The 142823-nt window shown below is 40.2% G+C and overlaps 9 protein-coding genes and 1 long non-coding RNA gene across 15 annotated transcripts in view; 3 read left to right on the top strand and 7 right to left on the bottom strand.

Moving 5' to 3' along the window:
* Window positions 1-8153: 8153 nt before the first annotated feature.
* On the bottom strand, window positions 8154-29466 carry LOC146517905 (ras-related protein Rap-1A-like). Of its 5 annotated transcripts, none has more exons than XM_085160765.1 (8): window positions 29323-29466; window positions 22172-22260; window positions 20056-20124; window positions 19686-19742; window positions 18379-18519; window positions 14114-14257; window positions 13672-13802; window positions 8154-9192 (listed from the first exon to the last, which is right to left on the bottom strand). In XM_085160765.1, exons 2-7 carry the CDS (start codon window positions 22226-22228, stop codon window positions 13713-13715), a joined length of 558 nt encoding a protein of 185 aa, XP_085016891.1. In that variant the 5' UTR covers window positions 22229-22260; window positions 29323-29466; the 3' UTR covers window positions 8154-9192; window positions 13672-13712. The 5 variants fall into 5 exon arrangements, with proteins under 5 accessions (XP_085016891.1, XP_085016893.1, XP_085016892.1 ...); XM_085160767.1 differs by having other exon boundaries at window positions 22172-22265; window positions 29323-29428; XM_085160766.1 differs by lacking the exon at window positions 29323-29466 and adding an exon at window positions 29086-29311 and having other exon boundaries at window positions 22172-22265.
* A 1033-nt stretch (window positions 29467-30499) lies between these two features.
* On the bottom strand, window positions 30500-35945 carry timm17a (translocase of inner mitochondrial membrane 17 homolog A (yeast)). Its single transcript, XM_085160770.1, has 6 exons — window positions 35818-35945; window positions 33721-33820; window positions 33375-33438; window positions 32886-33014; window positions 32070-32180; window positions 30500-31376 (listed from the first exon to the last, which is right to left on the bottom strand). The coding sequence occupies exons 1-6, from the start codon at window positions 35841-35843 to the stop codon at window positions 31300-31302; spliced, it is 507 nt and encodes a 168-aa protein (XP_085016896.1). The 5' UTR covers window positions 35844-35945; the 3' UTR covers window positions 30500-31299.
* A 3004-nt stretch (window positions 35946-38949) lies between these two features.
* On the bottom strand, window positions 38950-44468 carry lmod1b (leiomodin 1b (smooth muscle)). Its single transcript, XM_085160756.1, has 4 exons — window positions 43481-44468; window positions 43030-43341; window positions 40046-41737; window positions 38950-39967 (listed from the first exon to the last, which is right to left on the bottom strand). Exons 2-4 carry the CDS (start codon window positions 43303-43305, stop codon window positions 39941-39943), a joined length of 1995 nt encoding a protein of 664 aa, XP_085016882.1. The 5' UTR covers window positions 43306-43341; window positions 43481-44468; the 3' UTR covers window positions 38950-39940.
* A 2049-nt stretch (window positions 44469-46517) lies between these two features.
* Window positions 46518-56497, bottom strand: shisa4 (shisa family member 4). Its single transcript, XM_085160762.1, has 5 exons — window positions 56214-56497; window positions 53024-53201; window positions 50407-50543; window positions 50134-50325; window positions 46518-49354 (listed from the first exon to the last, which is right to left on the bottom strand). The coding sequence occupies exons 1-5, from the start codon at window positions 56290-56292 to the stop codon at window positions 49314-49316; spliced, it is 627 nt and encodes a 208-aa protein (XP_085016888.1). The 5' UTR covers window positions 56293-56497; the 3' UTR covers window positions 46518-49313.
* Window positions 56498-60555: 4058 nt separating this feature from the next.
* On the bottom strand, window positions 60556-76507 carry ipo9 (importin 9). Its single transcript, XM_085160744.1, has 24 exons — window positions 76216-76507; window positions 74274-74335; window positions 74080-74166; window positions 73312-73513; window positions 72989-73077; window positions 72715-72801; window positions 72437-72556; window positions 72195-72295; window positions 71720-71778; window positions 71479-71630; window positions 71288-71386; window positions 69539-69645; window positions 69317-69456; window positions 68891-69053; window positions 67361-67587; window positions 67052-67200; window positions 66519-66647; window positions 66124-66399; window positions 65837-66003; window positions 64473-64606; window positions 64260-64379; window positions 63865-63978; window positions 63669-63745; window positions 60556-61338 (listed from the first exon to the last, which is right to left on the bottom strand). Exons 1-24 carry the CDS (start codon window positions 76361-76363, stop codon window positions 61228-61230), a joined length of 3120 nt encoding a protein of 1039 aa, XP_085016870.1. The 5' UTR covers window positions 76364-76507; the 3' UTR covers window positions 60556-61227.
* A 2281-nt stretch (window positions 76508-78788) lies between these two features.
* LOC146517897 (guanine nucleotide-binding protein G(s) subunit alpha-like) lies at window positions 78789-133303 on the bottom strand. Of its 2 annotated transcripts, none has more exons than XM_085160760.1 (12): window positions 133158-133303; window positions 112263-112335; window positions 106213-106267; window positions 105457-105576; window positions 98142-98239; window positions 85608-85662; window positions 84253-84326; window positions 84067-84125; window positions 83760-83880; window positions 82791-82921; window positions 81944-82011; window positions 78789-81330 (listed from the first exon to the last, which is right to left on the bottom strand). In XM_085160760.1, exons 1-12 carry the CDS (start codon window positions 133228-133230, stop codon window positions 81184-81186), a joined length of 1074 nt encoding a protein of 357 aa, XP_085016886.1. In that variant the 5' UTR covers window positions 133231-133303; the 3' UTR covers window positions 78789-81183. The 2 variants fall into 2 exon arrangements, with proteins under 2 accessions (XP_085016886.1, XP_085016887.1); XM_085160761.1 differs by lacking the exon at window positions 133158-133303 and adding an exon at window positions 114246-114678.
* On the bottom strand, window positions 88567-94781 carry LOC146517900 (uncharacterized). The gene is made up of 2 exons (XR_014874246.1): window positions 92747-94781; window positions 88567-92408 (listed from the first exon to the last, which is right to left on the bottom strand). It is a non-coding gene; the product is annotated as an uncharacterized LOC146517900 (long non-coding RNA).
* tubb1 (tubulin, beta 1 class VI) lies at window positions 122191-125987 on the top strand. The gene is made up of 4 exons (XM_085160758.1): window positions 122191-122312; window positions 123645-123753; window positions 123894-124004; window positions 124473-125987. Exons 1-4 carry the CDS (start codon window positions 122256-122258, stop codon window positions 125621-125623), a joined length of 1428 nt encoding a protein of 475 aa, XP_085016884.1. The 5' UTR covers window positions 122191-122255; the 3' UTR covers window positions 125624-125987.
* Window positions 127443-133074, top strand: prelid3b (PRELI domain containing 3). Its single transcript, XM_085160764.1, has 6 exons — window positions 127443-127687; window positions 128799-128967; window positions 130124-130213; window positions 130927-130997; window positions 131112-131214; window positions 131605-133074. The coding sequence occupies exons 1-6, from the start codon at window positions 127656-127658 to the stop codon at window positions 131719-131721; spliced, it is 582 nt and encodes a 193-aa protein (XP_085016890.1). The 5' UTR covers window positions 127443-127655; the 3' UTR covers window positions 131722-133074.
* A 3019-nt stretch (window positions 133304-136322) lies between the features above and the next one.
* Window positions 136323-142823, top strand: part of aurka (aurora kinase A) — a 7074-nt gene continuing 573 nt past the window's right edge. Inside the window, exons 1-8 of the mRNA XM_085160759.1 lie at window positions 136323-136648; window positions 137078-137143; window positions 138411-138750; window positions 138837-138879; window positions 138980-139171; window positions 141974-142112; window positions 142311-142459; window positions 142594-142768. Of these exons, the coding sequence (XP_085016885.1) occupies window positions 137081-137143; window positions 138411-138750; window positions 138837-138879; window positions 138980-139171; window positions 141974-142112; window positions 142311-142459; window positions 142594-142768 (1101 nt within the window). The 5' untranslated portion in view covers window positions 136323-136648; window positions 137078-137080. The remainder of the gene's footprint in view (window positions 136649-137077; window positions 137144-138410; window positions 138751-138836; window positions 138880-138979; window positions 139172-141973; window positions 142113-142310; window positions 142460-142593; window positions 142769-142823) is intronic.

Here is a 142823-nt window from a genome sequence, read left to right as displayed (position 1 = left end):
TGGGTTCGTGTCGGGCTCGTAGCCGAAAACTAGCTTTACTTTGTTGTCTGGGTCAACTTTGCTAGCAAGAGACAGAGAGAGGCGTTGAAAGGCTGCTCCAACGGAACGTATTGTTTTTGGAGGAAAACACGAACATGGTGTACAGTCGAGTCTTAATAGCTTACTTACAACTGGGCTCGTCAGGCTCTCTTCTTGGCTGCAGTGGTAATTATTACATTTACATGCTTCCAGCTCCCGTTTTTGCTCGATGACAGCTCGTACTTTTCCTTTTTCTCCCTCCCTCCCTCACAGACACATAACATGTATGGCAGTCCATTCTCCCTGCAGCACGGACTACACTGCCCATGATGCTACATTCTTTAGAGCTATACATGTAGCATTCTGCCTATTAGCTTAGCACAACAACAACAAAAAGGCCTCTCTCACCCAGGAAACACGCAGAGAGAGAGCGTCACCATGTAACCATGGCAACCGTAACACTGCCGCCTGGAACAACAGAACGTAGCTGTCAAACAAAACCCAAACAGTCCTGACCCGCGACAATATGAAACAGGGAAGTACCGCCGTGTAATCCATTTATTTCAACAAAGTAACTGTATTCTAAATACCACCTTTTTAAACTGTAACTGTAACGGAATACAGTTACTCATATTTTGTATTTTAAATACGTAACGGCGGTACATGTATTCCGTTACTCCCCAGCACTGGTTGGACCACACCTCTTAAACTTTGAATGTGGTTGTTTTTAGTCTTTGGTTGCCACGGGTGTGTAAAATAAAGCACTTTCAGCCTGCCTTCATAAACATTTGTCAAATACTGGATCACTCCAAAGAGCGTAGTAAATCTGAGTGTGCTACTGGTATCAACGCCTCCTTTGGTGAAATTTCTGCCCTCCTAGATATTCCATGTTCAGCTGTTTAAAAAAAAAAAGGTTTATCAATCAAAGCAGCTCAGCCACCAGGTGGATGACCACCAAGCGCTGGGGTATGACAGTCTCCAATGCTCTCCAATGTTCTGCAGAGTCCCAAACCTTTTCTACAATTAACATCAGCACAAAACCTGTGCACAGGGAGCTTCACGACACAGGTTTCTATGCTCAAGCTAGTCCTCTAGTTGAAGTGTATAGGTGGCTGCAATACTGTTGTCCGTATAGTGCATATGAGCAAACAAGGAATAGCGCAAATTTCCTACACTGAGGTAAAAGGCTTGAACTCAAAAATAGATAACCCTAACTAAACACACGTTGTCTTCATTGCTCTTTTCCAGAGTTTTCACTACAGAAGTGGAAAGTGGAAATTCAAATCATCCTGGCTCACCCACAAAGCCCCAGTAGGCTTTTTAATGACTGCTCTTTTAAGTGCCCAGTATTTTGGTTTATGAACACATACTCCACTTTTGTTTTAAGCTAATTAATAAAAACAAAGAGGCAAACAATACTATGCTAACATGCTGAAATATGGTGTTAAAGATTTATCTTCATCGTGTTGGTATGCTGGCATTAGACTTTAGCTTCTTATGGGTTTGCTTATGTGACCACAATTATTTGTGGTTATTCTTTTTCCGTCAAGGCCTGTAATTTCATCATTTGCTACAGCCATATGCTTGCATTTCCTAGTGCTCCTCATGTCTTTGAATATCTGTAATAAACAGTCACAAATGTTGCCTGGACATGTCGCAGTCTACTCATAGCAGAGGAAGGAAGCGATAGCAATGAAAACTTTTATAGCATGAGTAAGAGCTTTTTCAAGACAAAGCGAAAGGCCTAGCTGGAAAGACAAGAAGCTGATTTATGCTTGTGTTGATGGAAAACCTGTTGTGGATGCTTTTGTGAATGATTTCACTCTCACTGTTAAACATTTGTACAAAACATTGTGTCTTAAAGAAGAAGAAACCCCGAAAGATGTTAACACTCTAAATAGGGTGCTGGATTTTTGCCGTCAACTAATCCAGCCATCTGTCTGTCTGTTGCATGTGATAAAACTACTTTTCAAAGGTGGCATAATGTGAGTCATTTTTCATTCACTGTCAGTCCAACAGTGATGCATCAGCTCAGTCTCCAGTCAGACACATAGCACTGCTGAGACCAAAGAGTAATTGACTGGAACTCAAGCCAACGGGCACAGGAAGGTCCCCGAAGATCGGCTGCCGCTCTGCTCCTTAAATACATTGACATTGATTTTTTTTTTTTTCACTGTGCTCTTGTCATCACACACTGCTCAGGTCATGGATCAGAATACACTTTAGGTACTGGACCAGGAGGAGAATTTCTGATATACAAACCACATATTCATATATATTTTGTTTCCAAGGCTTTCTGAAGCTCTTTTACAAGTTTTTCTTTGTGCATCGGCTGCTTTTTCACTCACTTTCATTCCAGTCTTTGTATCTGACCATTTTAAGAGGATTATTTTTTGTTATTTAAACTACTTACTGTAACTAACTCACTCACCTATGAATCATTCAAGGGATGCACCAATGTTGGTACTATACACAACAGATAACTTAGCAAAGAACCAATTTTAAATGGCATCTTTAGGCCTTTTTTACCCGCAGCTTGTCACAATAATACATTTTGTTCCCATTTCTTTGGGTAAATCTATGAAAAATGTCAAAGTCACAGTTTCTCAGGCATAAGATAACATTTTTGAACCAACAATAAGATTCCTAAAGAGTTGTTAGTCAAAAACATTACATATTTCAGCGTGGTGTGCACAAGTGGCAGGCCTGAAAAACAGCAGATGAACACTATCTGAAGGTCTTAAAGAAATAAGAAAAAAACTGCAAAAACCTCACACAGGTCTACGGTTCGACAAAGGCTCCTCAAGGATGGTGTCAGTGAAAGAAGTCAAATTATAAATTATACAAAAACTGGACTTAAAATCAGTGATAACAGGTCTTACAGAACCTAAATTGAACATTTTTGGTTCAAATCATCATCAATATGTATATGTATATGTATAATATGTAGAGAAGGTCAGGAGAGAGGCGCAATTCATCTGTAAAACATGGCCAGGGTCTTTCTGTGTGGAGTTTGCATGTTCTCCCCGTGTCTGCATGGTTCTCTCCCACTACTCTGGCTTCCTCCCACAGTCCAAAGACATGTAGTTAGTGGGGGTAGGTTAACTGGTAACTTGGTAAGCCCATAGTTGTGAATGTGACTGCAAATGGTTGTCTGTGTCTATGTGTTAGACCTGCGACAGACTGGTGACCTGTCCTGGGTGTACCCTGCCTCTCGCCCAAAGGCAGATGGGATAGGCTCCGCCCCCCGCGAGAGTAGAAGAGGATGGATATATTATGTGGGACTTTTTTTTTTAAACTTTCAGCCTTTTACTTTGATGATGTGAATATTAAATAAAATATTCAGGGTGCTGGATTTTTGCCGTCAACTAATCCAGCCATCTGTCTGTCATCAGAGTCCCTACACTAATCCCAGTGATCTGCTAAAAGTAGCATCAAAATAAAAAGAGGCAAACTTCTGTCAAAACAGTCATACCACAAAGCTGCTAAATATATACTGCTGTATTTTTTTGTGAGCATGTGTGTAAACAAAGACAGTGACTGTGCTGCACGGCTGCCTGTGTAAATACACGAGGAATTCAGTGTAAAAACATGGCCTCTTGTTTCTTATGTAAACACACAGGTACATCACTGGGAAAAACACCATCCATTTCAATTAGGCGCTGCTGATAATGACAACTGGAGGCCTTCAATTTAATTACAAAACCGTGTGATTGCAATCACAGTCAGGCAGACTGCCCATGCTAATGAAAATATTATACATTTAACAGTGCGTGGAAGGGAATGAAGCAAACCAACTGAAGTATAATCGCCAAAAAAATTATGAGTTTTCTGCATAATCTTTTGTGTGCATCATTGCAAAAATAATAAACCTTACAATTTAAAAAAAAAACAGCTAGAAAAGGGCTTATTCTCAATAAATCGTGTGGCATATAAGAGAATTATCTGAACATCAGAACAGCATCAATATGCATTATCAAAATAAATATATTACAGACAGGAAATGGCAGATGATGAATCCTTGGAGGGCAGACATAACCTTGCACTCCAACCTGTCGATATTCCCCCGAGAGTAAAGCTCATGCTCACTCTCTCTACAGAAAATGCATTAGACAGAGACGATATCCTGGACTCGCGCCTTCAATCTATCACACACAACCACTAATCTGTTAATTGATCTGGCAAGGGGAAAGGAAGAGCGTGTGTGTTGTGTGCATGCGTGGGGGATACGGTGCTGAGGGATGACACGACTGAATAAATATATAATCTTTTATAATGGGTTCAGGGACCTTGAGTGGATGAGAGCTTGCTTTTGTTTGGAGTCCCCCTTTAAGAATTCATCCAAACCTGTTTGTTGTTGGCAGCTAGAAAGATTTCCCCTCTAAATAAATATGTGTGCATACATTAGTGACGAGATTCCAGTAAAACGTAGGAGAAGATCATGCTTATGTAGGATAATGTGGGACTCTCTGTTTGGTATGTCTGACTTACAGTGTTGGGAAGGTTACTTTTAAAATGTATTCCATTACAGATTACAGAATACATGCCCTAAAATGTATTCTGTAACGTATTCCGTTACGTTACTCAATGAGAGTAACGTATTCTGAATACTTTGGATTACTTAATATATTATCATGCTGTTTACAACTACATGAATGTACTATTGCTGTGATTTATTACTGTTACTAAAGGTCCGCGGCTCCGAACCGTAGTAAAGGGACCTCTGGCTAATACGGTGGGTTCTGTGTCGGGCTAGTAGCCGAAAACTAGCTTTACTTTGTTGTCTGGGTCAACTTTGCTAGCGAGAGACAGAGAGAGGCGTTGAAAGGCTGCTCCAACGGAACTTATTGTTTTTGGAGAAAACACGAACACGGTGTACAGTCGAGTCTTAATAGCTTACTTACAACTGGGCTCGTCAGGCTCTCTTCTTGGCTGCAGTGGTTATTATTACATTTACATGCTTCCAGCTCCCGTTTTTGCTCGATGACAGCTCGTACTTTTCCTTTTTCTCCCTCCCTCGCTCACAGACACATAACGTGTATGGCAGTCCATTCTCCCTGCAGCACGGACTACACTGCCTATGATGCTACATTCTTTAGAGCTATACCTGTAGCATTCTGCCTATTAGCTTAGCACAACAACAACAGGCGCTCTCTCACCCAGGAAACACACAGAGAGAGAGCGTCACCCTGTAGCCATGGCAACCGTAACGCTGCCGCCTGGAACAACAGAACGTAGCTGTCAAACAAAACCCAAACAGTCCTGACCCGCGACAATATGAAACAGGGAAGTACCGCCGTGTAATCCATTTATTTCAACAAAGTAACTGTATTCTAAATACCACCTTTTTAAACGGTAATTGTAACGGAATACAGTTACTCATATTTTGTATTTTAAATACGTAACGGCGGTACATGTATTCCGTTACTCCCCAACACTGCTGACTTAAAACATTAACACACAAAGTGTTGCAAACATTACCCACCCGAGGATAAATGTACAGCATGCAAGTATTTGGTAAATAAGTGCAGAAGGCTAGAACTGCTTAGGCTAGAATTGCCTCTATTTGCTTAATCCAGTCAAAAGTGGAGGATTTTTTAACTCAATTATAGCTTTATTTCCTTTTATTTGGGGTAGTTTACATGAGATTTGCTGAAACACTAAACCTTTTATCAAAATGGAAACCCCCACAATTGCATCTTATTCAGCGCAGATGTCTTTACATGCCAAACTGCCCTCATTCACAGTACAGGTACAGGAGGTCATGCTTGCAGGGCCATTGCTAATTTTACCTGGGCTTTCCCTACTGTGAAAAGTCAAATCTCAAATGTGGAAAAAGGTCAATGGTTATTGGAATAACGTCATTTAAAAACTCAACCTGATGTAAAAATAACACGAATAATAAAATGGGGGAGAATCCGACGAGTGTGCATGTCTAAAAGCTTTCAGCGTATCTCTAAAGTAGGCTACATATTGACATACTTCATCCAGTAAATGCAAACTTGGACCTCCAGGAGATGATACTGGAGTGAAAGGACGACACTAATGACTCTGATCATTTCAGTCAAACGACGACGGTCAACAATATGCTGCAGAAAATGTCATCAAGCGTTGCTTTACAAATGCAGCACTGTTTAAAGGAAATATTAGAGCAGTGCCAGGAATCGTGCCAGCCGATTGGCCAAACGTACATTGACTCATTTAAAGCGGTCAGCATCGTGTTAACGCCTTTAAAGGACCTTTAAAGCTGTTCTTTTCAGTTGAATAAGGACATTCCAACATTTCTATTTCAGTGTTTTTATACTCTGTATGCATGTTGTCCATGTTGTTGCCTTCTAGGATAAAAGTGCAGGTACAACTGGTTTCATAAGCAGATAATGCACTTTGTACAGCCTTCACGTGGCTCACACTACAAAGAACAAAGATTAAATGAAATGACTGATGTGTTACCACGTTTGATCCAGGTTCTGAAAGTAATACATTTTGAGGACGATCACATTTTGCATCGGTGTGCTTTGATTTTACTCAAGCCCACTTGGTACCAAAGAGTCTTTCTTACTTTTCCGAGGGGAGTCGGAGAAGCTGAAGGAAGCTCAGAGTTTAGAGTCAGGCGGATGGCAGCGTGCATTCTTTCAATAAGAGTGTAATGAATGCAAAAGTGTTTTTTTGATATTACTCCGCTTCTCAGCCGCTAAAGGGATTAGGAGCCTGATGAAGGCTGGGGTGTTGGTGATAAGAGTCAAAAACAAGAAGAAGTGAGTCATACGCTCTGATCCTTTCACCACCGTCCTCACCAGCAGATTTTTAGCATCCTCCTCTGCGTGACACAGACATCCCCCTCGGAGGCATAAGGAGCTTAGATGATGCAGCATTTTTTTTCCCTCCCTCCTACAAGAAAAACTTGAAGGAGACTTGCACTAATAGCAGGCTGGCTGCTTCTTGTTGACTTGTCAAGCATTTAATATGAAGAATCTGCCTAAGGAGAAAGAAATCACTGTACCACAGTCAATGCTAACCAAATTAGTTTATCAACTATTTTCACTACAGGATAATTAAGAAATCATATGCTATTTGGTTTTCCTCATTCCTCTGTTATAAGTGAATGGATGTTTATATTAAACATGACAAATCTGAACCAAAAGCCCAACATTAAGACTGCTCTAAGTGCTTGGTCGAAGAGGAGTTGAACTTAATACAGTGTGGTGTGCGCACAGATGGCCGACACACCTGATGTTCAAGCCTTCTGTTTAAGAGGGCCAACCAATCAAACAATGGGGCGGTGGCCTTATAGTGAAGAGAGTTAAAGTAACTCAAGTAAAGACCAAATATAAAAATAGGTCAAAATAAGTATACTGTATTTTTTATATATATATATATATATATGGTTGAAAAATTATGATTACAGTTGCATGTTGTGGTTAAAACAGGTCAGGCTGTAATTTTATATGTTAACTATTTAATCATGACTTAGCATTACAAAAGAGTACAAGCACGCACTTATTTTCTTGAGGTTAGAAAAACCCACATGTATGCTGCTTCACCTTCACGCAATGCACGGTTTAACCTTTCATCGTTTGTTGTATTTATATCTCTACTCTTTCCTTTGCTCTGGAAATCAGAGAGAAGAGATTACAGAAAATCCCGTCTTTCAGGTGAGAAAGTGGGATTAAAAAGCAGGCTCAGAGTACAAGGTGTGAAAAATCCCCCTTTTCCTTCCCGGATGCTCACAGTGTTTGGTGTGAAGCAGGATGTTGAAGATGCACTGTGTGCAGTTTCATTATCCGATTAAAAGCAGCATTATACGTTAAAAATGAACTGCTGGCTTTGCATTGGTTTACTGTGAGAGCTTCTAGGAGGTAGCGTGTCCATGTATTATTCTTGTTCATATACTGACACCTAATGGCCATCGAGAGTACAGCAAAGCATGTGGAATAACAGTGCGCTGAACAGTCTCTCCATTCAAAATCACTGGGTAACTGATTCCCAGCAACATTACATTCCCATACAATTCCCATTTTTGTTCAATGTGAAATTCCAGAAAACAAGAAAATCTTTTGATCTCATATTTCATCCCAAATAAGTCAAATCCACTTTGAATAAAAGTTTAATTCACAAAAATACATTGACCAGTATAATGAAAATGTACTAAAATGTACTTTAATAATCCATAAAAGCTGGAACATTATTGACAGAAAAACACAAGAAGCATTATTAGAGTTGGTTTAGTATAATATATTTCAGCTTCGAGAGACATAGAAATCAATCCTTATTTTTCCCCATATTTCTTCTATAAAAGACCCATTTTTTCTGAAGCATTGTTATGCAAAAAGAAAAATGGCATTAGAATATATTATGGGAGCTATGAAATCCCGGTGACTGAGTATAAAATTAAGTCACATCAGAGAGAGATATCTGCAGAAGAGAAGTCCATGAACAAGAGGGCGAACAAAGAAAAAAAAAATGTAATAAAAATAATAATAATACATATCATAGACCTCGATCTATTATCACTGACATGACAGGCATGGAGAATAGGTGTATGGCTATAAAAAAAAAAAATTCTCACTTTTCCACTTTGATTTCACTTGAAAACATCTACACGTAATAACTGATGCTTTTTTCATGCTCGTTTTTGAAGAATATTTATAATCATACAACTAAAGAGGTCAACTTCCATGTCTTTCAAATACAATATTGAAAAAGATGAAAAATACTGAATCCAAGTTCTAACTTTGTTTTCCTTCTTAAATGCTGTTATTTCTTTATGTTAAGCTGTCAAAAAATAAAAATAAGGGGCTGGCCATGTAGGCAGCTCGTGGACTTTTTTTTTTTTTTTTTTTTTTTTTTTTTTTACTTTCAGAGGCTTTGCTGCATTTTAATCAGAACATCGTCAGTTTGTGGTGCTGTTGTTGGTGCAGAGGTGGACGCTTCCCGTTCAGCGTTCACACTCAAACTGAGACACAGAGGAAGGTCCTCGGAGGCGAGAGACCAGAGTCTTCTCTCTCTTACTGTCTTTCTCTTTTCATTCTCTCTGGTGTAGATCATCCTCATCTTTGATAGGAGCAGTTCAGTCAGCTGATTCACCGTTTATGGCTGATGGAGGAAGGGTGGGGTCGGGGCTGTTGGAATGCTGGCACGTTCCAATCAGGGCAACAGTTCTTCATTACAGCATTTCTGCAAGACAGCACACTGTCAGTCCTTCCATAGCCAACTCAAACCACCCTCGGAAAGAAAATTAAGGCGGCAGTGCCCTCTAATGGCTGCTGGACGGTATTGCAAGTGTTGCAATTTCATTAGAAAAAAAATACACGGGCATATAGCATATATTATACCACTTTAAAGTAAAAACATTAATGATAACAAGAATGATGTGTATAAACCTGGGATTTTAAGGCTTAAAAATAAAATTTAAAAAACTTATAACCTGCTTTTTGGACCCTTAATACAAAGTTTTTCATTCTTAAACTTCTTAGCGCTTTTCTTGCATCTTAACCAGACCTTGGAAAAGAGATCAAATGTCTAACACAAAGCCTCGGGGGGAAAATCACACCTCAGAGCAGAGAGTGAAGCCAGCAGTCCAACAGGGAGCACAGAGAAGTACTCCTGCACTGTTCCTCAGAGGCACTTTCAGTGCCAAAGGCTTTAGGAAGCCGAGTGATCAACATTTTGTGGCTTCTCTCAGCTGAGCAAAACTTCAATCAGTCCGTGTGCCAAAAGTCATGTGATGAGGTCTGCCGAGTTTCTGCTTGGGATGTTTAAACACTGCTCAGGTGCCATCTTTCCATTAACAGTCTGAGCTCTTAGCTCATGCTCACCCTGTGCTTAGTGTAGCTGCTGCAATTAAATGAAGGTCTGTCTGGGCGAACACAGAGCCGCTGGTGTTCAACTCACAAACAGCAAAATGAGAACAGAGCATAAATAACATAATAGGAGTATATGCATGATGCTACAAGTGCAACTAGCAGGCTTGTGATTCATTTGCAGGCCAAGCTACCTTTCAGAGAAGCAGTGACAATAAGTTGGTAATGAGCGCAATAACAGATGCCCTGCAGTAACCATTCTTATTTCAAGTGTTCATGCGGTCTACTCATGTTGCTATAATCACATTCTGGCAACAGCAAATCTTGTTTTTCTTATTAGTCTTACAGTTAGCTTTCATAACTTCCATATGTTGTTGCTCGGTTTCTGAGTTCTGAGTATTCATTAACAGACCTCTTCAGACACATAGTAGAGCTCCTTCAAGAATATTAATGATAGCTTTATTTCATTAAGGTGTTTGGAATCTAGGGCCATGCAAGCTAACAGCTCCCTAAATATATCCCTCTCCCAGTGAATACAGTGACAGATAAAACCAGAGACTCAAAGTTCATGAGCTCATCAGGTCAACATGCTGGAAGCCACAAACTGACATGTCCCATTAACTCTCTGCGTCCTGTCTGTGGCTGGCACTGTATCCCCTCTCTCCCTCTCGCAGCGTATGAGCTGGTGGGCTGTGAGCAGTGGAACAGCGAGGTTGAAATCCCGTTAGTGCTGGTTCATTGGGCTGGCCGGCGTGAGAGTCGGGTAGGGTGGAGGTGGGGGGTGCTGGGAGTGCTGACGCCACCCTGGGGCATGCTAACAGAGGCCCCCGCTCTCACACACTGGAGCTCTAACTGACCAACACAGATGGGTTCAGACGAGGAACGCAGTGGGTGGTTCAGCGACCCTGCTGTCTGGGCTGGCTACAATGGCACTGTCTGTTTCACTAATCCAGTTTTATCTGCAAAATCAAAGTTTTATTCCTCCACCCTGGAAGTTAACAGTAACTAAAGACGTAAGATCTCTCTGTTGGCTGTGTGAACCTGTCAGGTCTGGCAACACTGGGGTTTTGTTCTGACAACAGAGCCCAAAATACCAGCTAACAGATTGTAAGAGCTTTTAAAAGCGACTGCACTCTAACCAAAACACTGGAGGGAGGAAGAAGAAAAAAAGTTGTGCAAACTGTCGCTTGTTCAGCTACACCCTTTTTAATTTCAAACAACAAAGAGGCCATATGAGCTCCATTTTGCTCTTTTAATGACATTTGATTGTTTTCACAATATCATTCACCAATTAACAGCGAATAAACTGTTTAAGTTTTTTATTCTTGCTCACAATTAGATTAGTTTTTTGCTCCAATCCTTATGGCAAAACATCCCATAGGCTTGTGAGTCCTTTATTATTTATCTGTAGGCTTTATGGATGTGTACTCCTTATTTGTGGGTTCAGTATACTTATAAAAACAATAGCCAATTACTGATCTGGAAACATTAAAGCAGACTCGGGAGAAGTAGTTCATGTTTGGACATTATATTAAAGTCAGCTGTTTATTATTGTGGAAATGCAATGCCACTTTATTACTGACAGGGAAATGTATTGACCGACTGTGAAGAACTTATTTGTCTACTTGTTAAGGGTCAGAGTCCTGCTCAAGGACACATCAGCTTCACTGAGACCCAGGCTTTAGTCCTAAAACCCACTCATGTTCCATCCTGCAGCCCTTAGATCACCAGCAGATTTAGTCCCCGAGCCCAAACCAAACGCTGGCCAACATTTGGGCATTTACTGCTTCAAAAATAGGCTCCTGTGCTGTCGGCAAACACAGACCAAACAGCTCATGCGAAGTGTTACATCATTTGCAAATTCACAAAAGCAAACAGTTACATCTCCTTTGCACAGCGTCTGATCCAGATTCAACCTTTCACACAGCTACTTCAGCAAACAGGTTTAGCCTTTGACAGAAGGTCAAATGACACATCATGCAAACTAGCTTGTTTGAAGCATTCTGAACAGTTTACGCTTCACTACCTTCAAAGTTTGGAAACAATGAGGCCCAATTCAGTAATCTCCATGTGAGGGTGGCTGCACATCCTAAGTTCTTACAAGATTTCCTCAACTGAATAGATTGAGTTTCACCTGAAGCAAACGTTCTACATATGTAGTGGAAACTTCTGAAACTGGTGTGAGGTGGGTTAAATGGGCTCAGTTCCATCAGGACATAATGAAAATTATGACTTATTTTAGGTTACTGAAGATGTATGCCTGCAATATGACAAAAAGGATGGCTGCTCTCTGACCGCAGTTTTACTTTATTAGTAGTTTTTGCAGATTCTGAATAACGATGAAGCAAAAGCAAGTAGCTAACAGCTTACTCAATGTGCTGGCCATCTATTAAAATCTCATATAAGATTTATACAACTGTAGAAGAAACAAGGAAACATGTCATTAGTGTTTACAGAAAATGCTTTGCAGCTCCAATCTGCTCTCATGTTGCAGTCCAGACTTTGACGAATTGACTTTAATTATTGCCTGCGCTCGTTCTAAAATTAAGACAAGATTGTCTGTTTGGAAGGACTCACAGAAATAAGCACTTAGTGCGACAGTTTTCAGACTTCCTCATTACCACTGTTAAAAGGAGGCTGGAGGTCCTCGTGTTTCTCCTCATGACCCAGCAGTATACCTGTGGCAGCCAATGGCTGCAGTGCTGTTTTGAAAGTTGTGGAAGTGGAGTGGGTAGGGTTGAGCTGCCGTTTCTTTTGATCACCAGTTTTCTCCTGTTTTGAATTAGTTAAGGAGGTCAGACTCCGTCTTTGTTTTTGACTTTGTTTTGGTAAGGTCAGGGGTGCAGGGTTTGTGTAGATTTGTTTATTATTTTGGCCTCGGTTCACCCTGAAGTGTTGACACTCCCGTTTTGTTGTCCCTCTTTACCACTTTATAAATAAATCGCATTATAAAGAACGGATTTGTTTCCTGTGGCTGCTTGGGTCTTTGGGGGGGGAGCAGGTGCCTCACTCATGTTATTGCCTGGCTCTAGACGGGTCATAACACCACTCAACATGTTTTTTTATGAAAATCCTGTGAAAAAGATTTCAAAAGCAGCAGCTCTTCGTCTGGGAAACAACATGCTGACAGATCAGGATTTCCCAGACGTAACGAGCTGCTGCAGCTTGCTGAGGTCTGAAATTTATCTCCAGTTATCGCAGACTGACTCATTCATATAACAGGAATGAAGATTTAAAAAGCATTTCACAGGTCTGAAGGGTAAATCAAGGATGCTTTCATTTCTAGACATTCACGGGGCCTATGCGTCATCAGTATGAATGACGAGTGAAGTTGTTTGTAGACTGTAAGAGAGCTAATGACAGATCAGTGTTGTGTATCTGCTGTCAGGTTGAAAAGTTCCTCTTCAGACCGTTTTAAACCAAGAACCTCTCTTGTAACCAGTTAAATGAATCACAGGGAGCCAGGTCAGGCATTACCTCATGTTGCTTGCTAATACACACACTATAATTGTGTAATCTATTGTCTCTACTTGAACCCTCAGTTATACCTCCAGCTACCTGGAGAGAGGGCGCCATCTCTAAACTGCATGTTTTGAGTTTCTACAGGTACAATAATCACTGTGAACAGTTTATTTAGACTATAAAATTAAAGTTGTTTAGACTTAACCGCACGCAAACAAACCCACATGACTAAAACGACAACTGATGTATGCAGTGCCGTCGGAGACAGCAGGAAGATCAAAGCCATTACATAACAATTAATCTGACAGCTTGTCTATGAATCATGAAGTTGTGAAGATGCCGGCTGCATGGGTATTTAAGACTAATGTGTTTTGAAACTGTAGACACACACCTGGCTCAGAGCTGCTGCAGGGGCTGAAGGGAGAAAGGTCTTTAAAGCAGGACACAGTTGGATTTCTTTTTTGCCTTCTTCTTTTCCACTGGCGTTTTCCTATTTATCTGTCTGACCAAGTCATAGAAGATCTAAGAGAGAGAGAGACAGCACAGATAAAATGTTAATAAAGCGCTAAACCTTTTACTTTTTAGTACCCACACATAGCCTCGTCACTAAATGGATTTGTGTGACAGTTTGCAGACAGAAGGTTTAACAGGATGTAGCCCAGAGAATGAAGTATAATCCATCTGAGCTCATTATTACCTACATGTCAGAGAAACCTTAATTATATATCTTAAATAAATACAATTCTACTGATGATTGCAGTACACACATCCAACTGGGACTGAGACTGAAAAATATATAGAGTTGCATTTTTGGAGGGGACGTTTGTACTCACATCAAGGACGTTGATCTTTGACTTAGCAGAGGACTCTAAAAAGGCACAGTGGTTCCACTGTCTGGCCAGGTTCTGGCCCTGCTCCTTCCCCACCACACGCTCATCCTCCAGGTCGCACTTGTTCCCTACAAGGATCATCGGCACCTGAGGACAGGTAAGAGCAAGCAGGTTCTGTTTGTGCCCACATGATTTATCCCCCATTGTCTGGTCACATATTCCTTGTTCGTGCATTTTTAATGTAAAACTCAACATTTTATTCACAAAAACTGTTCAGATTCCTCTAAATCCATTTGTCCTTACAACCTAGACTCCACTCTGTCAGCAGGCTGTTTTAGGATTTAGTATAAATCCTACAATTTGTATTATTCACAGCTGAAGCTATAGTCCAGGTTCACATCCAACACAGATAAATTAGAAGTATACAGGATACAAGTATCAAGGATACAAGAGAAGAACCTTCCTTTTACTTTTGACTTTGTATAACTTCTTCGTTCATACCTTTTTGCCATTTTTCCCCCTACAGAGAGGAAATTAGATATAGGAGAAAAGCAAACGTGTTTCCTATAAACACGTTTGCATTAAAAGGCTTCAGTAACTTTTCTTTTAGACTTTAAATGCTGTACTCTACTTTTTGTAAACTTAATCATAACTCTTTAAATGCCATCTTGCAGTGAACAAGGACCCTTCTTTGGAGGTGCAGCTGGGAATGTTAGAAAAACATTACCAAGATTGTTTTAATCCATTTGTCACCCTTTAACTCTACCTCAGGGAACAGTAACAGTATAAAGGCCCAGGCTTTTTTATTGAACACACCAGCCACACACATATAAACAAAGGGGTTAAATCTCTTGGAGTGAAAGGTAGTGAAAAAGCAATATCTGCAAACAAATGTACAACCCAAGTAAAAGACTGAAGAGATGAGTATTAACAGTCAATGAGCGTGCTTTTCTCTCAGGCCTGAATTGGAGGGTCACAAAGATGATCAATAAAAAAACGATCTCCTTCCCGGTGGGAAAGTAAAGAAAATCATTTAGGTTACACAACTGTGTCCAGAGAGATTAAAGAATCAATAGGAACTGACGAGGAAGGTGGTTTATTTTTAACTTTTGTTTCTTTAAAAGGGAAATAAATTAAAAGCAAAGCTGAGGGGACAGTCACTGAGATTAAGTGCAGCCGGTTTTGGAACCTCCTAAAACCAGCAATGCTGCTTCTTTTGTTCTCTCAAATGTTTTAATAACCAAAGGTCCCCTCAAAAAGAAAAGAAAACAGAAAAAAGAAAGCCTGAGGAGGACAGAGTATTCTGGGCAAAACTTCAGCCTCAACTGTCAAAGTAGGCAGAGCTGGGCAGTCAGGGTGTCGGGATGCGTCTCATCCTGCCTGCTGTTTCCTGCCCGGCTATCTAGGGAGAATGCTGGCCCGGAGGAAGTTATGACAGCCCCGCCCAGCCGGGATAACATCGCTTTCCTTCCTGAATATTTTCAAATGTTTCAGCTGGATTCCATGCTCCAGCTGCTCTCTGGAATTATATGACACAGAGAGTCTGTGTGTGGATGTGTTCATTCAGCCTGGGCTGCATTTCCACATTGAAACTTGGCTTAATAAACTAATCACTGTAAAACTGTATGATGTTAGAAAACGTCTCAGATGTGAGGAAGACTTTAAGATGTTGTCACAGGGTTCGTTCACGGGATATCTGTGTTTGTGATACAGCTTAGGAATCAACTGATGGAAAAATTCTGCATGCAACAAAAGAGGCACCAATAATATATCGGCCAGGGAAGTCTATTTGTGGCACTAAATAAATTTATGCATGGGAAATCCTGCTTTCACTCTCTTCTGAGGACCTACAAATGCCCCCCAGACATGTCTTGTGGATGTGGAAAATCTACATATTTTTAAGGAAAATACCAGTATCCTGACATGTGCTCACTTGTCCATACTCTTTCCCCCCCAGTAAGTTTTCTTTTCAGAGGTTGCTGTTGGAGCACTACCGTCAGGCTTCTTGAGACAAAGTAAGATATAGGGTGAGTATTTTGTGCCCTTTCTACGGGGCAGACGACAGGAAACTGAGATGTTTAGATTAACCCCACAGAGGTTGGTGGTTGATGTTTGATATCTAAACAAATCCTCAAGCTGAACTGCTGAATGACACTTCTCCCACGGGTCCCGGGAGAACCAGTGGTATGCCCTCCTAACATAAACTCTTGAGTCAAGCTGGGATAAAAAGAATGGTGAGATGGCTGAAAGAATGGAGGTATGCAGGGAAAAAGGAAAAAAATGTTCAGCGTCAGCAGAACACAAGGCAGCATTAGCCTACGTGAAGAATCCACACAAGCCACAGAGAATCTGTTCAGACTTTATCAACATGCTACAGACAGGTCGTATCCCGCCAACAATGGCACGCCGAAGATTGGATTGTGGGTAACGGTGAACAGGCGGGTACAAAACGACAAAAATGAATGAAGTTAGTTCTTTAAAATGGAGCAGTGAGTCACAAGCATTGGATTCAGGCATTACTACCATCCTAGTCACACGGGAAGAGAGAGTGAGGTGGCCCGGAGAAGTCATAAGACCTCTCTTACATAAGAAGCGTGAAAGGAAATGAAGGAAGTGAGCTTTTAATTCACTAGTGTCTGCTCACTTACTTTATTTTTGCCACTAATGGCTCTTCTAAAGAGATGGAATTTGACCCTACTGTGTTCAATGAATGTACAACCATTAAAAGCCCTTTTAATTGAGCCTGGTGATATTAGGTGCATCTGTACATTATACCCGCTTTGCAGTAAATGGTGCATGTCAGAGCTGAGAACAAGAACAGCTGTAGCAGCATCAACGGTTTCTGCTTTAGCTCTGCAGTCACTTGAAAGATTTCTCAAACTAAGAAATCTGCCTTCTTGGAAGAAAAAGGGAAAACATGCCCAGCATTTCCTTTGGTTCATTCTTGCAAGGGGCAAAAAAGGATAAACAGATATCACGGCTATCGAAGGTAAGGGCACAAATGACCAGTGGACTGATAGCTGGCAGAGTGGCTATAATAGCCAGATAAGCTGAACTGTTTAAACTGAAAGATGTTGTCAAAGGGAACAGATTTCCAGAAGAAAAGAAACATCAACTCTTTCCTTGCGTGTCGAGAAGCCACTGGTCCTGCAATCCATCTGTTAGCCTGAGGCTAACCTCAGCTCCCAAACCATGGAGAGCCTAATGAAGAACCACAGTCTCACAACCCAGTTTTTGATGAGCTGAGGCTCTCCTTGCACTTCATGCCTGACAGTCCAATCACCCACATAGAGTGCCAGACCACATCAACACCACGAGGCTGGCCATCAAACAGAGGGGGGGAAGAATGCAACAGAAGCTGAAAAGGCCAGTTCAAATAAAAGCAGCACAATAATTGCACAAATATAGAGTAAGGGGAGCAAGAAAAAGAGAAAAGAGAGGTATTCTGCTCCAGGCTAGAGAGAGGCTTTGCAGATGGCTGACAGGGAACAGACAGACATAAGGAAGCAAAACCAAGAGGGTGGGTTATGGTAACATTCATTCCCTCAAGAGATCACCAAAAAAGGGCATCTTAGATCCTGCTGACGCACTATCGACTCGACCAGAGAGGGGATAGAGGGCTTACTCGCTCCAGCAGTCCCACAATTTAGCAGATATATAGAAAACTGGAAATGTGCTGGTGACAAACAACAAGCTTGGAAAATAAGGAGATGACACATGCTCTTATTTGCAGCGTCGATGTGAGGCAGGCCTGATGGAGAAAACCACGCAGTATACAGAAAAATCCCCACAAGACTCAGGGTTTAACATCCAAGATATTCCCCTACTTTTCTCCTCAACCTAGTGAGCACGAGTGCTCGGTGTCTACAACAAACACTGATGAAACCGCAGGGACATACACACACACACACACACAACGTTAATATTAATCAGTGCTCAGTTATGCAGAGTACACAAGTTTGCCACCGTTTATACTCTATAAACATAATACCGTGACACTGATTGTGTTATGTTCAGATAATACAAATCTGCAATTAATTGCATAACACAGAGTGATTATAGTGTTGAATGGTATCTATAGCAACAGTCTGATCAGGCCCCTGAAAAATGTAGGCGGCTGAGCCCACGGACACAGGGCGTTTAGGTCTAACTGTACTCGTTGCCACTACTCTGCTTTCTACAGCCTACGTGATTAAAGAAAAGTTTAGCAACAAACTGATAAAATGATAAAACGCTTGTATGTTTATGCCAGTATACAGTATACTTACATCCTCTGTGTCCTTTACTCGTAGAATCTGTTCTCTCAGGTCTTGGAGGTCGTTGAAGGTGGACTGTGCTGTGATGGAGTATACCAGGGCAAAGCCTTGGCCATTCTTCATGTACAAGTCCCTCATAGCTGTGAACTGTTCCTACACAAGGGGAAAAATAGATGGAGAGGCTATGAGCGCTGTCATACAGCTTCCAACTTTTACTTATCGTTTTTTCTTTTTTTACTCTTTTGTTCGCTGCACCAGTTTGACGATTACATTGCATATCTGTGAGAAGATTACAAACTTTACTGGATGGTTAAGTCTAAATAATCATTAAATCATTTGTCAAGCATAGATGTGTTGGCTCTAGATTGTCCCTTTTGTTTTGACTGGTCTATTTGTCAGAATTAAAACAGAAAAAAAAAAGAAAATAAGCAATTTCGGGCCAGTGTACGTCGATGAAACTGAACACCATTTTATTATCAACTGAATAATCACAGTGGATTGGTTGAAATCCCAGTGGATAAAGAAACAGTATTGTGCAGGATTACAATTCTTGGATGTCTGTCAGGTTTTTCAGCAAAGACACACACAGTGCAATGCAACGTGGGTCTGTTACAGACAAACGCACACTTAAAACAGTTTCTGCACATCTCTAGGATAAGAGATGATGTGTTTCTCAGTCGCCAGTTCCCACACAGACAAATGTTTCAGAGATTTTCTTGCACGAGGACACCAGTGGGGGGGCAGAATAAGACTAATGTTAGACTGGTGTACAAAATACCCTAAGACAATCATAGATACACCATAAAAAGGCATCACAGTGTCAGCTCATAACTGGATGTCATTTCAGCTACTAAAGATCTCATTGCCCAACGTATCTGTGAAATACAACTTGTTTTAATGTTTCACAGTGTGGCAGACCGTCACATCTTGTGTCAAATATCATTTATGAATATGTAAAAACTGCAGGCGAGGAAAAAGATTTCCGGTACCAGGAGTCTGTTTCTTTTCCTCCAGATTGAGCCCGAGTAGCATTGACTAATAGCATCTGAGCAGGTCACGGACGAATGCAGGTAAACAGTGTGTGCAGAGAGAATCGACTGCTTTCTGACTACAATTTAGCTTTAAATAAATAAATAAATAAATAAATTAATTAATTAATTAATAAATAAGGCTGTTTTCCCTAGAGGCCAAATTACCAAACACTACCTAACGGATTCTCCGATCTAAAACGCCTCTAGATTTACTAAAATATATTCAGGAGTGCATATGCCCAGCAAAGCTGAGCATTTGAAGATTTCAGTGGCAGTGAGTTTACTTACTGTGCCGGCTGTGTCAAGAATTTCAAGCATACATTGCTGTCCATCTACCTCCACTTGCTGTAAGAAAACACATGTAAGAGCATCTTTAATTTCAGGTCACTGAGCAAACAAAATTCATAGGTTATATTTATAGGTCATACACTGAAGACTGAAAGAGACAGCTAACACTGAGGGGAAACATGAAAGCAACCACACCAGTAGTATGAAGTCACAAGAAAATATAAAGAATGAAAACTAGGAATGACAGGGTAACAGAGTAGAAGCAGTTGAATGAGAAAATTTCCGAGCACAATAATATGTGAACCTGAGGAGCAGCTGGTAACAATCAGCTCATTTCAAGCCAGCACTCTGCCTCTCACAGGACACTCACCTTTCTGTATGAGTCTTCTATTGTAGGGTCATATTTTTCCACAAAGATTCCTTGTACAAACTGAACTGTCTGTAAGGGGAGACACACAGAAAGCCAACATCAAACTGCTGGAGTAGCACATGCAGCAAAAGTGCCATATCGTCTAACGCTTTGTCCACCTATGATCATCACAACTAGACAGGAATGAGGATGTTCGTGAAGCCCAGCTGTGACCAAAAGCACAACATAATTATTCTACTAGCACACTTCTAAATCTGCATGTGTTTGAACTCTGACCTTTTTTATTTATCAAAAAATATTGAAGTTAGAATAGTAAAATGTAGAAAGTACAAGTGCTGATCCCGAGTTTAGGATTTGCACTTGTTTACCAATGCTGTGAACCCAGAAGATGCAGAGAGTTAAGAGTTTTCAATGCAAGCAAAATTGAGTGGCGCAAAAGAAATAGAGTGGCCAAATCAACACTTTGCTACTTGAATTTAAAAAAAAAAAACAAAAAAAAAACGGCCTGCACGTTCACATAAAACAATAGTGGATGACAGGATCCTTTTCATGGTAAACAATCCCTTTCTTCACTTGGCTGGATGTACTAAAACTCTTCTAGATGTCTATTATCCAAGTCTACCACAATGAAAAGACTTCAAGACAGCAAACAGAGGGTTCGCCACAAGGTAAAAACAATTTAGCCTCAAAAATGTTGAATATAGTATCCAGTAGTTTAGGCCAGATTAGACCTAGAAATGCAGAGGTGCCAGTTCAGTGTGGAAACAGCATTTTTTAGACCAATGAAGTGAATCATTCAGTAAGAGAATAATGTGAAGAAATAAATATGGAGAAGGCTTGGAATGAGGCACACATCTCCATCTGCAAAAACATGCAGATGTCAGTAGGACTGCATTAGGATGGGTAGCTTCCAATAGCACTCACCATTTACCAGTGATGTGACAAAAGACAGAGGCAGCTAACTCTGAAGCATATAGGAATATACTGTCAGCTCAGATCATTGACAGGCCAGTGTTTCAGAGTACAGATGGCCAGAAATCTTAACCACACTGCAAACCCAACCCAGAAGTTTTGGAGGTTAAAAAAACAAAACAAAAAGAAACACAGAAATATTCTCCAATGGTCAAGGTAATCAGCTGATCTCAATCAAGAAAGGAATTTACATGAAGACAACTAAAGGCAGAAAGCCCCACAAACAAACAACTACAGTCAGCTGCACCAAAGGCCTGGCAAAGCATCACAAAGAAGAAAAGCCATCTGTGGTGATGTGCATGGCTTCCAGACTTGGGCAGTATTAAAAATGAACGTTTTATATATAATTATATTAGTTTTTCCAAGTACATGTTAGGCCTGTGCATAAAAATGGTTATAATGCCAATATTTCTGATCTTCAATCAGCATATCAGTTGCTTTATTTCAAATCTCATGGTACATAGAGCCTAAATTATGAGTAATGTGTCACTCTCCAAATAAACAGCAATGTCCAATTTTGGATTGTGTTAAAAGCGCTGTGCTGAGCGGCAGATTTACATTAGTGGGGTAGACCAAGTTCACCTGATAACATCTTAATCCTGCCCGTTTGAGGGATTAATCTGACACCTGGTTGAAATTAGCTGAGCAAAGCATATGACACATTTCACAGGCATCTGAGGTCCCCTGACAATAAAATACATCACTGCTCTGGTTCTGTTCTCTATCAACCTTAAGAAAAGTAAAAAAAACCAGATTACGATGTCTATACATATAAACACAGATGAGTTTAGGACTGGCACGCTTTGAACGTTTCAAAAACCCTAACAATAAAACTATTATATGTATTATATGTATACAGGCAGCTAGTTTCAATAACACAGGCCTTGGAGATAGATTAAACCCTTGTCAGCAAACAAGCATGTTCTCAATAAATCCTTTAGGAAAATTAAAACAGTCAAAAGACAGTTTCATCTGTGCTCTATAAACCTCCATAATTAAAAATGTTTTACCGCATGCTTTCCTTCAAAAGCTAGCAAAGCCTCTTGCTGTTTTATTGACAATTATCTACAAAGTCTTTAGGGAACACATGGCAGGAGTAATAGAGGCAGGAGCTGCAGGAAGAGGTTTGAAAGGCCATACTCACCAAAGCAGACTTGCCCACACCTCCAGAGCCTAACACCACTAGCTTGTATTCACGCATGGCGGGATTGCTTCACTGGACAGCCCAACAGTCTGCACTGGACAAACAGGGAAAAGTAAAAATTGGACAAACAAAATGAGCAAAGGTGTGAAAAAACAGTGGGGAAAAAGCAAAAAATAAATCTCTTTTCAGGCAAATCAAAGCGATTTTTTTTCCTGTCTGGTCTTTGAGTTTTTCCCACTCCAGAAAGAAAGGATTCTAGTCATTCCTGGAGGATATAGAGGAGAAGCAGGACAACAATGGAGGGAACACCCATAAGTGGAGCTGCTTCAGGGTGGAGGAGGTGAAGAGTATGTGACCCCTCTCTAACAAAAACCAGCTGTGATGTGTATGTGTAGGGGGGAACTGAAGGAGAGAGGAGATGATACATTGATCTGGCAGATATTCCTCGTAATGACACAATCATTTGGCTTTCACACACCAAAACACACCCTGCTTACAGATTTGTTAGTCACTGAGTCAATTTTTGGTTTTATAAAACAGCAATATGGTGGCGGTCTCCTTCGCTTATGACAGAAAACAGCTGAGGGAAGTGGAAAATGTGATGGAAGGAAATTGTGAAGTAAAAATATCCCTTTAAGAAACAAGGAGGTTACGAATCACTGGCACACACTGTGGCGTAAAGTCAGATTGGGTAGCCAACTGGGTCACTACAAGCTGGGCTACAGACTCAGAAGGGGTTTAGATGTAGCTAAGCAATGTGGGGATTTCTGATTCCTTATCTGCTGATCTAACTTCATATCAAGCAGTATCTCAGGGTTTTTCCTGCCTCAGAACAGGCCTGTGATGAGTGTCTACGCACAGCAATAAGAATAAACTCTGTGTACTTTAAAAGCAATAAGTCTGGTTCCTTATTTGGCTGAAATCTTTGTTACTTCTCAACATTTTATACACAAACATGTCTATTATAGTTGAGGAAATTAAACCCCCATTAACAAAGCTGGTTTAGAAAAAACAATATTTTAAATAGGAGGAGATTTTCCAGTAATTGTCAAAGCTGCAGTCAAAAGAAGACATTCAACTTGAAATGTAAACAATTTTCTAAATTACTGATACAACCACAAAATGTGGTAGGGATGTATTTAGAGAACACTAAAACATTTTAATATCGGTTTTCTTTAAAGACACGGCAGCTGACTGCCAGCTTATGTTTTAATGAACCAAGTGCTTTTGGATCAAGGGCTAAAAAGTGCCGCTTGTTGACATCAAGGCTGTAACGAAAAAAATAAATAAAAATCAGATAGTAGCGCATGCTGAAATTAGGTCCCAAGGACAACTGTAGAGCCTCGATTAATCATCAACTCTTTTGCAAACATCAAAAGCCCAATCATCAGCTACTCTGGAAGCAGATGATCCTCTTCTGCACTGCTTTTTTTAAATAGCACACGCTAAAGAAACTCTCAGGGGGAGTGGTCAAAGGACGAAGGACCTCCAGCTTCAATCACAAGCAGGGACCATGTGGGACATGAATGCCAGAGTGTGCATAATTCATATTCTCTAATCCTCTGCACTCAAAGAGAAGTTCTCCTTGCGTGATTAAGGGAGGGGAGCCAATGGGCGGTGAAGAAAAAGAACAGGGATGCACGAGTGCTATCCAAACGCGCGCCCCTGTACGCTCATGTAAACATTCAAGCACAAAGTCAAGTGCATGCAGTGTGTCACATATACAATGTGGTACAGACAATGTCACACTTAGATTTAGGCTACACTTCACTTGTCAGCTATGCGCACGTCACAATTCCACTGTGAATGCTGTGGACTGACCCTTGCTAAGACGGATGACGTCAGAGGCTCGCACTGTGACAGAGGCAGTCAGATTATTATGTGCCAGCTTCAAAGGTCATTATGGAGGATGAGTGTTCCTCCAAAAAAGTGCAGTCAAATTCCAGCTCCCATCTTTACTATTTCAAACCTCAGTTTGCAGCCTGTGCATATGAAGCAATTGTTTCTAAGGGTCCATTCCTCAACCAATAAAGTAACTACATGTTTTTAAAAAGGCGTAGAAAGGTTTAAAAAGACAGTTTTCTTTATTTGAACAGGCTGCCTAGCAAGGATATTTAACATGTTATTATCAGCACCGGGTAGGATACGAAAATGTTGGGAGGAATGTACCTACAAACTGTCTGCCAACAAAAATTAGGACGACAATAGGAAAGAAAGCAGCACAAACTACCAGGCAGATTAACTAATGTACAAAAAAAAAAGAAGTGTGCAAAGCCAAATATGACAACCAAACTAGGTCTGTGTGGATCGCCCTAAAAAAAAAGATAAACCAGAATAAGAGCCAGTCCAGACTTATTTCGAAGGATCAGTTATTAGTAACTAGCCAGCCTTGGCCCTTCTTGTCTCAAGTCTCACCAATGCCTGGCTCGGTAAACACGTTGATGTTCAATATCATTCATCTGCCTTTCCAAAGAGAAGCTCTTTCCACAATCCGAAACTCCAAAAAACTCCAACTCTGCCTTGATGAATTGCAGCTGGTGACAGCAGTCCTTTTTCTGCTCTTTAGAGGTGCTGTAAGCTGGAGGGACCCCTAACAAGAAGGGGGACAACAGGACCAAGAGCCACTACACCAAGAACTCCAAGGCTGCACAGCAGAACAAGGACTGCTGGTTGAGACAAAAGTCAAATTAGAAAGTAAAAGCACAAAAAAAAGACTCCAAATCTGTCATGTACATCTGGAGTTTTCAGCACTGTAAGAATTACTTCTGACGTTAGCAGAGAGATTCCTCATTTCACAAGAGATGGAGATGTCGCCAAAATTTTGTTTCCTCTAAGAGTTTGCTGTTCAGCAAGTTAAAAATAATCTTTTCATTTACTGGACTAGTTTAGCATTAGTGCCAATCTCATATCCCCTTTTTCACATAGATGTGATGCTATTTTCAGAACAAAATGGAAATTAAGCTCTACACTCCGTGTTTCAGGGTTTTTCACCGTGTCTCTGATACTGGAAAGAAGTTAAGTTTAATGTTACTGACATTTAAAGGGGTTTTGTAATCACCTACCTAACTGTAAGCAAATCTGACAGGATATGGTTTCCCTTATTACAATTATGGGTGCTTACCACAGCATATAAACAAATATATATTTAAAAAGAAAAAAAGTCACAGGCCATCATGTGCTGGAAATAAAAGTAACTGAACTGCCAATAAGTACTGAGACCACACCCAACTTCTAAAAAATTCAAATTAATAAAAATAATACAGAACAGAGGCATGCAGCTGAGAACGAAATGCAACCTCATGGGCCTCTCTTACTAAATATTATATAGGTCAAACCATAACCGTCAAACCTAACCTTCATTTTGATCTTAGTCAGACCAGGGGTTTCCCCCACGCATACAATATTGCAGTGTCCCATCAAAAGGTTTTCTCCATTATTCAATGCCATACTGATAAAATTATTTTTCAACATTTCAATTTACTCTATCTTGAAATAATGGCCACAAATAAAAGATGCCTCGTTTTCCTAGCCAGGGGAAAACCGTGTACACACCTGTAAAGTTTTGTGGCTTTTTCTTGTAGAGTTGTGATACTGTCACACTGACAAATCCTGTCCTGAACACCAGGCAAAGAACCTAAAACCACTTTGGTGGTAGTTTCTCATGTACATGACCTGTCACTGGGAGCACATTTCTTTAGCATTATGACTAGCGCACAGAAATTCTCACAGTGAAAATAGTACCAGACAAACTACTGCAGCTGCTAAACATAGGTGACAGTCACCCAGCCAGCACTTTCTCACCAATTAGCACTGTTGGCAGCACTGATATAGTTTTTTGTTTCAGCTCCTACCTTCAGGCAGGAGCTTCACAACCATCCATGCATGCACAAACAAACAAGCTGAAACACAGCTTTTACCCGTGACATTGATGAACACAGCCTGTCAATAACATATCAATAATCTTAGTGTAAAGTAATGTATGTGCCGCATTTTTTTTTTATTTAATAATTTTACAGTTGTGTTGCTACTTATGCACGTGCACCATCAGTAGTTGTCCTTTTGTTGCACTTATGCCAAAATAAATATAAAAAAGTCTTAAATCTCAAATCTGATTGCTTTCCCAAATTTTCATATGGCAGTCTATGTATGAAAACAACGAGTCAAAGTGCTGGTGAACTAACGCGGAAGCTCAAATACAAATGAAGAGCAATAAACCACTAAAAAAAAGTAAATACTGCTACTAATAAAGTATTGAGAAACAGACCAAATTTCTTAGCTCAGAGTGTCTTAATTGATGCTAGAATCACTGGACTTGGTGCCATCTTTCACACCCCAAATTAACATATTGATTACAGCTCAAAGAGACTCTGCTTCATGTTTAATTTGCCAGCAACACAATTTTTGTTTCTTTTTGAGTTTTCCTTGAACTTGCAGCTACCTGCAGCCTGTTCTGCAAAAAGGAACCAAAGTGAGTGAAAAGAATACTCTCGTTCTGACACCTTGCCTGCATGATATCAGGGAAACTACACACAGCACAAGCCTGCAAACACAGTCACAATACCCGCAAACACACACACAGGGCCATTTAAGGACATCAGCTTTTAAAACCAAACCAGTCTCTTTCCACTGCCCTCAACTACACACTGTCATTCCCAAGAAAACAAACACACCACTGCTGTTAATCTGCTTTTGTAGTAACCCCAGCAAATAAGGAGCGGGAGAAGGCCACATGCCACAGAAAACATGCTCCTCTATGACATCACTGCATCACTCACCCTCTACAGCCAAAGGTATGTATCCATCTAAGGCTGGGAATTGGATTAGGTGGCGCCGGTAGCAAGAGCATGCAGCGAATGCAAGTCTGGATAAACTGCAAAACTTAATTTAGTGAACAGGAGGCTGTTCAGCTAAAGTACAACCTCCCAGGATCCACAATTTCCTGGTCTACTGAGATTAATCCCACAGCAACGAAGCTGTCACACAAACTGACTCAGCAGGATGGGATGACTGACAGCTGCCCTCCGTATCCTCCACCCAGTGCGGATGGTGAACATGCACACATCCGCTGGTTACGCTAGCAGCACAATACCAACTCTTGTGGGTTTTCGCTTGCTTGACAAACTACATGTTGATGAGCTACGCTGTCAAAAAAAAAAAAAAAAAAAAAAAAAAGATCTATTTGTGGTTTAGATAACAGTTGCTGCTAGTAAGTGTTTTTATGTGTTGAAAAGTGCTTGCTCGTGTGTTACCTCGACTAAAAACCGCAGTTCACTACACATAAGAAAAAAAAAAAAGTACTAACTTTAGAGGCTGCTGACAAAAAAATATCTACAAACATTCCTTTGATCTTAGTTTAGTTGGGTCTAAGTTTGTCTTTACATGAAATTTCACCTGTAACAGATTTTCAAGTCTGCTGTATAAGTAGCTTGGCAATTAATTGTAACTAATTAAGTTGAAGTGTATCAACTTAAACTTGTCTGTAATTACTGCCAAATTACAAACCTCGCTAGGAAATTAGGAATTTACAAGCTTGTAAAATAAACGCTTACCACAAGACTTACAATAAAGGGGAATTCCATGTTTTCACAGGTAACTAGAGTAAAATACTTTCTGAAGAAATAGTTTTGTGTTATCAATTAAACTAACTTCATTCAAGAAATAAAGACAGGTGTCAAAGAGTTTTTAGCTGCACTCACCCATCTCTCTTCTCTTACAAAAACTAACATAACATAAAATAACCCAATAATCCAATAATCAAGTTATGCAACTCTCTTTTTTTCTTATCTCCTACAACCTTAAATGTCTCCATGAGTCAGAGCAAAACTGCAGCCAGGCACACAAACTCTGTGACTTAATTATGACAAAGACCCGTAACTGACAAGCCTTGTCAGCTGAATGCATCTGTGTTACTGGGGCCCTGACCTGTAACCACATCCTCTTTCCTAAGCGCAAAAAGGCTTCATGCTGATAGGATGGAAAAGGAGTAGCTACCTACTAAAATAACCTCTTCCAGTCTCTGTTCCTGTTCAAGAATCCTGACAGCAGGCTGGCTTGCTTACTAAGAGGGAGGGTAGGGGTTATTGGCATAGATGGCATCTTTAAAGTCAGGTTCGGGGAAATGTGTAATTTCAACAAAGAAAAAGTGAAATCAAGTACCCTTGAGACAGTGAGCCTCTTTGTAAAAAGGGCCGATTAACTCGGAAAGTGACCTGCTGTGTGTTTACAGTTTCAAGGATGGGGCACACACCTTTCCTGTTTCACATATCTCCCCCTGAAGCAGAAATAATATGCGATAGGCTGTCACGAAGCTTGGAGTCAGACAAGAGAAAGTAATTTGAGCTCTTTGGTTATCTCACTGTGAATCTACCTAATTTGCTTAAGGCAGCGACATATGCTTATCACTTCAGGTCATGCCAAGTCCCTGCAATCTGTGGCTCGGACTAAACCACACAGCACAACACTGTCGATGTGTGATTATTACAACATGAGCTCCAGCAACATTAATCAAATTCTGGTCAAATCATAAGCCCGCTTACAGATAAACCCTTAAAATGGCATAATCTATAATCCACGCGAGTGAGGCCGGCATGTGTCCGCAAGCAGTCTAGTTTCAAACCAGCAACTAGCCCAAGTCCCGTTATCAAGCTTGTTAGCAAAATGCCGCTAACTAGCTAGCTTTAACTGCCTGCTGCGGGCCGCCGACACTTCACAAACCGCTAGCTGCGGCTCGTTAGCAAGCGAGCTAACTAGCCGACACATTCCCGACCTCTGCGCACTATCAAAACACAACCACCCTGTCAGAAACCCGCCTCAAACAACCCTACCTTACTATTTCCGACCAAACCAGACGTGGCAAGCACTAAATCAAGCCACACTGCAGTGTATTTTATCGGGAAAGCCACAGCTAACGTTACCTGCCCTTCCGTCTGGCCTTGACTAAAATGGGAGTGCACACTCCGGTATGTACTTGCGGGCAATTCCTCTCCTTTATCCGGCGAAAAAACACACACGCATACACACACAGACACACACGGCGTGTGATGATGAATTCGCTAATGGCCACGCAAGCGTCGGCGCTACGTAGTCCCGTGCAAATGACTTATTATTCGACCGCATTCAGCACGTAGTAAAGTTTGGCTTTCTGCACTTACCGTATCTTGCTCGCTGTCTCCTCGCCGCTCCGCAAGTGTCAGTTTGCCTCGGGCCCGTGCGCGCAGCAGACGTCACTCCCCGCTGATTCTCATTTTTCTTAAAAGGGCATGACACATCGGCCGCGCGCCCCGCGTCATTTGCATGATAACGGACTGCACAGTAACGCTAAGTACTAACACTAACACACTCACGTAACCTGGATTCATGCATTATAACTGTTTTATAGCAAATAACCTTTGTTGTAAAATTAAGCAGTGCTCAAAGTCAAGCACTTTCTGGTTGTGAGTTATGTGAAAAATGCAAACAAATGTAAAAAAAATATATATAGATGAGATAAAGTCTAAATAAAGTCTCAAGAGCCCCAAGAAGACACTTAAAATGTATTTAATTGAAAAGCAGTCAAAGTTGATTCTTAAAACTTTACCAGCCATCAATTATAAGACGTTAATGATTATTGATGACTTTAAAGGGGGAAAAGGTCCTTGAAAGCAGTTAATATAAATATGACCTACTCCCTTTAATGATTGAGCCAAAGTAGAGCTGACAGCTGACACAACAAATTAACAGTAAACTAATCACCAACAAGTTTTGGGACTGATTAAGCATGCTTTGTGTGTCACTGTGCCAAAAAATGTGTTTTGGCTTCCCAAAACTAAACATTATGGTTGGGAAGGTTGCTCATGATGGGTATTTTACACAATTTCCTGACCATTTATAATTAAATATTTTTAGGGGAGACTGCTGTTGCTTTCCTTATCTCTATTTATTGTTCTGGGATTTTATCAGCTTCAGAAGTAAAGTCTGAAACTGTGCCACGAGTACAGTTCTAAAAATCAAACAGCCCACTTGCCGTGCGAGCTGCATAATTGTCCCCTTTAATGTCCAGTTTCTCATCCGGTGTCCACCTGTAAATTTGCAGCACTGGCTCTAGAAGAGATAACTGGTGCGTGACACGCACATGCAAGAATGTGAGAGGAAAATGCTTCCTTATGTGTCCTTTGTAAAAACATCTTTAAAGAGTCAGCTGCACCAAGCTGGGCAGGCAAAGAGGGCAAAAGTGTGTTGTTGTTTTTTGTTTGTTTTGTTTTGCAAGGAGTTCCCTCTAGTGGAGAAGCAAAATCCTGCTCTAGCTTGTAATCTACAGTCCATAAATGTATTCATAAAGCTCCAAAGACATACTTTACAACTTATTTCTTTAATGTACCAGAGTACAATCTGTCATTCAGATTTAATACAGAATACATCAATCCCTTGCTTGAGTTCTCCATTTAATAATAAATGTCTGCCTCAGTTTGTCATTAGCAGTCTTTTTCTCACTTGTGCTGAATGTAAAAACCACCATCACATAAAATAGAACAATCTGACACAACTCCTTACCATTGAAAAATAAATAAATCACTGTAAAGCAAACTAATATATTCCAGGAATGGCATCTGTGTGTCTGTGGTAAGATGTTTGCCTTCATAACTCTGAATAAAGTCAAGTAATTAAAAAAAAAAAAAGGCCAACCAAGTGTTGCTGGCCAACCCAAGCATGACAAAAAAGGCAAATATAGATTAACATAAGTGAAAGCTTTACTGTATGTACATATAATTAATTATGTTCCATGTGTGACATATTTTTGATAGATTCAACATCTCAGATTCTCTATCAAGATACATGCAGTTTATACTGTATGTAAACAAAATAGAAAAGCACATCTCATCCTCACAACAACTCTCAGCTGTCTGTATTTTACCACTGCTAGGTGAAACAGATGCACACGACAAGCCTGACAATGGCAAAGGTAGATGTGTACATGGCTCCTGAAAGAAGGAAAATGGTGACGTGTTTTGTCGTTCACTTCTTCGACAGTCCATAAAGTTGGGTGCACTTCTACTGTTTGATGTGTGGTACTCTGCACCGCCATTTCTTCTTTTTAACTTCAGCAAGGAATTCAAAAAAGGCCTAGAGGATAAAGAGGTGAGGACTTCCTCTCACTGATATTGTCTGTAGTCTCCAAAGGGAGAGGTGGGCATGGGAGCAGGGGCAGGTTCCTCGGCAAACTGAGGTCCTAAGGAGGAAAAAATAAAACTCAGAGTGAGATCGATGCCAAAAGTCTAAAAGAGCAAACTGATGAATCAAAAAGACTTCCCAAAGGTCCTCACTGACATATGACGACTGACTGTTTTTTCCAATTATTTAAAAACAGTCACAACTTAAAATATAGTCAGTTTCTTCAGAAAGCTGACTCAATCTTCAAATATTCACATTTTGCCATAACTGTAGTATCATCACTGATAAACACTGTTTCAGAATAAATTTTATAATTTAATATTTTTTGTCCCACAATTCAAAAACAAGCAGTAAAATTTAGAGAATTTGCAGAAGAATCAGATGAGATTTATCACACATATTAGACCTGATGTTTATAATCCATGCTACTGTGTGCATGGTGACTGAATACTGTTTTCGGCAAAGCATGTGAGCAAGCTGGGGGTTGACTAACACTCCTAAAGTACAGTCAACAAAGATAAACATATCAGGTGCTGGGCAACAAGAGGTGAAGTCGCAGTACATTCAGTGTTTTTTTCTTTGCCGCAGTCATGTCATCTTTCATTTAAGTATTCTTTCACGCCCGATGGCTTCTGGTGGTTAGGTAGACTTTTATGTACAGTAATTTATCACAATGGGTGCTCGTTACATAAAACACTCTTCAGTCTCTTTCACTGAGTTTTAAAAAAAAAATCACCAAAGTATAACTCACCAGTTGGAAACTGTGAAGAGGCAAACCTAGTAAGCAGGATTCCAGCGCCCTCTATCAATGCCAGCAGGATACCCCCCATGGCGGCAGAGCCAAACATGGCTACCGGTCCATCTATGGATAAACCAAGGGGATTAATTGACTAAAATCACATAAAACATTCATTTCTGCACTTAAAAGGTATACTCAACAAGACTGAGATGGTACTGCTTGTTAGAAAATGTTCCCACCGTCAATTTTTGTATCAGTTTTAATCCACTATTTTTGGATACAACTTATTATAATCCATTTCAATAAAAGGTATATAGCACAAGTGTTTTCATGCTACTTTCGGCTGCTCACCATTCCTGACGCAACTCCACTGGAACTGGGAATCTTTTGCTTGTCGGGCAAATGTGTAAACCACTTCTGTCTATTCAATCTTTTGTTAAAGTTGTTCAGAATTATATGAGGACCCCACAGTCTCTGTACAAATAAGCTTCAAGTTTTTCTGCTCCAGTAAAGTAAGCAAAATGACCAGAAAGTGATGCAAAAACTAATCTATAAATAGAAGTAGACAAAAATGAAAATATGCAGACCAGTTACAAGAATCAACAACTCCATTTCCTCATACTGACTGCAGGAAAGTCTGTAAACTGGGTTTACTGGACCAGCTGTTGCAGGTTTTGTTTCTTTTTTAAGAAACTCACAGAAGAAGCCACTGAAGTAAAAAGCCTAAAAAATCTCACACCCAGGAGGGGTTGTAATAAATGTGGACATGCATGTGAAAGCACATTTGCTGTTTGCATGAGGTATGCAAGTTTTCTGTTGACTACTCACTTCTTGCAGCAAGAATAGCTCCTGTCATGGCCCCACTTGTTATTGAGTTCCATGGATCCTCCTTCCCTCGCACTTTTACTAAACCACAGTCAATCATGGAGAAGAGGCCTCCCCATACTGCGAAGCTACCTGCAACACGGCAAAGAAAAGATTTGCATCAGCTGAAGACGTTATCAGTGAAGATACGCTTGTCACTTTGTCAAGCAATCACCTGCGTCACATATTTACATAAGTAACTTCTACCACTAACACACTTCAACAGCAAATAAAGTATTAATAATTCTGCACACAGATTATGCCTTCAGGCTCCAATAGCAGCTTATTTAATTAAACGATAATTACTTTAATATACGAAGCTGAAATATTTCCCAAGATTAACTTGTCACCATCGGAACTGCAGACGATGTACAACATGCTGCTGACTTACAGCCCATGTTCTTTACAAAGGAAGAGAAATGACCTTTGAAACAGTTCAGCAATTGTTCTTACCCCCGAGCTGTGGGGCTCTGGTCTTGATAGCAGTTAAGCTACCCCTCATTCTGTGGCTCATCCCCTATAAAAAAAAGAGAGACAAAAAACATGCATTAGTGGAAATTCACTGTCAGGTCAGGATTTCTGAGACCAAAGATTCAGAATTTTCAGATTATGACTGATAACATAAGTTGAAAAAAAATTGTGGGTCTTTGAAATTCAGGTTGGATTAAAAGGAAAATTTCCTGTTTACAGGAACAGAAACACTGCTTCATCATCAAGGTTCTTGATGTGACACTGACCCCAAGGACAGTACCTTGAATGTCAGCTTTGACTGAGGCCAGAAAACAGTCCTTGAACTTACCGAGGGTGCATTTCTGAAGCCTTTCACTGCCTGAAATATTCCTCCTCCAATAGCTCCCATGGTGAAAGCTCCCCCACAGTCATCCACAATCCTCCAGGGGCTAAAAGCAGAACACAGACATTTTAGTTTGTTTAAGTTAATAATGTCATGACATTTGAGATCTCTCATTGCATGTTCATAACAATCTCTTAATGTTCCCTGTAAGTCTAAATTAATCCAAAGGTAAAGGAAGAAGAACTAGTTTATTACTGGTAATATGACAATAAGATATAGGTCATCTGAATATCAACACTCTAAAATCTAACTATACACACACACAGACTTGGCCTTTGAGAGGGAGACCGATGTAACAGTGAAGCTGTGAAGAGTTGTCAGAGGAGTTTAAATACATCCAAAAGCAACCGACAGTGCACAAGAGAAGTGAAGAAGAGATTCGGCAGGGTGGTGGTGATGGAGACTAGTGTCAGGGCTGATTTATGACAGAAGCAAGAGTGAAAGGGAAGGTTTACAAAAGAATAGTAGTGAGACCTGCTGAGATGTATGATGAGCAGACAATGGCACTAACAAAAAGACAGGAGGCTGAGCTGAAGATGTTAAGATTTCCACTGGCAGTGAACTAAGAGAGAATGGAGGGGATTAGAAATGGGTATCATAGCAAAAGCTCAGTTTAAACGGAAACTAAGTTTGAGAGGCAAGGCTGAGATGGTCTGAACATGTGCTGTGGACGGTTAGTGTGTATATATATTTGACAAAAGATGCTGAATATGGACCTGCCAGACATGAGCAAAAGCGGAAGCCCTCAGAGAGGAGCAATGTAGTGGAGGAGGACATGCAGAGGGTTGGTGTGACAGAAAACGATGCTAGGGATAGGGTGAGATGGAGGCAGATGAAGAAAAACACACAGGCGTATGCGTGAACGCACACAAACTCACAGGGTCACTCTCTCTGTGTCCTATGTTAATGACCACCTCTGACCCAGTGTAAAACATGAAGCATTACAGCATTACATCATTTTGTTTCGACCAATGACTGTTTTCTACAGTCATTGGTTTGAGCAGTGAGGATTATACTTCACATGACAGCATCTCAAATTTAAACAAACAGACTGCACGTTTACTTCTCACATACGACTTTATTAGAAAGGGTTTACATGGTTAGATGGTTGCATACAATGTAATATGACTTCTGGTCAAAATCAGGAAAATGTAACCGTTTTAAATAATGTGTGTAAAACTGGATCTTCTATTTTACTCTATTTTACTTAGCCATTCGTTTACGTAAACAGATGCACTACATCTTAAATCACGAAACGAACATTTTGCAGTGATACTTTAGGACAGTAACCGTGTGTCCCGTGTTTCTGACCATTAGTATGCGAGCTTAAATTGTTATTAAAAGCTAGCCAAAATACTTAAAAACATAAGTGGGAGAAAAACAGCGAACCAGGGAAACCTTTTTGAACTTTTAAGAAGTTTATTTAGTTCACGGTTCTTATAAATTAAACCTAAACCAAAATAAGCATACACGAGGACAGCCACCGAGAAAAAATGTATGTATTTGTAAAAACGTTTATTTTAAATCCTCAGTGACGCTGTTAAAAGTTCATAAACTATTTGAACAGGACATGTCTCAAGCTAGCTGAAGCCACCAGGCTGCAGTCTAGATAGCGCACAAGTAGCTAATCCAGCTAGCTTACTTGTGCGCCAAAGCAAAATAATACTAAAATAACTACTCCAACTTTTCCCGAATGGCTACCAGTATGCGGTTACAATAGATGTTATATGCCTTTTTTAAGCACCGGTTTGTGGGGTCAGTAAATTTAAAGCAATGACATGTGGCAATAAAACCGACAAGGTCACAACGTGACTTAGCCATCCCGACGCAGTGCTCGCTCAAACTACCTTCACTTGTGTATGCAAAGTTAGCATTTCTGCTAACGGCAGCTAGCCGGCCGGTTTCGAGGTGTTTCGGTCGTGTCACGTGATATAAAATAAAACCATTAAACACAACTAAAATGGCATGTATTCAAAACGCAGCCCAGTGCAGTACACGCTGAAACGGTGCGGGAAACGGATTAATTTTAATTTTAGGACTCACCACGGCTCTCTGGCATACTCCTCCATTTTGTTCTTTGCTGTTCCGCCTGACGTAACGATTATCGAACACCTGACGTAACGACACTATAGAGACAACGTCATGTCTTAAAGGAACAGAGCATTCAGGGATGAAGGATGAGCTTCAGGCTGCTGTCCTGAGAGTTTATTAAAGTTATTACAGCCTATTTCTTAAACCTATCCACAAAAATACCAAATAAATATCTTGTAATGAATGGTGTAAAGTAAAAAAGTAGAACTGTTCAAGCACTATAGACTTGTATTATACTTGAGTGTTTGCTAATTCACATCGATAAGCAACATGAAGCAAATTAAAGGACAGCCAGACAGGTATAAGAGAGTTTTGCCATTTCTATAAACAGAAGCAATGTCACACTGATCACATAAAGTCTTATCTACAGTGACAAACGTTAAAAAGCAGGTAGAAAAACAAAAGAACACCCCTTAATAAAAGTTTTTTTTTTTACATTTCTGCAACACAAATAGAAATCTTCATAGCAAAATAATCACACTCTGCTGTGCTCCTAGTGTTTTCTTAGTAATAGCAATGCAATGTACTTAGAGGCCTTCTGATGGCACTGAAAACCAGTAATCTCAACATTTCATTCCTTCCCCTCTTTTTCTTCCTTCTGAGACTATTGGTCAGAGTAGCAGCTACAGCTAAAAGACAGAAGGCTGGCTCACTGCCCATTATTAGGAACAAGAAAGGAATGAGTTATAGAGCAAGCCCTCATTGAGAAATGACCAAATATAGGCATTTTGTGGATGCAGAGACTGAGGCAAGGCTGCAGAGAGATAAACTGGCCTGCTGCTGCTGCTCTCTTTTTTCTCTGGATGATGGCTACCTTTCCAGCTGGTGGGTGGACACTAGACAGCTCCCAATGTTTCCACGTAGCTTTAAACACATTATGTAAAGAGCAACAGATAGAAGAAAAGTTCTTCATGGTCCACTGCAGAAGCACAGATATACATGCTACGAAAACATTCACTAGTTGATATAATGTTTTGTGTCTGGTAAAGATTTTTGTGCGGTTTTTAAAATTAATCCATCAAGAAACGCAGATACATAAATTTAAAAAATGTGAATCCATGTTTATTTCAGTAGTTAAAGTACGAGACACGAGAGGCCTCCTGCTTTCCTGGAAAGGTATTTTTTGGCATATGGACACCGCATGTTTCCACCTTAGTCTAAGTAAGTCATGGGACCCCAACTAGCCACAAAAGTCATAGTGATGTTGTAAAATCCTGCTGCGAGTACAAGCCATTGCATTTTTGAATGTATATACAGCTGTGGTCAGAAGCTTCCATACACTCATCATAGGCATGAATGTGATGATCATTTGGGGCTCATAAGGATTTCTTCGAGCTGCTCCTTTTCCAGTGTGGAAGGATTGTACAGCATACATATTTATTTACTTTAAAATGCAAGAATTGGGTTTGAATTTCTTTTGGATTTTTTCTAATCCACACGGGGTCAAAATTATACACACAGGCTGAAAACAGACTCGAACCTTTTAATAAGCGCTGCTGAAGGTTTTAAAGTGTCTTTTAACTCGACAAGGCCGAGACCTATTTGCTTCTTGCTAATGATCACGAGAGATTACAATTGGTAGTTCCTCTTTGTCTCCATAAAAAGCATTTGTTAAACAGCAACCACTGAATTCCCCAATACTAGGAACAGTGTTGGGGAGTAACGGAATACATGTACCGCCGTTACGTATTTAAAATACAAAATATGAGTAACTGTATTCCGTTACAGTTACCGTTTAAAAAGGTGGTATTTAGAATACAGTTACTTTGTTGAAATAAATGGATTACACTGCGGTACTTCCCTGTTTCATATTGTGGCGGGTCAGGACTGTTTGGGTTTTGTTTGACAGCTACGTTCTGTTGTTCCAGGCGGCAGCGTTGCCATGGTTACAGGGTGACGCTCTCTCAGCGTGTTTCCTGGGTGTGAGAGGCCTTTTTGTTGTTGTTGTGCTAAGCTAATAGGCAGAATGCTACAGGTATAGCTCTAAAGAATGTAGCATCATGGGCAGTGTAGTCCGTGCTGCAGGGAGAATGGACTGCCATACACGTTATGTGTCTGTGAGCGAGGGAGGGAGAAAAAGTAAAGGTACGAGCTGTCATCGAGCAAAAACGGGAGCTGGAAGCATGTAAATATAATAATAACCACTGCAGCCAAGAAGAGAGCCTGACGAGCCCAGTTGTAAGTAAGCTATTAAGACTCGACTGTACATATATACATGTTCGTGTTTTCTCCAAAAACAATAAGTTCCGTTGGAGCAGCCTTTCAACACCTCTCTCTGTCTCTCGCTAGCAAAGTTGACCCAGACAACAAAGTAAAGCTATTTTTCTTCTACGAGCCCGACACAGAACCCACCGTATTAGCCAGAGGTCCCTTTACTACGGTTCGGAGCCGCGGACCTTCAGTAACAGTAATAAATCACAGCAATAGTACATTCATGTAGTTGTAAACAGCATGATAATATATTAAGTAATACATTTTGGGGCATGTATTCTGTATTCTGTAATGGAATACATTTTAAAAGTAACCTTCCCAACACTGACTAGGAATAATGGGAAAGTCCAAAGAACTCAATGAAGTTGAGGAGTATTGTAGATTTATACAAGTTGGGAACATTTCATGGAACTATTTCTAAGCATGCCATCACAATTGTCTGAGAGGGTCCCTGCTCCAAAATCAACACCTTAAAGCACAACTAAAATTCGCTGCTGACCCCGTGGACAAACCAAATGCCTTCTGGAGAAATGTTTTATGGTCAGACAAGACAAAGATTGACCAATTGTGCTACACTGACAAGAGTTATATTTGAAAGATTAGAGGTGAGCCTTTCAAGTTCTTGTTTTTCAAAGTAATTAAAGCTGTGAGCTGTACAGTCATTGCATCATGGATAAACAGTTAAAAGCCTGAAACATGCCCATGATCAGTGATGTAAACGTCTGAGCACATCTTTACTTGTACAAATATAATCATATGCACATATATAGAGAATTAATGACATTATCATATACATAATTTCATTTATTGTAGCTAAAAATTATAATATAATAACAGATTCCAATCACTTCTATCAGACGGGTAACATTAAACTTGCAAACATAGCAGAATCTTTTATTGAAAACATACAGGCTCTGTAAGAAAAACATGTAATAATGTATGTGCTTCATTATAACACTCAGGTTTTTGCTAATCACATTACATTTCCTTTAGAACCGATATTCACGTTTAAATAGCACATTAACCAACAGTAGTGTTGATTTAATGGTGTTTCTGACATTTTGATGTAAAACCCAGGCTAGAATGATTCTGCACAAAACTCAACATCAGATGCTGAAACTTATCTTCCTGCACGTCCTGATAAAATGCATGATGTAATTATTCCCATGCTAAGACTCATTCGTTATGTCCCAGGACTCCTGGGACAACGGGCTGCTTTCGAAACCTGCCTGAGATGTCTTGAGATTTGAGACACACAATCAAAGACCACCTTGACCTTTTTGTTTTCTCCACCCACCCAGATTTTCTTAAGTCAGGCCGCCATGTTTGTTAATTCCCTGATATTCCCAGTTTGATTTACAGATTTACAGCTGATAGGGTGGATTCCCTCTCCACAAATAAATAACTTTTCAAATTAATCTCAATTACATACTGTTGAATATTAGAGTTTTATAGAGTTGTTTGAATCTCTTATTAAGCTCATCACACACTCTCCCACACACTCACATTCAGATGCATATACAAGCCAACATGTTATATGATCGGCCTCATATTATCTAGTGCAAATAACCAGCCAAGCGTCAGTATGAATGGAAGACAAACAGCCTCAAACCCATGGCACTCTCTGCAGAGAGGCCTTCATCACTCATTCTCCACAGAGTCTTTTTGGTCCAGTGTTGTTGGGAGAACTCATAGTGATGGCTGTTCTTCCAAACGTCTCATGTTTCACTGTCTTCATCTGCCCCACTGCACTTTAACCGGCCAGGGGAATTTATAAAGGTTATCCCCTAGAAACCCTCTGGTGAGATGTCTGTTCTCCCTCGCTCTTCTTCTTCTTCTTCACTTTATATTCCAGCAGGAAATATCACTGCAGCCACTTTGGCACCGGCACCTGTGAGAAAAATAAAACGTTAGTGAATCCAAACACAGCATCGGCGAGCTAACCTCTTCGTCAACCCTTCTGATGTACCTTCTTCAGCTGTTTCATATTGGTTCCTCTGATAGAGGCAAGCAGTTGGTCCCTTGAGTTCTTCGTACCACCTGGGCGGTTTGCATCCAGCATAGGAGGTGGAGGAGGTGGCGGTCCACCCCCAGGAGGAGGCGGAGGTGGTGGTGGAGCCGGACCTCCAGCTCCTTTTCTTGGGGTGAGCTTTGGCGAAGGCACGGGTGAAGGGATGGGTGAAGGTTTAGGCGAAGCTTTGGGAGAACTCCGCAGAGATCCTCCACCTCCGCTCTTGGGCACCTCAAGTGTTCCCTTCTTCTCTCCATTGGCCTGGGCCTGCTTCTGCTCCTGCAGGCGCTTCTGCCTCTGCCTGTCCATGTTGCGACTCAGTATGTTCGTCGTGGTCATTCTCGGTCCTGCTAACTCAAAGTGGTAGCCCAGCTTGAGCAAGGTGGTGTTGTCTTTCAGGATCTTGACCATCTCCATCTCGGTCTTCCCTCCGCAGATGTGCCGCTGGTTCTGAAAGCGCAGCTCGGTCAGCGTGGAGTTGTGCTGCAGCGCCTGGATGAGAGACAGGATGCCCTTCCCGGTGAGATGGTTGGAGTCGAGGTTAATGCTGGTGATGGTCTCGTTGCTGCGGATCGTGCCGGCAATGGCATAAGCGACATGGTCGTCCGCACGGCAGTTAGCGAGAGCGAACGTCTTGACGTGGGTGTTGTTGTGCAAAGCTTCTGCAAACTCGATGAGCGTTTTCGTCTTGATGACCTCTGAGTTGTTGACGTTGAGCTCGGTGAGGGAGGGGTCGTTGCTTCGCACCTGCTGCATGAGCTCATCGAACATGCTTGAGTCTTCGTCTTCCTCCTCTGCCTCCTTCGCCTTGCTGTTAGGGCTGTTTTTGGAAGCACAGTTAGCAAGTTTCCCACTATCCTCAGCTTTCTTAACCTTACCGTCCTCTCTTTGCACCTTCTCCTCTGGTTTCCGCTCAGCATTAAACTTCTCTTTCACATGGTCACTGTGGTTAACCAACTCTTCTCTGTCTGTTCTTTTCTCCATCTTGTCACGTTTCACCTCGTCTTTCTCAGAAGGTTGTCGTTCGAGTTTGACATCAGGTTTGTTTTTGTATTCAGATTTCTTCTCCTCTGCTTTAGCCTTCTTCTCTTCTGGTTTACACTCTTGAAGCTGGCTCTCCGATGCCTTGCTCTGCTTCACCATTTTAGAGACAAGCCCCTGTGTCTTGATACTCTCCGTTTTTCTTTCCTTTTCCTTGCCCACATCTTTCTCGCTTTTTTCTCGTAGCTTTGAGATAATGTCTTTGGTTTTGCTGTCATCTCGTCTCCTGCAGTCTTCCCTCCTTTCTTTCTCTTTGCTCTCATCCCTTTTCTCCTGTAACTTTGAGATCATGTCCTGTGTTTTGCTGCCTGTGCTCACTCTGTTTTCTCTTCTGTCTCTCAGCCTGTCCTCATATTTCTCTTTGTCACGAGCCTCCTCTTTCGTGTCGCTCTCTCTGCTATCCAACTTCCTGTTTCGACTTGAACACCAGCTCCCGTCTTCTTTTGAACTTTCAGGACCTTTGCTGTTTCTGTCCTCCGCCTTGATATCTCTTTCATTTGAGACACTAGCTTGTCTTTGCATTCCCACTTTCATATCGTCATTTCCCTCCTGGCTGAGACCCATCTTCCTCAGGTACTCCTGCTTCCGGCTCTCTTTCTTCGGCTCTCCCTGCAGGAAGATGAGGAGTGTGATAAGGAATTTTTTCCTCATCGGTATGACAAAACAAAAAATTACATGGGTCATTTAACGTCTGTGAAAAGCAGCATGTCAAATGATGCGGCGCTCTAAACACAATAAATCACAGCAGAGTCTCAATTTATTAGCTATAGAGCACAGAAAAAGTAGTACCACAGAATTACAGCAAATATTGCATGACATGTAAAGTATGATAAGACATCTGATCGTGCAGCTGTGCTGTCCTTTATTGAACAACAGCGTCTCACAATAGGGCATGTGTGTTTACAGTCAGCAAAAGGACACTATCCATTTTTTTTAGCACAGGGATACATTTGCAATGAGGAGCTTGCTAAGTGTTTGATTTGTGAGCCTCCATCTGTTTTGCTTCGTGAGGCCGTGGCCCTGGCAGATGCATCCTTAAAAGGCAGTGAGCGTAGGAGCAATCAACCAAGGAATTCCACCAGGCCGGGATTAAGAAGCTCCGCAGAGCCGCTGCTCCAACCACTTAAGTGTCTCTCTTCTAAGCACACAAACTGATTAAAATCATGCAAACTACTGACAATAAATTTGTGTAGCATCTCCAATAAATTACACAAATGCCTCTTGGAGAAGATGTTTGTGCTTTGCATGTTTGGCAGATGACAATTAAGGGTAAGGAGTGGATGTAGGCGGGTCATAGATGGGGACTCATTGCTTTTCCTGGCACAGGAGTCAACTCTGGGGACTACTATTTTTATGCTGATGGGACTCGGGGTGCGTGAGGTCCAGTTGCTTCAAGTGAAATGAAAAATAGACATGAAAGCTATCCAGGGGGCTTTGGGTATTATGCAATGCTGTAGCCTATCAGTCAGTTTGATTTCATAGCTCCTTTTAAATCTGGTTATAATAATAATGGATTGCATTTATATAGTGCTTTTCGGGGCCCTCAAAGCACTTTACAATGCCACTATTCATTCACACACTGGTGGAGGCAGCTACAGTTGTAGCCACAGCTGCCCTGGGGCAGACTGACAGAAGCGAGGCTGCCATATCGCGCCATCGGCCCCTCTGGCCAACAACAGTAGGCCGTAGGTAAAGTGTCTTGCCCAAGGACACAACGACCGAGACTGTCCGAGCCGGGGCTCGAACCGGCAACCTTCCGGTTACAAGACAAACTGCCAACTCTTGAGCCACGATTGCGCAAAACTGGCAAAGGGAAGTCGAATATAAACATATGAAGATGAGGATCATGCTTCATCATAAAACACTCATGAGTCAAAGCCAAAGCATATTTCCTCACAAACCTCAAATGATGGCTCCCTCTGGCTGAGCCTCCCTTTGGTGTCTCTCTGTTTCGTCGTTGCATCCCGGACATTGTTGCTCATAGGTGGCTGCGCAGGTTGGTTCTCCCCTGGAATGATGAGCCCCTCCTCGGGGTTAATGTCTGGCACCTTCATCATGTCCATCTTCAGCTCCTCTATTTCCTCGGGGGAGAGGGTGGACAGCAGGTTGTCCAGGTCTGGGTCCTCGCTGACCTGGCGACCTATACGGGTCAGGCCTTTCATCTTCCGTCTGGACATCTTGTCCTTGCCTTTGTTTTTGGGGTTTGTCCTGGTCTGGAGAGGATATACGGAGTTTGTTTCTTTAAAGGTGCTGATGCTGCTAGCGCAAGCAAATCCCTCGATTTAAAATTCAAATGATAAGCTGACTATTCCTATGTGCTGATGTCCTGCTGTTGTGTCGTGTCCCACTCACCAAAAAGCCACCAGAGGCATCAATCCTGGTGCAAAGAGGCTGGTCTCAGAGTCTTGCAGCGAGGGTTACAAGTGACGAACTGTGAGAGGTTCGCATCATCAAAGTGGACTGTGAGGCTGGGACATTCTTCGAAATCCTGTGAAAGTGCATGTCCATATTTAGTTCAGGGTACACACTCCTTTAAAGGTAATGGGAAGGGCTGAAGTTTACAGAGATGCCAGAGCAGGCTTACACAGACTTCCTATTACACAATCTGTATTTATATTGGAGCCCAGTTCAGTGATGTTTATACAGTCGCTCGCAAATAAAGTTTTATAAGAGCTCGCTTTTAAACCAGTGGGGATTGCTACTCTATTGTAGTCACACAGTCAATAACGTTTTGCTGTAATACAAAGGCCAGTGTATAGTTAATAAAATATTGTATGGAATAAAAATAAATACAAATATAATTAATATATATGTTTAAAATATGCATACTGTATATATGATACTAAATATTCCCATAATAGATTAAACATATATTTAATTATTTAATACAAAGATGTGACACTGCATTAGTGTTTCACTGTATATTTACTATACTTAATTTGAGCTTTTTTACTTTTTAACCCTTTAAGACCTACCATAGAACCAAGTCCACCAGAGCTTATATTATATGTTTACATGCTGTGGAGCCATTTTTGGGAGCATTTCAAGTTGATATACATCAATACAACCATTATAGCCCAAATTTTAATGATATGTCTGCATTAAGTGCATAGTAATTACATAAATTGCAAAAAAGTGCAAAAAACTACAAAAAATTTAAAATCGTTTTTGTTTTTTTAACATATATTTCTAGTTAGAGAAATTTAAGAGGCTTATCCCTCAAAACTGTAAATACAAAAAAGTTGCACAAAATAGTTTCCCACCACAGGAAATTTATTTTAAGTGTCTTCATAGTTTTATTTTTGAAATACACCAATTTTTATATACTGCAGGATAAATGAAAATAAATATTATAATGCAAATTTGCAAAAAAACAGCATATGCATCAAAATAAACTATTTCCAGCAGTGCAATGTGAGTTCTAAGCATCCCAGAAACGACACAGAAAGTCATAAAGTCAAACATAACTTTTAAAAACACCAGTATTGGCTCATAAGGCCCTGATAGTAAAAAACTACATTTCCGCAAAATGACGTCACTTCCAGTTTCGGGCAGGCCATGGCGGACGTGCAATAGTTCGTGCTGGTGGACATAGGAAGTGTTACAAACAGCTGATGGATCGGCAAAACGTGTTTCTGAAATATTATGTTTTTGTTGCTGCAAGCGCTTTTTATGCAGTTTTTGCAAAGCTGTATGTGGAAGGAAACTGTGACCGAGGACAAGCTGATGGCATAAGATGTAAGTACAACTCCTCCGGTTTCATATGCAAAAAAAATTATTGCGCTAGCTTATGTGGTTGCAGTGCTACAAGGATTTAAAAATAGTTACGCAAAACGGAGCGTGCATCTCTGACCTGCTTTAAAGGGTTAAAGACACTTTATGGTATTGTGCACTCGACAGACACTTCATTAGGCACACCTCGCTCATTCTGGGGTCAGACCTCGTTTTGTCTGCACAACTGCTTTGATTTAAGAAGGTGCTTGAAACATGCCTCTAAGATTTTGGTCCATATTGACGTGAAGGCATCAAACAGCTGCTGCAGATCTCTTGGTTGCACATCCATGATATCAATCTTCTGTTACACCACATCCCGAGAGTGCTCTATTGGACTGAGATGAAGCCATTTGAGTACAATGGACTCACTGTCAAAATCAAGACACCAGTTTGAGATGAGAGACTTTTCACATGGTGCATTATCCTGCTGGAAGTGGCCCTCAGAAGACAAGTACACTGTTATCATAATGGGATAGATGTGGTCAGCAACAATATTCGGATAAGCTGTGGTGTGTAAAAGACAAAGTTGGTACAAAGGGGTCCAAAATGTGCCAAGAAATTACCCCTAACACTATTACTCCACGACCAGGGTGAACTGCTGATGCAGGGCAGGGTGGATCCATTTGTTGATGATGTTTTTACCAAATTATGATCGACCGTCTGAATGTCACAACAGAAATCAAGGCACATTTTTCTAATATTCTACAAATTTGAGTTACTGTCGCCTTCCTGTCACCCTGAAGTAGTCTGGTCACTCTCCTCTGACCTCTGGCATCGACCAGAGGTTTTCACCCCAGAGAACTGCTGCTCACTGGATATTTTCTCTTTTTTGGACCACTCTCTGTAAACAGTAGAGATGATTGCGTGGGAAAATCCCAGCTGATCAGCAATTTCTGAACTACTCATACCAGCCCGTCTGGGACAAACAACAGTGCCGCATTCAAGGTTACTTAAATCCCTTCTCTTCCTCATTCTGATGCTTAATTTGAACCTCAGCAGGTCGTCTTGACCAAGTCTACTTAACTTGTTTTACATTGTATTAACAAAGTCATATCTTAAAAACGTCAAAAACAAAGTTATGTAAAGAATTTATTTAAACTAAAAGCCATGAATAACAGAATGGACAATAATGAAACTGTCTAATCCAGAGAGCATGTGAAGAGTAGAAATATTGGGACTTTTTTAAAATTATTATTACTTAAGATAACTTGTCGTGTATAAAAAGCTGCAACTTCTGCCTCCGGTGAGTAATCCTGTGATCCTACATTGTTTTCTCATTTCTTTCCTCCCAATATTTACATGCAAATATTTACAGGCAAAATAAGTACATATATTAAAAAAAAAAAAAAAAAAACAATTTAAAAAGGGGGTTACTTTAATAAAGTTATGATAAAAAACAATTAAATAATGTTTTTTAGAATTATGATTGTATTTTGAATCAAACCGTATTGCTGGTATGAACTCATCCAGCGTGAAAGTTCCCTGTTAATATATAAAACACTTTCAAACACCACATTTAAGCTGTTTTGGGGGTGAATGCAGACATCTAGTGGCCAGTGTTATAAATAAAATTCACACTTCTTTCTTTAAACTCAGAAAGAAACACAGACAACAATTTGTTACATTCCAAAGTTAAAATTTATGTTAAAAGAAATAAACATTTTCCAGTCACTTTATTTTACAGTGTCATACCATCCGTATGACGACAGACATGAAGCCATACCTAGACTCTGAACCTGATGTAAGTCATTAAAACACACTCATGGAGTTGGTTGGTTTAGAAGCACAAATGAACAGAAACATCACTGATGTTATATCAAACTACTTATGAAAGCATCTTTACAAAGAAAATCCCAGCGTCTTCCTTGTGCTTTACAAAGGCTCGACAAATCTGTACACGTGGACGTCGGCATCGGAGTGAGTAATTTATGCTGCAGACTAGCTGTGACAGTAATATTAGCTCTCAGGCATTAACATTATGTTTGAGCTGCTTAATACACTACACCTGAAAAGACAATCCAGGGATCACCTATTAGGAGGCATCGTGTTTTTCAATTCGAACCTTTTAAAGAAGGATCAGGGATGCCCTCGAAGCTAAAGGAGATTACAGGTTACGGGCCCTGACCTCACTGGAGCCCGAACCTGCAAGGACAAATTGAAAAGGACAGTTTGACATTTTGGGAAATCCACCGTCTGCTTTCTTGCCGACTTAAAGCCAGATGAGAAGGCTGTTAGAGCCAGGAGCCGGGCAGGTGGACGGCTAGAGGACGACTGGCTGGGGTTACGGATGGGAACATGTTGAGGTTATGATCAGGACAAATTCACGCTGACAGAAGAAAACAGACTCACCTCCCCCAGAATCGAATCTCAAGGCCTGGAAACAGTGCCTGACACTTATTAACATGTTTATTCTGTGCATCTAATCTCATCTAGATTTTTTTTTAAGTTTCGGTAGGAAGTTTTTAAACCAAGACCTTTACCCTGCTTCTAGTCTGATGCTGAGGTAGACTATCGGCCACTTGCTTCTCCTATAATTAACCACACATGTGCAGAAAGGGGCTGACCTGATAGCAGAGTGTGGTGGGTACCACATAAGTGCATTTCCCAACAGCTTGACCGTTTACTGCAACTACAAGGCCTCGAAATTTCAAGATAAATGTACTTTTTACTACATTTTTTTTTTTTTTGCAGCTTGACGGCAACTGTTTCACTTTTTAAAACATAATCAGTGTACAAGTTTATTCAAATAAACTGACGTACCATTGACGCCATTATGAGCTGCAACACCTGTGTTAAGGAAGCCAAAAAGTCTTTATTAAAAAGTCTTTTAGGTTTAATTATTTTTGCATGTAGTTATGCAGCACAAAATGAATATAACTACAGGAAATGTTACTGCTAACTTCATCATTTTTGCTGATTCAATGTAGAATTTTGTTTTGTTTTTAAGCAGAGGATTACAGACAATAACTACATTTTGTTGCCAATATATCAAATGTGCCAATAAAGGGGGGAAAAGCAACAAAAAAAAAAAAAAAAAAAAGCGCACCCGTCAACAAGAAAGCAAACATCTTCTCCAAAATGTCAAACGAGTCCTTTAAAGAGAGGGGATCTTTCAGCAGTAGTCGTTTTTGGCTTCGTAGCTTAGTCCAGAAGGTGAGAACCCATTCACAGTTAAAGGTAACTTAAATAGTAATAAATAGTAAATGGAAAGATGCCAAACGTCATATCTCATGGTACAATAAAAATACACGGTTTTAAAATAACTCGTTACAATATCATAAAATATTTAGTTGAAGAACAGATTTACAAAATATTCATTTAAATAGTTAATCTCTTTTTTCCCCATGGTTAGTTACTGTAAGGCGGGATATTTTATTTTAATCAAGCAGCGTGACCTGCAATTCCCCTGTCCTGATATGTTAGAAGGAATAGACGTTAACACGGATTTCACTGTGAAACACCCTACCCGTCACTATGGAATTAATCAAGACTAATTTCTAATTTATTTAAAATCAGAAAAGAAGCAGAAGGGGACAGATATCTTTGACCAGGAAGCATGCTGATGTTGAGATCGTAAAAAAGGGAGCCACTAATAAACTACTTCAAAGTAATTACTCGTGTCAGATATTAGAAAGACGAGACAAAGTTCAAACCAACAGGTGACAAAGGGCTTCTTACAAAGAACTGGGAGAACCGTTTAGATCTATAAAGCCACCTGCCTTAGAACCAAACATCACTTTTGCAATCAAACGTGGATCCCTTTCTTTCCAGTTTATTTTTTTGCTTAGTCAGAAACATCAAAGACAAAGAAGAAGCACGTGATGCTATGATAACTGGAGAAAGTGGATCAGTGGCAGAGATTACCTGGAATGGAACCACAGGCAGTTATCAATTTATTCAAACTTAACAAGGGGGAGGAGGTAAAACTTTTTTTTTCTTTTACCAAATAAAGAGGGACAGTGGTTTTTTCTAGAAGGTAACAAACACTCTCTTTTGGCGACACCCTGTCGCTGAGGTGAGTGTTTCAGATCACGAGGCTGGGGAAACAGCGCCAAGACGCAGAAGTCGCCTCGCTTTCAGGATCATGTGACGCCTGCCCAGAGGAGTCAGGCGTCAGGTTGCAGGACAGACTTTGATTTAAATTAATACTGTGGAAAAGTAGGACGACGCTGCAAATGAACAACTAAAACAGAACTTAAAGTGCCTCCCGTTTTCTTTCACAGGCAACCCACTGCTAATCGAGCCGTAGCGGTTATTTTAGCGTGTGACTGTGTGCTTAACTGCATCTGCGTGTGTGTGTGTGTGTCTGTGTGTGTGTCTGTGTGTGGGAGAAAGTGCTGCTGCCTTCTTTTGAAACAGTCCCTTCGCTCAGCTGCAGTAGTGTCCCGCTGTGTGCGTGAAGAGGAGCCCATCAGTGACCAGGATACTGAGGTGGAGAGTACGGTGGCGGGGCTGAAAAACAAGTAGAAAAAGAAGACACACATGCGCACACACAGTCAGCCTTTCACTGTAAGTCTAAAAGTTTTTGCCCAGATTATACCAGTATTTTAGCTCAGAGCTAAGCATGTTCATGAAACACACTACAACTACACATGGCTGGTAAACCAAAATAGTGACAGGGTGATTTAATGAAGCTGGATGAAAACAAAGTTATAAAAATTCATATTGAGGGCACGGAAAACGTCCATGCTAAATTTTACAGTTTATGGGAACAGTTGCTGGAGAATAGAGGAAAAAAAAAAAACATGATTAAACACAAGTCAGCTGGAAAATTGTCCCAATCTGTTCAAAGGATTAGTGAAGGTTTTAATCGGCTGGGAGCATTAGGGGAAAAGTCCTCAAATTTAGCAAGACTTATTATTAAAATATGACACAATGTTGTGAAAGTAGCAAAGAGATGTGCTACAAATGTGAAACTAGTGAAGAGACTATGCAGTTCTCCTCTGAGGGAGGAAATGTTCCTAATCAGAGAGGACGATGTCCAACCATTGGACAGAACAGAATTCAACGCATGCTCGGGTGAACTGCACTAAAGTCTCTAATATTTAAGTTAAAAAAACATTATCAGGTGATCACCCAAAGAACCACTTACACAGGATGTAGGCACATCATTTTTTGCTTTACATGCAAAAGCTGTTTTTGTTCTTGATTGTGATTTGACATAAACTGACATGAGCAGGAAACCCTGCAGCCATGTGAGCTCACTCTGATGGAAGTTATGCAGGTCTTACCCTGGCTGTATGCGGGATCCATCGGGCGTGGTACGTACGGTCCCGGCTGCATCACTGGGTAATGTGGAGGCATGCCAGGATACTGGGGCGCCATAGGGTAACCAACGGGTGGATACTCTGAGGGGCAAATTGGTTTGCCATAAGCATCGTACATGGGCTCAACCGGGTAGCTGGCCATGGGGATCTGCTGAGCTGTGGGTTGAAGAAGATCGCACAGTTACGAAGGAAAATCCATACTTCATGGTCGTCTGCATAGACATCGAGAGGTCTCACCATCGTAAGGTGTCCTGCCCCTCTGCTGCCTTCTCTGGTAAAGGTAACAGCAGGAACACATAAAGCAGCAGACCATGGTCGCAATGATGGCCACAAAGAGGAGGATGGAAGACGCGATTCCAGCTAAAGTGGTGGGGCTGAGGAGAAGAAGAGTGGAGGAAGTAAGTTAAAAAGGATTCCCTTTCTTCCTTTGATCATTCAGCCTCATGTTGTTCCTCCCCCCTCTGTGCTGCTAATTATGACTCACTCTGGAGGGAATTAAAGCCGAGGTGGCTGTGATGTGAAGCTTTCGATTTAGCGAAGACTGACCCCGACGTCGCATCCCAGCAAACGCCTCAAACTCTCCACCTCTCTGTCTCGACCAGATTCCACCACCTCATGATCTCAGAGAAGCAACAAAGCCCTCCATTTTATCTTAGCCTCCTCTGCCCACTGATCTGATCTCCCACCAGGCTCAATAAGCCACACGTTATCTGCTGGGTGCTGAACAGTGCCGGATGGTTTAAAATGCTGCGGAGAAAAACTGTCATGCTGCAGCCTCAGATACAAACATGCTTAGACTAGCGTCGGTATTTTTCCCAGCTAAATGATTTCTCTCATTACAGGAGACTCACAGAAAGCTGAGCCACCGCTGACCAGATATTATAGTCAACAGAACAGGCCGTGCACAAGTCTATGCATCACCATAAACCTCATCCAGCTGTTCCCAACATAACACAACAAGAGGCGACACAGTGACATTTGTAACAAAGTCGAACCCGTTTGTGGCAGGACTTTTACTTGAGCCTTCTTGACTCTGTTAATGGTTTGTGTGAAAAACAAACTCAAAGGTCTACTTGTTAATTTTTTTCTAATCTACATTTTTTACTTCCTGATTGAAAGCTAAATGCTCCAAATAAGTTACTAAGTAGAGTTAAGGTGTAATGACTTTACTCCATTTCACTGCAACACACAGAAAACATGTTTTACAATCATTGTGTCCTACATTTTACCATTTTTAACAAGTGCTATCATTTGGCTTTAGTTATGAATCTACAGCTAACATCCATCTTCAATATCCTTTTGTTTACAGTGCCATAAGTAGACGCTTCCTCTACGGTTCCTGTGTGTTCTCAGAGTACTCTGCAAGTCCAAAGATACGTTAGGTTAATTTGTAGGTTTAAATCGGCCTATAGATGTGGATGTGACACTGCGTGGCTGTCTGTCTCTCACTACGATGTAATCCACGTAAGTGGCCGACGCCATGTCCAGCCCTTGTGCATTTGCGTGGCGTTTTATGTGTCGATTACCTTGTGGTTGTGTCACAGTGTTTAATATGCGGTGCCAGCCACGACATAAACAAATAAACTGTCACGTTTTTTTACCGTCCTGGGTTTCCTCTCTTGGCTGAGGTCAATTTTTTGTTCCCTCCAGAGTCGAAAGTATTTGTCCCTCAAGTTTTTCCACTTCTGCGTAGATTTCTTCAACTTCATTCTGATAGTTTCAGCCATCTACCTCCAGGAATTTCCTGACATCTGTGAATCCTTATATTGTGGCTATGATTATTATTCCTTATATATTATTCCTTATATGGTAAATGGTAAATGGACTTGTTCTTATATAGCGCTTTTCTACTCTGTCTCAAAGCGCTTTATACAACTAATTCATTCACCCAATCACACCCATTCACACAAGCACTTTTTTCTGACCTAAGTGCTAAGTAATCTACCATTCATACACATTCACACTCCGATGGATGCATCGGAGAGCAACGCGGGGTTAGTATCTTGCCCAAGGATATTTGGCATGCAGACTGGAGCAGCCTGGGATCGAACCACCGACCTTCTGGTTAGTGGCTGACCTGCTCTGCCACCTGAGCTACAGCCACCCCTGTACCAATGTGACGATTCATATTGAAAAACTGCAGTGAAGAATTAGCCAGACAGTACAGAACCGGCCAATCCTAATCACTGTGGGCTGTTGCATTTCCGGAGAGGTTCACAGCGTAGGTTACAAAGTGGGATTTCAGAGAAGTCTGTGGTTACGATGCACCTACAGCATAGATTTAACCCATTAGCCTGTGATGGTGCACATGGACTTTCACCCAACGTCAGCAGCCATCAGCTTCAGCCCCCACTATAACCCTAAGCTTGATAAGCACATAAGAAGATGGATGAGTATACAGTTTCAGCTTTTCTAGGATAACTGTCCATTGCTAATTATCCTAAACTTTGATCGATCCATTAGCTGTTTTCGTGGCTTTACACAACCTTTCCAGTCTTTAAGGCCCCATCCCAATCCTTTCAGTAATACCGTTTCTCACTTTCAACATTTTATAGGTTTGCACTAAAGCTAACGATCTGCAAATCCTCCTTTCTCCGTTTATTTAACCAAGTGTCACAAATTATTTGGAAATAATGACATTTCACAGACTTCCTGAGAGTTGCCCAGAAGCTGAGCGTCGATGCTTAAGGTCTGGAATCTAAGTTGGAGCTTTGTGGAAACCCATGCTTCGAGGGGATAAAAAGCTCCTGCGGTGATTGCCTTGACTCGAGAACACAAACCGTGACGCTTGGTGTCAAGTAAATGAATAAATAAGTAATAAAACTGAAGCCCCTGCTGCTGCGTCTACGCCCACCTGAACTGGAAGAGCATGCAGCGTTTCTGCTCTCTCTCCGTGATCATCTTGAAGGCGTCCAGGCAGCAGTAGCGTCGGTTGCAGTTCCCACAGCAGAACGTGATGAGAGGGCAGTCGAAGCCGTTGTGCCAGGTGCCATTTTTATCCACATACCACAGACACTGCTCGTTCCCACTGACTGCAAAACAACAAGAGCAACACAAAGTGAAAGGGAGGATGACACAACAGGGGAAGTGATCGAATAACTGGCTATGGAAGGAAGCAGAGAAATGAGAAAAACAGCAAGCGCTACTTCACATGGCTCTTTAAAGTGATTATCTTCCTTTTTGACACGCCGTTGTTTGTTTGTATCAATGTCCTGACTGTTAATTTACAGATGCAGCTCAGGGTTGCCTCGAGCAAATCATAAATATGTATTTTGAACATTTCCTGGCACTTCTTTCTTAGATTTTTCTTATTCCAGACCAGACAGTCACAATGCATTATTCAGCAGTTCCCTGTGGCAGAGGCTGAAAACTGATTCGGGCTCCAGTACTGGAAGGTACCCAGGAGATTTAAAGGACCTGAATGACTGTAACTAAAGATCCCTTTCACTCTCAGTAAATCTGACAGTTACCTCTTCTATTAAAAGACGAGGCAAAGCACCAAAGTCCTTCATCTGAATATGAAGTACGTATTAAATATTTGGCATTTTTGAGTGAAAACCGACCTTAACGGTTAATTTAAGGCCTTAATTTTTGCCATTATTAAGGAAGATCCACACACAGCCACCACAAAATCTGGATGAAAGAAAACTCCGTTTATTTTCCGCAGTCGACGGGCTTACAAAAAAATGATGATTCACACAAACCTGCGAAACACATGCCGTCTCCTCGAAGAATAAACACATTATAAGCCCTTAATTAAGCTGAAAAATGAACGCATGATTATCCTTTCCACATCGTATAATTTGAGGCAGCACTAAATTACAGGTCACAGTGTGTTTGTGAAGGCTTCACTGCTTTTTTATCCATCAGTTTTCATGCGGAGCCCGGGAGAAAACCGACACACTCTGGGTTTTTCTGCTTCACATTTGGCTTTTGGGGGGGTTGACTACACACGACTGGTTCACATACTGCAAAACCAAGAGTTTTACAACACAACTGATGTGTGCTACGCTTAAATAAATGAAAGGCATTTTAATAAAACTCTGTTTACATTAAAAAAAAAACATAACTTTACTACAGTACTGGTGATTTTGTTTTCCACACAGAAAGAAACATTACACTAGGTCATCCAACCCGAGCTGCAGCCTGTATGTAAATAAGATGACACATTTAGCCCGAGAGAGCTGCTTTTCCGTACTGAGCAGAGCGCATTAAACTGATGGAAACTTCACAAAGGCCGTCTAGGCCACAGTATCGAGCCAAGACTTGTATAGACTTGACTCCTGAACTAGCTGACACTAAATTTGGTTCATGACCTTTGAGTGTTAGCCCTGACAATGCAAGTTGTCCAGCTTTATACAAGCTTTAATTTAAAAAAAAATATATTACTGTTTGCTGTCAGTATCATTTAGATGCTAGCCCTGGTGTGGCCTGTCTCTAAAGCACCACTGGGCCAACTGCGACACAGCTTAACTTGCTGAGTAACAGAAGCAGCCCTGCTGCAGTGAATCCTACCTCTGTTACAATATTCTGTATTTGAAACCATTTAAAGAGGTTTTAATTTAACTTTATGAGCCAACGTTTAGCACATCATACTGGCAGGAGTTTTACTTGATCGTATTAATCAGTCCACGCCATTTAAACCAGCGTGGTCTGTACAATGCAGTGTAGTTCACTCTACAAACTGCAATTACTATGGCAATAAACATTTAAACTTTTAAATTTAAGTTTGTGTCACAGACTGTAAAAAAGACAGACGTGGCCACCGTGACGTCACATATTATGCAAACTTGGGGATTGAAAAATAAACCACATATATTTAATCTTTATTTCACCAGTGCTTTAAACCGTATCACAGAGATAGATCATAATTCAGCTTTATCTGACATTTTTTTAAGATCTACCAGGTTCTGCAGAAATCCTGGGTGCCGTGAAGACCAGCGAAAATCAAACAGAACAGCTGTTTGCAAGTGATAGGAAGATTTCACAGATAAGCAGGGAGCATTGTAGCTTTATATATAAAAATATGTCAATGTTGTAGTCCCCTTAGGCTGTCTAAAGGGCCAGGAAGCCAGATCATAAAGTGCACAGCGATGTATAATGCTCACTGAATCTGCTATGCTACACAGAGTCCAGGCAGCAGCTGATGCAGATCTAAAAGCGCAAAAATTATTCAGATCTTGATATATATACTGCCTGGTATTGTCTGTGCAGTCATACAGTTTTTTAAGTTATATTAAAAAGTACTTTTAAGTATTAGCCTTCCAGCACTGTCTTTAAACTCTAGTCTGAGCAGTTCTGCTGGAGAAAACATCTTTTTTTGCTTTGTGTTACCACATATTAGACACCATATAGAACAATAGCGATATACCAGGTTATTTCCTGCGTATAAAATATATTAAGACTTGGAAAAGACTCTTTGCATCGACTACATGTGGACAACTCTTGCTTAAATGTAAAAAGCATTAATTATTATTTTTAAATATGAAATAAAGCTTCTTTTTTTTATTTCTATTGATATATTAAGCTTTAACACACTTCTAATTTTGCTCCAGTATGTACAAACACGTCTGAGTCACTTAGCGCAGTATCAGCCATGAATTACATGAAGATAAATCTGATTTTCACCTGAACAGGTATCTTAACGGTAAAGCACGAGTCAAAACTAGCTAGCTCCCGGTTCTCCGCTAACTATGGTAGATTTAACGAGCAACGGCAGTTCAGTTCATATATACTTGAACTGCAGCACGACTAGTTCCCGTCATAAAGGAGCCAGTGAAAGCTAAACGTGTCCGCTGAACAGCGTTTAGTTCCAGTGATTTGGGCCTAAAATAAACACCGAGGCTCCGGGCTAACAATTAAACAGCCAAAAGCGCTTTGAGATCACGGTGACTGCGGCTCGGTGTGCGGGATAAATAAGCAGCAGTGCCGCAGAAAAGAAAGGGGAAAAAATAAAAGGAAAAAATAAAACGGAGGCAGGGATCAACCGTTACTCCGTTGCCGTTAGCTAGCGGCGGGGCCTGGATGGAAAGCCACAATCTTACCCTGAGAAGTGCTGAGGACGACGGCGAGCACCGCCAAAGTCACCGAGATGAGGGGCATGTTTCCCCCCGGAAAGATCATTCCCGTTTGGATTTTAAACCGAGTAATTTTAAAGAGCAGATGTTCTCATCGGTGTGCACGAGCAGAAAGAGGCGCGCTAACGGTCGTTCTCGTGCATTATCCTGGCCAGGGAACAGCACGGGGGACGGGATGGCTCTGACAGTCCGTAATTTATCCGTGGAAATGACAGAGCGCTGCTGTGACGCCGCTCACCCGGGACAAGGGGTGTGCTGCCTTCACGGACCGACTGAAACGTTAGAATTATGCCCCATCACTCGGCCATCGACAGTTTGCCAACAACAAAAACCAAACCGCGTCACCAGTATAATTACACATCATAATGGAACGGAAACACATCTTTTTACTCAAATACGCAAATACACAGTAAGCCTTTCACATTTAACAAAAAGATTATTATTATTAGCAATAAACATATCAAAGGTACTCATTATGCACAACGGTCTTTATCTGCATGATGCGCAGTATATCAAAAAGCATAATCACTGACTATGGGACGTCAGGACTGACATAATGAATTAATTAAATAAATACACCATTAAATAATTAATTAAATGTGGCAATAATTAATTAAAATTGGAAATAATTAATTTAAATGGGAATTAATTAAATAAATATTTTTGACACATTTAATTAATCAATTATTGACACATTTAATTCATTAATTATTGACACATTTAAATAATTATTTAATGGTGTATTTAATGAATTCATTATGTCAATCCTGGCGTTCCATAACTGACGTGAACGTCGTTTTGAATGCTTAGTATATTGCAGGATGTCTCGTTAAGAGCTCGCGTTTTCGAGCCTCCTTGAATGCGTCTTCCTACCCCCAGCCTGCACTTTCTGGATTTTAGCAAGTACCTGAAAAAACTGCTTTCTTTAATGTCACACTGGTATTAAATATCCTGAAACCGTGGAATGACCACATGTTTGAAAAACCTGTTATTTATAGGAGATTAAAATAAACCACCTAACTAAGCCATATAAGCCCAGGTTCATTATTTTTTCTGTAAAAATATGCAACTGTGAACTTCATTTGTATGAAGTTTCATTAAGTGGAAGTAAATAACTTAGAGATACGGAAAACTTTTTAAATACACTCTCTCTGCCCTTACAGCTGATCCTGCTCACCCGTTTGACCTTCTTAGTAGCTTTGCTGCAATCTGTTAAGCTGGGAGACATGACACGTTTGAAAGGAGAAGCACTGCACTCTGCACACACCAAGCACCCTTAATGATAATGTGTGTTATGGACATTTTTGTGGTGTTTTATAGTCATCTAAGTAGTGTTATATATATTAACAAACTTTTAGATGGTTCAGATCATTAAAAAATAAATAAACAATAGATAAAGATAATCTGAGTAGATACATAATTAATTTTTTAATTTATGATTTCATTTATTAAGGGAAATAAGTTATCCAAACACAGCTGGCCCTATGTGATAAAAGTTATTCCATCTTCTCGTTTAAACAGAAGCTGTTTGACAAAGTGAAGTAAGCTAAAAGATCTCAAAAACACATCACGGCACAATCTGAAGGAAGTCGAGAAGTGACGAGAAACAAATTCAATGACATGTATCAGTCTGGAAAGGGTTAAAAAGGCCATTTCTAAGGGTTTGGGACTCCAGTGAACCACGGCAAGGCCCATTATGCACAAATGGAAAAAACTTGCAACAGTGGAGAACCTTCCCAGGAGGACAGATGCTTTAGTGCGACCTTAAACAGTTCATTCATGCTAGAAAAATCTCCAATACGGCTGAATCAAAGCACCTCTGCAAAGATCAGTGGACCAAAGTTCCTCCACAGTGATGTGAAAGAATCATTTCCGTTATCGTAAATGCTTGATTGCAGTTCCAAGGGTGGCACAAGCGGTTATTAGGTTTGGAGGGAAATGACTTTTTCACATAGAGCCAGGTTGGTTTGAGTAGCTTTTTCCCCCCATTATAAATGGAATGGTTATTTTAAAACTGCATTTTATATTTACTCAGGTTATTGTCATCTCATATTAAAATTAGTTTGATGATCTGAAACAAGTAGGCGTGACAAATATGCAAAAATATAACAAATCAGGAAGAGGACAAATACTTTTTCACTGCTCTGTTATAAACTGTGTGTAATCTAATTTTTGTATCTTTTTTCTGCACATTCCTCCTTTCATAGACAAATATTTACTCTCAGACATCCTTTGCTTGCAAAGGCGAATAACTGTGAAATCTGTAACTTGTTCATTGTGTCATAACTGATGTCATAGGTGACAATATGGAGGAATATGTCACCCATTCCATACCATATTTCATACTCCATACACCTGGCAGCCCCCGTTTAGCCTCGTTTACCCCCCTGTGGTTTTAGCCCTCGTGTGAAGTTCGCGTTTGAGTCTGAGCTGTTTGGCATGTTGACATTCACGATGAGCAGATTCTGTTTTTAAATCCACATTAGCTTGTGTTGCTCACAAAGGTGCATTGGGGTAAGGAGCTCCGGAGCATGAACATCACATCCTTTTGGATTTTCTTGGAAAATTTAGTCATGAGTTCTATTAAAATAGAAACCAATCTACAGGAAACTCATTTTCAAAGAATCTGTTTGCATATTGGCGTTATATCCACAACCCTTTGGCCTCTTTTTTTGACAAGAACTGCTTTTCTCTTTTTACTTCTTGGGCTTCCAGATCTGCCACAGCTGAAAAGCACCGGCTTCTTAGATTTTGCATTTTAAGCCTCAGGACGTAGCCCTGTTGAGACACTGCACTCTGCAGAGCTGACGATGCTTTTATGTTTGTGGCAAACCTGTGAGATCTTAAGTCCTGTATTTGTTTTCTTTAAATCAGCGATCTCCAAACTTTTTTGTGCCACGGACCGGTTTATGCCCGACAGTATTTTCACGGACCGGCCTTTAAGGTGTCGCGGATAAATACAACAAAATAAAACTAGTACCGGTACCGAAAAAAAGAAGATTTATTCATAACACACGTGAAAAGACCCAGGAAAACCGAGTAAACGATAAAAACGATAACAAAATAACGCTGAAAACCGATAAAAACCATACATTTCACACCTGAACCTCAACTCTCGCCAGTGTGGGGGAGTAACGGAATACATGTACCGCCGTTACGTATTTAAAATACAAAATATGAGTAACTGTATTCCGTTACAGTTTCCGTTTAAAAAGGTGGTATTTAGAATACAGTTACTTTGTTAAAATAAATGGATTACACGGCGGTACTTTCCTGTTTCATATTGTGGCGGGTCAGGCCTGTTTGGGTTTTGTTTGACAGCTAAGTTCTGTTGTTCCAGGTGGCAGCGTTGCGGTTGCCATGGTTACAGGGCGACGCTCTAGCTCTGCGTGTTTCCTGGGTGAGAGAGCGCTTTGTTGTTGTTGTGCTAAGCTAATAGGCAGAATGCTACAGGTATAGCTCTAAAGAATGTAGCATCATAGGCAGTGTAGTCCGTGCTGCAGGGAGAATGGACTGCCATACCCGTTATGTGTCTGTGAGCACGAAGTGGGAGAAAAAGGAGAGTCGAAAAGTACGAGCTGTCATCGAGCAAAAACGGGAGCTGGAAGCATGTAAATATAATAATAACCACTGCAGCCAAGAAGAGTGCCTGACGAGCCCAGTTGTAAGTAAGCTATTAAAACTCGACTGTACACCGTGTTCGTGTTTTCCTCCAAAACAATAAGTTCCGTTGGAGCAGCCTTTCAACGCCTCTCTCTGTCTCTCGCTAGCAAAGTTGACCCAGACAACAAAGTAAAGCTATTTTTCGGCTATGAGCCCAACACGGAACCGTATTAGCCAGAGGTCCCTTTACTATGGTTCGGAGCCGCGGACCTTCAGTAACAGTAATAAATCACAGCAATAGTACATTCATGTAGTTGTAAACAGCATGATAATATATTAAGTAATCCAAAGTATTCAGAATACGTTACTCTCATTGAGTAACGTAACAGAATACGTTACAGAATACATTTTAGGGCATGTATTCTGTATTCTGTAATGGAATACATTTTAAAAGTAACCTTCCCAACACTGACTCTCGCTGCCCGGTACCAAATGACTCATGGACCGGTACCAGTCCGAGGCCCAGGGGTTGGGGACCGCTGCTTTAAATCAGTGATTAGTTGTTAATTCTGTAGTTTAATAATAATTTTGTTGCTTTGTTCCACACTGGACTCCAAGTAAAGGTCAAAACAGACATGTCAGCAATCAGAGTCCGAGTATGTGAAACGTTTTTCTGTTTCAGTCGGACACAAAGACAGGAATCTGGTGATCATTCTGAAAATGTTGTCCTGCTGGGACTTTTATTTAGAAATGTTTTCATCCCAAACGCCAATGGGTACAAGGAAATGACAAGGCTGTGAATCACCATGGCAACAGTGTTAATTCCCAAATACCCACCGTACCCAGATACACGACAGCGGGTCTGAAAGCGCTTCATTTCCTGTCGTCAACAGTCCGTTTTATGGAATATAAGGCCGCCAATGTTTCTCTCCCTCTCGAACATCCCGGTGTTTTGTTTTCCTCCAGTCCACGTAAAGTTCTCCTGGAAGTGTTTCTCCGTCTCGCACCTCGCTCGTTTCATTTGTACAGAAACACACACAAAAATAAACGGGCTAAATTACAAACAACACGTGGCGAAAAAGTCCGTACATACATCAAGGTTCAACCTTCTCGGCCAGTTTGAAGTTCCTTCAAAATGGCGAGACTCTCTTCGGGAACTGATCGGTGCAGTCGCTCACCTCGCCACGCTGCTCGTTTTAACAGAGTCCTTCATCCCATCACAAGAATGAAGTAACAGGACACGTGCATGAGTCTCTTCCCACCCCATCCCCCTCTTCTTTTATCAACTTTTCTTTTTCTTTTGCTGTAAATTCATTGTGAGGGTCATGTGACGGGGCTGATGATGGAAGATGATGTGCTGGAGCTGCAGACGGCGGGGCTAGAGGCCTATAGACTGAAGCGTTTGTCTCTCGGCTTGGTTGAGGTGGCCTGAGAACATGCTGTAGCACGGCTGCTGGGCGAACTGTGTCAGGAAGTCTGTAAGGTAAGCCTGAAGAGGAGACAGAGGATACAGTGGAGGTCAAATCAGTGTAATCAGCTGGTAACTCCTGTGGGGAAAACAACTTAAACATTTCTTCAGCTTCAACTCAAACATTCAGTTGGATTCGAGGATAAAGCGATCAGATTTTGGTGTTGTGACTTTAAACCCGCGACTCAAAGCACGAATGGTTCCGGCCGGTCTTTGTACCCACCTAAAAATAAATGGACGGTTTGTATTTAAGGATTCAGAAGATGGTCTCAGAGCTGTCACAGCGACTCTTTGTACAACCCAAACCTTGAACTTATCATAACCACTGACAGGAAAAGCAGCACGTTAGCATATTTTAAAAAGCCAGAACCAATAACGCACTTTTTCATGGAATTCAGTTTTAGTCGGCACTCACAGGGCTTATCAGCCTTATCTCAATTTACCCCGTTTACAGCAGCAGTTCAACACGAACCAGCCGGTAAACACCGTTGTTCCGACACATTATTAATGGCTCGGTTCCTCAACAGTACACAACTCGACCCGATGCCATACATCCTGAGAAATGCTCCTTTACCAGCAGATGAAAGTGCAAATTGCGTGTCTCGTCTCCAACATTAATCCAGCAGGCCTGACGCCATTTTATCCTAAAGCTCTGTTATAATTAGAGCGTCTTCTCATCTGATTTGACAATCTAAGGCAGAAAACGCTGGTAAACTCGCAGCAATGACCTCGGCCACTCTTAAGGGCTGCAGCCTCCCGGGGAGCTTATACATGAACATAATGTATTACAGTATGTCTGCTGGCATAATGGGTACAACCCAGTCCTAGCAAGGTGACCTAATAAAGTGGCTGTTAAGTGCATAATACAGTCAATACATATTTCCCTTGTTAATACTTTGAATAGCTCACTGTTGATACTAAAGATGGCAGTGTAAGCTGCAAACACGTGAGCAGAATATCTACACGGGTTGAACGATGGGTAACAGAAAGGTAGTTAGTGAGGAGGTTTACTTATGTGCAACTGCTAAAAATCTATACATACACAGATATAAATCCTGGATGGCCTCTAATTTCCTTAACTTCAATGAGAACAAAACCGAAGTGATCATTTTTGGACCAAGCGGCAATCCCAACACTTCTAATTTTAACCTGCACAGCCTTGAGCCTTTTGTCAAATCACATGCCAAAAATTTGGGGGTTATATTTGACAGCAATTTCACCTTTGAAAAACAAATTAGCTCAGTCGTACAGCGGTCTTTCTTCAAACTCAGGCTTTTATCTAAGGTGAGATCATTTTTATCTTTTAAAAACTTTGAACGGGCGATTCATGCTTTCATTATATCCCAGCTGGACTATTGTAACTCCTTATATGCTGGAGTTAGCCAGACCTGCCTGGCAAGGCTGCAGTTGGTCCAGAATGCTGCAGCTCGTCTTCTGACACGTACTAAAAGATGTGAACACATTTCCCCGGTACTTCCTCCCTTCATTGGCTCCCTGTCCGCTTCAGAATTCATTTTAAAATTTTATTGTTGACCTACAAAGCCCTGAATGGACAGGCTCCCGGGTATTTGTCTGACCTCTTGCAGACTCATACCCCCCTAGATCTCTTAGATCAAGTGATCTTTTGCTTTGAGCCATACCAAGGTCGAGGCTGGTTCATAGAGGTGATCGAGCATTTGCAGTCGTAGCGCTACACATCAGACAGGCTCCCACTGTCAATCTTTTTAAATCTTATCTTAAAACGCATTTTTATTTATTGGCTTTTAATACAGCATGAGAGTTATTTGTTGTTTTATTAGGTATGTTGTATTCTTGTACAGCACTCAACGCTCCTGTTGTGATTAAATGTGCTATATAAATGATTAAACTATTAAACTATATGCTGTTGGCATCACTTAAGTAGATTTCAGCTACGGCCAAAAGAAAAGTACAGCACTGTAAATAGAGTTGTGTTAAATGAGGTTAAATTATCTCAAGCAGACATTTTCATTTATGAAATAGCAAAAATCCATGTTTTTATGCTTATGCACCAACCAGTGAAGATTAATCTGAGCAAGTAGATCGAACATTTAGTCTTCATAGATAGTTTATCAATGAAGACTAAATGTTCAATCTACTTGATATTTGGCACAAATATCTAAATTATTGTTACTCATTCAAAGGGAACCAGCAGAAGTCTTTGACTTGTGTTTGACTAAGTGAAAGACAACAGAGAGGCCAATAAAATGTCAGAGGAAACCAGCTCCAGCAGTAAAAACACAAAAGCTGGCTTTCATATTATTATTCTCTGTCGCTCCACAGCTCCAACCAGCGTGTCCCGCCCACGCTTAGATCTGAAGTAAGACACTTACCTGCAGGTCAATCTGGTATATGGGGTCTTTCAAGGCATCTGGATCATCCTCATCGTCGTCCTCGTAATAATCGTCATCTATAAAAATAACATTTTATTCGCTGAGGTGAAACAACGTTCTGTCGTGAACACAGAGAGAGAGAGGGAGCTGCTCTTAGAAGAAATTAAGATGAAATCCAGTGAGGAGATACTGGTACCGTATTTGTTAGCGGCAATGAGATCAGAAAGGAGCTGCCCCGCCAGCCCTTCGTCCTCGTCATCATCATCCTCCACCTCGTCCTCCCCCTGGTCCTCCCACATACCACTGGAATCTAAGATGAGCAGAAATAACAGCTGGTTACTGAAAGGTCTGCTGTCCCAGCAATTCAATAGAACAACTGAACAAACTGCGATTTTTCAGTAGAAGAAAGCTTCACCTGCCCAACATGATGCACTTCTAGAGACCTGAGTTAACATCACATTTAGGAACTACAAATATAATTGATTTAATGAGTGCATTTGTAAAAGGACTGGAGCTCCCCCAACAGGCCTGTGTGGTGTTTCTGACTTCTGGTGACGGTGTACTGGGGTCCACGAGTACATACTGACTCACCTTGGCTCCAGTCTGCGGCGTTCGTCCTGCTGGCGTTTGCCTCGACTACAGTCGAAAGCTCGTTAATGATCAACTTAAAGATCTTCACCAGCAAAGGAATGTTGGTCCAACGCTCTGGATCTGTTCAATCGAAACATTTGCATTTTTCTCGTGATAAAACTTCTGCTTTCAGCAGTCTCTCTGTTCAAGTTCAACATCATTTAAGTGTCTTACTCTTTGCAGATTTGGAGCGTGTGCGGATGCCGTCGTCTGGACTGTAGATTTCTTCACCTTTCACCACAATGTCCTGGAGACGTTTATCGTCAGTGTTGAGACTGTGCTGCAGCAGCTTGCAGAGAGCCACCGTGCTGCAGGAATTCAAAAGAGTACATTTGAATGAACATGTTCTTATACATCGCTTTTACACTCTCAAAATGCTTTATACAACATGCCTTGTTCACCCATTCATACAAGCACTTTTGTTTTAAACGCATGAGTGCTTTCACCATGGTGTTCACTTCTTCAGATACAGTCCATAATAGACAAAGCTGAGAGTTTGTGTATTCAGGTTCTTAGTCAGATCCTCACTTTTAACCCTTTAAAGCCGATCGGAGCGGGCACGCTCTGTTTTGCGTAACTATTTTTAAATCCCGGTAGCTCTGCAACCACGTGAGCTAGCGCAATACTTTTTTTTGCATATGAAACCGGAGGAGTTGTACTTACATCTTATGCCATCAGCTTGTCCTCGGTCACAGTTTCCTTCCACATAAAGCTTTGCAAAAACTGCATAAAAAGCGCTTGCAGCAACAAAAACATAATATTCCAGAAACACGCTTTGCTGATCTGATCAGCTGTTCATAACACTTCCTACGTCCATCAGCGCGAACTATTGCATGTCCTCCATGACCTGCCCGAAACCGGAAGTGACGTCATTTTGCGGAAATGTAGTTTTTTTTTACCATCAGGGCCTTATGAGCCTATACTGGTGTTTTTAAAAGTTATCTTTGACTTTCTGTGTCGTTTCTGGGATGCTTAGGACTCATATTACACTGCTGGAAATAGTTTATTTTGATGCATATGCTGCTTTTATTATTTGCACAATAATATTTATTTTCGTTTTTCCTGCAGTATATAAAAATTGGTGTATTTCAAAAATAAAACTATGAAGACACTCAAAATAAATTTCCTGTGGTGGGAAACTATTTTGTGCAACTTTTTTGTATTTACAGTTTTGAAGGATAAGCCTCTTAAATTTCTCTAACTAGAAATATATGTTAAAAAAACAAAACGATTTTAAATTTTTTTGTAGTTTATTGCACTTTTTTGCAATTTATGTAATTACTATGCACTTAATGCATACATATTATTAAAATCTGGGCTATAATGGTTGTATTGATGTATATCAACTTGAAATGCTCCCAAAAATGGCTCCACAGCATGTAAAAATATAATATAAGCTCTGGCAGACTTGGTTCTATGGTAGGTCTTAAAGGGTTAAAACACAACACAGCCTGAACTCAAAGCTGAAGGTTTTCATGTTCTTCCTTTCAGATCTTCTTTCACTGTAGGCCAAAGTAAAATCGTTGCAGTTTTCTTACCTGACCTTCCCCTCGTACTGCCCGTAGAAAAGGTGCTGCCTGCTCATCCACTCAGTCATGACGAACTCCAGGGCGGGTTTCCCTGTCGGTCCAGGCAGGCTGCACAAAAACTCCAGCAGAGGTTCCAGCTGAGAGTGAACCAGGTGGGCAAACACCATGATCAGAGACTGGAGAGGGAGGAGAAACAGGAGGTGGTTCAGACACCGGCATCCAGTGGAACTCAATTAAAAGAAAGAAATTCAGCCTACGGCCCTTCTGCAAAGCCATCAACCATCTTTCCTTCCTACCTGCATGACACTGAGGGTCTCGGCTTGCTGCATCTTGCTCAGAATCGCTCGGAGGATCTGATCCAGCTGCTCACCGAGCTCAGTTCCAGCCCGAGAGATTAAAGTGGACACCAACCTGCCCACGAAGGCGGCAGTGAACTCGGACGTCCGGGGATCCAGCAGCTGGTTGACCACCTGCATGACGTACCAAAGGCCGCTGTTTCCCTGATCGTCCCGCCACTGGGCAACCTGCTCGAGGGCGATGGAGACGTACGCCCGCAGACACTCACCGCCATTCTGGAGAGAGGAGCGAGGTGATCAACGTGTTACACCACATGCTACATATTACCCAGTTAAAGTGACCACGTGTGACAGAATTATTTCTGGACCTTTTGCCGAGTCTTTGTTTTGTTTACCTGCATTATCGCATTGTCATCAGTGCGCAGGGTGCACTGTGCCACCACAGGAAACGCTTGGCACACCAACAGCTCTGACAGAGGGGGTTTGGTGTTTCTGACAACTGTGGTCAGGATGTCAATGGACGTCTGCGACAGAGCAGAACAGAAAGAGAAACCGATGTTTTCAGAAAGAATCATGATCTATCCTCAGCAATCGTCTCAGCTGGATGCAGAAAATGTCAAGTATTACATATTTAAAACACAAAAACCCCACAAAGGGCATTTTTGGCTTCCACTGATCCACATTTCTTGGGCCAGTTCTTGTTTTTGTTGGTCTGCACGCTGACTGAAGCAATACTTATGCCCACTGTTACATGAAGACTCTTACTTGTATACTTTTTCTTCTTTAAATGTGGCAAACGTCACTGTGCAATCATTTCAAATAAGTTATTTTGAACTAACATAATAAATTATTTTATAAAAGCAGACTGACACACATTATTGCACCTCGTAATCTCTGAACAGCTTTGTATATGCCACCCGGTACTCACAGCGCACAGTCCAGTGGGGATCTTGTCATGTGGAGCCTGCATGATGCTGATAAGCGTGGGGATGAGACGCATCTGCATGGGGCCCTGACAGCCTTCAATTTGTGCCAGTTCCTTAAAGATGTCCTGAGCCAGGGATGCCACCACAGGGTCTGAGGACACGAGGAGACAAATCTTATCACATCGTGTCCTCATCCGGGAAGCACTTTGCTTGGAAAAGGTGGTACGACTTCAGATTTTGCAATCAGGTGCTGTTGACCAGAGCATGCTGGGAATTTAGTTCAACAGTCAAAGAAGGTGTGAGTCAAGTACCGTTGTTATATTTAAGGAAAATGGCAATGGTGAGGGGGCAGATCTTATTCTCGGCGCTGGTGGTGAACGCCGGGTTAACGGTGCAGACGATGCACAGCGTCTCCATGACCAGCGTCAGCACCTCAGAGCTGAACTGGGCGGCCAGTTGAACCAGTCCCTCTAGGATGCTGGGGAGGAAGGGCTGAATGACGTGTGTGCTCTCCGACAGTTTCAGCTGATCACAGTACCTGGAGACATAAACGCAGCATCCTTAATATTTTTATAACTTTGTAGTCACTGCTTTGAGGTAACACCTTTTCATGTGGGACTGTTGGCTCTACTTCATGATGTTTCATATTTTAGTGATGGACGAAACTAACAAGCACAGAAACCATGAAACAACTCAAGTTCAGACGAGGAAAGGATATGATGCGAAAAACCTACGAAACATAAAACCCAACTGCACAGCTGCTGAAAGAAATGAACTTATCTGATTACCTGTTGAAATTTAGACGAGAAATCAATGTGTTCGGTAAAGTTAAGCATACAGCCACTAGTCAGTTATCTTAATATCACTTAAATAGTTTAACTAATTTATAGGGATGCACCGGGCCGATACTGTAAAATGTGTGTGTACTCATACTCGTAAAAGTTAACCGATACCAACTTATTTCATTAATCAGAGGGTAGCTTGTCATTTCTGTTGTAGTTTTTAGATTGGCCACTAGGGGGCCAATTATTATTTTATTTATTATTTATTTTATAATTTTTTATATTTTATTATTTATTTAATAATAATTATTTTGTTTGTTTGTTTACAATATGGACACTGCAATAATTTAAAAGTTTATTTTATTCGCAAACCTAATTTGTATTTATTTTATTCCAAACAGAAGTGTTTATTTATTATTCTGAAAGCTCGAGACAGTGCCAATAGTTCAGTGATATTTTGTAAAATTACAATGTGGAGACTCTGCAATAATTTAACAGAAGTGCTTATTTTTCACTTGAAATTTTTTTGTGGTCATTTTTATTAAGATTTTAATTTTTATCGACAGGGAATATAATAAAACCTGTCTTCCAAGTCATTGTATTTGTGTGTGTGTGTGTGTGTGTGTGTGTGTGTGTGGTAGAGGTATCGTTTTTTGTACTCTGTATCGGCAAGTACTCAGATCCAAGTATCGGTATCGTATCGGTTTGAAAAAATTGGTATCGTTGCATCCCTACTAATTTATGTTGTGGCTGAGTAACTTCCTGAAGTCACTGATGATGGCATGGCAGACCCACAGAGAGCAAGATGCTTGAAAGTGGACATTTAGAGGTTTCCTTTAGAAATCTTTTATGAGATTCGGACAAGTCTAGGATAGTGGTTTTCCTTCTGTTCCCAGGTTTTGTGTAAATCTGAGATACCTGCCTGCTTTTTTAAACAGCTCCCTAATGTAACAGGCTACAACCTGTACCGTGGACCAAGACAAAGTTGTTCAATCACAAAATAAAAGGATGGTTTTCCTTTGGCGGTGACCTGGTTACAATTATGAACGGCTAGCTCACCCCCAGATGGCCCTGACCGCGGAGATGCGGACAGAGGGCGGCCGGCAGTCATGGAGGCCGCTGACTGTGACCTGGAGAAACTGCTGGATGACCTCGGGAGACATGGCGGCTGTGAAGCGACTGGCCGCCCACAGAGCACGACCGAGAAGGAAGGGAGACGCCGCTGGGAAAGAAAAAACAAGCAAGATGAGGTGAGACACATAAAGAGTGAAATAACCATTTTCATGTTTCATTGCAGTTTGACGGCTTTGACTTGTTAAAAAAACCTAAAATATAAAAATGCAGTCTTTTAATTTCACGGCTTGTCAGATCATTCGAGGTCAGAGATATAACAAAGGACTCAAAGTTAGTTCTCGTCAGAAGTTCCACGCTCTTGCAGAAAAAACTCAGGAGCTTTGTTCCTGTTTTTCTGCTGACCGGACTCACGCGTCAGGTTGAGATCACCCAGGACAACGCCGGCCAAAAAAGCGTGCATGTCAAACTGGATGCGGCCATTTTTCACGTTCTCTGTGATGATGGTCTTGACTGAGCCGAGGGCCAACATACAGGCCTCGTGGATCTTCCACCTGTTTTAAAATAAAAGCAACATAAGGAACAGAAAGCGAAAACAAAGAAAGCCAGACTGGCTGTGACCGAGTCTGCCCTCACCAGTGCTCATTGCCACTGTTTTTAGCCTGCTCTGCCTCCTGGAAGTGTCTGGTTGCAGCTGCTGCCAGCGCTGCTGCGCTCTCATTCTGAAACTCTGCAGCGACGGCCTGCAAAAAGAGGTCAAAGGTCACCGTCATGATACCCCTGATCAGGGCGAACCCCAGGCTGAAAAGCGAGATCATGAGCAAGTACGACTTTGACACCACAACAAACTTCTGGATGTGTTTGACTGCACAGATCTAACCTCTTCTATCATAACACAAACAAAACAAAAACAAAACTGTTCCCATTTCTTTCACAGCTTTAAAATCTGCCTCCAGTGTCTGTGGAGGTCGTGTGTGTGTGTAGGAGAAGAAAAAGCAGAGCCAAGAGGATTGTTTCCCTCAGTCTAAATACAGCTGCCTGGCAGACACGCACATCCTCGTGTTCTCTGCTTTACAGCCTCAGATAAGTTTGACTTCTTGTAATTCTTTTTCATTTTATATAAATAATAACTGAAAGTTGTAAGATAAAACCTGCAAACTTATTGAAATACATCTCTATAACCATCTTGGAACTGAAATGGCTCAAGTCAGTCAAACTAAACTAGATCAAGGAGGCTGTTAATTTACAAAAAAAAAAGTGCCTCGCTGTGTTTAAAAGCAGCCGTCATCTGTCAGCCAATTAAATAACAGCCCTCATACCTGAGACCTTTATCCAATAAGATTGCGTTACCTAAGCAGTAGGGGTGCAACAATACTCATATCGATATTGAACTATTCATACAATGCTTTCGGTCGGTAGGCATATGTATCGAACAATACAATTTTTAAAATTTATTTTATCAACTTTTCTTCTGACGATGCTGTCTGTGTTGAGCGCTCAGTGGATCTGCGCTCGACTACTCCGCCTAGGCTGCACTGTCGAGTGCAGATCCACTGAGCGCAGCGCAAGCTAGCGAGACAGAAGCTAAGCTAGTTGCAACATGGCAAATTGAACCTCCACCACCCTAATTCAGATCTGGCCTTTGGACCTATTTTGGTTTTTATGTGAAGTATGACCCTGATGGTAAGCGCTTCATGGATAAAAGTAAAACAGTATATCGGATGTGCCAGCAATGCTCAATTGTAGGGAACTAGTGCGTTAGCGCAGTTAGCTTGTTAACGTGTTGACGCCGTCTAGCCCCAGGCACGGGGGATCCGCGGTAGCTCGTTAACGGAGATTTGCCCCGTTACGGCGTTAATGTCATTTCAACGAGATTAACGCTGACAGCACTAGTGGGAACACAACGAATATGACTGCACATTTACTCCGACATCATCCTAGTGCAAAGACAAGTGGAAGCAGACAAAAACAACAAGCACGCATGCTAGCCGTTAGACAGCCGTTAGCACATGATTCTCATTATGGGGACCTGATATGTTTAATATGCTGCTGAGAATATAGCCCAGAAGAAGCGTATAGTACAGCTTTTATTTTGGAAAGAGACATTTCTCTGTAATAAACTCTCTTTTCCAAAGATGAGTGATTTCTCCATCAGATTTATTTTTTTATTACTTTGTTGTTTCAGCAACATTAAATTTAAAAACTGTACTTTTGAGTTAAAATATATATTTATAATTTTAATAAATGAGAAATTAAAAAGGCATGAACATTTTTTTGTATCGAAAAAATATCGAACCGTGACACCAAAGTATCGAACCGAACCGTGAATTTTGTTTATAGTTGCACCCCTACTAAGCAGTGATACTTTTTTTGTTGTTCTCTCACCAGCAGCAGGTCCTGAGCAGAGATCCTGACAGAGTAGGAGAAGGTGTCATCATCCTCGTCCTCCACAAACTGCTGCGGGTTAGCTGTCCACACTTTGATCTGAAGAGAAACAACACAAATATACTTAGTTTTTTCTTTTTTACTTCCACCTATGCATGCATCTTCTACCAGATGTGGCAGTCGTTTCTCACCTGGTCCTCAGTGATCTGCATGTACAGGATGATGTAATAGATGAGTTCAGGCAGCGCCTTCCTCACCGTGCTCTTAAACTTGTTGTTCTCCAGCAGCGTGTGGACAAACTCAAAGATGCTGAACACCAAATTCTCGAAGCCCAAAACCTCACCTGCAAAAAAAAACAAGCAACCAAATAAATAAATAAGTGGATAACAATATTAACCATGTGTAACGCAGCAAGACTTGAATTCTGCTCACCGTCTGAGTCTACTGGGTCGTCCACTTCCTCTGTGTCGTTCACTTCTGTTCTCACATAAGTGAAGATCTGGTTAAGGATCAATGCACTCACAAAAAGTTTTTCTCTCATTAATGGCTGTAAATTTAATTATTATATGAGATGACCCTATACAGACAGCTTGTCTGTGAAGTCCATTACCTCGTCACACCCCAGTGCTTCTTTAAGTATGTCAAAGGAGGTTTTGATCCTGCTGAGTAAGCAGGTGATTTCCATACATTAAAAACTGTGACAGTAATGTGGATTAGTGGTTTAGAGAAACTGTTAATAAACAAGAGATCACAAGTCACAGCAAATGACCTGTCTGTCTGCAAGATGCCCAAAAGAAAGTCAAACCTCGAGGTAAGAAGTGTTCCTTCAGCCCCAAAACAAATGCTCTTCAAACGATTGCTGGGAGCGAGGAAGCAGCTAATACACAGATGACATTGTAAAGGATATAAAGCTGCGCTTTCAGTCAGTGTATTCCACACAATGGGTAATATCTGCTGCATGGAGGACACCATGGGTTTGGGGAAGTTCTTTACCAATGCGGTCACTGCCTGTGAGACGAATAAGCAAAGAAAACAAGGATTTGAACCCTGGAAAGTAGCCACAGACAAAAAGAAAACTAAAAGACTGACTTAACGTTTGCAGATCATAATCAGTCCTGCAAAAGGCTCCAAGTGCACAGAGTTTCTCACCTTGAGGACTTCCATCTTGAGGCCGCTATCAGACGTGGGCCCATCGGGCATCTGCAGGGCTTGGACAAACGCTTCTGTGAACTGCTGCACCACAGGGAAGATCAACGCTTTGGCTGCACCCTACACCCAGGTCAATAAGAGCGATTATTCAAAACACAGCAACAGCGACTCAGGTCTATACCTTCCGCTTTAATGCAGATATAAAAGTGATGCATGAGTAGAAGCCTTTTTGAAAGGCCATCGACTTAAAACTGAAACGTTTGCTGACCCCGCCTCACCTTTTCAAGCTCTTCAATAGCACAGATCAGGTTGGCACAGGTGGTGAATATCTCCACTGCTCTGGAGCGAGTACGAATACTGTAAACCTGCAACAGTGAAAACAGTTCAGGGAGGCGATGCATGCCGGTGTATCACACAAATGCAATGCGCAGTCATTAATGGCAGTCACAGAAAACAGGACTGTTCAGACTGACAGCTGTAAAATGTGTGCCTGCATCCACATAGGCTCAATACTGATAGAGATAAGGAGCACATAAGGAGATATAAGAGTACCTCTGCCATGGTAAAGATCTTATACATCTCTGGTAAGATGACTGGAGCTACTAGCGGCATCTGGGTGTCTGTCACCTCTCGAGTAAACTCTGCAAAAAAAAGGAAGTTGTAAACAAAAGACTCTGAAAAATGGAAATGCATAAAGCTAATCTTCAAAAACTGTAGTCTAAGCTCAAAAAATAAACAACAAAAAAACCCCAACTGCTCCTGAGATCACAGTCACTTTAAACGTCAACTTCCAAAACGGATCAAATGTTTGTGCAACCTTTAAAATTCCCTAAGGAGATAAAGACTTATTGTGTTATTTATATGTTACTACATACCCGTGAGCACCCTCATGGCCCCGTGCACGGCATTAACGTCTCCGCTGACCAGCATCTCCATCAGGAGGGTGAAGAGCTGCGGCCACGCCTCAGGCCAGTCCCAGTGGGCGATGGCCGACACGGCGTACGCAACACTGGAGCGGACTTTGCTGATGGACTCCCGCAGACCGCTGGGCAGCAACTCCCTGATGGCGGCTTTCGCCTGGAGGGGAATAACAAGAGTCCGACTCGCTTTGGCTTCAATCGTGTAACGGGGGTGTAGAGTCGGGTGATCGGCTCCTCCCCTCCCTCACTCTGACCACTGATTATACTTACTAATAATCAGACATAGGTCACTTTTACAATTACTTTCCTTCTTTGAGACGAGGATGGATACCAAAGGCTGTTCTTAAAAAGGGCAAATTAAATACCACTGCAGGATTTATAAGCATTGCTGTTACTTCTTCTCAATTATGGATAAGTTATTATACTTCTCTGAGCGGGCAGCCACCTCTCAGATACGACAGCACCATGTGGCCTATAGATCAATAATGATGAATCATTATTTTGCCACTGCACTGTTGGAATAATACTAGCCAGGTGATGAGCAGTGCCTGAAGCAGAGCCTTTTTGGTTTTTAATACATCTGAAAGCAGGCCTAAAACATGGCTTTTTCACTGTCATAATGAGTGAGAAGTGATGTAGCTAAAGTTTGAATTTGCAACATAATTAAAAGTGTTTGAGATGTCTGAACATGCTTCCTGAGATTGAGGATGAAGCAGGGTTTACCTGATCTGTGGTTTCAGGAGGCCTGAACTTCTCCGATTGGGAACACCAGTGAGTCTCCACATACTGCTTCAGGATGACGGATGCCAACTGTAAACACAGCCAACCACACAAACAAGGAAATGATGAGGAACAACAGAAAAAGTGGTGTTTGTTGTAAAGGTTCATTTTTCTTTTTCAGTTTCTCTCCTGCTCACCTGACGAATGGCAAGTGCTCCCTGAGGGTCGACTGTGAGTTCTGCCAGGTGGACGCCGAACTCTGCAATGTGAACAAATCAGCAAGGACAACAGGATATAAATACACAACTAAATGCATATCAGCTCGCTTAGAGCATGGTGAATATAGAAAAAGAGCCAAATGTGGATGCATAAATACTGAATTTATAAATGCGGTTTTTGCTAATCCTACATTTACATTATTAATTTTCACTATGGTTTAAAGAGCCTGGCAAAATATGAAAATATGCATCCTTCAGCAGCAACAGGATGACAAGGGATCAGTGTGTGACATTAAGTAAGAGACATGAGACACACCGTACAGGCAGAGGGAAAAAACTCGAGCTTTAGTCTGAACCTGGCATGCAGGGTGCCAAAGACATCAGGGTGACATCAGGCGCCAGAAGACAATGTTAGTGCTGACAATCCCATAGCGCGGCTGCCTTAGAGCGGGGCCAGCGGAAAGGGTCGGCTCGCTGCGATACTGCAGTACAGCCGACATCAGTGCGCACAATTAGCCTTTCACCAGCAGCACGAGGACTGCAGGACAAACAATGGGAGGTCTAGCAGAGTCAGAGCTACACCCCCCTGGCTACAGTATCCATCTGTCCAAATTTTACTAAAAATCAGACAGAAGGTGTCTTTTTATTTCCATCCATCCATCCATCCATTCGCTTCTGCTTATCCTTTTCAGGGTCGTGGGGGCCGCTGGAGCCTATCCCAGCTGTCATAGGGCGAGAGGCGGGGTACACCCTGGACAGGTCGCCAGTCTGTCGCAGGGCTAACACACAGGGACAGACAACCATTCGCACTCACATTCACTCGCACATTCACACCTAGTGACAATTTGGATTATCCAATTAACCTATCCCCACAAGCTGAATGTCTTTTTATTTCCCTATCTAAAAAAGAAGAAAAGTAATCAAGTCTTAAAACGTTGCCAACAGATGAACTGCATAAAGCAACACCACGAGATTACTTCAGGATCTACTTAACATGTTCTAAGTAAAAGCATCACTACTACTTTCTTTCCCCCCTCATTAATATAATTCTGACACACAATCTGTGACTTTGATGGTTTCCTCCTACATTGAAGCCTCAGACTTTCCCCACTCCATCTGAAACACTAACAGCTCTTTCATTGGCCATCCTGTGTGTGCTGCCCTCCCTGCTGGTCCTGATGGTGCAGGAAGCTGGACGTCTGGGAGAAGCCCCTGCCCCCCGGGACACATCTTCGCGGGAAAAAACAATCTGTCAGTAAGGCATTCGATTGTTACCATAGTGACGGCGCAATTAATGAATGTTTAATATTGGGCAGGCGGCGAATCCACTATTGTCCGGGCGGTCAAACAGCGGATTTTGGAGTTTGCGTGAACGTGACCAAAGTAGCTGCTCTCAAAAAAAGAGAGACAGAATAAAGTGGTAATATTTTTATCAAGATGTTCACGCGCACCTGGCTGAAAAGACCACGCGACTCTTGGTTTTCCTTTGGTTTACTGACGCAGATGTTGAACCCAGAGTCGATCCCGCCGCCGTGCTGCTGAGGCCGGGGTGCACACAGCTCCCATGTGCTTCATCAAACTTGGTAACTAGGTCCGAGCTACTGACCACACTTGTGACACATCCGGCAGTCCGAACCGATCGCCTGAGCAAAGCAACCGGCCAGTCTCGAACCCCAATCAAAGATCATCATCATTATTATTTTAATCATCACCAACTCCTGGAAATGTGGCCTAATGTTTGCTCCGGGGAGCCAGGACAGTCGCTCAGCTAACGTAACGACTGCTAGCTTAGTCACAAAGTTAGCCCCAATAACGGCGGCCGTCAGCTGTTCGCTGGGCGCGAAGCGGAGGCCCACGTTAATAAGCGACAACACCCCGGTTAACTTCTCAAAGCGCTGTTCAGACCCCGGCTGCCACTCACCCTCTGTCACTTCCAGCACTTTGATCTGCTCCTCCGCGGCGGCGCGCACTTCTTGGACCGGGGACAGGATGGCCGTCAGCGTCTCGATCAGAGCCTCTTTAAGTCCCTGCTGGACCGAACCGGGCCGAGCGCTACCCGCTGCACTCATGCCTGCTGTGTTTTCACCCGCAGCCCGCTACAGTCAGTCTACCAGCAGCTGTAGCACCACCACCCGGGGAGGAGCGACGAGCCACGGCCACAGAGGCGAAGCGCGCCAATGCATGGAAACGCGGAGGCGGGGTTTTTGCGGGAGGAAGTGTGTTTGTCGTCCGGTTAGGCCCACGTGTTTTTCTCCCTTTGTTTTTGTTTTTATATTTTAGCGCCCTCTGGTGGAGCGGAGGAAATTTATGATTTTGAGCTCAGGTAAATAATAATAATAATAATTATTATTATTATTATTATACTAGTTGTAGTATTGCGTATAGTAGAGCTCTCATAGAAAAGGCTATATTAGAGATTTTGTGTTATTGCAGGCATGGTTCACGGAAACTTAGATAGTGAGATCCACTGTGATGTATGGTACGAAGACGGTGGCACACTAACATGAAGACAGATTAATTGATAGTTCAGGTTGAACAGTTTGGAGACAAAGTTAGTTTGGACATGTGCTGAGGAGGGATAGTGGACAGAGTCAAGAAGGACATGCAGAGGAAAGTTGGGGTGAGAGCCAGAGGCAGATGATCTGCTGTGGCATAACAGTGTCTATGCGCTATACGGCATATGTAGCTCTCCAGAAGACTGGTAACATGTCCTGGGTGTACCCCACCTGGCCCCATGACAGAAGTGGAAATGGATGGATGGAGTTATATATATTTATATTTGTCTCGCCAAGAGGTCAAAGTAACCGTAGCCCAACCTTAAGTGTGAACAACTTGCAAAATCTTGGAGGACTCTGAGCTACCAGCTTCACCATATAATCCTACAGCGAAACAGGGTGTGCAATTTGCAAGGCTGTTACATTTACATCCCTAATACTTTCCCTTCACACTGTTAATCATAAAATGTGTGGCGGTTTGGATGTCTGAATGTAAAAATCTTGTGTTATTAGTCACTGCTCTAAGATGTACAACATACAGGAAAAATTGACTTATGGAAAACTAGCAAATATTGTAGAAACTCAATAACAAAACATAATTATTTTTTTTTTGTAAAATCCCCACTCGTATGTGACTTTGGCAAATATGTAAATATAAAAAGCGAAAAAAAGAGTATCAAAACTAACCTTACACTCTGTTGCCAGTTTATGAGGTATACCTTGGTAAAAGCAATACCCATGGACCTGGAAACAAATGTCCCAAACTAAAGAAAGGACATTGGTTTCCAGGCCTATAATTATATACTTACAGAAAATCCATTAAATGTGGCGCTCCTCAAGGCTCCATCTTAGGTCCTCTTTTATTCCCTTTTCTCTCTCGTTACATGTTACTCTTTGGCTACATCTCTCAAAAAGAAAATATTTATTATTGCCAACATGTGGGTCTGCTGTGCTGCCACATTAGTCGATAATGCCATGAAACGTTTGACTTTTTGGGATGATCTTAAATCACAGATTTAATTTATTTATCATTTGCTTTTAAAGCACTCGGTGGATCAGCCAGCACCACATTATAGAACAATAGTACTAATACCATACTGTGGCTCTAGGTCACTGAGGTCCTCCTCCAAACTTCTTTCAGACCCCAGCTCTTGACTAAGAACCAAAGTTGACAAGACTTTGCGGGGCTCATCCAGAAAGTGGCAATCATTTCTCGAGACTCACCTTTTAGTCAAGTCTGAGGTGCCTCGTAGTTTCTGTCAAGTCCATTGTGAACATGCTGCTCTTTCAGTTGTTCTATATTTTCCTATTTGTAGAATTGATTTTCTTTTAATGTTTTTTTTAATTAAAATTACTACTACTAGTCTGAAAAACAGAAAATATCCACTGAGCAGAGGTGCTCTGCAAATAGCCAGTCTGCTTCAAGTTGATAGGAAGGCAAGACAGGTAAGACGATAACCCAAATAACTCGTTACAACAAAGGTATGCAGAAAAATGTTCCGTCTTGATGAGTCTTGTTTTCTGCAGACGTCAGACGTTGGGTTAAACAACATGAGAGCACGGATAAATCCTGCCGTGTGCGAGTGTCTTGAGGATGCTGGTGGTCTAATTGTGTGGGGACATTTTTTGGCACACTCTTGGCCCTTTAGTATTGTTGCTGACTATATCCATTCCTTTATGATCACAGTTGAACCATCTCCTTTATATAAAGCACAATTTCACAAAATTCGAATAATCTCAAACTAGTTTCTTCAACGTGTTTAAAATATCGACTGTACTCAAATGGCCTCCACAGCCACCAATTTCAACCCAACAGAGGACTTTTAGGATGTGGTGGAATGAGAAATTTCCATCATGGATGTGCAGCAACTGTGTGATTTTGTCATATGACTATAAACTGAAATCTCCGAGGAATCTTTTTCCAGCTCCAGTTCTGAAGCCAAAGGAGGTCCAACCCAGTACTAGCAAGATGTACCTAATAGAGTGGCTGGTGAGTGTATATGTGACTTTGTTTTTATTTTTTAATTTGTTATGCACTCTTTGTTCTTTCTCTATATGAATAAAACATGATATACTCTGAACAGTTACCACTTGTGGTAAAAAAAGAAAGAAAATAAGGTTAATAAAATATGAACCCCCCCTAATCATTAAAGACTGGATTCACTGAGTGGCTGAGGTGTTAGACAGCGACTGCTTCAGCTCGTGTAATGTTGATCTAATATACCGATTTCTAAGAACAAACCAAAGACTAAAACAACCGTTTCCTCTTGTTTGAGCAAAAAGAATTTGGTTTATGTAGAAACAAGCAATGTTTTGCAACTGGATATTTCCCTCCTCTCCAAATGAGTTAAAGCTAAAAATAAAAAAAAAGAGAAATGAACACCCACCCCGCTGCACCCAGAATCGCCACCACCTGAAAATATTTGCAGGTTACGGACAGAAAGCAAAGGAAACCCGGGCGACAGCTCACAAGGGTGATGGGGAGGTAAGTGTACAGTACATATATATAAAATATAAAATCTGACATATATTTTATATATATATTAAATTGTGTTAGGATTCAGTATCGTTCACTACACAGCATTAAAGTGGTGTGTCTTATTATCTTTTTTCCTTAATTTTTCTTTTTTCCAACGCTATCATATAAACCAGAGGAGAGTCAAAGCAAAACAAATGAATCAACGAACAAACAAATGTGGGAATAAAATGGAAACTAAGCAACAGACGAAAGGCCTCCGCCCCGATCCGATGCCCGTTCCCCGTCCCCCTCCACCCCACAACCACCCTCCCCAGCGGGAGGGGTGAGCTAGCCCGGACGAGGTGGGACAGACCCGTCCAGCTGTACAGCGCAGTGAAACATAACTTACATATTAGCTCATTTTTACACGTACAGTCGTGATCAAGGCACAGGGATCTTCTACAAGTTTTTTTTTTTTTTTTCAATAAAGTTGTACAAAATAATACATTTTACAGTCTGTACAGGAATAATAGTCCAGCAGTAAAATAAAGACAGACGTACTTAAAGCCAGGAAGGGAGGAGGTGGGAATGGGAGAAGTGAGAGAACAAGACGAAAGGTAAAGGGTGTGGAGGTGGGTCATAGTGTGGACAAGGAGGCCTGTGAGTGCATGTGCACGGGTGTGTGTGTTAGTGTGTCCGTGTGTGCTCCCAGGTCAGAATGTCGCATCCAGCCCCGACGAGTCGTTTCTTCGACTTCGTACGTTCCTTTTGCGTCGTCATGGTTTCCTTGTTAAATAAAAATTCCACGTATTCAATAGTTGTCAAATAGCAGCAGGAGCAAAGGGGGCGAGGATGTATATATTTTATATATGTGTGTGTGTGTGTGTGTCTGTTGGAGGTTTAAATGGTGCACAAAGGCAGATCTCACACACACAGTGTACACCCACACACAACATGGGGTAAAAACGAACAAAAACTTAAAAGTTGAATTGCGTTATTACAGGAATATATAATATTTATATTTATATATTTATATATATATATATATATACATATTTATATACACACATATATAAATATCTATATATATAGCTTGGATTTTTTGCACTGCATGAAGTTCACTGGTATGCATGAGTTTATGCATTGTATGATATTCATCTTGTTTATTTCTTTTTCTTTTTTTCTGTTGTTGTTGTTGTTTTCTGCATCCCTCCTTGGTTGGATTCTTGAAGAGCCGTGTGGTCTTCTGTTAGAGTCACGCTCACGTCCGCAGGCAGCCATTAGTCAATTAGTCCATCTGTCCATCCCTGGGCACAAAACAGCCCTCCTCTGTATCATTTTGCCACCCTCGCTGTCCGCCGTTCTCTTCCTTCGTGTTCAGCACTAGGTGAATAAACTCGTCCCTCTCAGAAGGCATTATTCAATTTAGCCTCTGCCGACTTTGGAAAGCAGTAGGACTTGACTTTTGAAAGGCTCTGTGAGAGTGTATGCGTCTTACTGCTGTTTTAAAACCTATCTGAAGTCGTCTCTCATATCTGTGTGTTTGTGTACCTGTGAGCATGTGTGTTCATTTAACTGAGAGAGCGCTAAAAGGAGAGTTCGCCTACACTCAGGGATTCCAGTCCTGACCCTCTTTCCTGGGTCAAAGTGTGGCTGAGTACAGCAGTCAGTCCAGGCTGATAGTTGATGATGTGGTGTATCTGTAACAACGTTTCCTTTGTTTTGAAAAGAGTCTTTCCGCTGTTCAGCTTTTCTGCAGTTGTGTTTATCGGGAGAAGCTGTATCGGAGTGGAGGGCAGGGCAAGGCGCTCAGTTGCTTGCTCAGATGTTAGGTGAAGTTGGTGGAAGTGGATGAGTGATTGGCTAACTGGTCGGGAGGGGGTGTTTAGCTAGGTATGATGATAGGTAGTTAAGTAGGATTGGACGCCGCTGTCAATCACAAGAGCTCGTACTGCCGTAGGTGCATCCTCTGTATGATGTCGCGACAGTCATTGAAGACGCGGCGGATGTTTTCTGTGTCGACCGCACAGGTGAAGTGGGGATAACAGTAATGCCGCCCGTCTCCGCTGGCTGTGCTGATCCTCTGAGAAAAGAGACACACAAAGACTAGTTGGTACTGACGATGCCCGCAGAGTAACGCTGATCTAAACTTGTCTACCACTTTTTATTATATAGAAGGGAGGATCTGTATATTACCGTTTCTATATTATCATGTATTTTTTAAATGTAACTATTGAGCTGTCATACATTCCTAATATCCAAAGTTAAAAAAAACCTCATGGGCGACAAATCAGAGAACACTTATATATGCAGTATACTCATTAAAATAGAATTATTCTAACACCAAACTGAGGGAGAACTTTTTTCCAGTGGCAGGTATTATACTCACCCACTGATACACATGGATAGTTTGTGTATTCTGGTGTAGTGACAAAATCTACATCTCTGGGACATAAACTGTCCATCAAATGCTCAAAAACACTGAAACTATGTTCAGCTCCTTCAGCAGTGCCAGAGTAGAGAGACTGAGTGGAGTTCAAGCCAATTTGGAAATGTAAATCAGCCTCTAAAGGAATTTTGTCAGGAATATAACTCAAACATCATATTAGTCTGTTATGTCATATAAAGAAAAGAAAAAAGGGAAACTAAAGTCAAAGAGGCAAAACAGGTTTTACCTCTTTGACTTTTGTACACACCAGAAATTCATCCCGTATGAAGTACTTTGCCCTGGTAACACGGGGATCTTCACCTGGCTCCGGTATTGCTGTTGGAAGAAGAAATCTGGTCACATTCGACTCACCTTCACGCCGCAGCGTTAAATAGTCACACGGTGCAGCACTGTTACCACAGAATAAACCACATTAGAGTTAAACAGCTAAAAATGGCCAATACTTTACTTGATCTCAGGACTGTAACTACTGATTCTCACTGAGCGCGAGGAGAAAAACCTCAGCATGTTTACATATTAACATGTCAGTGCACTGCGGGCGTTAGCATGTGTGACATTTCGATGGAGCACTCAGAACTCAAACTAACCAAGAGCTCCGGCCGTGAAGTCACACGGACACACGATCTAACTGGATAACAGGAGGCCGAGCCTTCAGCTATCAGGCTGCTTTGCTGTGGAACCAGCTCCCATGGAGGACTGTGTTAGATGATCATGAACCATCCCTTTGTTATTCTGGGTCGGTTTATATGCAACATCTGCACATCATAAAGTGTACTCTCCAGTTTTTTTGTTCATGCTGAAGCCACGCTCCCGTTTCTGGATTGTTTCCCCTCTTTGAGTCTCGGTCTGCTGGTGGTCTCTCTGGAGTGCTTGCTCATAGTGAACTTTTGGATAATACAGCTTCTCCCTCCGATGTTGTACGCTCTCTAACTTGTTCCTTGAGATGAAAGTTGCTAACAGGAGCTATATAAATATTATTGTATTAAAGTGAACAGTTCTGGGGATGTTATTGTGCATCATCAGGGATAATGTTTGGGGGGAAAAAAGACTGACAGCAAGATGAAGATGAGCAGATCTAAGAGCGCCAGCCTTACCATCATCAGGCGTAGTGTAGCGTGCAAACTCTGGGAAATACTCCTCAATTTTAGATTTTCCTGCCAAAACCTTCTCAGCAAGCAGGTCCTGTTTGTTCAGGAAGAGGATTACAGAAATGGTCCGTAGCCACCTGCGGAGGGAAGTGAGCAGGTTCAGACCAAGGTTAGTTTCAGACCCAAAACGTGTTGCTGGAGAGTCACAGTTTTTCAAGTAGAAATTACATTTTAATAGACTTTGGCTGGAGAACACGGCAGTAATTTACTCTCTGGAGTTCTGGGTTAAAAAGGTCTTAGAGCTTCTGCCATAAACAGCCCATATGGAGTCAAAGGCGGACATGGTGTCTGCTCAGAGCTTTGTCCCTCTACATATACACCCTGAATCAAAAATTTCACATTTTCTTGATTTTCAGAAGAATTTTTTTAGTGCATCGTTCATGTAAACATATCACGTAAACGTATCGAGCGCTTATCTCTGAAAAGAATTGACTTCTCTTACCAAACTAGCAAAAGCAGCAGCCCCTCAGATGACAAACCTTCCCAGCTTGATTTGTGTTTTCATTTGCACAGCTAACAGAAAGCTCACGTCATGTCTCATATGTTCTTTTGATCCTATTTTATCTTTATTTTTTCCCCCGTATTTCCCTGCTGTGTGCAAGATGGCTTGTAACTAGGCATTCCTCTGAACTCAAAGTCTTAAAGTTTTATTATTGTATTGTATTGTTGTATATGACTTTCTTTTAGCCCAAACAATGGAAAACTACCAGTCACAGCAATCACATACTTCGCTCTTAAGTTGCTCTTATGTCTGGAAAGCACCTTCTACAAAGTGTCACAGCATTTAGTTTTTATAGTCTTTTTTAGCAACATTTCTTGGCTTTTATGACTCCCTTTTGTCTCCTCACCTTCAAACAAAAAACAGACAAAAACAGAAACGAAAGAAATGTGTCCAAAGAAAAATTTGTCTCTGACCTGTTGTTCCAAATGTTCTTGAAAAGATTGAGGGCTTCCTGTAGTCTGTTAGTCTGATTATCTTCTCTGATCACCATGTTGTAGCTGCTACTCGCCACCACAAAGATGATAGCTGTCACATCTGCGGCACACAACACAGAGCAGGATTAATAAAACCACTATGAATAAAAATACCCAAAAACTCTAGATACAAATTCCGGAACACTACATATATATCTGCTTTAGTAACTTTATAAACCCAATGACATGTAAAAAGCAGCAAAGTGAGTGTTAGATACTTCAGAAATCATTCAGGATCATCTCCTACCATTAAAACACTGGATCCACTTTCGCCGTTCATCCCTCTGACCTCCAACGTCGAACATACTGAGAGACAGAGGAAGTTAAAAAGTTTTATATTTACACTTTTAAAGCAGTATTAATCCTTTTATTTGACTTTCTAACTTTCGCTCTATCGCACACATCGTGATAAATAAACATTGAGGTTGCTCACTGGAAATTAACTTTGTCTATTTGAAATCTTGTCTCGAAGATCCCAGATGTCAGTACTCTGCATCTTAGCAGGTCCTGAAAAAAATAGAAGTAGGAGGGTTAAAGGAAGCACAAGTGGACAATGAAGCAAAAAAAATGGCAGTAAATGGGCAAGAAGTCGACTTTCGCGAGGAAATAAAACAAATAAAGATAACTGATGCGTGCGTCTTGAAAGTCCATCTAGGGAACAGCCTTTAAACTTAAATGCCGGGATGTGTGGCACAGTTCATATTATGCACTTATCCGTATTGATACACATTATAAATAAAATAATTTTAAAAAGAAGCTGTGCATATAGTTCGTTTTCAATAAGACATACTGAATAATAACACCTAATAATGAATAGTGTTTGTAGATGAGTTGATTTTTTGTAAAAACAGGTCAAAAACAATCAAATTAAAGTTTTCAAATAAAATCAAATAAAAGCAGATAAATTCCACTCATTTTACTTTTAATTTTTCTATATTCACTTTCCATTTCCCACGGCACTGTTCTTACTCGCTTCTACGCTAATTACAGCTGATTGTACATAAAAATCTAGAAAGTATTCACCAACTATGATTTTAAAAACTGCCACAAATGTGGTAATTCTAATTTTCTGCAAACACAACGACACACATTTTCTATATGCAAACATGCCCCGTGCACGGCTCTGCTGCCCTCAGTGGTGATGCATAATTACAACGCCGTCATGAAGGTCTCTTCATGCTTTCCACGTCCAAACAGGTCGTTGGGACGTGAACTTCACCATCTGCACACGCTCGTTTCACGTATGATATGACGTGTACTGCAGTTCACATGCTTTGTCTGGTTCCGGCTACACAGTTAAACACACTCACACTTTTTAATCGAGTTTCCCCAAGATTAAACTTTGACACGTCACAGACGAGAAGGCACAGGTGCCTCCAAATAATATTCACAGAGCATGAGTGTGTCATGATGGGAACCTGAAAATCAGGAATTGTTCTTCTGCTTACAGGTTGTTATTGCAACATTATTTGAGTTTGGTGAATAAATGCAAATGTCTGGCAGGCTTTGCTCTGGTGGTTCATCACCTTCAATCCTGTTTGTGTTATTACAGTGAACTAAAACTCAAAAAATGAAAGCTACAAGAGAAAAAAACATTTGGATTAACTGGAATAGAAAACAAAAACTACTCTCCATTTTCGTTTTTGCTCAATCTGAACATTATAGAATATACTAAACACTGCTGAACATTTTTAAACAATAAAATAACAGAATATAATTGAAACTTATAAAACTAAATAAAAATAATAAAAACTGTTATAACTGGTGTTTGAGTGCTGACTGCCTCACCTGATCAGTGGGTGTGTAGTCGTTCTGCCTGACCACATCAATCCGGTCTAGGAAGCTGCAAAGACAACACAATAGCTTTTAAATCTCAGCTGGAACTGTATAGAAAAAATACAATATTACAATAAAACTAATGTATTGCTTTATTTCACAGTAAATCAGTCCATTTTAACTAACCACAGTAATCTTCAAAATAAAACCTACTGAACTGTAAACGCAACTTAAAATCCTCCTTAACTCACCAACCTATCAGACTGGAAGAGTTTGGCTTCAAAAACGCACACAAACACAGGCCGAACGCTGCTGCCGAGCACGGCAGTGAGAGCTCGGGAAACATGGAGGATATGAGTCCCTGAATGGCCACGAGGGGGCGAGTGTTTGAAATCGCAGCGAGATCAGAGGCAGCCAGTCTGAGTCACCGGCAGCCGTTTGCTCTGTCAGACTGAAGAAGCCTCGTCAATGGAGCCGCTGTAGTAGTACTTGCACAGAAGGAGAAGTGTGTGTGTGTGTGTATGTGTGTGTGTGTGTGTGCGTGGGTGGGTATGCAGGCCTACAGCGCGTTCATATTTTGAAGAGCGCCTACCCAAATGCATGTTAATGGTCTGTGTGAACGGGTGTCTGCTTTCAAGGTGTGTGAGGCAGCCTGACGACTCTTTCGGAGTTGTCTGGACCGCAGACACTTTCACACTAGTACCCGTCGTGTACATGCACACCAGGATTAATAAGATTGCCTAAATTTCACACAGGAAAAAAAACAACAACTTCCCTATCATCTCCCTTCGAGCCACTGCACACGCATGTAAAGGTGGAAAATTAAACTTCCAAGCTGTCCAGACAGGACTTTCACATGTAAAGAGGTAAACATTATCAAAGAAGAGTTGCTCAGCGGTGGCATGGAAAGAGGAGTGAGCTGAATTCAGGCCAGTTATACCGAAAGGAATTTGGTGATTATCTTTAAGCAGCAGCGTCGCACTCGCCTGCACTGATCGAGCACAAGTGCTGCAGTTTTCCTACAGAAACTGAGCTGAAAACTTCACAATCGCAGCTTTAATATCATGCAAATGTTTCAATCAAGGATTCTGCTCTCAAACTTAAACATTTGCATATTAAACTTTAGCCCTTCCTCGTGTGTGTTACCATGTTACATTAAACAACAAGATCTCAAGTAAATACTGAATGGACCTGAAATGCAGTACAAATAATTACAGGGGTCCCCGACAGATATAGCTTGAAATGCAAAGGGAGTCTTTCTGCAGAAAGAAACTTGAAAATTACCTCCATACAAATTGTTAAAATAAAACACCAAATACGCTAAATGTACTTTATTATACCTTATTGTACTTTAACCTTAATGTACTTTAATGTACCTTATTCTGATGCATTTCTACTTCACAAAATGAACAATATTTAAATATTAAAGCTTTCCCCTGAGGAGCATGTTTTAAGCAGGAATGAGGGTTATAGTGCGGTAGTGTTAAAGTGTAGCCACACAGTTAATGCTTGCTAATTTTAAAAAAAATTAACAGACATGGCTTTGATGTGTTAAAGCACTGCTTGCAACTTCATCTAACCAATTTTATTTTAAATCTCTGCAAAGCTTCACCAACCAAAACTGCTTTAAGTAATCCCTGACTGCTTGTTACAGAGTAGTCGCTAACATACTGCGTTCCCGCTCTGTTCCTCGGCCCGCCCGGCTGTCTGCTTTGAATAATTGTCTACGCTCGATTCTTACAACTAGCAAGGCAAGACACTGGCCTGCAGCCGCCTCTCAGAGAACAGGTATGCAGCCCCCTCTGAGATAACTAGGAATGTTGCGGGCAGGGGTGAAATGTGACAGAAGGGCTGCAGGTAACACACTGAGAGGAACGGGGGGCTGCGTCTGCAGGCGCTACAGTGCTGGACGAACGGACAAAAAGACCCCTGAGCCAGGAAGGAGAGGGAGGAGAAAGGGTTCGCAGAAACAAAGAGCGGGCCATGCGCATTTCTCTGCACAAATGCGCACTGACACAGATATTCATGTAAAACACACAGAAAGACCATTAGGCAGTCAGCCGGTCTGGTACCAGCCGCTCTCTGCAGGGGCCGAGTGGCTCAGGTGCTCCCACACCTCAGCACCTTCGAGTCAAACTTCAGCCCATAACATTACATTATTAGTGAGCACCTCAACAGCAAAACTTTCATTTTGGGTGAAGGTGAAAGCTGCAGCTCTAATGATGAGAGTTAACATGCCTGCCCCCAACATCTGCTGAGGCCAAAATCTTGTTTATCTACAGCTCCGGTCTGAGGCATCAACACGCCCAGGACAAACACACTGCTCAATTTTTAGCACTTCTCCCTATTAATAGGAGAAGTGCCAATAATAACCATGCCTACTAAGCTGAACTAAATAATAGTGGCTGCCCCAGTAACAGAGAGGTCTACGGTGTTATGTATATCCACAGGGTTATTCTGGGGTAGCAGACAGGGTGACTTAAACTCTGGAAATATACACAGGTCACTTGTCTGGTGGCTAAAAATGACCCAGTATTTACAAGAAAAGCTAAAATTGATTCTTCTGTTTTCTTCGGGTTTCTTTTCTTTTTTTTTTTCCAGATACAACAAATGTAGGCCACGATTGTGAAAAAAAATAAAAAATACTCTAGCATTTACATATTTTTAAAATGTCATATTTACTTCAATTCTTTATTTGGATTCATTGTTTTATTGCCACACAAACAACCCTGAGGGATATTTAAATATGCTTGTTCAAATTTATAAAATAAAAATCACGTTTTATCAATTATATTTAAAAAATAGACTTTTTTTTTTAACAAAAGTTCAATTTCCAAATTTCTTCTATATTATTGCTACAATAATTAAAGCCTATTCCAGGATTGGACTGCTATGAAAACACCTTTTAACTGGATCTGCTTTGCACGTGTAATTTTGAACATGATGAAGTTGAAATTGTTTTAAATTGTTGTTTTTGTTTTTTCATGTGTTGAAAAACAAACAAACAAAAAAACATAACAGCAGCAGCGCACTGTCCCAACAATGCTGACAACACTCCCATAATGCATTTATCTTGCAAAAGTGGCAGTATTAGAACAAAGGATTACTCAGATTATGAGCTTTCATACGTCCACGACTCAGTATTAGATTACTCTGACACACAACTGTGTCGTCCGGCCTGCAACCTTACAGCTGGTAAGGATAAAACAGAAACAGATCAGACGTAACAGGACGGAGCAGGTTTTTATGTTTTTAGGGAGCCAAATTTTCAGATCATAGTACTTTAATTTTAAATTACCTTCATATGACAAACAGTTATGAAATGTCTCTTTAAAAAAAAGAGAGAGAAAAAAAGCCGGTATTTGATCAAAGAACACATTAACTGTGTTAACAGTTTAATAGTGCCAGAGTAATAATTACAGTATTTTAATCTGTATCAGGGTTTGTAGTATAACAAGATACAAACACACAACATCTGGAAAACTTTGCCCCGCCACGTCCGAGCAGCTCCGCTGTGTGACAACACACACGCAGACACACACAAATCAGCGAGCAGGATTGCGTCCCTAAAAAGCGCCTCTTTCCACATCTCCTCAAATCTATTCATGTCCAAGCAAGTTTTCAAAAGTTCAACCACCATGTCTTTACACAAAAGTAAAAAAACGAAGACGCTCAAAAACCTTTACAAATACAGAAAATGCACATTCCTGTCACACTGAGAAGCTGATTAACAGTAAAACTGTGAAAACAAATTAAAAGATTATTAAAAGTTTACAAAAAAAAAAAAGGATACATTTTAAAATTGTACATTTAAGTATTAAATCCTTAAATATAGTTTAGTGTCAATGTTACTGACAATAATTTGGCCATTTATTAACACTTAAGTTTGTTTTTTTCAGATTTTAAAAAAAAAAGTAGTTTAGTATTTTTTTATGTTAACAGGGCTTTAAATTGTGTCTTTATTGTTGCTGCAAATCTCACTGCAGACACTCAAATGTGTCACTTCAGGCGCCTGAAATCAATCTCAGCTGCACAGAGAAAACTGAAGCTTTACACGCCTCTGAAGCACCGAGCCCACTCAAAAAAATAAATACAAAAAAACCCAACAAAAAATGGTCTCGGTGATTTCTCAAGGTGGAGGTAATAGGTGGAGGGAGGGGGACGGTGCAAGATTTGAGGGGGTTACTGCTTCTTCGTACGTTAGCGCTTCACACTGCGACGAGCTGACCAAACCGAAGGCTTCGCCAGCCGATCCTTAATCAAACACACACCACATCCAGAGAGAGAGGGAAGAAAGAGAGAGAAGGCTATGTCTGACATTACAGAGCTGCTCCAAAAATAGCTCCCTGGCGCCCTGGCCTCCAGCTTGGTTGTCATGGCGACAGAACCACAGGCGCTATAAATAGACAATCGGCTCCAAATCTTGTGCTGCTGGAGAGAGGCCAGAGAGAGGGAGAGACAGACAGAGAGAGGAGAGGGAAAAGAAGGGAAGAAAGGCAGAAGAAGAAGAGGGGGACGGAGAGGAATGGAGCGAGCAACAAAGAGACAGAGAGAAAGAAATTCAGGGAATGGAGTGGGTTAGAGGAAACAGAGGGAAACGTGCGCGAGAGAAGAAAAGGACAAAAAAAGAAGGAAGACAATTAAAGAACTAACACATGAGGAAAAGAGAGAAAAGTGAACAGATTATAAGAGTAGGAAAGGTAGGAGGAGACGAGAACAGAGTGAAAGAGAAAGACAAAAAGAGAACGAAAAAGAAGAATCAAAGATTTTAAAAAAAAACTGAACAGGAAAGTGAAACATTAATAAAAGAATGGAAAGTTTAGAGGAAAAAAAAGAACATAAAGAGAAAAGTAAAAGGAGAGCATAAAAACTTTAAAGAAACTGACAAAGATGGGAAAGAGACGTGACGAAAAATGAAATTAATTGATGAACAAATGATCAGAAATCAAAGAATAAAAGAAAGCAACAAAGAAACAAACAAGAGCATGAAGAAAACTTTTTAAAGCGAGACAAAGCCCAGAGAAAAGTCACGAAGAAACCTTAAATGAGGCATAAAAATGAAGAAAACCCCCCAAAGGACCGGAAAGGAAAATACAAATCCCGTACAGTAAAGTAAAAAAGAATACAAAAATGAATGAAAGAAAGACAACGACAAGAAGAAAAATAAAGGAAAAGTTACAAAGTAAACACGGGACATCTAAACAGCATTCAGAAAAATCACAAGACGGCGAGATTACAGCAGCAGCAGCAAAGTTTCCCACAGCCGCCCGTCTCCAAACACATCTACACGTTTAACATCTGCAGCTTGCACACACCTGGAAATTTCATTTAAACATCTTCAGGATAACACACAGTGACACTGCCACCCCATCAAAACACAAAAAAAAATCAGTTCATCTTTGCCCCCATCCCTCATCTCCCCTCCCTCCTCCTTCAGGATGAGTCAGAGACTCAATCTCAGCCATTTTCTGTCCCTGCACAAACACCGCCACACATCACGGAGAGACAGAGAGAGGCGAGAGCAGAGGAAGGACGGGGGAGAGAAGAGGAGGACGAGGGTGCCAAAGAAGTACTTTAGGGGGACTCTGGCACATTATCGCTGCGACAACGTTTCAAAGAATCCACAATTAATAAACACGGTGGTAACTCTCGGCCGGTATCACGGCCAGGCGGCACAAACGTAACGTCTCTGAGTGACTTCTCCTACAGTTACAAACACCCCCAATTTAAAAAAGACACTCCTAACATTTGAGAAGAAGAAAACCAAACAATAAAATATATAGCAGAGATTAAACATCCACTAAATCTGGTGTTTCAAATCTATGGCGTGGCTCTGTTTATATTATTTTATGCAAAATCCTGACGTTATTTTGCATTATAGACGGCACAACTAATTTTTAACAAAGTAATAGAAAATTACTTTTCCCCCCAAATACATTATTACTTTATCCGCTTTAATATATGAACAAATGGAACATTAGCATTTCATTAGGGCTCATGTTTAAGATTCTATGTATTTTTTTTGTTAATAAAGTGTTGCATATGGAAGGAATGCTTCATAAAATAATGCACAAAAAAGTCTGTTTTGCAAGATTCCTTCAAAATAAAAGCCTGTAAAAATAAAACACCTTCTCACTCCCAGCTTCAGGTCAGGTACTCCTCGTCATATTTTAACACAACGGGTACCTCTATACTGTCATTTAAAAATAAAAAAGCAGTCAGACAATAAGAAAGCAGGAGACCTAAACAATACACAACATCAATATCGTTCTGGTTCAAGAGACTAAATGATCTAATTTATCCAATTTTACGTTGTTCCGTGTTTACTAAGCCACATACCAGGAGCTGTGCACCGGCTACTATACCGGCAACTTGTCCTTGTCTGATTACAGCAGTTTTTTGGGTTTTTTTTTTTACTTGACCTCAGTGTGTCGACATGGCTGAAAAGCTCAAACAATTATGCTTGTCTTACATGCTTGTGCATATCCTGGAAGAAGGTTCACGCTCTGCATCAAATCATTTTTATCAATCATTTAAAAAACAGAAATAAAAGTCAGTCTGACAGCTTCAGCAAATGCTTAAAAAACATTTCCTTTCAAATTAGCTTTCATTTATATATTTCACAGATTGAGAATAAAAGCAGCTACGTGTTCTCGTGAACTCAGTTAACGTTATTTCACTTATTATCCGTTTCCTGACAGCTCCACTCCACACTGAAGGTGTATGTAAGGAGGTGAGACAGGAAGAAAGAGGGTAGGTAAAGAAGGATGACGGTGTAAATGACAGCAGGGTCAGACAGATGAAACAAGACCCCTGCGGATGAATTACATGAATAATGTACTTATTTTTGGATGTACAGTTTGTTACATGTTACAAAGTCAAGGGGGGGAAGCAAATGTTTAAGTTCAGGCTGATGTTGCCTAAAAGTTAAAAGAATGATCTCCAGTCATTTTTTTCCTCTCGGTGTGAGGAACAGAGCTTACAGGAAAACAATCTTCATATGATCAGCAATGATCATAAACAAACACAAAATGATTCATGGTATTTTCAAAAAATCCACAAAAAGTGAAGACTGTGCAAAGCTTACAAAGGACATGTGCTAAAGTATGTACAGCTTTGTTCACTTTTCCAAATATGCAGTCGTCTCCAACTGGTCAGCAACATCTCATTATTGGCTTTGTTTTCCATAACTTCCTGTTTGCCACATGTTTGCATTATTTCTTTGTCTTTAGGCCACAAGTACAAGCGTCTTTCTACTTCTCATTTGAAGAAAGGGCTCAGAATTGGTGGCAATTTGCTTTTTAGAGATGGAGGAGCGATGCCTCTGCAGACAAAAAGCAAGCTGCCACTTAGCTTAGACGCATATCTGTCTCTGTCCAAAGATGAAATCTGCTTACCACCCACACTAAAGTTACAAAACATGGAAAAAAGGTGTAACCTTTAGATGTTTCACTGAGATGACAAGAAGCTACAACTAAGGACATGACTTTAAAACAGTTAGTTGATCCTCCAATAAGCCGTAAGAATAACAAAAATAAAAATAAAATAAAAGAGGTGTATTATAAATAAATATTTGCAAAAATATGTGCAAGACTCGACATATTTAAAATCAGGTACTTACTCAACAATTAATTGTGATTTCTCTTAATTTGGTAAATTAATGAGGAAAAATCCTGAAATTTACAGAGGTTTAGGTAAAAAAATAAAATCTCAAGAAAAATGCGTGAAATTTATGATATTATTGAAAAAGTTCGGGAATATTTTTGAGCAATAATGCAGTATTTTCAAAAGATTAGCCATGCTTCACTTTTTACAATTGCATGTTGTCATACAATAAATACCACGTAAATAAAAGAAACCACACAAATATTTAACTCTCTCAGAGTTAACAAGTATCTAAGTCTCTCTTTTTAATCCCGCTCTTTTTTCTGGCATCTTGTTGAATGTCCTGTAGCCACAGAGCCTCCCCCACACTGCCATACTACCTGGCCAGATTACCCAGCATGCCCTTAGGGAAAAAAATAAAGCAAACCTTATATTTCCTAAAGTTTATAAAGTTGGGAACAGCAGTCAGATACGTTTCAACTGGATCTTTAATCCAATTAAATCTTTCTTAAAATAATAATATAATTTGCGCTCACCATACTGAAGCTTTGGACAGGTGATATTCCCCTTTCACAGAGGTTTTTAAAAATGCTTTACATTTCTTATGATGATAGGAAATGTAAGGGTTATTATAAAATAAACACTTATTGCTAACCCCAACTGCAAAAAAAGACTATATTTGAATAGTCCATCTTATATTAGGAATGATGCTGCATGCCATTTGAAGTGGAAAGGCAGAATTCCACTGGATTTTCAGCTCAAACACCCCCTCCAGTTGGACTTCCCACTCGGAAAGTCAGCGAAGTCACACCAACTCCAACTTTGGAATCCAACATGGCAGCAGCAGTAAAACTGTAGAAAGTGCAGTCTGTACCACTGTTGTGTATTCGTGACTCGCCAAATAAGGCCTACAAAACCTCCAACGTCCCACTTTGAAATGATGTGGAAGCTCTGCAAAAATAAAAGCAACTTTTTTTTCTTTTAAACATCTGTTTCTTATAAATTTGTGTCTTAAATCTCAAAGAATTCCTCTTATTTTCTGGATATATGTACCATTTTTGTCTTGCAAATTTTACCACTGCAAACCTGGATATTTGCAAGGATAGAAATATTATATAAATAATATAAGAAACTTAGAATAATACACCTGGCTGTACTATGCCCATAGATTTGTGATTTATGCATTTGTCCGACATGCAAAAGATCCCTGGTTCAAGACGAGCAGGAGACAAAAAACCCTCGGAGATTAGGTCAGGAAGGATAACCAGCATAAAAATCAGAAATCAAATATGGGAAGCCATCCACTGTGGCATGCTGTTTGTTAGCAAGGGAGCGCCCAAAAGAAGCTTGGATTCGCCTTTGTTATGTGTATGAGGTAACAGAGTCTGTGAAGTGATGAGTAAAGCAATTTGAAAAAATAAATAAATAAAAAAAAATTTCTTTTCCACTTATCTTGAAAATTCTTACACTTACAGCGACACTTACACACTGCTATACTGTATATGATGAGACAATAGAAACCTGACAAACAGGCCTCGTCATCTGACACAAAACGAACCCTTCGCCTCAGCCCTGCTGGGCAGAGGGTTGCCCCCTCTGCCCAGCAAGTAACGAGGCACTGAGCGGACTTTGCATGTGAACATCTTACAGTTAGAGCGCATCCTCAATGCATCGGGGAAAAACAGCAACAATAACGACGCATCACGGCGGAGCATGACGGAGCAAAAAGAGAACCGGTGAAGCTTCAGTGACTTCCTTCTAATCACACAGAGACAAAGCATCAGTGCCATGTCAACTTCTTCTTCCCTTTTTTTTCTGATTTTATCCCCCCCCCCCCCCCCCCCCCCCCCCAATCATGACACGAGTCAGGTGATCTTTGCAAAGAGAGAGGCAGGAGGTGTACGTGGTGGGCCTCACTTTTCCTGCGCTGATCCAGGGTTGACATTTTCATTTAATGCTAACAACCTTCATCAATAATGCTGAAGTTGTCTCTCTCTTCTAACACAGTCGCTCATTCTTTCTCCTTCTGCAGCCTGCCTGGGTTAAAAATAGCTCTCCCCTCTCTCTTTCTCTGCTTCTCCGTTTACATAAGCACACAGAGGGGGGAGGGGAGCACTTCCGGTCTGGCCACCCAGCCCAACATCTGATCCATCATAACACTGGGGCTGCTGGGTGTGGAGAAGAGGAGAGGAGAGGAGAGGAGAAGAGAGGACAGAGGAGAGGAGAGGAGAAGAGAGGACAGAGGAGAGGAGAAGAGGGTTCCTGCAACAGAGGAAAACCCTCATTCAATTTCAATCTCTCTTTTCGATCTTTTGTCATTTTCAATCGCTGTCTCTCCTCAGATGCGTGAAACGCTGCATGTGTTCAATCACACTTCTCGCAGTGATGGTTTTTCATGATCATCTCACTGACAGCCTGTGCTGTCAGCCCACCCGCCTCCCACAAAACATAAGAGTGCCACACACACGCAACTGTGACTGCGACAAACAACTGTGGTCGCATTTGCAACATGGAAATGACATGCATACACACCCCCCAATGACAACATACGCTCACAAAGACAGCGGTGTAAAGTAACCGAGTACACTCATCAAAAATACGGCACAAAGTACAACTTCACATGCAGTAGAACTTCTAATTCTACTTTTTGGAAATGTATACGGAATTCACTCCTCATTCATTTGATTGCTTGAGTTACTACAGTGAGATTTTATGTAAAACATGCCACACAGAGCTGAAGGTGGACCTGGTGGCATGTAGTCCCTACAGATTAACAGTAAATCCTGGGAGACAAAGTCCTTCATTAAGCGTTTCATCAAATAGTTGATTTAACTATTTGTAACATATCAAAAGTCTTACAATGTGAATATGAATTTGTGCAGTACAACTTTACTTTTTGCTTCACTCCTTCCTCTTTTGATCTAAACCCAAAGGTTAGAAGCTCGATAACTAAATATATGTGAAGCAGTTTAAAAATAGTTCCCCCTTAACCAGCTGCTACAGTAAAATATGCCATTTGAATTCATGCATCACCGTTATATCTAGTCATTTATTGCATGCTATGAGCATGCAATAAATGACAAATATAATGCTATGAGAGCTTTTATATTTGATACTTGCTTTAAACACGCAACGACAAATGAAACAGTCAGCACACGTCCCATACTCTGACGCATGTGATCGTTTTGCGTCTTATAATGAAGCCAGACTGACCAAAGACCAAAGGGAAAGATAACATGCTTGGAACAGCAGAGGGAGAGTCAGGCGGCATGGGTTGGGGAAGTTGAAGCTAACGTTCCTCTAAATTTGTTCCAAATTTCAATGCAGAAAACACAAAAAGCTGTTCCAGGAAGATTAACCAATTCCCCATCAGTGAAAACACACACACTATCACCATCCAAAAGGTCTGCACTTTGTTTAGCAAAGACTAATCAGAAATCCACCTGACAGAAAAAAACAATTGCCAGCACATGGAAACAAAACCTTTCAACAGTCCAATTCACAGCAGGAACATCTGTAACCAAGCACCATGGAAACTTTAGATTGGGTGAGCACAAATTTTAGTCAGAAAATGACCAAAATCGCAATTAATTGGTGCGACCAACACCGGCCATCTGTGATGCTTCTTTACACCCGTGCTAGCAGCTCTTTGAGGCTTTACGGAGGCATTGAGGTGCTCTAAGCTAAATGCTGACGCTATGACACTAACATTTACTGTTTTTACTACCTTAGCTTAACATTTAAGCTAATATTTGCTAATTAGCACAAAATAGGAACAATAGTTGAACCAATGCAATGAACACATTTTTACTAATTATACCACAGTTTGGCCTGACACATTAGTGGCTGCTTGAGGGAACTGTGACGCCAACACAGCACCATAGTCATAAATGTGGGCACAAGAAGTAGCAGTGTACTTTTCAATGATAAACACTTGAATATCAAGCCTTTGCCCACATGCGGTGCGTGCCTTCATTTTCAGTTTTTCACGTGCACAAAGTTATTGTCTGTAAGATTCAATATTTCTATAAAGTTTTCTATGTGGTAGGGTCTATTGCTACCTGTTGCTCTGGCATGCTCTCAACAGCGCTCGTTACCATGTGGAAAATCCATGTTTTAATAAATAAGCTATGTGAACACGTGCATGGGTAAGCGTCAAAACTGAGAAGAAAATTTAAATGGTCAAAATAGTATGCAAACAAAGCGATTGCTATGTTTTTAGCAGTTTTTTTGTTTTTGCAGAACATATCATCGCAGGCTTCAGGTTACAAAAGATAGAAGGTGCATGGCAAACCAAAACGTCACCAAAGGACACTGCACACCAGCACCTGTGATGCCATTTTTGGCATACACAAGCCACAACTGCAAGTATAGACTGACTGCAACATTTCATACTGAAAGTGGCTTTAACCTTTATAGAAAGGTTTTAGTCCAAACTACAAAGGGAATCCCCTGGTGTCCCCACAAGGGAAATATCCACTGGGGACAACTAATGTGAGTCGGAGGTTTCATATTAACCAATTTAATGGTAGCTCAAATATTTCAGTCAATACAAACGGGGTGGACCAACTAACAAAATACCAACACCTTAATAAAGTCCACAAATCCTTTAAAAAAAAAAAAAAGAAAAGAAAAAAGAGACAACACATCATTATTTCCAGCCTAAAGAAATGATCTACAAACTACTAAAATAAACTAGCCAAAATAAATACACTTGACAAAGTAGCACTGCATTCATTATCACCATTTATCTTCACACATTGAGCTCACATAAACCACAGGGGAAAGAACCCAAACCCCCCCTGAGCACTCATTAAATGGTTTATATGTCTCACCTTTGAGTGTCAAAACCCGAAGAAGGAAGTTCTTAGAAATGTGCCCGTATTTAACTGCTAGTGTACGTACAGAGGTGAAAATAGTATAAGAAAAGCAAAGACTCACTATTGTGCACAGTCGATGAGTTGATATTCGTTGGACCTTTCCCAGCATGCCCGCACACCTTCGTCTTGCCAGAGGATCTTTGCGTGGTCATAAAACTCCTGAAAAGACAAAAGCTTGTATGGATCAGCAACATATCTGAGATCTGCAGCTTTCTGCGACTGGAAACAGGGTAACTGATTGTAAAAACAAGAATTACCACCTTATGGTTGTTAACCTCCACCAACACTTGAAGTTGCATTATTTAATTTCAATTACGATTTACAGTAAATCAAATCTCCCTCTCTATAGTCATGCGTCACATATCCACAAAGTTTCTGGGAATGCACGGGCGTGGTTGGAGAAGTGCACGCCCAGATTTCGGCGGGTGTGTGGAGAAACTACAGCCAGACGTCATTATTATCAAATGAGACAAAATATTTCTGATGTTCTGATTTTTAAATAACTGCAACGTGATCTAATTTGCAGAGACGCTTATCTCCAACTTTTCCCCATTTTTGTTCACTGTGAGGCGAGGGGTCCATGAAGGGCGCCGGACAGACAGGTTAGACATTTTAAACAAAGTAGAGCCAGTAAAAGTTAAGACTTCATACCGTTTTAGCAATTCAGCTTACATCTGTCAACTTATGTTACCCAGTTACAATTGGCTAAATCACCCAGTGTTGTATGTCAGATGTGATAAACGCCTGGTATGTATGTTTCTCACTTTCTCTCTCTCAACGGCGCATGTTTTTGGATTTTTGGGGGCCATTTGGGCCACGCATTATGCATTACAGATGTTGGATATCATTAACTTACAGGGCATTTCACACAGGAAGCAACATGTGCTACGTTGACCTCCAAAAGTTGAGCAAACAGCCCAAAATATGTGTTAAGCTAGCTTAACACATAATTGTTTGCAACCACATGTAGCGTATACACGTTCTATTCGTCACACAAATGTTCACTTCAATTCAGTTCAGTTATATTTATATACCGGAAAATCATAACAACCGCTGCCTCAAGGCGCTTTATACTGTAAGGTAAAGACCCTACGATAATAAAGGGAAAGCAGTTAAAGTTGGTCAAATGTGACTAACACTTACTGCTGTCGCATTTAGTCAGCTTTTGCAGGACATTCTGATGTCACAGTGAAGTTTACCTTTGACCTTTTACATATAAACTGCCATCGCATAATTATTTTATTGGATTAAGCATTTGTTTATAATGTCATCATTTCCTGTGATGTCACTGTGACCCTGATCACTATAGTGTAATCAGTTTAACCAAGTTTGGTTTCAAGAAATTGCCTGAAAAGTGTTCAAGAAATGTAGCGCTTACAAGGCGGGATACAGAAGGACCGACAAACTAATGATCTGCTCTTAATATTAGTGACTAGTTATACATGAAAGAGTTGAGTGTGATCTTGGACAGGCCTGTGTCCCTTTCTTACAGCTGTATTTTTCATCTAGTTCTCGATGGCTGAAACTGTTTAAGGACAGCTGAGGGGGGCAGTGATACACCCCAGCTCAGTTCGGAGTTAAAGGCTGGCTCGCCGAGGAGCAGCAGATGAGCAAACTGATATAAGCAGGAAACAGAGCAGTTCACAGAGTTCATGTAGAAACGGAGAGCTTTGTACCGACACAAGGCTAGACTGTCACTACGCAGGGGCCTATCTTCACTGTGATCTAGAATTGTCACATACAATAGAGACAGGCACAAATAAGCCATTATGAGACATAGAGTTAAACTGTATACTATTAAAAAAATCAGGAAGGATTAAGTAGGATAATGGAATGAGTAGAAGTCATGGGTTATCAGCTGAGCCTTTCACTTTATAGAAGTGGCCTTTTGGGTCATTTGTACGTTCTGTATATGAGTGGCAATCTATTGTTAGTGTGTGGAAAGTAACGTAGACAAAGTTACTGAAAATCGCCATAAAAGTGTTACCAGCTTCAGTGTAATTGTTAACCAAATGCTGGGCACTGTGTTTTCCACCTATCACTGCAGAGTTGGTCCGATAAGTAAAGACTAGTTAAAGGCTATGAGCTGGGCTAGAATCAAAACACTCTGAGAGATAGAACTTGCTATGTAGCAAGTCCAGTATAGCTAGGCTTCATCTACATTAGCTGGGGAGGGTGGGTAACTAGCTCTGTTTGTTAACCAATTCTTTTTTTAGGCTCTGTGCACGCTCATGTAAAAAGGGGGCATTTGATGTATCCCTTGACTATTCCTACAAACAAAATTTAGAGACTGAATGCCGCCTACTTCTGACAGAGGGATGGGTGATTAAGATACATACAGGATATAAGAAATTAAACAAAAATGCATGTTTGTTTGTTTTTTTTGAAATTATGGTACGCTATCAGAAGCTGCTGTGTGTTTCTAACTTGATGACTACAAAAGGTGCAAAGTGTGAAACTATAAAACATATTATAGGCCACTCAGTACATTCAGGTGGGTCACGTGACCTAATGCACGAGATGTAGAAATAAGTTTAATTCGTCACCAGATCAAAGTGAACACAATTTTACTCATAGGCTAAAAACACAATTAGCTGCAGTTCGCAGAGTATAAAACAAACTTGGGAAAGGTTGGCAGCACGGGGCCTTTCGCTTGTTCACATGTTCCCAACGAGTCTGCTTCCTAAAGGTATGGATCAACAGGTTACATGTATAAAACACATTCCTTCTGCAGAAAATCTTTATCGCTCTTAGAGCACGCTCTAAACGTGGTGATTCTGAAACGACTGTGGTGATCTAGCTAAGTTCAATTAGCGCACAAAACTTTGGCTTTCAGCTCGGCATTCCACAGAAACCCACTAATCTTGCTTCATAGTACACTCATCTGAAAAGTTAACCCTGGAAACTTTTATCTTCTGACATGTTGCACAAAGTGAGATTTTGCACGTGACATAAATGTTTGGCATTAAGGTGCTGTCACACTTTTTCAAAAGACACTGCTCAACTCAGGAAACAGTTGTTACTTAACAGAAGAACTAACTGGTCATGTATCCGCCACTGCAGTTTTTAGAATTTACTTTATTTTACGCATGTGGATTTTAACTTTAACGTTTCGCTGTATCTGATTGATTGATCGTCCCCAAAGTGCATGCATACAGGTGAACTGTATGCACTTGTTGTCTTTACACACACAGTCTTATTCATTATTGTTATTTTAATTTATCCCTGTAGACTGTGGGAAGAGCTCAGAGCAACGTTTTGGACGTGCTGGAATTCAGAAGGTCTAATGATCGTGACAATGACATTAACTTCCTCCTGAACCAACTTAGAAAAACTGAATGTAATGATGTAAAAACAAGTGACACTGTAATTGCATCCTGGATTTAAGGGCTTTGAATTTATAGTTTAGGATAGCTAAAAGCTGTGTCAGCTGGGAAACGCTCTAATGCTCCTCCGACCCTAAACTGGATAAACAGTTAAGAAAATAGAAGCAGATGAACATTTTTAGAATAAATGATCAATCGAAAGCAATAAGCACCATTTGAACTAAATTGCAGCAAAGAAAAAAAACTTTTTATAAATATTGCTAAATATAATTTAGTTTAATAATTTGTTTACCCTGCCAAAAAACAAAAACCCAACAACTACAAAGGATGTAATTTTTTATCATGATCAGCTCAACTACAAAAAGAAAAGGCCAAAAGAATCTAATAATTAAACTAACATAAAAAAGTGGGAAAGTTCAAATCTGGGTGAAATCTGTATCCATTGGTTGTTTTGTCAGACCAGCTTGTTAATCAGCTAAAAGTGTTGGTTTTAAGAAGAAAATAAGTGTTTTAGTTAGGAGTAACCACTAACTCACTTATTCACGTTTTTAACTTTATTTGGTTAAATAATACAGTAACCAGTAATATGTAAATATGGCTTTACAAATAAATTTGTTATTTTATTACCAGTTTCTTTCCCTTACAGTTTATGCAGGACTGTAAACTTCCTGCTGTATAAAAAAGCTACAATAGCTATGCAAAGTTTTCATGTTAAGAATTGGAGCTTGCTTATACACCCAATCTGAGATGCTGTGCTGCAGTTATCATTTAATTATATTTAAAAGGGTTCCTACAGAATTAGAATTAAAGTATCCTTTATATGTTTTAGTAGTGTATGTGTTTATTAAGGCTGGGGTGTCTGTATGAATGAATAAGTCTTTTATTTTTATATATTATTCTTAATTGCAAATCAAAACACTTAGACAATGAAAAATGATAAGAGCATAAAATAAATCACAGATAAATCTTTATGCCAAATCCACAGATGACCTTTATTTATTTCCCATCCTTTTTTGATGCATCTCGGCCTTATTTACTTTTTCATGGTTACTTTCATTTAAAGACTTCCTGCATATTTGTTACTGTAAAACGAAAGTGAAGGTTGGTGAATTTGTAAACACACACACCCCACCTGTCTGTCCTGAAAGAGGGATCACTCCTTTGCTCCTCTCCCTGAACGTTCCTTTTCTTTTTACCATCGAAAGGCTTTTAAGGATAGGGTATGCTGTGTGCAAACAGCTGAGCACAGGTGTGCAAAAATCAGTCTACAAAGACTAAGTTAAAAAAAAAAAGTTCAGTGCTTAATTTTTACAAAGAAAAAGAAATTTTAGTGAATAATAATTTTGAGGATTGTTGATTAGACATAAAGCTTCGAGGGGAAATTCACAAAAAGCCTGTGGATATTCAACACAAGCCCTATGCTTATTGTCTGTCTACAGTGAAAGGCAGCGTCAACCAGTCAAACTGGTTTCCAGTAGACCCTAAGGCCAGGCAAGGGGGAGCGGGAAGAGGAGGCCGCTGAGGAGAAGGAGCCGACCCCATCATTTCTCTTTCCTTAACAAACACGCTTTCAGATGGACAAACTGTTCAATTTTTGATGCTCTTTAAACACTGCTTTAAATAACCAACTATCACTGTGAACTTTTCAAAAATCACAGCAGTACTTCACTAACAGCACTGCCTTCACGTTTGGACTGTAATCCTTTTTGTTACTATAATCCTCAACACCCTAAAATTAAAAAAAAAAAAAGAAGAGAGAGTTCTGGTTTTCCCTCCTGCAGTGGAAGTCTAGTGACGGACAGCCCGAGGGAAGGGTCAGCTCGAGATAGGCCCACATAATAAATTTGCCATGACGTAACAGAGACAATATCAGGAGACTTCCTTTTGCTTACACACAAATACGCTCACTCTTTACTGGAAACTCAGCTGTAAATGACAAATGTACAAGACAAATGTACACGAAAGGAGCAACCAGTTTAAACACTAAGGCCACCGTGCTGGAAACACAGACTCTGTGTTCTTTTCACTCTATGTAACCGCTCCCCTGTTAGACAACAACTGAGTAATGCTGCACTCAGGAGTGTCATTTATTTTCTGCTTATAGAGGTTTACTCATCAGTTAATTTGACCTATATACGATAAACATAGAAAGTATAAGATCACAAAAAAGAAAAGCTGCAAACTAACTAAAGTTAGGGATTTTTTTCTCCCGTTTATCAGAAACTATCACTATTAAAGAACTGGTTGTTTGAATCCCCGCTTTAACAGTGATTGCCAGCTTCTGATAGCTGGCGTCCCAAACGCAAAGGACGTGCTTTTCACTGTGTGTGGTTGCATGATCATAATCTTATTGTCAGATTTGTCAGCAGATAATGGGGATGCTTATAGGGCCAAAACAAAATATTCATTCACTTTAAACATGCATTTACTGAATGTGTTAAAAAAAAACAACAACACTTTTTTGAATGTATGATTTCCTTAAATTTTAAATTAGTACATAATTTAAATGAAAAACAACCAGATAAATGAAGAAAGGGAGATGGATGCAGGGCAGGACACAGGCTGATCTGGTGTAGAGATAATGGTGTGTTTTTCAGTATTAGCGCACCTTCATACACTAACCCACCTCAGGAAACCGGTCGTTCCATCATCTCAGCGGACAAATCAGAGTAGCATACATACATAATTCCACCATGTGAATAGGAGCCGTCAGTTCGGCATACAGACGACAAAAGGTCTGTATGCCAAACTGTAAATTGGTAAGTCAGGGCATCATAAACCAAAGTGTATGCTGATTTGAGAACGTATGCTGACTGGACAGAACACCGGCATCGCAGCGACGCAGAGAAACGGAGAGCCAACATCTCCTCACCCCTCTGTCCCCAAAAGTGGATCAGGTGAGAGACCACCTCATCCATAGCTGCAACAAACTGTTCCCAACATAAGCTCATCTATTGAAACATTTTCAACTTTTGCTCCTTCTGCATGATCTTGGCTCTAGCTAAGCTAAAGTAAGAGATTGGGCTTTTAGGGTGGAGGAAACACATTCAACATCTGATTCGCTATAGTAAAAATGCAAAAAAGTAATCAATGTGCCAGATTCAATTAAAGATTAATGTAATTTAAAAAAATCTATTTTTTAAAATAATCATTGGATGCAAAATTGTAATTGAAATTAAAATTTAATTAACTGCCCACTGTTAGATAGTCAACAAAAAAAAGCTTGAATTTTGCGGTTATTGTCTACTTACTGAAATATTGGAGATTGTTCAGTAGCGAAACACAAATTTAAAGCCAGAATACTTCACACACAAACTGATTCTGTGGCCGCAGATTTCAACCCCAAGGGGCGTCCAGTGAAAGGTGAACATTACTTTGTAAAATATGCTTGATCAACTAATCTTAATAACAGAAAGACATGAGCAAATAAATCAATGAATCAATCTCCAGATCAGTGGTGGGACCTTCGTCGACTTCCTCCCAGGCCGCTGGGAGCAGACTACGTGTTTATGGAAGACATGTCCCTCTGGACACATTTAGGTTTATTACAGACAATTAGAGTTAATCGGCGGTGTGGTACTCTCAGGTGAGAGGCTCATTCAATTGACAACCTCCCAAGCGGAAGCACACTTGCTAATTACTGAATCACCACGTAAACACACCAGGCGGACTCATACAGGCTGTCGCGTGATACCTTACTCACCTCTAGCACAACTAGCCAGAACACCTGTAAGATTCAGCAGGTTAGTAATGAGAATCTGACACATTTACACCTGTTAGTGCAAAATAGCAGGACCGATTTTACAACAAAAAACACCCACTGGGCAAAAAGAGATTGGATTTATTAACTTGCAGCAGCTTTGTTTAAAACCAAATTGCTCTTCAAAAATTGTGCTGTTCAATTTTGTTTTATTGTCTGATCACATGTTTCATTGTGTGACGACATTCATTATTTTCTTTACACACAGATCAAGAGGTTCGAATGAAAGCAGAAGGAAACAAACTGCAATTAAAAGTCAGAGATCTGAGATGAAGTACAGTTGAACTTACTGTAGGAAAATCAAAATCCTTCTGGTTTACTAGGTTCAGGACATAATCAATCCGAGACTGGTTCTCAGGACAGGCTAACTGGCAAGGAGGTGTGAGCGTATTCATGGCCGCCACAATCGTCTGTATGAAAAGAAAACAAACACACAAAAAGCCTCATTCATTAATATTATTCATAAATGTGTTTACACTGCCTCAAAACGGCTTTAGATACAAATTTTCATCATCTTAGCCCCTCAGTCACCCACGCCTAGAGGCTGTTCAGCAATCGCCAACAACCACCACCTGCTAGGGATAAATCTGTATTCCCCATGTGGTTGGAGGTATCCGAGACTTTGATTGCTTTGGTCGCTAGCAGGTTGCTTCTAGTTTGCATCGCACTTTTTGAAATTTCTCCACCACCTGGCGAGTGGGTAGTGGGTGTTTGTAGACGAGATGATGCAAACTACAAGTGACTGTGACAATGTGGTGCTGCCCAAAGTAACAGCAACGAGAGTTGCGGTGCAGCAAATTTTTGTAACGACTCCCAGCTGGTTGGGAGCGCACATGGGGTCGCTGACCGGTCTGAAGGCATGTGTGACTGAAAGCCTCCTCGCTTAGAATAAAGCATTGAGTTTTGGATTTTTTTTATTTATTTTTTTAAGAAGCTATAATCCATGTTTTTTCCTCTTTTAGCCAAAAACCTGCATATCAGACAGAACATTACAAACAAACATCATTCATCTATCAAAGTGGGAGGAAAAAAGAACAGTGTCTTACCTCTATAGCTTCTTTAATGTTGTTTTTAATATCATGAATTTTCTGTTTTTTCTCCCTGTGAAGACAAGAGTTCGTATGTGCTTTATTATTTATCACTTAAAAGCATAGATGGCAACTAGCTTTAATTGACCTAAGCTGCAAAGGTTAACAGTGAATGATGACATTTAAAGAAATATTCCTGTACAGCTATGAATCCAAATATGGCCATCGCAGTGCAACAGGAACAGGAAACAATATTTTTAAATAAATAAAAACTGTAATTACACAGAGATGTCAGTCCCAGTGGATTCCAGTGGAAATGTGCTGTGTAATATTAACTTCTCCAGGATGTATTTGTCAGCCTAGAGCTAAATTATATGTGACATCAGTATTACGACTGCCCCACATACACAGATATTTTGTTTATTTGCTGACCAAGTGCAACCACTGAATTTTGCTGACACCAAACAAGAACAGCAGAGCTTGTCTTCATTTTGACACTGACATTCGTTAAACACAGCTAGTTGATTGTTATAGTACATTTTTGTACTATAGTTTGAGAAGTCATGAACACCAAGCAGCCCAAAGTACTGCTAAATTAAATAATACGGCCCACATTTTGTCCTTCCTTGTCGTTGTAGAGATAAACAGAATTTCACAACGTGGCAGTTCATGCAATCTGTGAGCTTTGCTGATATCGCGAAGCACTGACGTCACACAGAAACATAAGTGCTGGATTCCTTCAAATGTGTCCTGACAAAACACAAAAGTCTGGTTGTTGAAATTCAGATTTGATAATGAATTCCACAAATATCTCAACAATGGGCTACTCAACCTTACAGCAAGAATACAAACCCTAAAATTAAGCATGTACAACTTGTGCTGAGGGGAAAGATTTTAAATTAAAGGCATGGGTGGATATCTCTCGCTCATGCGTCCTATGTAAAATGTAAACAATACTTCCCAATTGTAGCCACTTCACATGTTAATATAAAAGCACATGTGGGCATTTTAATCAGCTACCATCGCTGGCTGGCACTGAAATAGTAAAATATGTCAATATTTTAACCAAAAATATAATATTTCTGGGATGAATGCTGGTCATTTCTAATTGATATTCAAATCTTTTAAAGCGTTGTTGATAATAAGGTGGATTAATAACAATTATATCAGAACAGGCAACACAACAGCAGCACAAATTCCCCAAAACAACCCCGTGTCACTTATTCTGAGCACTTTCTGCCTTATTCCAGATGTGAATTTTTGCAGTGATCCTCATTCTCACCTATGACTATTTCTCCATACAGAGACCAACACAGCTGTGCAGATTTCTTTCGTCTGCATATTTACAAATATTTTTAAAAAGCACCCGATTTCTCTAAATAATTGCCATTTAAATTAATGTCAGTAGGATATATTCCTGACTGGTGAAAAAAACAAGTCAAAAGAGCACAGAAGACCTGAACACGCACTGAAACTGACCTAATGACATGAAACGCAATCAGGCTAAAAAGAGAAATCCACCCCAAGTACAAAAATCCATTCAGACAGTTGCTTTCACAGGATTTTTGCACACATCCCTGTTTTGTTTTTTCAAGGCAAAAATGAATCGATTCCTTTCTGATTGCTGGTCAAACCAGTCGCTGACTCTATGTGACAAAATTCACCAAAACACATGCAGTGAGCAGCTTCAGGTACTTTTCCTGCTATGAACATATGTGTCACAGTCAGTAATCACTAACTAACAGCAAGTCTGTGAGTAACTTGATAAAAGGTCAAATAAAACCTGACTGTGTTTGAGTTTGTGATCTCTCTACGGTCTAAAGGAAGCTTTGCTCAGGTAACACTCGAGTACAACCATGAGTGCACTCTGTTGACCACCGTTGACCTACCAAGTCCAACAGAGTCAGTCCTTTCTCCCAGTTAAACTGTCATTAATCTAAAAGAAATGATGTGAGTTTCTAAACTCAGCTGCTTTAAATCAAATCTCCTAGATAACAGGCTGTAATTCATAAGGCTACAGCTTTTTTTTCCAATATATTTTTATTGATTTTATAATTGAGCAGTATACAACAATCACCTTCAAAAGAACACAATAGAAGGTGGACGGCAAGTCAACAAGGTGGTAATACAGCACACATAAATGTTAAAACAGAGTACATTTCACTTAAGTTTATCCATCAGGCTAATGACTGGTTGCCAAATCTTATAAAACACACTCTCTCGGTTAGACAAGGTAAACCTGATTTTCTCCAGATGGAGTACATTTCCAAATTCTCTCAACCACATTTCAAAGGTAGGAGGTTTATCAGACTTCCAGCAGAGAAGTATCAGCTTTCTAGCCACAAGTGTAGTCATTGACACAACCTGCGTCTCTGTCTCGTCCCTTGCCCATCCCGGTTCAGACACCCCGAATAATGCTGCAAAGGGGGTACATGGGACCTCCCTGCCAATGGCTTTGGTCAGAAAATCTAACAAATGATTCCAAAAAAGCTGTAGTTTTTGGCACTGACAGAAAAGGTGAGATAAAGTTCCTCGACCACTTGAACACTTAACACAGAGGGCTGAAACGTTCTTATATATTTTTTCCACTTTAGTGGGAGAAAAATGCAACCTATACACAACCTTAAATTGGATCAGACAATGTCTAGCATTTATAGAACTACAATATATATTCTTAATGCACTCTTGCCAAACATCATCAGTAACATCCACCCCCAGTTCTTCCTGCCACTGCTCCCTAAAAGTATCAGATGAAGGACTGTATATATCTAGTAAGGCCCTGTAAAAGTGAGACACAGCACCTCTAGTGTAGGGCTCAACTGACATGAAGCTGTCAAGCACTGAGTTTCGAGGAATCAAATTGTATTGTGGAATAGATGCTTTGATGAAATGTCTTAACTGTAAAGGCTACAGCTTTTATATCAAATTATTAACATCATTCTATATTACCACGGTATGCTTTAAAGTGAGCTTAAAAAGCAAGTTGCTAGCCTATGACTCGCGTCCCTCTGCTTCACATTCAGATCCATCTCTCACTCATAATGTCTCGATTTATTTTAAAAAACAAATAAAATGGTGATGGCACAAATACTCAGTTTGATGTTAGTCTATGGGTTTACCTGGCGACCCAACCTTGTCATGTGTTTCATTCTCTTTGTCTAACTTGTTTATATTTTCTTCCAGTTGGCTTATTGGTTGACTCAACAGTTGTAGCCTGTCTAAAAAAACAAATAATCAAATAAAATATAAATATTGTCCTGATGCTTTTTGGCTACATCTATGTGAACACTCCCACCCGCCTGAAAATACAACAAAGTGATTGCAAGCATTGTTAAGAACATGCCAAAGTAGCATGTGGTGATATAACCCTACCCATAAAGAAATCCAAGCCAATCAAAAGCACACGGCAGCTTCACCTCCATCCTAGCTGGGAGGAGCTAGGATGTGAGGAAGCAACGTGAGTGAGGGAATTGAGCCTCCATGTGAATGTAATGAAACTCACTCAAAGGCTATATTCTGCACACTAGGACCTCCACAAGATAAATAAGTAAATAACAGATCACCTCTATTAAAGGGAGCTGTCCTGCTCAGTCACCTCTCGTGCCCCCCACCCATTTCCTGGTGTGTCACTAAACACCACCATCATCATCATCCCACTACCGGCACCTTACACTGAATGGCAAAGCCTTGCATGCAGAGGGGGAAACCCACAGAGTGAAAAGGAACCCTAACAGAGACTGGGAATTCATCACTGCACCGGGGCGCCTGGGTCTGTGAGAAGCGTCTGTTTGATGCGACCCAAAAATAAGCACATGATGATGCTTCTAGCCCAAAATCCCTTTCAAGGAAACTGATGATTAAGAATAGAAAAATGTGACTTTTATTTCCACTGCATCAAGTTGGGAAGGAGTTTTAGGAAATTCACAAGACAGGGTGGCTAAAAGCACCCAAAGCCATGTTTCCACATGAAAAGCTGACAAGGACAAAGCCTTCCTCCTGTGCCACACAACTTTTCACTATTTGCTCCACAACAATACAAAAAAAACCCCAACAACTTTATTTTCCTGACTCACAGGAATGACAGGAGCTCCTCCCCTCTGTTAAGAACATCGGGTTGAAAAAGTGAGAATATGTTTAGTAAATTTTACAGTTTACCAAAACTAAAAACCTTTTACTTCTTTGTTATAAATGCGAGACAACATAAAGCACATCTAAAGCTGTGTAATTACCTTTAAAAGGCATTTTGCTGCTTAAACTTTCTCTAAGCAACCTTTTTCAGTCACTGCGTCTATTTATCAGTAATGTTAACAAACAGCTGGCTCACAGCACAACTCAGACAGACACCAACGCAAACTTGCAGTAAGTACAAAAAAAGACAAACTCATGTTACTTCAGATGGTACACAGTTCAGCTGAGTTCTCCATAGGGATTTTGATTATGAGCCATAATACTGTAGCGATCTAAAGTGAACATAACACGAGGTTTGATATTGTGAAACGAAGGTATGATATCAACCTTCCTTAAAGACATTATATTCACCATGTTACAGAAAAAAAAAACTATAACCAATCAAATGGCAGCGATCTTCTACCAGTGTGATTGACAGGAGATCTGTGTTACCATGGAAATGTTTAAATCAAGCTCTATTGTACCAGTGACAAAGTTAGAAAGGAAATGGTTGATTAGAAGGACGTCCACCTATTATGTTGGGCAGTAATCTGTCCATACCAGCAGTTAGGCTAATGTTAGCTAACACAGAAGACCATCTGATGCAACTCGGCTAGCAAATATTCATCTTATTAAATAAACTTTTTTATTCTTATACTGACACCAAGGTGTACATTTATCTTTCAGCCACTGTAGACTGCATATAAATGACAAGCATAACAGGTCAGGACAAACTGGAGTTTGTCTCCTCACTGATTTGGTTGATGCTAATCGTAGCTAGAACGCGAGTACGTGCTCTGCCGACGTCACGTTGACGTCAGTGCACTTAACGACAGGTGTCATTACTAACAATGGTTTTCTGGAAGAAAGAGCCTCTGGGTGTTGCAGAGGCGTAATTCTCAATTGTCTACACCTGACGAGGCGTGGATAAAGGCATGCCTCAGGTTGGCTCGGGGAAAGATGCCACTTCTTACCTTCATGCTCTCCGGGCTGTCGTCTTTAGCTGAGGTTAAGTAATTTAAAATAAAACCAATGTTTCTGCAAACTCTGGACTCAGTCTACACTTTATGTTGCGTCGAGCTGGGCTGTGACATAAGGACCTGGAAGTCTGTTTTAATTCTTGTAAACAATGTGGAGTATATTTAACCAGCATGCATCCCTACTGATTTTAGAAAAGGTAAAAACCAGAAGATCCTGCTGTGCATGAAGTTAATACAAAGTAAGGAACTACTGCAGCAGTGCTTCTGCAATCTAAAAACAGTTTACACTCGCTGCATTACGAGGTTTTATAAAAAGGTAAATGCCTCTTAAAATACTGCACTTGATGCATATTGGTTTAACCCACTATGATAAAATACTAACATATATATATGGAATTTGTTGGAGTATAGAATATTTTTTAAACAGTTATCATAAAAGGCTTTCAATCTGATTTACCATTTTCACAATGAATCCAATAACATTTTGTTTTTTCTTTCATTGTCCAACTAACACTTCAAATACAGTATTTCTGTTAGCTATAATATAAAAACAAGCTGTAAACAGCTGCTAATTCATCACTTCTAAATATATGGTTAAAGAAATGATTTATAGGTAAGAACAGTAACATCCAATGCTTCTTTTTACTTCTGTATTTAAGGCGATTTTAAAAGTAATAACTAACCAAGTCTCCTGCTCTACCTGAAAACTTGAAGACTGGTGGGAAAGGTATTTTGTATCAGTGGTATCTTCTTAATGCCCCATTACTCCTCTCCAAAACATCATTACATAATTTAGGTATTTGGTCAACAAATATGTCAGTACCTGAGCAGATATCCATCTAAATGGGTTCCTTTCCTCTAAAGAGAAACTGTGGGAGTGTTTAGTGAATAGTGAACTGAGGGGGAACCAGCGAAACTTACTCTGCGTTGAAGCCATTAACGTGCAATATTCGCATCTGTTTGACTATCGTGCTTTTCCCGGATTCACCAGCCCCTGAAAGCAGAGAAACAACAAGTCAGACAAGAGTTTCCTGAAGTTGTACAAGCAACTAAAATATCCAGGAAGGAGCAGAGATGGAAGGCATTTTGATGTTCCAAGGTTAGACGAGTCCTGGAAGCACTAAACAGCGACGCCTATAATGATTTGAACTACAACAATGTTGCACCTTAGCAGAGAAGTCCTGTCCATTGTGCACAGACATTGCCTTGTCACAGGCCTTACCTACTTTTAAACAGTGCATGTTACACAAAAGCCAAAAGGCGAGACCTCGATGTACCCAACCTAAAAACCTTTTACTTTTCTTATCTCTTTTTACTGCTCTTATCATTGACTGCTCTTATCTTATGTATGAAGAAACTTGAGTTTTACTTGAGTATTCCCATTTCGACAGTGCATTTTACTTCACTGTGTTTAAGAAGGAAATATCCTTTTTTTAAACATTACTTCATGTATTTGTTACTTTGCAGTTTCTGATTTTACATTAAAAAAACAAAAAGGTCAGCTTATTATACACACTGCATTGTTAAAGATTAAACCGGTGGTTCCTGCCACTTCTGGCTAGTGACCTCTTCCAAAGGCAGTTCCTCCAAAGAGAGATTTCCCCTTTAAACGTCTCATTTAAAGAACAATTTTGAGACCCATTATGTCACAAAGCAACACACACAGACCAGAAAAGCAAACCTCATGACCCCTTAGATTTCTCCTGTGACCCACTCCGGGTGGCGAAAACCTTATCTTGGGAACCACAGGTAACTTCAAGAATTGTTCTACCTCACCTTGGCAAAGCACTAAACACTAGGATACTACTTTTAACTTGTACTACGCATTTTATGCAACACTGAATCGTAAATACATTTAGCTTGTGTAGTTTTACATAGGGAGAAGGCTGATGCACGACACGTGCACTTTCACCAAAGTCTGCCCCTTCTTCCAGAGACGACAAGGACCAAAGAAGAAGAAAAAAAAGAAGCTCCAACATGTAGACAACTATTCTCTCCCCGAGCATGTCATTCAGGAGAAAAACTGCTAGACCCTGAACCCTGATGTTAATAATTAAGAAAATACATTTCTGGATAAGAACAGCCTTCAACGTGTCCTTGCAAAACTGAGTGTGAAAGGAGCCCGGCCATCACATCTCCATCCCCAAGCACCAGGAGCCAGCCAGGTTACAGGCCTGCTTTTCAGAGAAGGCGTAGAGCGAGAAAAACAGGCATTCAAGGCAAACTAGTAATCCTAATTTGCACTCTGTAGTCCAGCACAAGGGCTGGCCTTAAGGTTCGCACTGCATCATGTCAGGAAGGCTCTCGTGATGAGGCCAAAAATAGCTTTACCAAATAATGGCTAATTAGAGGATATTAATTTCCAGAGTGGGTGGTGTGGAGGGATTATGCAAAAAGGGAGAGAGAGGGAAAAAAAAGTATGTCATATGCAGTATGAAAACTAGGCTCAACCAGGATGTACGCTGCAGCCACAAATGAACCAGATCACAAGTTTGTTTGGTTTTTTTTACATGTGTGGAGGTGAGAAAGAGCCATGCACAAACGCCCGCGAGTGGCCTCCCGGCCTCTGCGTGGTGCCTGTGTGTGTGTGTGTGGTTCCCTCACACAGATGGTGGTGTCTGTCTGCCCCCCTCTCTCTCACATGTTCTGCAATCATGCTCCATAATATCCCATGAATGCAGACAGGCCTGCTTTTTCAACTGTCCTGTGCCAAGACGCTTGAAGCGAATTAGTCGGGACTTCATGGCGTTGCATCAGTTCTTGACGCCTTGCTGTAACAGTGGTCCTTACACACTTTTCATGGGTACAGTCTGCTACAGTGGCACCAACATGAGTTAAACAGGTGAAAATGCTGTTTTGTAGGAACAAAATAGAAACAGTAATGTTAAATTTCACAAAACCTACCCAACAGCAGTAGCCGGTGAGTTGCCCGGTATATCTGTTTGTCTTTTTGGAGCTGCTTCTCAATCTTTTTGTTGGCTTCCCTCTGTGCCTTCTCCTCATTTCGTTGGTCTTCAGTCTTACTATTGCCAAGGCAGCCCATCTTCCCAAAAACCCAGTTGCAGGTTCGGGGTTTGGAGGCAGGGCGGTTGATATGGTTGGGGTAGGTGGGTGAAAGAAGAGGGTGATGATCAGGAAAGAGAGGATTTTTTTTAATCAATCCCAAATTCCTAGACTGGCCCAAGAGAGGAACACCTGGCTCAAAATGGGTGACATGTATTTTGCCAGATGCAGAAGAAGTAGACGCCAGGTAGTAGACAGTGAGCTTCACCAGGCTTTGGCACAATGTGTATGTGTGGAGGAGGGGATGGGGTGGGGGGTGTGGATATTTACTGGCAATTTATCAGCAACAGATCAGTCAGAAAGGAGCAGAGCTACGATGCCGCCCTTCTCAGATGCTTGATTCCTGTATTTTTTTCCCCCACTGTAAATCCGCAATGAAGTCATCAACATTGATATGAGAGTGGATGTAAAATTTCCAGCTTCTGGCTGCACATGAATGAGCGTCTAGAGGTGGCGATGGTGCTGGTGGTGGGGTCCAGCTTCCTTAAAGGTGTTTTTTTACCCCCCCTTCTTTTCCTCCTTTGTTTTAAATATACACGTATGTATATTTTCTCAAGCTTTGATGTTAAATCTTCCTCAGCAAATGTCTCCTCCGGAGCCCATCTTTGGCAGATGCCTCACTACTCTGCCGTTCAATTCATTTCCACTCACAACCAAAAAGAGCCCCGTTTTCTTTTTTTCCATCGACTCTCCCTTTAAATATAATTTCAGGTTATTATTTGAAATCCTATCTCAGGCTGGCCAGGAAAAAAAAGCACATTAACAGGGCGGATGGGGAGAAATTAAAAAATAAATATTTCCTCTTAAAATGACGGCATGTGAATCATCAGGCTACAACCCGGGCTTCTGTCTCCACCACAACAGTCACATTATATATAGGAGCCTTATCAATAAGATCCAGTTTTTAGCCGATGTCCAAATTATTTCCTCTCTCCCGTAAGTAGATGCTGGTGCTTGGCTTTTTTTCCCTGAGGTTTCACGAGAACCCCCCCACCCCCCAAAGAAAAGAAAAAATGAAAAAAGAAAAGAAAAAAAGGGGGGAAAGAAACAAGGCCCCTTCTCCGTCCTTTTTCTCTCCGTAACGTCAATTTATATTTCTCCTCACATCAGAAAGCTTCTCCGGGGCCGAGCTAAGGCGGTGTTTGGCAGCTGGATGTCCTTGAATATAGCGCGATATCCAGGTGATATTCGTGGAAAATCCTCCGTTATTTTCCCGTTTGGCGCAGGTACAAGGCGCTGTCAAGTCTCTCGGATTTTTGTATTCCCTTTGAATCCGTATGGTAGATTATGGTTACATGTGCATGATACATGAACATACCGCGGTGTTTTCAATCACTGGTCCAACGGCGACGCTGTCATTTTTAACCGCCGACAGGCCGCGGTTGCTCCGATGAACCGGTCGGGGAGGTGAGACTCGTTTCTTTGCTGTGTTACCCTGAATTATTTTTGCCCACCTTTTTTTTTCTCTGAGAATTGAACATTGAGATAGATAGCGTTGTAGAGGCGGGGTGGGGCAAACGGCTCTCACGGAACCCTGGGAACGAAGAACCGTGGTCAAGTTTTCCGGGACGGAGAAACTCGACTTCCGCTGGAAGCTTTCATAATAAAAGCCGAATGGACGCATAAGCGGAACAACCCAGAAACTAATCTCTTAAAAATAGATGTTTTCGTCCTTTTTAAGTATTTTTTGCTGACGTATTTACACACACACAAATAAATACAGGGTGTGTATACAGTTAAGTCACACATCTTTGATTTAATGTTTTTCTGTGTTTTCATTTTATTTGTATTTTTGCACTCTACAAGACTAACATTGCCTGATTGTATACTGGACCTTCAGTTCACAGTTCACTAATTTGAGGTCATTTCTTACTATTATATATGGGAGCTTATTTTGACTGAAAAATAATTCATTCATTTAAAAAAAAATGCCATCCAAGTCAAAATGACTGGTTCTCATTTCAAATTTTAGACTTCATAACTTGAAACTTCTTTTTCCAAAAGTTTGAGTAAGTTGAAAATTACATATTATCCCACATGTTTGGCCTATGGCTGGCAAAAAAATAAATAAAATTGTTTTGGTTGTTTTGTTTTTTTCTTTCCGTGGCCTGAAAACAAGCTTCCATAATAATTTACAAAATCTCTCTGTTGTGGCCTTCTTCAGACACAAAAAACTTGTGGATTGATGTGTATAATCAGTAATAATAACATAAAATGGTAATTACAATGGAGGTAACGTAATAGTGATAGGGGTTATTTCCCCTGCAAAAGAAAAAAAAAAAGTCCTAATTTTTTTTTCACCTTATATTTTTAAACTTCACCATCATACACCGGCTGCACCTGACATTTCAGAACAGCTGCCTTTGAGGGAAGTGGCACAAATAGGAAGTTGGGCTGAATGATGACCTTTATCCTATGATTATACATTTCTACCTCAATGATGGTGCTCTACAATGTCCCCATTTATAGGTAGCGATGAGTCATTAGATGATTTGAGTACAAAAATCACATCAGCCTTCATAATCCCAACTTAATGTTTTGCAGAAGAACAAAAAGGAATTTTTTGGGTTAAAAAATGCAAATAGCTTGTGACTTGTTTTGATAGCAAAGGTCCTCACAGTGATGTGTCATAAATGGCCTCCACAGTCATGTGCTCTCAGCCCCATCCAACACTGGAATTTTAGACTTCCAATTTTAGACAGCACTTTCCACCACTGTTACCACCAAATGCAAGAAAATCTTTTGAACATCTGGGTTTTGAGGGATTATCTGGTGGCACATGGTGGTCTAAGACCTTACTAAGACAATTTATGTTGTTGTTTTGTTTAACTTTTCACCATTAAATATACAGGGGTCGGGGTCTTTAGAATTCTAAACCATGTATTTAATAAAAGGGAACGTCAACAGGCTTAGATTTGAGCCTTGGCTAATTTGTCCAGAGGTCCCAAAGAAACCCCAGTACTCCTATAAGTGTAAGAAAAAAGGGAAATATTTTCAATATTTTATTTTATTTACTAATTTAACATGTGACATTTGACATTGATTCACTAATCCATGCAAATCTATGTGGAGCTCAGGGCAAAGGGTTCCTGATAAATATAGCCCTGCAGCTACAGAAAATCCCATAAAAGGCTTAAAATAAAAATCAGGCATCCAAGCATTAATTGAAGAAAAAAAAACAGCCTTTGAAACTTTTGCTATGTGAAACATTTATTCTTTTCACAGATTTTTGCAGTTCTTTTAAAACTGGCTTTAAAATCTCTCTCTGAACTGCACAAAACTTACAGCCACACAAGTGGAGTTTTAATTATTTTTAAAATATATTTAGTAAATACATTATTTTTTTTAGTATATATATATATGTGTGTGTGTGTTAAAATATAACGTTTCACCTGAACTGCGAAAACAGAACAAACATCAATACATTTAACCCACCCACCAAATCTAAGGCCGAGAAGGTACTTTTGGCTTTTATTTTGAGGGTAATGTGAGAGTAACGCTCGTTTCCGCCTGCATGCCACTTGACGCATCTGGAATGAAGCAGGGTCGGATCACATGATTGCCCGGAGCGTCATGAAGCAGAGGTACAGAAGGGGAGACGCGCCCTCTTTGAAGCAAAATGATTATTATCCTGTCCGCCGCCTCAGTCAACACCTCTGACAAACTTTACATCAAGTTATTCAAATATCGGCTCATAAAGAGGTTAATGCTTCTATATACATTCAATCGCAGTAACGCCGCTAGGTTACTAATAACAGGAATATGCGACTATCAACAGTTAATAAGTGAAGGGCAACAATCTTGTTTACCAAATTCTTCAGGTGGCAAAAATGGAAAAAAGTCCGTGTAAAAACAAAGTGATAAATCTTGCAGCCTGTCAGGGCAAATGTATCACATGGTTTGGTACAAATTACTACTTTAATGGCACGTTGTCACATCTGATAGAAAAAGTAAAAGTAAGCTCTCCGTTTATAACATTATTATTGTTACTTCATTCCAAACTAAACGGTGATTATGAAAGTCAAATTAGCGCTGTCAGTTATTTGAGAACGAAAAAGAAAGTAGCGATGCCCTGTTGGAATCGTATTTTAAAAGCTGCGAAGAAACTTTCATTAAATTACAAAAGACTACAACAGTGAATGCAAAACAAATGCTGAGACTCTGATAGAGGACTTCAGGAGGAGAAGGATATCTATAAATCATGTCCTTCCTTTCACAGTCTGCAAACCAATTCAACACCTAATGGAGCTTCTGAAACAGCGTTTACAGGGCTTTGCCAAAGACCACTGAGGTCACATTGCTTTAGTAACTCATGGTTTTTATTAATCTGGCATTGAGAGACTACCAACACTTTTTAGGGTATGTTATGGTTAACGCTAAGACTAGGATAGACCTTATATATATATATATATATATATATATATATATATACACACACACATACATATATATATACACACACACACACACACACATATATATATATATATATATATACACACACACACACACATATATATATATATATATATATATATATACACACACACACACACACACATATATATATATATATATATATATATATATATATATATATATATATATATATATATATAAAAGGTCTATCCTAGTCTTAGCGTTAACCATATATATATATATATATATATATATGTATATGCATATATATATATATATATATATATATATATATATATATATATATATATATATATATATCTTGTGTCTATAAAAAATACAAAAAATCATGAAGCTGAAATGTAAATTTAGCATCCAGCAAAAACAAGATGTAGTAATATTAAAACCTTTGTCTTTCTAACAATGAATATTGTGCTGTCATTGTTAGTCATGAGCGAAACTTAGAAGTCTCTAAGTTATAAAATCATTTTATTGTTGGACAACAATTTATCATTTATATCCACAAAAGTTTAAATATGCGTGATATTTTATACCATCATGTAACCACCTAGCATATAAATAGCATCATATGTTTTATTTATTTATTCACTTTTCTCACTCTGATTAAGTATATAGGTTTGCCAGCAGCATTAACAAGCCTAACATTACTGTTGCATGGACATGAACTTGTAATAAATACTTTAATATTTAATTTACCAAATACTTTATTTGGTAAATTTTGCTCATTATTAGAGTTCAAAAGGATTATCCGGGATACGCTCACTAGCTAATGACCGTCCGTGAGTGAGCTCATCACATCTGGTTTCAAAACACCAAAATGATGACAACAATAATGCTAAACATGAGGTAAAAGGTACATCAGAAATTTTGAGGTAACAGGTCATCAGTAGCTAGTGGGTGAGATCACACTGTGTTTGCTTTGAGGGCTATATCACTGACGTCGTACAGATCCCGGAGTAGAAAAAAACAGTTTTAACAGAGTATTAAGAGCAGTCTGAAGCCTGAACTTTGGACTTATTCCTTATACTGTGACCTTATTAACATCCATTTTTTGCCATCTTTACTATGTGCATTTACCATTGTAAGAGCATATGTGACAGAAAATCTGGAAAAACATAACACTTCATAATGGTTCTACCCTAAACTCACTGACGAGCTGCAAAAAGCTGCAATTATTTAAAGTAATTAAACAGACACTGAGAGCCATTCAAAAAAAACGACGTCCTGTCATCTTCACTCACCTCCTGGCGATTTAGATATGCAAGTGGCTCTTTGCCCTTTAGATCACAGACAGATGCATGTAAAACACACACACACACACACACACACACACACACACACCTCCCTCTATAAATGTGTCAAACAGCAAGAGAAACAAGCTCAGGGCAAAACACATAAAGGTCATCAATGACAACTAAATGCTGCTGTGGCTCACTAATGAATGCCCACAGACGAGTGAAAAAAGACTAATAACTTCAATTTCAGAAGCAATATAAATGCAAAATCTCTGTAAACAAAACTTTTCTCAGTTCGATGCCGTTTTTGTCGTTGCAAACCACGTGCACTTTGCTTATAAAGTTTTGCCAGTATACTGACAGGAACTTTGTACAGTCACCTGCTAACCGTCAAAGTGGGTGGTAGCAGGAACTATGACAGTAAACATGTCAACAAACGCAAATGATTTGACCACATGTGGCATTTCTGTAGGTGTGAGCAATAGAGCCTTTGTCCTTATGCTGACCTGTACTGAAGGTACAGTCAAGGAGAAAACTTACACTTAAATAATTATGATATTTTCTGTGCACGCTAACTAATAAAGTAAGTTAAAAGCTTTAACAGGAGAATAACATTTGTCCTCTTTGTTTATCTCTAAATCACTTCTCTCAACTATAGTAACAATAATGATGGTTTAATTCTGTTTAAACCAATTTGACATAACTTTATTCAGTTATATCATGTTATGCTTACATAAATCCTCTAGATGGTAGCATCTCTCACACATATAACATTCACTGCAAACAGATGTAGCTACAATGTTAACATTATTTTCTTCTTATATATAAACGAGCATGCTTATTGAGTGTTATCTGACGCTGACCAGAGAAACACACCAGCTTCCATTCATTTCTAGTTCACTTCCTTCCTGCTTTTGCCCAGCTGCACAGCTCAGATGTTCTTTTTATATCCAATAAAATGTCGTGTTTTGCATTAGTACATCAGCTTTTTTCCTTTGTTAATCCAGTCTTTTATTATAATAATAGACTCTAACAGAAAGAAGTGTTATGAAGTTTGATGTACACTGAAAAATAGGGATTGCCATCTCTTGGATTTATGTAAGCATCTTGCGTGTATTTAACACAATTGCCTCATGCTTTAAAGTTAAGTGTAACTATATAGTGTAGAAACTACATTAAATGCAGAGAGGGTAGATTAAATTGTTCATATCATGATCGAGCGAAGTAAGTAAATAATATAGCAATGTTAAATCTTGCCACATCGCACGGGATTTCAGTCTTGCGTGCTTTGGATCGTAGTTTGAGGAAGGCTGCCTCTGCTTTTTTCGGTATACCGAAAAAAGTAAATTGGGTGGTTGTTTCATTAAAAAAGTTTACCTTGTAATTTGAACACAAGAATTTCATGTTTCTATCTTGAACGTAATTAAATCATGTAGGATCTATATTTATATATATATAAATATAGATATATAAAGTCAACAACTTAATTTGTTCTTGTTGAGATTACATGATACAATCTAGTAAGAGTGGTTAGTTGCTGGACCAATGAAATCACAAGATCACACGAGGTTTCAAACTGCAGGAAAATCATGTGTATGCTATTGCTATTTATCATGGTTTAACCTGTCAAGGACAAAAGAAAATTCTGCATCAAAATGACAATATTGCAAAGTATTAAAATATTCCAAGAGCTCATCTTACTTCATCTAAACATGTTCCAATTGTGTTTTATCAACACAAAATGCACAGGTTTATTGAATATGAATAAGTTGTGTTGATTTAACTCAGTTGTTTAAGTTTCTGCCAAAGCAACCAATGTCCACTATTGAAATAAATAAATCCAACTTGGCCTTTTTTTCAGTGTAGAGGTGTTTTGCAAGTCTACAAAGTTTTATACAAAAGGAAATATGCCATGCCTTTTTCATATTTAGCTATTTATATTTGCATATGTGAAACATACAAATATAAAAACAAATCTAAAGCATAAACAATGAATGGTAAACGCCTCTATTCTGTGCACAGTTTCAATTGTGTATCATGGGTCTCTCACATATTATCAGCAGGGGTGACTCCCCGACACTGCTGGTGACATCATTTCTTGTCCTATAAAAGCTGACAGGAGGACTGAAGACTATCACAGACCACCAGCTGTTCTGCGTACTGTAGCCCGACCATCATGCGTGAAATTGTACATCTGCAAATTGGACAGTGTGGCAACCAGATCGGCTCAAAGGTAAAATAAATAAAATATATAGACAAATGCATTAGCGTTGTTAAAACTTCCTATGTAATTCTTAAAAAGATTATTTAAAGATGCATCAGTTTGACTATAAACCACTTTTTACTCTAATTGTGGTTGAGATAAAATGACAGAAAATACTTTTATTTACTGGCCGCATTATTTTGCTTTTTTCTATTTCGGTGTATATTGTCACATGCAATTTTTCTTTTGCATATCAAAAACAGTTTTGAGTGACACTGGGTGTTCCCTGTCAGGCATTCAGGCTAAAGATAAGAGCTAAAATGAGAACTGCAGTGCGAGCACTGGGTGTGACATTTTTATCGTCGCTGACGCAAAAAAGAGAGTGAAACTACAAGATAATAAAGCTGAAAACATAACACTTTTAGATACTTTTAAAGTTGACTCAAGATGCTGACTTTAAATAACTTTACCATTTGTACAACTCGAGATCTGAGCTTGGGGAATCTGTTATTAATTCTGTATTGTTTATGTAAAGATTTCCATTTGTACAACCTGATGTGTCTAATATGTAAAACTAAAAAATGTTAAAAGATAAAGTCAATTATTGTAGCAGTCAGCGCAACTTAATTAAAGTCATTTCGAATATATTGCATACGTGGGAAGTTGAACAAACAATTTTAAAAAAAACATCTAATTTTATGTCCAATAGCAAATTCTGCACATCGTGTGTGTAAATAAACTCCAGTTTAATCCAATTTACATGCAACAGAAGAAAGCTTTAAAAATCATAAATGAACCAACCACTTCCTTATTTGTTAAACTACACACCCTAAAATTTTTATTAATCTTAATGCTGTACTCACAACACACAAAGCACAAAATAATCTAAATCTAAAGTGCATTCAGAGGCTGTTTGAAATGAGAGAGTAACAGTTTGAACTCAGGGCGGAAAAGTAGTGGTCCGGACAAATATTGAGGGATTAACTTGTGGAACATTTGTGTTGAAGAATTAGGATTCTGTACTTCAATATGAAAATGTAAAATAACTGTTTAAAAGTAATGTGGTAACCAACTTTAGTGCTGATGTATGGTTTTCATTTTTTATTAGCTATTAATTTGGTGAGATGTTATAAATTTCTTGTTATTTAGAAAAAAAAACGGTAGATTTAACAGCCTGATATTTTAGCCTACACCTTTTTGTTTTAATGGTCATTAGGGTTGTAAATACTGTAAACAGTGATCAAAATATTTTTTAAAGAAACCATTTAAACATCAAAAGTGTCAAATAAAGTATTAATTTTCTGCATCTGCAAACATTTTTGCTTTTGCTTATGTTATACTGATGCTTTTATTTCTTGGCAGTTTTGGGAAGTGATAAGTGAAGAACATGGGATCAACGCAACAGGCATTTACGAAGGAGACAGCAACATCCAACTGGAGAGGGTCAACGTCTACTTCAACGAGGCGCACGGTGCGTTATTAACTTGAGCTGCTTTATCTGGCTTGATAAATTTCACATTTTTATTTATAAGTTCCAGCTGTTTACAAATTTTCAAATAAACAATATTAAAATTAATGAAGTCTTTTTTAAAACTTCAACTGTGTTTGCAGGTGGTAAATATGTCCCCAGGGCACTACTGGTGGACCTGGAGCCTGGCACCATGGACAGTGTAAGAGGAAGCCGCATTGGGGCCCTTTTTAGACCAGACAACTTCATCCATGGTGAGATAATCAATAATATGCAAACTCTGAAACTTTCTGTCTCACATTTCTGTGCTTTTGATTTTCATGACTTTTTGAGAAAGGAGGCTATATGCAGTTTACTATATTATACACTACATGTTGTGCTTTGGATTTAGAAAGCTCTTGGATAGAGTTGTACAGTGTAAATGTTATATTATTTTTATAATATTAGCCTTGCAGTAAGAAAATAATAAGGTTTCCATCTTGGCTTTATTTAAAAAAAAACAAAAAAACAACTGAATTTGACTTATTGAATTTCAGAAAGTAAAACTGGTAAAACTGATTTTAAAAAAATTGCAAAATTGCTGTGCTAAGCATTTAACCTGTGAAAAGTTGATACATTTACTGCCCTAGAAGCTGAAAAGTGTCACAATTTCTTTTCTTTTTAAAATTGTGATGCATGTTATCAGCATCCTTGACCTACATACATTTATTCTGGCATTACAGGAAACTCAGGAGCTGGGAACAACTGGGCAAAAGGCCACTATACAGAGGGCGCAGAGCTGGTGGAGCAGGTGATCGACAGGGTGAGGCACGAGAGTGAAAGCTGCGACTGCCTGCAGGGATTCCAGCTGGTTCACTCACTCGGGGGTGGCACTGGTTCTGGAATGGGAACCCTCATCATCAACAAAATCCGCGAGGAGTACCCCGACCGCATCATGAACAGCTTCAGTGTCATGCCGTCGCCTAAAGTCTCTGACACGGTGGTGGAGCCCTACAACGCTACGCTGTCAGTCCACCAACTTCTGGAGAACACTGACGAGACCTACTGCATTGACAACGAGGCCCTCTATGACATCTGTTTCCGCACGTTAAAACTGACCACGCCGACTTACGGGGACCTCAACCACTTGGTTTCCATGACCATGAGCGGGGTCACGACTTCTCTGAGATTCCCTGGACAGCTCAACGCCGACTTGAGGAAGCTCGCCGTCAACATGGTGCCCTTCCCTCGCCTTCATTTCTTCATGCCAGGCTTTGCCCCTCTGACGCCACGTGGCAGCCAACAGTACAGAGCTCTCACTGTACCCGAGCTCACCCAGCAGATGTTTGACGCCCGCAACATGATGACAGCGTGCGACCCGAGGAGAGGCCGCTACCTCACGGTCGCTGGCGTCTTCCGTGGTAGGATGTCCACCAAAGAAGTGGATGAGCAAATGCTTGCCATCCAGCAGAAAAACAGCAACTACTTTGTGGATTGGATCCCCCATAACGTGAAGGTCGCCGTGTGTGACATCCCACCTAGAGGCCTCAGAATGGCCTCCACGTTCATTGGCAACAACACAGCCATTCAGGAAGTGTTTCGAAGAGTGGGCGAGCAGTTCGTCATGATGTTCAGACGGAAGGCGTTTCTCCACTGGTATACGGGGGAAGGTATGGATGAATTGGAGTTTACGGAGGCAGAGAGCAACCTCAATGATCTGGTCTCAGAGTACCAGCAGTACCAAGATGCCACTGCTGATCTAGATTGGGAACCAGAAGAGGAAGAAGAGGAGGGACCCTCACCATCAGCAACAGCAACAAGAAAGGCACAGTCTAAGGTGGAGGTTACGTTGGAAACAGTGACTGAAATGAGCAAAGAAGCCAAAGATGAGTAGAAGATAGAAAAAATGTTGGAATATTGGTATTAAAACGAACTCTTACTCTGTAGTTTGTCGCGTCCGTTGTTGGTGTAAGCGATAAAAGGTGCTGCAACATATTTGCAACAATAATGGTGATTGTCTGCTTTGTATTCTTAAAATGATTGTGTGCTTGAATGTGCGTTTTCGAGGTCTAGATTTTTTTAAAATTTCACAGTAAATTTGTTAAATACTATTTTTGCATGTATATATGAAAAGTAATGTTTTGGCAGCACTATATATCCATCAGCTTTAAACGTGAAGTGTCACCTTTACACTGCTTGACCAGTATCGTTTGCATTTTGCATAAGTTGTGATAGCAATTAAAAACAGTAAAACAAGAGTGAAATTTTGTTCCAACAATGAAAAAGGAAAGCCATATTTTTTACTTTTAATTCAGTGACACAATTTTAAGCTAAACTGGACTAAACTCAGCTCTACTGATGGACGTTCCTCTGACAGCACACTGACACTGATACCGGCTAAGGCTGTCACACAGTTTCCTCCCACTTTCACGAGCCTGGGGTATAGAGATTACTCATAACTCGAACAAACTAGCTGCACTCTGAGATAAGTACACATGCTGCCAAGATGTCCAAGTTCAACCGCAATAAAGCCACACTGCACTGGGATTAAAGAGAAGTCTGTAAATCACACGGGGGCATAGGTTATGGTGACAAGTGCAGTATTGCCCCACAGAGGACAAATTCTACAATGTAGCAACAAAGCTAGGAAGGAAAAACAGCTGTCATATTTACCAAAAAGCAAGCAGGGTTAATATCACTCAAAAAAGAAAAGGACTGACTAAAGAGAGATATTACTTCTCATTCTCAATAGTTTGAGTATTCAGTAATAACTCAAAAGCTATGTAAATGTTAAAAAAAAAACTTTATTTCACATAATCCTGTCCAGCAGCATTAACGTTTATTGTAATTTTATTGAATAATTATGTAATTAACCACAAGATATCACACTCAGCTTGAAAAAATTACTTGGAACTGTCTTGCACTGGAAGAGATAAGGACACCAGTTTTTACTTGACACAGCACTCACAGTACTAGCAGTTCCCAAACTCGTCCAGTAGCTCATCTTCCCATTGACAAGGACGACCATTTACCCCAAGGTTGTTACACTGAGCCAGAACTAGGTATGACAAAACACCTTCAAAGAACACTTTTGAAGAAGCAAAACTTGACTGAAAAAACACTGCACACAAAAAAACTAAAATATTTTTTTAAAGGTAATGTGAGTATTGCTGTTTTCTTTGTAATGCATATTGCAATTTTTCTAAAATATTGCTCCTGAGAAATACCACCCACAGATCTATATATATTAAAAAAAATTTTTTAAAGATCTGCCAATAAAGATTTGTTTTTTGAGGGGTGGGGGTAACTTTTTTGCTATATAAACTAAACTAAACCTAACTGAAAACTGAGCAAAAGGGAGGAAAAGTGAAAATAAATCCCGTTTTCACTCAGTAAAACAAGTCTGTCACTTCATAATTGCGCAGAGAAAATTAAGACCGTAATAAAGACTCAGGATCTACAGAGCCTGCACACTTATAACCAAGTGCTGAACCATTACATGAAGATTTGACCTGTGACTCCGTCCTGTTGCATCAGCTGAGTAGGTCTTAACCTTCAGCTGAGTTGTGTAACAGACAAGGGCGATATTCACAGAGCCTGCCAAGCCTGATGGGAAAAAAACTTATTATGCATACTTAAGGTGATATGTTATAATCACGCTTTTGTTACATCGGTTAAGTGAATTCTCCATGGACATTTACGATAAACTATTTCTTATCCTTCTATTCCAGGGTCAGTGGACTTGTACGGCATGTGCCACAGTAGCGGAAGTGCGTCACGCACCCGTGACTTGCTCTGGTATGAAGGGAGGGGACATGCGGTTGTCTTTGAACGTGGTTCACCCCGGTCTGTCAGTGCGTCTGTGCCAGTCTACCGGCTCTTTAAATTAGCCCCCCTTTCACCACCAGCGATCACCTACCTAAACCATGAAGATCTGGACCTCAGAGCACATATTCAAGTGAGTAAATTACCCCTGAAAAGCATTTTTATGTCCGGCCTGCAGGAGCTCGGTGTGTGGTTCAGCACTTAAGTAACGCTAGTTTTAATCCGCTGAACAACACACGTAGGGTTTATAAGACAAAACTGTAACCAGACGATGTTCCTAACTATAACTAACGGACTATGTAAGTGAAATATAACCTGTCTACGGTATAACTTTACTGTCGCTAGCTTGTATGCTAAAATGACAAGCTAAGGAGAAGTACCAGACGTATTCTATTCGTTGTCAGTCTGTGTGTAGTTTTAAAAACAATGTAATGCTGAAAAGAAGTCACGCAAGTTCATAGGTGATTGTCAAAGTATTAACATAGCCATGGTGTGTGCGGAACTGCCGGTTTCTGGTTACGGATGCTTTTGTCATTGCATAATCAGCCAGCCAGGTCCAGTCCTTGGGGCGTAACCTTTCCCCTACATTTCCGTGTGCGTCACTACGCAACGGGCCAGTGCATGGCAACCACTCAAAACAACATTTTTACTCAATGAGCGCTCTTTACTGATGTTTTGTTCAAACATTATATATATCCACTTAACTTTGGATGGATATTTTGAAAAATTGGAAACTGGGAAATTGTTTAGACTCATTAAAATATTTTGACACATTAAATATTTTAAACACCAGTTCGAATCTTTTTTTTTTTAAATAGTCAAAAAAGCAAAAAAAAAAATTTTTTTTTGTTACTGAGTAGTGGTTAATTCACTAGTCATTTAATTGTTAAATGTGTGTATTGTTAGCAAACTCGTTTTAGCAGTGTTGGAAAATATATTCATATCGCCAAAAAAGAAGAAAAACATGACACAAATTGCTTAAATGAAATAGAATAGCTACCAAAATGTAACACAAAGGAGTAGTTTGAGATATTATACAAAGGAAAGAGAATAAATTAATAGTTATGAGATAAAATGAGTGCTGATATTGGATTTAATGTTGATAGCCAACATAAAATGGTAATTTATAAAGAATTATTTTAGCTCTGCATTCAGTTTGTGTAAATATAATGTATAAGACATAAAATGTGTATTTGGCAGTTTTTATTTGTTACAATATTAATATTTTTGCTTTGCTTCAACAGCCACCCTTGGGAGATGGTGATTAAAGCTGCTATGCAGAAGTACCCAAACCCCATGAACCCCAGTGTGGTTGGGGTGGATGTTCTGGACAGAGAAATTGACACACAAGGACGCCTCCACAGTAAAAGACTGCTCAGCACAGAGTGGGGGCTTCCATCCATAGTGAAATCTGTGAGTATCAAAACCCAGCTGTGCATCAAAACCCAGTTGTGCAGCTGTTTGATAAGATTGTGCAAACACACAATCTTATCAAACGATAGAAAAAGCAGATAGAAGCGTGGCAATGGTGAGAGGTTAAGGCTTTCCATTCAACAAGTGCAGCGATAAACTAACAGGTTATCAGGCTATTTCTGTCCAGGAATAGTAGCAACAGCTGACCTGTCTGCCCAGGCGGGTTCATGGCTGCGTGCCATGACTCGTGCTGTACAGGACACCGTAGTGACATTTCTGTCATTGCTCAGATGTAACCCTTTACGCCATGTGATGTAACTTTCCGTCTTTGCATGTCAGCCCAGTTAAAACTAGCAGTCACCTGAATCGGAGCAGTGACGGAAGCCTCTGAATATCTGTCATGTCATTGAACTTTTCCCTTTTGACTCTCACTTTTTGAAGCCAGTAATGATAAGACTGCAGAAAGCTGATATGCTTCACACTGTTTAACTGTTTAAATATTAGGAAATCCGGTGCTGTTCTTCAGCATTGACCTTTGCTTGGATTTCTTCAGGTGGAGGAATGCTCACTCACTACATCTATGACTAGCCTCTGTAATTCCAAGGACAGACTATGACCCGGTGATTGATAGTGTATTAATGTAATCTTTAATCAGATTGTCTCAGTGTCTGCGTATGAACTAGATCCATCTTATGGATGATGCCCTGTGACAAAGGTCTCCTAGGAGAGTTGTAGTTGTGGCAAACTAAATCATCAATTTGAAGCTCAAGCAAGTGGAATCAGCCTTCTCTTACTGCAGTCTATTTTGCCTCTTGTACTCTGGAAAATATGGCATATGAGTTACAAGAAGTTAACATTTGCACCATGTGATAATTTAACTCGCATTAAAGTGTTGTGGTATCAAAAAGCCTCTTTTGGAAGTAATCCGTGGAAGTAGTAATTTAGTGAAAACACAAAGTGTTTACTCAGCTGCAGCCTTCATGTTTCTACTTAAAACACAGATTAAGTAACACTTCTTCACATGAAGTTTAGAGTCATTAGAAGGTCAATTATGATTTCTAAACTCACTTTTTTGAATTATCTTTGAATCTGCTCCATTTCTGAAATATCTCTTAAGGTTTGTGTAAAATGTATCTCTCTCTCTCTTTGTCCTCAGCTCGTTGGTAACGCACGAACATACACTTATGTTCAGGAACAATCAGTTATTGATCCCAAAGAGCAGACTTTTGAACTTCAGTCTTCAAATGTGAGTACTAAAAAGTTTTTAAAAATTATAAATATTGTATAAACACCTCCTGCTTTTTGGCTCACAGTGGGTGAAAAACCAGATTACCGAGCACGGATCAAAGCACACTTTTACGGTCGTACCTCGTTGTGCTGCCAGCTGAATATAGACCATGATGCTGGCAAGCAGGAGCAAATCTGATTTCATTTCTGACTGCTAAGAATGGGAGAATCTTTCTTACATGTTCTTATGAGACCTGTTTGACATGCACACACCTGAAGAGTTTCTGTGACTTAATCCCAGAATCAAGTCCAATTTGTTAAACTGCGTGAGAAGACACTTCTTAGCAGAGTGTATTTAGAGGCACATGTAGAGTATTTTGGAACTAAAAAAGAACTTCAACTTTCTGATTCAATCAACTCATTAAGAGCATGAAAATCTTCACGTCTGATACGTTTTTGATTTAGTTCAGTCTCTTACTGTTCTTATTGTCTTGGAGACGCCATATAATCTGCACATAATTTTCTTATGGATTAATAAGTATTCTGATTTGTAACTAGTCTCTTGTGAACTTGCTTCACCGCACCTGCAATAATGGAAGAATTTAAGTTCTTTCTTTTTTCTTTTTGTTAATGCCTTTTCTGGTGTTTTAACAATTGACTTATGGTTATTGTCCTACTGCTGTAAGGCATGATCTCTCCATAATCTCACAATTTGCATTTCCCTCTCTCCAGATCACATTCACAAACATGGTATCTGTGGATGAAAAATTAACATATAAACCACACCCTGAAGATCCAGAAAAGTAAGTTTTAACACTGTTACACTGATGTAACATGTGTTATAAACACTCGGAGCTTGAAGTGTCAGATTGTTCAAGGCATTTTTTTTAAACTTATAAATTTCACGATTTCTTTAGAACAATATTGACCCAGGAGGCTATCATCTCTGTGAAAGGGGTCAGTCTCAGCAGCTACCTGGAGGGAGTTATGGCCAGCACCATCTCTACTAATGCTGGAAAGGTAAGAGGTTCCTTCAAACTGTACTGAGATTGGTCAAGTTTTAAGTAGTTTTGCATGTGACTAGTGTTGGTTAAATAACTAAAACCTAGCTGTAATTACATATAGGCAGAAGTGTTTATAGCCATTGCAAATCACAAGAAAAGAAGGGAGATGATAACTGTTATGCTGGGGCAGTAGCAGCAGATTTGTGGCATTTCACTTGTACATCCAAAAGTACTTGTGTGGAAAAATCTTTAAAAACTACGAGATGACTAGTCAACAGCTTAACGTTCTCTCCAGACCAGTCGCTGCATGAAGTGGGTTTACGTGTTTCAGGCACGCCGTCTCTTCTGTTCTACTTGATGCAACTCATTTTCCCGTGAACTAACGTTTCACTTTGTTCTCGAACAGGGCCGTGAGGCTGTGGAGTGGGTTATCAGGCGACTGAATACAGAAATTGAGGAGCTGGCAGCCACAGCACGTGGGACCATACGCACCCCGATGGCTGCTGCAGTCACAGAGAAATGACACCCAACTCTGGTGTTCAGCTAAGTTTCAGATTGGACTGAACAGCAGAACAGCCAGCCTCCTTCTATGATACTCTGGTCCTGTTTGGTGCTTTGGGGATTTTTGTATTATTTAAGGGTACAATTTGGCATGTTGTGTACTTTTACCAGTTATTCTAAGCCGGAGACTGCTGCCTAAAGGAGGTCTGAGTGTTTTCTAGTGATGCGGCCTGGCGGGACTGCTTTGATAGGGCGCTGAAAAGTTGGTGGCTCACTCAGGGACATTTAAACACTACTGCCATTTGTGTCTTTGAAAAAAGGTGCAATGTGGAAGGACTGGAAACACAAGAAATGTGCCAATGCAGACGCTGCTGTTTGTCTTTACAAATGCCTTCTCCAGGTGTGTTTTCATCTGGCAGAAATGTGTCAGAATGCCAGCACATCGTCTCTGGTCTGAGCTTCACGTTTACAGCAGAAAAACGGGTCATGGTGAGACGTATAGGAGTGACTGTAACAAATGCGTACACTGAGAAATGATGGCTGATATTAGCCATGGAGGCGGCAGGTCAAGCGCATCGAATGTCACAAATGCATGCAAGCAGGTCAGATTAAACGGTTTGGGTTATCCACAGTGACCACAGTAAGGTTTATTTGTGTAAGAGAGCCACCTCAACAGTGTTTTCGTATGGGACCTCGGTTACAACAACAGACTGTACTAGGTACGAATGCAAGCCTGATACTAAACTGTACTGATGTAATGTAGTAACTTATGTCATTGGGGTATTTAAGTGAAATGAAGGGATCAAAGTACTTGCCATATTTATACTTTTAAAAATGTATAGTAGACCTTCTCAAATGCTGCTTTAATGTAACATAAACATGAATCTGTTTACTGTGTAGAAACAAGGGTCAGACTTCTTTTTACATACTAAACCTGAGGTCGTTTCAACTGAAGGAGTTTTATCAGCACATGCATAATCCTGTAAGCATGATCACTGAATGCCGGGGCCGAAAGCTTCACACTTATTACCAGTAAAAGCTGCTACATGTGCTAAGCAAGCATTTTGATAAAACTGTTTCAGTGGATACTCTGTGTTTGAGATAGTCTCATAGTGGGAATCTGTGTGGCGATGGTAAACGCACAACTTTCTGTATATAGCATATTTATAAATTTTTTTTTTTTTTATCTATGTCAGGGATATTTATTTTTGGAGAAAAAAAAACTATTTGGAAGAGTAAACTATGAGTTTGGTTGATTTTTAAAGGCAAAACAACATGTTCACGTTATAATTTGTTTTCTGAATGGGTTATTGTGTAAAAGATTCTCACCAAATGCAGAATGTGTGAATAAAATATTTGAACCCTTTTTATTTAAGAGCTTTTGTCAGATATTCTTTCTTGTTTTCTGGTTTCTTGCTGGAGGCAATGGTTGTATATTTTAAACACAGAGGGAGTTACCTGACATAAACGGGAAATGCTGCACATTTGACAGGATGCTTGAAGTTCTGACTTCATCATGCAGGCGCCACATGCTGCCACGTAGTGGACAAATGTCACAGTTACAATTTCTGGGAAAAAAATGAAGGAAATGAAATGATGCTAATTAAAAAGAATTATTTAAAATGTTTGTGGAAGACGAAATGATTCATATTTTATATCTTTTGGGTGACATATTTCTACAGGATTATTGAAATTTTAAAAATACTGAACCCCAAGTCAGACTAATTTATTTTGAACCAGTGTATGAGCAGCTGTGTTCCATATCTGCAGTGTTGGGAAGGTTACTTTTAAAATGTATTCCACTACAGATTATAGAATACATGCCCCGAAATGTATTTTGTAACGTATTCCGTTACGTTACTCAATGAGAGTAACGTATTCTGAATGCTTTGGATTACTTAATATATTATCATGCTGTTTACAACTACATGAATGTACTATTGCTGTGATTTATTACTGTTACTGAAGGTCCGCGGCTCATAGCCGAAAACTAGCTTTACTTTGTTGTCTGGGTCAAGTTTGCTAGCCAGAGACAGAGAAAGGCTGCTTCAACGGAACTTATTGTTTCAGAGGAAAACACGAACACAGTGTACAGTCGAGTCTTAATAGCTTACTTACAACTGGGCTCATCGGGCACTCTTTTTGGCTGCAGTGGTTATTATTATATTTACATGCTTCCAGCTCCCGTTTTTGCTCGGTGACCGCTCATACTTTTCCCTTTTCTCCCTCCTCGCGCTCACAGACACAACAAGTATGGCAGTCCATTCTCCCTGCAGCACGGACTACACTGCCCATGAGGCTACAATGCCTGTAGCATTCTGCCTATTAGCTTAGCACAACAACAACAACAACAAAAAGACGCTCTCTCACCCAGGAAACACAGTCGCAGAGAGAGCGACACCCTGTAACCATGGCAATCGTAACGCCTGGAACAACAGAACGTAGCTGTCAAACAAAACCTGAACAGTCCTGACCCGCCACAATATGAAACAGGAAAATACCACCGTGTAATCCATTTATTTCAACAAAGTAACTGTATTCTAAATACCACCTTTTTAAACGGTAACTGTAACGGAATACAGTTACTCATATTTTGTATTTTAAATACGTAACGGCGGTACATGTATTCCGTTACTCCCCAACACTGCATATCTGGTATGGAAAAGTACACAATAATAATGAAGCAAATACAGTTCAAAGAAGCATGGGCCTTATGGTAAAGGCCAGCTCTCAAACTTAGCGGAGATCTCTTACAGGTGTTGAAATTTTCAAAAATTACTTGAGCTCCTCTTGGCTATGAGTCACACACTCATGTGGTTTGAGAAATACTGTTCTAAGGAACAGTTTTACACCATCATACACACATTTTTATACCAAACCAGTTTGAACAGTGTGAATAGAAACTTATGCAAGTCACTGAAATTGTGTTTAATTAAGTACTTTTTTATTACATTTTTAGTATTTTTTTTCTCAACATGGTGCAATTTTTTTTGATAGATTTTTACATATTATTTTTCAGTATACATTGTTTTCTTGTAGTTGTTCTTCTTTTATAATGTATTACTTTTTATTCTAATTAAGCATATAAATACATAAATAGCATATAAAAAGCTCTTCAGTTCAAACGGAATAAACGTAGATAGTTTATTCTCAGTGTTGTCCTTACAAAAGGTGATGCACACCAAAAATGGCATCACCACTGCAGGTGCATGGTGCACTTTGGTGTCACTTGTCTTGCAGCCCTGATTACTGCAATAAATCATATTTAACCTCGGCTGACCTAACCTCACACCCATCACATCTGCATGCCCCTGCTCTCTTATTTACAGATACTTTCAGGGACATAATGAGATTTCTTTCAATACATTTTCTGGCCAGTTAGCTGCTAATGGTTAGATAGTTAGTTAATGGTCACTGACGCGCATCAGTGATACTGAAGAATGTAAGCTGCCCTTGCACAACCAGTTGCATGAAGAAAATAAAATTCTCATAATGTATTTGAAAACAGAGAAAATGTCCTTATCGTCTGTGTCTGAGTCATTAGCACAATTCAATAAAACATCACAAATGGGATATAAGTTCTTTTCTTAATCCACAAAAATCATAACAGTATCCTATGATTATTCTGAATCTCTTGGAAGCCTGTTTTGCTGGATATATCTGACCCTACTGTACTGATAAAACTGGATTCATCACCACGTAATTAGATTAATTACCCACCAAGAGATGCCCAAAGATATCTTGCAAAGGAAATCACATTTCCTTAATTAATGTTTATTTCTCCGTGGATGTAGTTTCTCGTATATTAGTAATACACATCTTAGCAAAGGTTTGAAGACATGTAATTAAAAAGAATCCACGTAGTTTTCTAATAAATCATTTGCTGTTCGGTTATATAATTCTTTCGGTTATATAAGCCTTTGGTTTGTGTAATAATTATCTGTGAGGGTGTCAGAAGTTGTTTTTCTTACATTTTCCAGCCAAAGTTTTAAAACTAGCAAAAACAAAAACAAACATAAAATAAATAAAAGGCTTTATACATAGTTTAGAGTAATTTAGACAACACAAACAAATTAAAGGAGGGCTCTAAACTCGCTTTATAATTTGCAGTTGATTATGTAAATTGCATTTTTTTTTATTTACTTAAGCATTGCATTTATTCCTTATATGTGTTGCTGATTTAACTATTTTCTTTTTAAAGAAAGTCGTTCAATAATAATTATAATAATATAAAGACAAATAAATGCGTTTTGTAATTTCTGATCTACTGGTAATCAAAAATAATAAATTTAAATAGATTTCAAAAGCGATATCATTGATTGTAATAAAAAGAAAGAAAATACTATGAAACTACTTGTTTTTCTGAGTTTATATTTGGGAAAAAACTTTTTTTCAAGCCGCCGAAGTAATAATAAAATCCTTAAGTGTAATAGCATGAGGAATGGAAGAGTTCCTGTACTGACAGTGTCTGTGGACTGCCCCCTAGTGTTTTGGAAGCTTCACTTCGACGTTAGTACGTCACTCTCCACCGGCCGCCGCGTGTAGCCTTAGCCAATGGAGAGTGAGTACTGAGCATTCCCTCAGCCAATAGCAGCCTGTGTTGTATTTAAAGGTTTTAAACCGAGGGCCGTTTGAAATTAAACAAGCAGTGTTCGGAGAGTTAGCCAATCTCAGTCAGTCTCTGTACTGCTACAGCTTTGTGCTTCGACTTTATTGTTTTATTAGCACTCATGTAGTATTTTTCAGAAAAAAGAAGTGATACTAAGGTAGATTCGTCGTAACATCTTCGTGGATAGTCCTTATGTTTGTAGCGAGCCACAAACGCCAGCTGTGGTCTACTGGCCGACGTAGCTGTTAGCTAGCCTCCCTTGGAGCTGTTTTCGACCTGTTTATGTTCTAGAAAAAATATCGTTTAGCGTTGAATCGGGTCATTGCAATAATATATTTAGGTAAGTGGTTTTATACAACTAGCTTGTTGCAAAAGGGTGATGTTTAACGTGGTGTTTTGGTGTGGATGCTAATTTAACTTTACCTGATCGGCAACAACGTGACGATGATGGCTACTGTTAATCTTCCTGACAGAATAAACATTGTAAATTGTATATACATTTTTAAACAGTTATTTCAGATATGAATACAAGAGCGTCTGTATCCAAACAGGATTGTTATTAGGTTTGTTTTTAAGCTAGAAGAAATGTCTGTGAAGGTTCTCAGTCATCGTAGTCTGAGGTTGAAAAGAAAAGCGTCTCTTTCAACCTCCTTAGCTAGAAGAAATGTGACAGACTAAAGAGTTAAACAAACTGCATGTTTTTCTTAATTCCAATCACTTTTTAACAATTTCTTTGAATAAAACCTGTCTCTGTTTACTTCTTTATTAGATTATGGACTCTACTGCTATGCACAAGATGCCAAAAGGCACGAAACTTCAAAGGCCTGAAATTAAGGTAACTCATCATAAACCCGGGGCTGGTTGAAAATTTTTATTAAATGTGTGTTTTTGTTTCTTCTTTTTCTTCTGTTTTTGTTTTGTTTTGGTAAATATCCTTGATTACTGTGTATGGCATTAGATTTGCGCTTCCAGACATACCAGTGTCTTTGGACACTTTTCTATATGGCTTATAAGAACATCTAGTGTATATAGAGACTCGGCATATGCATCACCAAAAACGGAGCTAAGAGAGAATTTACCCACAAAGCTGGATGGGTGAAAATGAACATGGCCAGAACTAAGCACTTGTATGTGATCATAGGAGTATTGATCCACTGATCCCATCTATGGATGGGATTAAAACAGAATTGGTGTTTGTTAATTTAGATAACCTTGTCTTTTGAGGTAAAAGATAAATGCTGTTGTTAAAACTTGTTTGTTTGGGGGTTTTTTTTTCTTCAGATTAGGGAATTTACAAAGGTAAACAGATTTCAAAGTTTCAGATTTTTAGAGTCCTGACTTTTCAGGTGACAGTCTGTCACTATTACCCTGACTGCAACTGGTCCAAAATGCTGCAGCTTGACTTGTAACTGGCATGCGCAAGACAGACCACATCATTTTTAAGGCATTGCATGCGGTTGCACCTTCTTGCTTCCATTTAACTTTGCGTACTTCCATTAGATCACTGAGATCTGCTTAGCAGGTTCTCCTAGATTAAAACAGCTGATCAGGTTTTTGCTCCTAAATTGTGGAACAAACTGCATCTGCACATCTGGACCCCTCCAGCATTAGACATTTTCAAAACCTGTTTTCATCATTGGCTTTTAACTCTAATTGGATTACTTTTTCTTGATACTGCTTTACTCATGTTCTAATTTTTTCTTTTTAAAATCTATTTTATTTTTATTACCTACCCGTCCAGTTGTACAGGATGGTAGCCAGGAGTTATTTTTTTTAAATGAGCTTATAAATAAACTAAACTGACCATATTGACTACACCACAAAGGGTATTGTTAATCCTGATGATATGAGCAGAATTGGTGACCTTAAATTGGACGTTGGCGAGAGCATATGGTTGTCTCTGTCAGCCATGTGACACACCAGCGACCTGTCCAGGATGTGCTCAGTGAGAGACTAGGTCAAATAGATGGTTAAGAAAATTTAGAAATGAATTTCAAATTACAATTTTTTTTCAAGGTAAAGCTAATTTATAATACTTTCAAAAAGTAAAAAGCTTGAAGCTTTTTTCAATTATTATTATTGTTTATCTTGTTTGTTTGCAGTCAACCAGTGATGGGCCCAAGCGGATTCCTGTATTGCAACAGTCACAGCCCATTCAGAAGGCTGTAGTCACACCAACCCCGCATCAGCGAGTTCTAGGTGTATCAAATGGACCTCAGCGCGTTCAGAGGCCTATGAGTCACCAGAAACCAGTGTCAAACCTGCCCCTTACTGTCAAGTCGACACACCCTGCTGATCAGAATGTGAACCCCGCTACTCAGAATGTAAATGCAGCAACACAGCTCAAACCCAGCACCCAGCAAAACCAGCTGAAAACGCAAGCTCCTAAACCAAACCTGACCAAACCCCAGTTGGAACCACAAAAGCCAGAGAAGCCACAGGGTAAGTGTAATACTAAACTGGGAAAACAATGGTGTTTGTGTCTGTGTTTTGGGTGCTAAAATGTATCCTCCTCTTTCTTTGTCCAGACAAACCTGCCAAGAACGATCACGCACAAACCTCTACATCAAAGTACGTTTAAGAGTGGTTCCTTGTCTCATCCATATACTTTTATGACAAGTTAAAGTTTATGTCGCTCTTGCTGTAACCGTGTGCTGTTCTGCTCACACAGGACACGATGGAGTCTGGAAAATTTTGACATTGGTCGTCCTTTGGGAAAGGGGAAGTTCGGGAATGTCTACCTCGCCAGGGAGCGACAGACTAAGTTCATCCTGGCCCTGAAGGTGCTCTTCAAAAAGCAGCTGGAGAAGGCTGGGGTGGAGCACCAGCTGAGGAGAGAAGTGGAGATCCAGTCTCACCTCAGGTAACATCTGTCGAATTATATTTTACTGTTAATTGTAATTAACTACTCCCCAGACTAGCGTTTCTCAAACTGTGGTGAGTAGACAATATGAAGCGCCTTGAGGCGACTTTTGTTAAATAATACAATATAAATAAAATTGAATTGAAAAAGTTGAATAGACCGACTGCAGGCGAGCTACAGATGAGGGAAAAGAGATGGGGTCAAACTGAAGTGACTGATTATTGTAGGGAAAGTAAGCGAAAATGACTTTGATAGTCAGCACAACAGCATTATTCTACTCAAATTATCTTGGATCCTTGTCTGATTTTTCAAAACTGTCTTGAGTAGGAGTGAGTTTAAAAAAAATCTATTTTCTGGTCCAAAATATTTTAATATGAATAATGTGTTATCGATTCATTAAGTCCTGAAATAGCTTTTTAAATTATAAATGTACTTTTGGCAGACATGTCAGTATCTCAGCTTGAAGCCTAGAAAACTATTTGAACAACCACCAAATGGGTAAAACGGCAAATGATTAAAGGACAAATGATTAACGAGCTGGTAAACTGATTCCACAAAAAGATGTAAACACAAAGCGCGACCCGACAGCACGTATGCAGACCTGCCGCCGGGTGCTGAAAGCCGACATCTCACACATTCCCTGACTGCAGGTTCCGTTACTGTCCGACCAAAATTCACTGAACCAGCAGCAAAAGAAGATCAGATCTACGTTTGAAAACATCGTCATGAGTTCACTCTTACTTTGGCTGTTTTGCTTCCACCACAACAAAATCACACTTCCTGCACAGCACTTCAAGACTGTGTACTTCAAGGCCAGTTTACCATCAAAAATTCAATTTTCTGCATTATTCCCTTGCACCAGTCTACGGTTGCGTTGTTAGCTGCTGTTGTTTTGTTTTTCCCCAAAATTACCTCTGACAAGATATTTCTGCTGTTCCATATCACAGAAATTTCCGCTCTTACAAATTCTGCCAAATTGCAAAATTTGTATGTTGATTCATGATTCTCTTGTTTTTTTTAATGTACTGCGACTATTTTAATATTTGCAGTAGATCACATGTGAAAATGTCCGCTTGTGCTATGTGCATGCTTTTACACATGAATTAAGCAGAAGGGACTGCACTCGCCAGGAAGTTGTTTCTTTGTTTGTTTTTTGTTTAGTTAACAACTAGTTCCAGCAGTGGCTTTCTGCTATAAAAAGCCAGGCCAGGAAATTCTCCTTCATATTTTTCTGTGTTTAATCATTAGCTACTTTGACACAAAGGTGTCAGCTGTGAGGCTTGCACTTCTGATGACGTTTCACAGGTGTCAGCTTTGTTTTTATACCTAGATGATTTACACTGAGTTTGTAATTGCAGAGAAATTTTCAAGTAATTTGAAATGAAATATTTTTAATTTACCATTTTTAGAGCCTTCTTTGGACAGTACGAATCAAAGATAAATTATCATAATTATAATATTTCTGACTCTAAGTTGAATTGAATGGAATGGAGTCGGGACCTTGTGAATCAGAATAGAATCAGTTGTAGAAGTTAGTGACGATGCCCAGTCCTGGTCTTGAATCTCAAACAAATGGTATAAAACACAGTCATAGATTCCAGCTCAGATGTATGAGATGAAGCAGATGTAGAAGTATCTACAAACCCTGCACTCCTGAAGGCCAGCAGACTGTGATGGATGTGGTTGCAGAAAGTCCTTTAGAAGTCTATGGAAAAACAGCTTTCTGACTCAAACTCTTTAAATGCTGCTTCTGAGTTTGTGCACGGGCTCAGACACTCGTTTTGGGTCATAAATAATAAAGTCTGTTTTTTAAGTCTAGGACACATGTTCCAAAATGGAAGATTATCTGTGGCTTGTGCTCATTGTTCATATTGGATATAACTGCATTGAATTCGTTTCTTCGTAATTGTAATGGCTGTAAATGTGTCTGTGGGGTTCTTGCTTAAATATTCAGACCTTTAAATTTTAAATTTGGGAAAATAAAGTATTAAAATGTCATTTGAATCTCAATTGCAGGAATTATTTTTTTACGACTGGTAATAATGCGAAGAAGTGGGCAGATGAGGTGAACACCTCAAAGTAAACATTAGCCCATAACTAATATCTGGTTTTTAGGAATATTTATGTTGCTGATTGATGATTTTAACTCTTTACAAGCAACAGCGAATGGTTTGAGTTTAACCTGTGAGTGCGTTTTGTCTCTTGTATGAATGGGTCCATCGCTTTAATGAGGCTCATCACATATGAAAGTGTGTAAATGTGGTTTGTGTTCTGTTTGGCTGTGTTGGTATGCTCCTGCTGCACGGCTGGGAGGACCTGTGTTAACTTATCTTTTTGATTATTATATTTTTTTTTTATTTATTTTAATCTGTGGAAATCAGACTGCTCTTCATGTCACTGTCAGACAAATGTTCAGATGCTGTGGGGTTTTCACGTTTATCTAAATGTTAACACTGTAGATCAGTCAGGTTTAAAACCTTTTCCCTCAGTGATTGGATTTTACTTCAGATATGGAGAACGTCACAGGCACGCTATGGTTTCGGGATCTCAACAAATCCGATCATCAGACAGCGAGTGTGAGACTCTCTGTGGACTTCCATATGCCCTACTTTTTTTTTTTTTTTTTTAATATGACCACATGGATTCATTTGCAGAAAAATGGCACTAAAATATGCCAACTACACATTCCCTTCAGTAAAATTACCCCCTACCATAGTAATGAATATCAGTTTAGTTTGGGGAGTCCATACATATTTGAAATGTTGATTGTCAAAATATCTAATGGTCCTGATTTTCCTACAGGCATCCGAACATCCTGCGACTCTATGGCTACTTCCACGATGCCTCTCGTGTGTACCTCATCCTGGAGTTTGCACCCAGGGGAGAGCTGTACAGCGAGCTCCAGCGCTGTGGACATTTTCCCGAGAACATAAGCGCCACGGTAAGAGTGCAGAGTTAAGACCTTTTCGTCACTCTTGTTGTTCTATAATCCAAAGGAGCTTCCCTAGTTTTACAGAGTGAAAATAACCTTTTATTTGTAGAGAATCGTGTTTCCAGGATGTTTAACGTTTACTAAAAGCATCTCTTCTGTGATGCATGTTGTATGCTTAATACTTGTGTGCTTAATGTGTTGTTCTAGTACATCATGGAGTTAGCAGATGCCCTCAACTATTGCCACACCAAAAAGGTGATCCACAGGGACATCAAACCAGAGAACCTGTTACTGGGGGCCAATGGGGAGCTCAAGATCGCGGATTTCGGCTGGTCTGTTCACACCCCGTCCTCCAGGTATGTTCATGCAACTTTTTTGCTTTTAATCACGTTTAAGTTGAAGGTGAAACTATGGAAATGATTTAGCCTACACAGGTAAGAAATTGTACATGATTTAAAAGAAACAAACATTTTTTTTCTCTTTTCCTCAGGAGGTCCACTCTGTGTGGGACACTGGACTACTTGCCTCCAGAGATGATCGAGGGGAAAACTCATGACGAGAAAGTGGACCTGTGGAGTCTCGGGGTCCTTTGCTACGAGTTCCTGGTTGGAAAACCCCCATTTGAAGCAAAAACCCACGAGGAGACCTACCGTAGGATTTCAAGGGTATGACACCACCACAGTACAGAAATGCTCTACGGCTTCTCTCAAAAGTTGAATT

Source organism: Neolamprologus multifasciatus, chromosome 5 (assembly GCF_963576455.1).
Source record: "Neolamprologus multifasciatus chromosome 5, fNeoMul1.2, whole genome shotgun sequence".
Lineage (NCBI taxonomy): Eukaryota > Metazoa > Chordata > Actinopteri > Cichliformes > Cichlidae > Neolamprologus > Neolamprologus multifasciatus.
This window is presented reverse-complemented; position numbering and strand designations above follow the sequence as displayed.

Excerpts from the sequence above, each read along its gene's own strand:
- LOC146517905 (XM_085160765.1), bottom strand. The coding sequence starts at position 22,228 with ATGCGTGAATACAAGCTAGTGGTGTTAGGCTCTGGAGGTGTGGGCAAG. Across the intron at positions 19,743-20,055 it reads TAGAAGACTCATACAGAAAG|CAAGTGGAGGTAGATGGACA; the intron begins GTGAGTGTCCTG and ends GTTTTCTTACAG. Across the intron at positions 18,520-19,685 it reads TTCTTGACACAGCCGGCACA|GAACAGTTCACAGCTATGAG; the intron begins GTAAGTAAACTC and ends CCCCTTGTGTAG.
- timm17a (XM_085160770.1), bottom strand. The coding sequence starts at position 35,843 with ATGGAGGAGTATGCCAGAGAGCCGTG. Across the intron at positions 33,821-35,817 it reads GAGTATGCCAGAGAGCCGTG|CCCCTGGAGGATTGTGGATG; the intron begins GTGAGTCCTAAA and ends TTCTGCTTTTAG. Across the intron at positions 33,015-33,374 it reads CAGAGCCCCACAGCTCGGGG|GTAGCTTCGCAGTATGGGGA; the intron begins GTAAGAACAATT and ends GCCGTGTTGCAG.
- lmod1b (XM_085160756.1), bottom strand. The coding sequence starts at position 43,305 with ATGTCCAGACGGAAGATGAAAGGCCTGACCCGTATAGGTCGCCAGGTC. Across the intron at positions 41,738-43,029 it reads AGAGGGAGCCATCATTTGAG|GGAGAGCCGAAGAAAGAGAG; the intron begins GTTTGTGAGGAA and ends ATCTTCCTGCAG. Across the intron at positions 39,968-40,045 it reads ATATGAAACAGCTGAAGAAG|GTGCCGGTGCCAAAGTGGCT; the intron begins GTACATCAGAAG and ends TTTTTCTCACAG.
- shisa4 (XM_085160762.1), bottom strand. The coding sequence starts at position 56,292 with ATGATCTTTCCGGGGGGAAACATGCCCCTCATCTCGGTGACTTTGGCG. Across the intron at positions 50,326-50,406 it reads GGGCAGGACACCTTACGATG|CTCAGCAGATCCCCATGGCC; the intron begins GTGAGACCTCTC and ends TTCAACCCACAG. Across the intron at positions 49,355-50,133 it reads GGATCCCGCATACAGCCAGG|CCCCGCCACCGTACTCTCCA; the intron begins GTAAGACCTGCA and ends CTTGTTTTTCAG.
- ipo9 (XM_085160744.1), bottom strand. The coding sequence starts at position 76,363 with ATGAGTGCAGCGGGTAGCGCTCGGCCCGGTTCGGTCCAGCAGGGACTT. Across the intron at positions 72,557-72,714 it reads CTATTGAAGAGCTTGAAAAG|GGTGCAGCCAAAGCGTTGAT; the intron begins GTGAGGCGGGGT and ends ACCTGGGTGTAG. Across the intron at positions 67,588-68,890 it reads GCGGTCAGGGCCATCTGGGG|GTACTGTGATCAGCTGAAAC; the intron begins GTGAGCTAGCCG and ends TTATGTCTCCAG.
- LOC146517897 (XM_085160761.1), bottom strand. The coding sequence starts at position 114,384 with ATGGGCTGCCTTGGCAATAGTAAGACTGAAGACCAACGAAATGAGGAG. Across the intron at positions 112,336-114,245 it reads TCACCGGCTACTGCTGTTGG|GGGCTGGTGAATCCGGGAAA; the intron begins GTAGGTTTTGTG and ends CTCTGCTTTCAG. Across the intron at positions 84,327-85,607 it reads ACTACACACCCACTGATCAG|GACCTGCTAAGATGCAGAGT; the intron begins GTGAGGCAGTCA and ends TATTTTTTTCAG.
- tubb1 (XM_085160758.1), top strand. The coding sequence starts at position 122,256 with ATGCGTGAAATTGTACATCTGCAAATTGGACAGTGTGGCAACCAGATC. Across the intron at positions 122,313-123,644 it reads GCAACCAGATCGGCTCAAAG|TTTTGGGAAGTGATAAGTGA; the intron begins GTAAAATAAATA and ends ATTTCTTGGCAG. Across the intron at positions 124,005-124,472 it reads ACCAGACAACTTCATCCATG|GAAACTCAGGAGCTGGGAAC; the intron begins GTGAGATAATCA and ends CTGGCATTACAG.
- prelid3b (XM_085160764.1), top strand. The coding sequence starts at position 127,656 with ATGAAGATCTGGACCTCAGAGCACATATTCAA. Across the intron at positions 130,998-131,111 it reads CACCCTGAAGATCCAGAAAA|AACAATATTGACCCAGGAGG; the intron begins GTAAGTTTTAAC and ends CGATTTCTTTAG. Across the intron at positions 131,215-131,604 it reads TCTCTACTAATGCTGGAAAG|GGCCGTGAGGCTGTGGAGTG; the intron begins GTAAGAGGTTCC and ends GTTCTCGAACAG.